Genomic DNA, 144,179 nt, shown 5'->3' with positions numbered 1-144,179 from the left:
ACCAGCCGCTTTCGCGTCCTGTCAGACCACCCTCAGTGTTACCTCTTAGGACACAGCTCCAGGCAGGGTCGTGGTCCCTGGGCCCACAGGATGCAGCAGACCAAGCTCTCCCAGCTGATCCAGCACCAGCTCTCCCAGTCATCAAACAAAGACAAACTCAGACACAGACATGGACAATGACACTGCATGGACGGCACTAGGTCAGGCAGTCGTAAACATGACTTCGCGCTGCCATCTTCCCACCTAAACATCTCCATGCCTCCACAGGTATGTCATCTGGACCAACCACCTTTCCACTTTTCATTCTCTTCGTAGCTGCCCTCATTTCCTCCTTGCTAATCCACCACACTTCCTGATTTACTATCCCCACATCATCCAACCTTCTCTCTCTCTCTCTCTCTCTCTCTCTCTCTCTCTCTCTCTCTCTCTCTCTCTCTCTCTCTCTCTCTCTCTCTCTCTCTCTCATTTTCTTCATTCATCAGCCCCTCAAAGTACTCCTTCCACCTTCTCGACACACTCTCCTCACTTGTCAGCACATTTCCATCTCTATCCTTGATCGCCCTACCCTGCTGCACATCCTTCCCAGCTCAGTCCCTCTGTCTAGCCAATCGGCACAAGTCCCTTTCTCCTTCCTTAGAGTCCAACCTCTCATTCAACTCACCATATGCCTTTTCCTTTGCCTTTGCCACCTCTCTCTTCACTTTACGCTGCATCTTCTTGTACTCCTGATTACTTTCTTCATCTCTCTGACTTTCCCATTTCTTCTTTGTCAATCTCTTCCTTTGTATACTTTGCTGTACTTCCTCATTCCACCACCAAGTCTCCTTGTCTTCCTTCTTCTGTCCAGATGACATGCCAAGTACCTTCCTAGCTGTCTCCTTCACTATTTCTGCAGTGGTTGCCCAGCCATCCGGCAACTCTTCACTACCACCCAGTGCCTGTCTTAACTCCTCCCTGAACTCCACCATTTGATCCTTGGCTCTGCCTTCACTCTCTTCCTCTCCAAAGTCATCCTACAGACCACCATCCGATACAGCCTAGCTACATTCTCCCCTGTCACTACCTTGCAGTCTCCAATCCCTTTCAGATCGCACCTCCTGCATATAGTTCACCTGTGTGCATTTCCCTCCACTCTTATATGTCACCCTGTGTTCCTTCCTCTTACTGAAATATGTATTCACCACAGCCATATCCATCCTTTTTGCAAAATCCAGCAGCATCTGTCCTTCCACATTCCTCTCTTTGACCCCATACCTGCCAATCACCTCCTCATCGCCTCTGTTCCCTTCTCCAACATGCCCACTGAAGTCTGCTCCAATCACCACTCTCTCCTCCTTGGGTACACTCTCCACCACTTTATCCAACTCACTCCAGAATTCTTCTTTCTCTTCCATCTCACACCCAACTTGCAGGGCATATTTGCTAACAACATTCATCATCACACTTTCGAGTTCCAGCTTCATACTCATCACTCTGTCCTACACTATCTTCACCTCCAACACACTCTTGATATACTCTTCCTTCAGAATTACACCTACCCCATTTCTTCCCCCATTCGCACCATGGTAAAAGAGTTTGAGCCAACTTCCTATGCTCTTGGCCTTACTCCCTTCCCACCTGGTCTCTTGCACACAGTATATCTACCTTTCTTCTCTCCATCATGTCAGCCAGCTCTCTCCCTTTACCAGTCATAGTGCCAACATTCAAAATTCAGATTCTCACCTCTACAATCCTACACTTCCTCCTCTCCTGCTGCTTCTGGACATGCCTCCCCCCTCTCCTTCTCCTTCAGCCAACAGTATCATAGTTTCCACCAGCACCCCTGCTGGCCAACAGTACCGGTGGCGGTCATTGGTGACCCGGGCCTCGACTGATCCGGTATGGAAATCTGATTTAGGATCCGCATATTTGATTTGGCAAAGGGTTTACGCCGGATGCCCTTCCTGACGCAACCCTCCCTTTAGTGCCGCAATGCAACCGTCCCGGCACTAAGAATGCACTGGCTTGTGCATCATCAGTGGCTGAGTTGATGAAACCCAGCAAGGTAAAGGCCTTGTGTTTTGTTTGATGACACACACCAGTGCTGGTGTTCATATTGACATTTCTTACCAAATTTATAAAAATTTAATTGGTTGAAAATGACTCAACACATTACCAACTGTTTTAAAACAGCCTTGAACTCTGCAAGGCCAATGCTGACATAGAGTCGTCCGGTTGGGATTTATCTACATAAAGACATTTAAAATAAATAAAAAAAATTAACGTCCTCTAATCAGAGGTGAGCGACCCCCCCCAGCCCCGCCCTTGAGTGTGAGTCTGAAACTACGCTGATGGAGACGCATCATTTACAGGCTCACTAACCTTGCACCTTTATTACATTTTCTACTAACCTATTGAAATTCTCTCACTTTACAGTTTGTTATAGTTACATTGTTTCATCATTTTCAGTTTTGTGCTTTGTGCTTTTGACGGCTGTAGAAGCACCACCGGACAACTGGGTCCGTCGGGCTGGCCTGGGGGAGCAGTCTCCTGCCTCTCTCCGCCGCAGGAAAGCCAAGGCCCATCTCGCGGGGAGCCCTTCTGGCGTCTTCTCAGGACGGTGTCCGACGCCATGCCGGAAGGCGGGCTGCTGGATGGGACTGTGTACTGCGGCGAGTCGGCGACTCTCGCCGGGCCCTCCTCCCTAGCATTTTTCTAAATTATGCAGTGGGTGGAGTTAGGCCCAGACTTGAGGGAGAAGTTAAACATTAAAGATAAATTTAGTTTGTGTTCATAAGAGATTAAATTAAATCATTATGCCAAATCATTATGCGGATTGACAAAACAAGACAAGCCCATACCGGATCGGTAAAGACCCGGGTTAACAACGACCGCCATCAGTGCTGTGCCCTCTCAGGGTACCGATGGAAACTAACAAATCCGTTGTGGCGACCCCTGGGAAGCGGGGAACAAGCCGAAAGAAGAATAGATTAAATGGGGTGCCATTAAAAGGAATTTTCTAGTGTAGTTAACTCATCTTACCGCCAGATGGCAGCAGAATATTGACAACCATCAGAACAATGACGTTTTCCCAACAAGGAGTCATGCTGAGTCCCACTCGTGTGACTGACGTGAGGATGGACTGCGGGGTATCGCTGGAAAGTCATGTCAAGGACGTTATCCTCGGCAGTAGAGGATAGGTGAGAACTAAAAATCGTTTGCGTTTAGATCAATGCGAAACGTGGACAATTGCATGAGTGGGATTCTTTTGGCTAAAAGTGAGAACTGGCAAGTTGCGCATTTGTGACGCAAGACAAACTCTTTGCACATCAGCTGCCTTCACCTTTTACAACCAAAGCTGGCATTGGTTGTAATTTCTCGTTATGAAAAGGTTTGGTGACATGACACATGAAATCAGGCAGTGATGATGCATTCCTAATCCACCCTCGGATATTGCGGTACACGGCACGGCGTTATTTATAGCTCTGATCCTGTTGGAAGGCTTCTTTGTTAGTGTGTCTGACAGTGTCTATGTGTCACAGTGGGGGGATCAACAGGATCTTCACTGCAGTTACTGTCAGAGCTGCCCAGCACTGAGCACTTCAGACTAATCTTAGCTCACATAAATCCTGGTTAGACAGCATATAATTAAAGCGTTGATCAAAACAAGCCGAAGCACTTAGGGCCATTTCTATTTGTATAGCCTATCCATCCCTCATGTTTTTTCCAGGAGGGCAACTTGAGTTATTGTTTTGAGAAGCTGAATCTTCTCATGCAAATACCTAATAGCGTACCTAGCAGACCTTGATCTAACAAGAAAGACGTTTCTCCATCTCCAGAGATCACAGTCACACCTTTCTTCTCTCTCATTCTCAGTGGACTTTGAAATTGTCCCTGTGTCACTTCAGAGCTGAGCTACTGCCATCTTTATTGAAAAGGCCATCCGGTCAGATAAGGTTAATTACACTGGCCACCTCATCCTGTTAGTCAGCGTGCAATGGGATAGACACAGTGCAAATCTAAACAGGACAAAGTCTGAGCTTGTGTATCCAGAGTTATAGTTATCTTTCCATCCCCCCAAGAAGTTTCTGCAATGCTCGGGGGGGGGGGGGCAATGGCACATCAAGCCATTCTACTTCTTAGAGGTCAGTGTTTTTAGGAACAAATCTAGTAAGAGGAAGAACTGAGGGGCTGGTGAATTCATGCACTATTGTTGTGCCTCATATAAAAATATAGAAAACGTAAGCATCATCCATCTGCTTTCTGCCTGCTGTCAATCATCTTGCATTCAGATGCAGAATGTATTTTGGTGAGAAACTGGCAAAACTAGCAGCACAATTGGCCAATGAGTCATTGATTCATAGTCTCTGAGAAACCCTTTTTAAAAAGCCTCAATGAATCCCGAGTTTATCTATGCCTTGTCCTTCTTTTATTCTCGAGATGTCAGCACCCCCGCCCCGAACCCTGCTGGATTGTTCTGATATAAAATCAGACCACAGAGAAGCATATACAGAGATATGCAGCACAGGAATAAACCTCTCCTTTTCCACTGCACGGACGTGCGCGCACACACACACACACACACACACACACACACACACACACACACACAAAGGAATGACATCATTCTGTCAGCAGGAGATAGAAAATAACATGCTTTCCATTGACATCACTCCACATCCCGTTGCTAAGAAACGGGGAGTCAACATTAGTTGCTATGGCAACCACACTTCACCTTCAAATCTTCCGACCTCTGTGACAGACTGGAATTGGTGTGTGTGTGTGTGTGTGTGTGAGTGAAATAGAGACAGCAAACTATGGCCTGGTGTTGTGTAACATGAGAATTTAGGGTCCTGTTGACTCATTCACTGCAGGCACTAGCTCCTCGCTTTATGCGAGCGGTTAAGAAAATTTTCCAGACAACTTTCTGTGCAACTACACCGTCTGAAAAATGGTATGAAACTGAACTTGGTAGGCAGCTTTACTCTATCTTTACAGGTAGTGTCAGTGATATTCATCAGTCAATAACATTAAACTACTGCATAAACACAGAGGATAGTGATTGGAGTCTTGACTGGTTTGAGACGGCATTTATTTGTTTTTCATGTACTTTTTTTTGTAGCGGCTGACTTGTAGCAGTGGCCAGTGTGTTTACCTGAGGACAGTGATTATAAATAGGTCCAGCATCAGCAGTCAGTTGTAATATGAGCAACAAAAAAAAAACCTTAACATGGGAGAGAAAGAGATTCAAGACGGACACATTACAGTTACAGGTGGTGAGGTACTATTGAGCAGCGAGATATGCATTGTGTTTGGTAAACTATTGACGTGCTGATGAGAGAATTGTTAACCCATCACAGTGACTGGAACTAGCCCCTTTACACTTTAACTACAAGGGCTTTAGACTCTTAGTTAAGACACTTCAGCCAACCCTCTACTATGTGGCTGACTGGGACGTAAGACTTCCATCTTTTACAAAAAGGGATCAACTAACCTGCAACAACTGGGGTGGTCAGTTAAATAAGACATTGCACAGTGTCATCAAAACTGTCGATTGTCCCAGGACACCTATTTTTCACAACTGCTGAATATGGCATGGTTTGAGGTGGCATCAAAAGCAACGGCAAAAGGACGGTCAGTGACTAAAAGAGTAAATCGAGTGCTCCTCCAATCTAATGTTTAAATTTCTGTCCTTTTTTGGCACAATTGGAGTAGCTTTCTCAGCTGTTATTTGCTAATTGAGTTTAGCGGGCGCATCAATGCCAGTTCCCTTGAGAGGGACACAGAGAGAGGTGGGCATTACAGGGCTTTTTTGGATTAGATTGAGTTCAGGGCCAGTTTTCCACTCCAAGTCTGGTCCTCTGTGCCACCCTGCACACCGAAGGGTGATGTTGTCCCAACATGACATTCTTCCGCCCCAACACCCACCCCGCCTCTCTACAAGGCATCTCTCGGTTCCCAGAAAGGGCAGAAAGCTCATCTGGCTCCATAGTTTCCAAGACACAAGATCCCAGTCAGATCTTTGATCTTTGTAAGTTGATAATCATATGTCTTGCTTGATTCCAGCTGCAGCACCCAAGCTACAGAGAAGTGAGGCTGCCCTTTCCTGATAAAACAGAATACACTGTTTTTTGTTTTGTTTTTTCCTTTACATCACCTCTACTTCTCTCACCTTTGGCTTTTAAGTGCAAAAGAGACTTCAGCGGGCATGCATAAGAACAAAACTTTTCTTTGACAGAGACTGACAGCTATAAAAAAAAGCTTATTTTTTTTATCTCTAGGTGATTTACATAACATGTACAGTAGTCGGCAAACAAAATGAGGTCGTGAAAGTAAACAATACTACACAAGTAGTGTATACCAATTCTCTTGGACCGATAGCATTCTTTTAAAATGACATTATCTTGTCAACAGACAGTTAAAGGAAAGTTATTTGGCTAAATGATAATCTAGACTGGCTAAATACAGTACCGACTCTGTCATCACATGTACATTTAAGTGCTTTGCACTATGGCTCTGTTCCATCACTTAAAAAAATACACACAAAATTAAGGGGAAAAACATACACAGTAAAACCAATTTAAAAACACATGGCTACAGAATACCAAAAACTAAAAGTACTGTCTTTATGACACAGATGTGGATACTGACACTTAGATTATGTTTAAACTACTATTAAAAATTCCCCAACAGATAAACTGCACTGACAGAAAGGTGGAGCCATTGACTGTGCACAATAGAGAGATATGTACAGTAGGCAGCTAACACAACATGAGCGATAAATCCTTCGAAACCACACTGACATTACATTCTTCTTTTTCTTCCATCCTCTGCTATAGTACGGTAAGCGCCCCTTAGAAAAGCCATGCATTCTGCCTGTAGGGGCACTTTTCCCTCACTGCCTAAAGTAGAGTAGGATTGGGCTCCATGGGGGACCCTCTGGTCCCTTGGACTGGACTCAGCCAAGATGACCAAGTCCTGAGTGCCCTTGCTGATTAAAGGTGGACATGATTGGTTGCCTAGATGTCCTCTTGTTTCCATCCTCACTTCATCTTCCCATCTAGCACCTTTTTCTTCCCACCCACATCAGCAGCCACAGACTTCCAGTAACGGTGGCAGGCCAACTCTAGCAGCTCCATCCCTCCAAGCAGCTTCTGCTGGCCCAGGTACACTCCAATCATCACAAGGAAGTACAGCCTGAGAGGAGCCCACAGCCACAGACCGGTGCAGCAGAGTCCAATGAAGGTGCTCCAGTAAAGCAGCGAGGCCGCTTTGATCAGTGCCACACGCAGCTCTGTCTTGCAGGGCGGTACGCGTGCCACACCCTCTCTGTCGAAAGCCCGGGGCTGGCAGGCGTAGAAGTCCCGGAGACGGGCCTCCTTCTCGGCCCAGCGCTCCTGGCACCAGGCCTGCAGGGCAGAGGAAGAAGCAGGCAAGGAGGCAACTGGATAGCGACGTACATGAAAGTGGATCTCACGGGGGAAAAGCCCAAGGATGAGGTGGCGCTCTGTCTGAGGGATGTTCTTGGGGTATGCCACCGTGATATCATGGACAGCGTCCAGGTTGTCTCCTGGTAAAGAACAGAAAAAGAGACCAATGTCAGCAGAGGGAAGACTTTTTGTCCAATAAAAGACCAAGAGAGATTAATTCACTATTCTTTTAGAGCTAAAACAGCAAGCAAGACCTTGAAAAAGACTTTAAACCAATCAAGATATTTAAAATAAAATTTGACAAATATAGACCAGAGTTACTGCACACTCCGCAATCCAATATCATATGCGAGACTTCCAGTAGTCTTAAGATCATCCCTTTTCCACAACTAAACTGTTAATTAGGACGCTGCCATGCCCTACTCAAACTCTAAGCTGTTAACTCCATTACAAATACACCTCCTATTTAACTAGGAGCTTAGTGCTGCATGAATCAGTCCTCCTCTTCTTACTTAACCTCCAGGAGCCCCACATCATCATCACAGACCCTGGCTTACATAAGCCCAGCCTCACACTGCACAATGGGCTCTTGGTGAAATATCAGGTTGGCAGGGTGACACCTGCCTCTGCCTGCTCCCATACAGCTCAGCTATACCCTGTTATAAATAGAGCTGAGAGGGGTGCGGTGGACAGAGACAAAGACCACCTGCATAACTTGTCCGTCAGCAGTGAAAAGACAGGAGAAAGAGCTGGCCAAGTCTGGTGACATCACACTGATTCACTGCACCTGCTTTGAGAGTCTGTGCCCAGGACCAGTGTGTGCGCATATATGCGGAGGTGTGTGTGTGTGTGTGTGTGTGTGTGTGTGTGTGTGTGTGTGTGTGTGTGTGTGTGTGTGTGTGTGTGTGTGTGTGTGTGTGCGCGTGTGTGTGTGTGTGTGTGTGAGTGGTGGAATGGGGCAACATGTCCAGAGGTGGTATTTAAGACCTTTGGAGGTATGCCAGAATTAGCTCACAGGGTAACATTAGAAGCTCAGCGATGTTGTAATAGCTGGCAGTGGGATGAAGCACTGGTGTGAGATTTTGTAGAATATGTATGACCCCTGCAAGTACTGCTGTCACTGGAATAACTGATATTATTGTGATAACATAATTTTACTTAGGTCTACTGGAAGCTTTCCTGATAGAAATAAAAGTCTGTCATGGTGACATCACATTTGCTTTCCCTGACATCCATTACTGACAGTGATAACAAATGAATCAACACTGTACATAATGATCAAATGCCACAGATCTATTGCAGACTACTAACCACACCATCAAAATTCAAACCCGTAGTTCATCAATCATGGGAGTGACTTAAGGAAATAAAGTGGACATTTCAAAAATTCTCACACTTTTCATTTGGATGGCGCCTTACCTTTCCGGAGTGTGTCCACAATGAAGGTGAAGCCAGTGGTGCGGGGATGCAGAACATATTCATATTTAGGCAGGTTGTTCTTGGCAGCAAACTCGTCGCTTCTTGCTCTTGTATTTTCTACAAAACATAGACAGAGGATGTACTTTCAGCAGCTATGTTGGCAATAAAATGCATCTGCTAACACATGCATGAAGATACATATGTGTAACCTATATGTCTCCAAAACTTTATTAGCAATAGCCGACGAAATACCTTTCTTAATGCAGCCCCTCTGAGAAAATCCATGTGTTACCATGCAGCTTGTCTGTGAATGTTACCATGCAGCTTGCTCTCATAAGTTCTACACAGGCTTTCTGCATTATCGTACCACCGACATCCAATTGGATAACTTACAAGTAGAAATGCATTCATTTTACAAGCTTATATTAAATTGATGGTGGTTGTGGACTCTGGTATCATATTAGTCTACTTCCCAAATAATGTTGACATTTCTGTCTGTGGTTTGTACACTCTGTAATCACTTGATTATTCAGTGGACTTTCAAGCCTTCGGTGTCATTTATTTTTCAAATATATAATCTTAAGCCTCTTTCTAACTGGAAAAAAACCCCCACCAACACCCACTAACATCTGGCTTTTGTCTTTAGTGGGAAAGGTTACAATCGGCACTCATTCCCGGGACAAATGACTCTGAAGTAGTCACGGGTATGTATCGGCTCCGGCGCCAATTGGCAGTGACGGAAACATCACACCCGGGTAGACATGCAAATTTTTGATGCTATGATGTGCGTTTAAGTTCTGGACGCTAGCGCATAAATGGAAGAGTGAGGTGAGAGAGCTTCTCCTAATTCGAGGGGAAGAACACGCCCTTTCCCAGCATGTTTGTGATGTTGAACGTGGCACACCCCAAAAAATAAAAGATTATTCTGATTGAATCCACGTGTTACCTCCGGCTTGGTCAGGTGTCCCTACAGACACAATTGGCCATGTCTGCGGGTGGGAAGCCGGATGTGGGTATGTGTCCTGGTCGCTGCACTAGCGCCTCATCTGGTTGGTCAGGGCGCCTGTTCGTGAGGGAGGGGGAACTGGGGGGGAATGGCGTGATCCTCCCAAGCACTACGTCCCCCTGGCGAAACTCTTCCCTGTCAGGTGAAAAGAAGAGGCTGGCGACTCCACATGTATCAGAGGAGACATGTGGTAGTCTGCAGCCCTCCCCGGATCGGCAGAGGGGGTGGAGCAGTGATGGGGACAGCTCAGAAAATAGAGTAATTGGCCAAGTACAACTGGGGAGAAAAAGCGGGAAAAAAATCCAAAAAAAGAGGATTCTTATGGGACTTCATGTTGCTTCTATCCTGACATAGCGGGGTTTATTGGAACCGGTAGTACACTGTATTAGATTTTATTTAAGGATTGCAACTGTGGGGTTGAGTTACACTTTGTAGAAAATGCACCCACTAGGTGACTCTCTCCATCTGGAATAACCACGCAGGAACATAAATACAGGCGAGACATGTTTACGCATCAAATATTCTCCAGGGGTTTGTTGTAGGAACATGAAAACTATATCATAAATCATTAGCCATATTGTGTAACAAGTGGCTCCTTCAGGCACACTTGTAGGACAAAAAAATAAGAGGCGCAGTGCAGCCCTCCATCTGTTGATATCTACTCTTTCAGGGGGTAAAAAAACCTCTCACCTTTCACCCTCACACAATCCCTCATTAATTTCATACAGCTTCCTGAGTACCAAAAGGGGCCGTGGAAATCTTTAGAGGGGCTTAGGTGCTCCCTGAGCCAAATCCTGTGGAATGAAGTGTATTTGTGTTTGTCTCAAGAAGAGGCACTGAGAAAGAGAACACAGCAACTACCATATGATTCCTCACCATATATATGGCCCCTCGTTACCCAGGTCAAATTAATCCCCAAGCTTTAAGGGGATTGAAAACACATACACATACATAGAGAAAATAACCCCAAAGTCCTAGAGCTGCTGGCCAGTATGACGTATCGTCACTGAAGCCCAGCTTGGCTACATCTGACGTCATGTTATCCAGAGAGGAATTAAGCTATCCCAACTTAGACCACAGAGGGTCATTGATTGGCTTAGCAGTGATCTGAAAGGCCTTTAGATACTGGTATCTGTGTTGGCTGTACTGAAACATCAGAGCATTCTTTTAGAAATGACTAGATGGGATATGAATGAGGAGATTTGACTATGCCTTATCACTTTGAAATTGTGCCTGCATGACGGCTGGCGCAAAGAACTGAGGCCGGTGAAGGCAAACAGGCCCATGGTCTTTACTGTGATGCTGAACCTGGTTTCGGGATGGAGACACATTCTGAGAATAACTGGATTGTGTGACAAGAGTGCCCTCTGAAATTGACAGTTTTTCCAATTTTTACTTCTCACCAGTGAGGTCTGTACCCTCAGGGAACAGCAGCAGTTGCAGTGGCTCCCTGATGTCACAGAAGTACTCCAACATGTTCTCTAGGTGTCTCTTGTCCTCCTCCCAACGCCGATGAATGAAGACAAAGCAGGCCACCTGCATTGCCCAACCTGGAATGTACATGTAAAGTCTTTAGGTGTGTAACTGATTGTTTTTAAAGGTTAAAGGAGTCTGGCTCCCTGGCTGTAAGAAAGAGCTTTCAATAATCAACGGGCCAGACAGAGCATGGCACATGACCCTCACGCAGAGGGCTCTTGGTCATTCAGGAGCTCAATCTGAAAACAGGATGGGACTGGCCCTCAAGGCAGAACGAAAGGCTAGCAAAACCATTATCTTCTTAAAAACGAAATCATTCTATCAATGCATAAACATCAATCAGTAACAAATAGAAATTTGTTTCTCAAGTGACTGTTTGTAAGTCCCTCAACCAAATTTGTTTTCAAAATCTACAGTGTTTGAGCACTTCCAACTGCTCTTAAAAGTAGAATCTGTAACGCAGAGGATTAGAAACCTCTATGCAATTCTGCCCCACCGTTTTGTTGTGTGAATTGGATTTGAGATGGGGAGCAGAGAGCTGAGTAGGGATGGCTATCGCTAACATTTTAACGGTACTACTACTCTTATTTGATAACTGCTTATCGATCAGGTACTTTAACAGTATTCTTATCGGTTCTTTTTGTTACATTTTTAAGAGAAAAAAACAACAACTTAAGAAGAGAATGAACATTGCTTTATTTTCTCATGTCTTAACAGAGCATTACTTTTAATCATCAACCCATGTTTGTATAATTTAGTTAGCGCCATGTGGGTGCTACGCTGCTAGCATACATAACACACCGGAGGTGGATGGGGCAACAAGAGATGAACTACGAACTAGGTAGTCAAAAATGGTGCATTTCTCCGCTAGATGTTTCAAAAGACTATTTGTGTTTCCGCCCTCACATGCAAAAGACTTGTTGCACTTGTTGCAACGAGCATTGTCAGCATCGACTCTAGTGAAGTGTAACCAGACTTTTGACCATTTAGTCCTCTCTCCGCCATTGTCAGTGAGAGCAGGCTCTCTCTGTGTGTGTGTGTGTGTGTGTGTGTGTGTGTGTGTGTGTGTGTGTGTGTGTGTGTGTGTGTGTGTGTGTGTGTGTGTGTGTGTGTGTGTGTGTGTGTGTGTGTGCATAAGAGAGGGAGGCAGAGAGCTGGCTCCGCCCCTCGGCTCACACATACGACAGGCTCCAAGCGATAGGGATCTCTCTTCTGGATTGGGAATAGCAAAAATGCATCTTAGACAAATGCCTTCCTCTTACTGCAAATTAGAAACGGAGTTGGTGAGATAAAAGGCGCAAGATAATGTTTGTGTAGCCTAAATAAATAGGAAATTTATTTTCTTAATTCCTCCAATACCGATAGCAGAACCATTATCGTCGGCGCTCATAAATACTACGGTCTTTAATAATTTAGCACTGGTACCCGTTTAATACCGGGTTTCAATACCCATCCCTAATTATGATAGTCTGAAGGAGTGAGTGTGAGTGATAAAGTTTCTGTTATGGCGGAGTTACATAAAATGTATAGGCAAAATGTTATGTATCAATGTTTTTTTATAGTTGGCAAAACAACGGTAAGCTGACATCCTCAAAGTGAACATATGGAACTTAACAGGGACTCAAAACAAGTCCGACGATCCCCAACGGACTTTAACAGGGAACAGTACTGGCTGATTCATTACAAGCAAAATTGTCAATTGAGTTGAACATTTTTCAGCTGGAGTGAGTGACCAATACATTTCACGAGTCTCAGGCCAAAATAGTGGCTTGTTGTGGCACATTGCTTTTTCCATTCACTGTTCATTGATTCATGTTGTGCCAAAGTTTGGCTTAAGTGAGCCCACAACCGCCCTCACCATTGAAATGAAGTTAACTTGTTAAATAAGGTTCAGGAGCAGGGTCACGCCTCAATGAATCCTCTATCAACTGGTAAGCCTACTTATACCTGGTCAACTCATCCAGCACTGTTTGTCTCCATTTTCTTGACCCCCCACCCACCCTCCCACTCACTCCCTCTTTCGCATTCACCCTCCTACCTCATCCCTCCCTCTACCCATCCCTCTTCCCATCCTTCATCCCCTCTTCCCTCCTTTTTTTCTCTCCTCTTTTCAGGCACCACCTGAGGTCCATAATCAGCTTGGGAAAACCATCACCTGAGACAGAACCTCCACGCTGATTCTCCTTCTCCCCAGCTACCATATGTCAAGATGTCCCAGACTGGCCTAGTCAGACAACCTCCACATCCATCCTCACCCTCACTTCCATCATTCATCCCCATCATCCAACACTTCCTTTCCCCATTAAACCTGTAAACTCACATTGTCGTGGCGTGGTCCTTGCTAGTGAATTAATATGGTCCATACTTTTGAAAGACGGAGGGCTCAAAAGTTGGAAAAAGGATTCAGCAGTGATGCTGAGCTTGCAACATATTTACTGTGCGACAGATGACCTTTTGTAATTCCCAGCAAGTGTGCTATTGCATGTATCAGTGGGTGGTGAATTGGTACACTGTAAATTCTAAAAGTTAATTTTACTTAAAAGAAAATTAGGAAACCAATTACACTTGGGAAAAGTAAGTAAATGATCTTATGTCAAGTTATGTGAAATCATTTCACATAAAATCATTTCACATCACTTTACACAATTAAGTTCATTCCCAAGTGTAATCGGTTTCCTAATTTTTTTTAACTTAAATTTTAGAATTTACAGTGTAGGTGGTATGTAGCGCCACACTGCAGCTACATCCCACAACAAAAAGCCAAAACAGCAACACACAGCAAATTTAAAAAGTAACATCGATTGCCAGTACCTGACATTACAGTTCTACTTATAAAATCATGATGTTTCTGTTTTAGTCATTTAATAGCAAATTATAATGTCAAATGTATTCTAATTTATTTTTTTTATGTTTGACTCATGTAAGTGCTGAGTACTGCAGTGCTAATGCTATGCAGAGGTGTGTGTGTGTGTGTGTGTGTGTGTGTGTGTGTGTGTGTGTGTGTGTGTGTGTGTGTGTGTGTGTGTGTGTGTGTGTGTGTGTGTGTGTGCATCAGACAGAATGGAGCGAGGACTGAACATATAGCAGGTACCCACCAAAACCAGGCACGGACTTCAGGGCAGCCTTGAGGCAGATCTTCTCCAGTCGTAGGTAACTGTACCTCAGCAGGCAGCACCACAGGAACATCCAGTCCAAACGGGTCCGGTGGTTCATGATGATCACACTGCGCTCCCCCGGAATGAAGCCATCGCCTGTAATCACCACCTTGACTCCAAACACCAGCTCCAACAAGGACTGGAGAGAGGAAGGGGGAGAGATGGGAAGGAGGGAGGGGAGGATGAAGAGTAGAGTGGGAGATGGGGAGAGTGGAGACGAGGATGTTAAGAATGAAGACAAGGATGATGATCAAGAAAGGATGTTAAAGGATAGAAGACAGAGTGAAAAGAATGACAATGAGCAAGATTCAATGGGGAGGGGGGGGGACAGACAGAGAGGAAGAAGTGAGAGGTGAAGGAGAAGGCAGAGAGCTAAAGCCATCAGCACATGCTAGGGCTGTCACTTTTTCCAAAAATCAAGTTTAAACGAATTTGAAATGACATGCAATCCATTTGAATGCGCACCCCCTCTCCCCATTCAGTACCATGTAATGTGTAATACGTGCAGTTTTACTTTAACAGTGAATGACTGTATTATCTTCATTATTTTATTAATTTTACATTACACCCGTCTAATATCACATTCTTCCAGCAATCAAATGTTAACTTTTTTAAACAGCTGTATTAACGCATCAGAACAATAATTATAATACATTAAATTTGTATTGTGAAACTCAAAAGTCTCAAAGTGGTACAGTATAGAACACACAACATAAAGAAAACTAATAACAGTTGAGATGAAAAAACCTTCCTGAATAGAAAATGTAAAATCACAGACAACAGGAGAGAACTCCAATAGCTCTGAACTAAAAATGTAGCAAACAAGATGAAACATAGAACTGATAGGCAAGCCGAACGGCCCGACTTAATTTCTAATATTATTAGCCAGAAACACAAGTCTTTCAACTTGATCAGGATCAAGTCTAGCTCTCTTTTGAGTTACAATATTTCCTGGTGACGAGAACACCCGTTCAAAGCGTACAAGGGTTCCTGGTACATACAGGTATTTAAGAGCCAGCTTTTGAGAGTTACACACTACTTCTCAGATGCTTTGATGCCGTGATTGTCTGCTTAGGAAGGCTTTGCTCGCTAGTGTCCTCCATTTTACCTTTTCATTGTAGCAAACATTACTAGCTTAGTTTACTGATAGGTCAATACGGCATGCAATAGGTCAAGCTGACAGGGAATGTTTAGAGCGTTCTCTCCTGGATCACAAGGTAAACAACTTCAAACGGTCTGTTGCACTTATACACCAATCTGCCAAAACATTAAAACCACCTGCCTAATATTGTGTAGGTCCCCCTCGTGCCGGCCGCCAAAACAGCTCTGACCTGTCAAGGCATGGACTCCACCAGACCTCTGAAGGTGTCCTTTGGTATCTGGCACAAAGACGTTACCAACAGATCCTTTAAGTCCTGTAAGTTGCGAGGTGGGGCCTCCATGGATTGGACTTGTTTTTCCAGCACATCCCACAGATGCTCGATCATATTGAGATCTGAGGAACTTGGAAGGCCAAAGAAACACCTTTAGCTCTTTGTCATGTTCCTCAAACCATTCCTGAACAATTTTTGCAGTGTGGCAGGGCACATTATCCTGCTGAAAGAGGCCACTGCCATCAGGGAATACTGTTGCCATGAAGGGGTGTAATGGATATGCAACAATGTTTAGGTAGGTGGTACATGTCAAAGTAACATCAATATGAATGCCAGGACCCAAGGTTTCTCAGCAGAACATTGCCCAGAGCATCAGACTGCCTCCGCTGGCTTGCCTTCTTCCCACAGTGCATCCCGGTGCCATCTCTTCCTAAGGTAAATGATGCACACGCACCTGGCCATCCACATGGTGTAAAAGAAAATATGATTTATCAGACCAGGCCACCGTCTTAAATTGCTCCGTGGTCCAGTTCTGACACTCAGGTGCCCATTGTAGATGCTTTCGGCGGTGTACAGGGGCACCCTGAGCGGTACGCAGCTCCATATGCAGCAAGCTGCAATGCAGTGTTCTGACACCTGTCTATCATAGCCAGCATTAACTTTTTCAGCAATTTGAGCTACAGTAGCTCTTCTGTGGGATTGGACCAGATGGGCTAGCTTGCCTTTGCTCCCTGCTTGCATCAAGGAGCCTTGGGCACCCATGAACCTGGCGCCAGTTCACCAGTTGTCCTCCCTTGGAACACTTCCGGAAGGTACTCGGAAGCTACTGATCACTGCATACCAGGAACACCCCACAAGAGCTGCCGGAGATGCTCTGACCCAGTCGTCTAGCCATCACAATTTGGCCGTTTGTCAAAGTCACTCAGATCCTTACGCTTGCCCATTTTTCCTGCTTCCAACACATCAATTTCAAGAACTGACTGTTAACTTGCTGCCTAATATATCCAACTTGAAGAACTGACTGTTCACTTGCTGCCTAATATATCCCACCCCTTGACAGGTGCCATTGTAATGAAATAATCAATGTTATTCACTTACCTGTCAGTGGTTTTAATGTTTTGGCTGATCGGTGTAGACTGCACATTTTAAATTCAAACAGGTCATTACAGTTCGAATATTAACTCTTTACTACATTCAAACAAATGTTGGAAGTTTTAATAAAAAGTGACAGCCCTAGCACATGCTGTCATGGAGGGACAGGAGATAAAAATCACAGAGCATCATGATGCTGTGATGGGATCAGATGAGTTAAATCACAAAGATAACAAAAGGCCATCTGATACAAACTGAAGTAAACCAAGTAGATTGATTCCTAAGCCAGTATACATACCACAGGCAGGGTGAGCCAGGTGGCTACAATGCGGTCAGTGAGCCATCGGTACCAGGCAGGAGACAGCAGCATGAGTGGCAAAACAGGACCCAGCATGAAGATACTGCCAAAGAAACTCCCCAAAAACAGGGTCACCACAAAGTACAGGCCTTGAAACGACACCGCCATATCTGGGGAAAAGACAGGACAGAGGCATGGATGTTAGGCTAGGAACAAAATATTAAATAAACAAAATAACTACATAAATCAAATAGCCCACACAATCCAAGTATGACTTAGATGGGTTGTTTAAAAGGGAAAAAGGGGTTCAGATAAGTGTGGAATCCATTCTCGATTTGGATCTCTTCTTTGGAGTGGAGTTGAAGTGGAGTGACTATGCGAGACAAATGGAATTATCAATGGTCTCATCAATAGCAAAGCCTGCCGTTCTGTTGAACTTCCGAAACATTTTCCCACAAACAGTGGAAAATTCGAGGCACACATTCCGAGAGTGGAATGTAAATAGGGGAACATTTCTGACTGCGGGTAATGAATTGTAGGTGCACAGACATTGAATCAACAGTTCAAGGAGAGTGGCTTCAAAATTATCCACAAAACACATACTCTACTGCAAAGCATGCTGCATGGCAGGTTCTCTTAGTGGCTAAGAAGGAAAACTCTTCATAAAAACTGCACCTTAATTTATAAGAGTTTAAATCAAATTAAGACTTAATTCAAAGGCATCTAGTTATATTCTTAGAGGTGGTGGAAAAGATCTATGTTCAACTATGGTAGTTTATTTTTAAGAGATGGCGCTATATTTATCGTAACATCTGCAAATTATTAGCCACGAGGCAGCCCGATGTGTTAAACTAAATCTAATTATTTCTTATGATAAGAGGAATCAGTTGTAACATTGGTTAAACTTGTTACGACCAGTAGTTGCATAGTAACAGAAATGCCACATGGGTCTTTAACCGGGGGAGTGAAATGAGCTTGCAAACACAGTGAAAATCATAAAGTTATGAGACCTCAGTTTGCCGAACATATATCAGAGAAGAGTTCATTTTAACAGGACTGTTGGGCGTACCGTTTCCCATTCTAGTCTCTTCAATGACATCTATAGAGAGTAAGGTAGCCTTTGGTAGGTAGCAACGCTGTACTTGTGGAAAAGCAAAAAACACCAAACACAAAACTACCACTGAGTGAAAACAAATTAAGTGTCCATCAGATCCTCTCCTCTCTCATTTTCATTTGGTCAAACCAATGCACGAAAAATCCAGGGAGGCTGACTGAATAAGCCCTTTATCTACACGCACACACGTGACAGCTACTGTCAAGTTGTTCGTGAACAAGCCGCTAACCCCCAAATGCTTGAACGGTGAAGTCCACTGCCGTAACTGTGCAATGTTTAAGTGTTTAACTGTATCCATAATTTGCAAGTCATGACTGGGGGAAAAAGGACATGCACACTTGGCAGACACCTTGGAAAATAGGAATGGGACAATATAGGATTTTATCACGGATCCTTATAAACACTCACAAAAAGTTGACTGCGGCAAATTTCCATGATCAAGATAATCGTAAATGGGAATAATCATGAATATCCTCACGAGTGACTTGAAAAAGCGGTCGGCAAGTCAGAGCCGTAACTTCGGGATAAGGATTGGCTCCAACCGGGAATCCCACTGGAAGCAAGACATAAGCGAGATGTGAGCGGTGCGCTAGCGCTTTGTCATCCAATTCACACTGACTCCGTCTTCCGTAAGCGCCTACCGAATCGGATGTTGACGACTGTTCTGGGAAGCAAAAATCGCTAGAATTGAAGCATCGTAGAAAAGGGGAAAACTTTTGTTTACTCTTGCTATATAACAGTTACATTTTGATTCAACATATTAATATACACGGTTGTTTGTATCCCTAATGACCCCAACCATCTTTTCATGTCACCCAAGTTTTTTGTACTAACGTAAAGAAAATTAAATAAAAGTCTGCCTGTCGTGAAACAGGCAAGCTCACAGACAGACTGGGAGCCCTGATCAATCAATGTAGATGCAGTTAATAAGTTCAAAACACATATACAGTGGGATTGTTGTGTGATTTAAACAGCTATCTGTGTCACTAAGCATGTCAAAAATAAACTCGAAGAGTAAAAAAACGTGTGTGTGTGTGTGGGGGGGGTCAGTGTGGATTGATACATGTAATAAAATGGAAGTATGTCCTGCACCATGCCCATCTCACGGCTCTCCCCAGCTATGGTGCCTGCAAGGGACCCCACTCTCGCAGGGTCTTCCCCCGGGATATGGAAATGTGACTTAATGAAAGAATAAAACAAATTCCAGTATGTTTTTGTGCCATTTTAAGAGTTTTAAGCATATTTTGATGATTCTCAGGATAATATTGTGAATCGCAATTATTTTGGCCAAGATAATCATGACATTACATTTTTAGATCATCCCAGCCCTATTAGAAAATATCAAATAAATCAAACGGTAGGATAATACACCACACTTTTTGGTTTAGTGCTATGGTCATCCAATTACGAGCAGGTCCCATGACTTGTCAGTAATAAGGGAAATCCGGTGAGTCTTGGTTTGATTAGGCCCAGGTTTGCTGATGCAGGGAGTCTGAGCTGCTGCGATAGGGAGCCATTTCCTCTAGCAGGTGTTCTCTTCCCTCATATGAACTTTGGTTCCACACCTTTCCACCTCAATTAGTGCAGTGATTACACAAGCCTTTTGTTCCCACTTGTCTCCCTAGCTACCTATAACCCCAGCCCCCACACCACCCCCACCCTGCCCTCACTGACATGCTTGGCAAGAGCAGCACCATGACACAGCAGGACTCACGGCAGCCATGCAAAGTGGATGAAAGTGCATTTCAAAGTGTGTGTGTTTGTGTGGGCGTGCGTAGATGAACAACAGCAACAGGGAGTTTGAGGGTTGATTGTTTTAACAATGGAAAATGGGAGTGAGGCATGATAGAGATGAGGAACAACCCGACTTGGTGCAACTGTCACAATTATGCCCTGGTACATACAAAACACACACCCTGGGGGGTATCTGCTGGAACAAATGGGTGAGCCCTCTTCCATACATGGCAAATGGGCTGACAGTTGACACACCTGGAGACCGAGATGGGAGAAATGAATGGAATTATGAGCATTGAAACAACATGTTTTTCTTCCTACGGGCCAGGACACCAGGGATGTTTTGGGTTTTTTTTTTTACTACTTTTATTAATCCCCATGGGGCAATTCTTTTTCTGCATTTAACCCATCCTAGCTGTGTAGCTAGGAGCAGTGGGAAACCGCTAGTGCAGTGCCCAGGGACTAACTCCAATTCTTCTTGCCATGCCTCGGTCAGGGGCACAGATAAGAGTATTAACCTTAACATGCATGTCTTTTTTTGATGGTGGGGGAAACCGGAGCACCCGGGGAAAACCCACCGCAGACACGGGGAGAACATGCAAACTCCACATAGAGGACGACCTGTGATGACCCCCAAGGTTGGACAACCCCGGGGTTCGAACCCAGGACCTTCTTGCTGTAAGGCAACAGTGCTAACCACTGGGCCACCGTGCCGCTCATGTTTGACTTTTAGTCTAGCCCTCTGCAGAAACGGTTTGTTGCCGCATCATAGACAAGCACAACTTGTGGATTTGATTCAGTGTCGACCGGTTGGGTTGGTTTAACATTTATTTAATTGTCATATTAATGATCACAAAAGCACTTCCCCAAACATTCTCCAGTCTGAGTCTGAATTCTCTGTAATTTATCCCGCATGCCTTCCTTGAGGCCAAGACTATACATCCCCACAGAGCATTGCCGAGTTAGACTAAAACAACTGGCTAAAGTTGGGTGCGTTTGTATGTGTAAGAGTGAAATAGTACAATCACGTGGACAAGCTTGTTTCAAATAGGTTTAAAGCACTGGCTTATTTTCTAAAAATCACTGAACTTGAACTTCTCTCAGCATTTTAAGTTACACTAGGTTGGTTAGACATATCCACCAGGAACAGCTGCAGCCCCATTAATGTGAATCAGTTTCAACAGAGTTTTAGTATCACAGCAGTCTTTCGACCTCAACAAGAAAAAAAACTAGGTTAAAGCTGTTCATGACCGGTTTCTCCTATATTTCCCTCAAAAAAGGTTTTTATCCTAAGTGGACTTTATTAGTGATCTGAAATGAGTGTCTAATGATAGAGGATATAGCCAGTTGTGTTTCCTATCTACTCGTGTCACTGAGTGAATTTAGGGCTACACAAATAAATTTGACTTGATGACTAATGAGAGCATTCTCTTTAAATATGCCAAAAGTTAGAATTCTGAGAAGATAAAGCAGTCAACTGACTGGACCCCATGTCCAGTATTTAACTGAGTTTATTTCAGATTTTGCGACATATACAATTTTTTAATCTTTGGGGATTTTAACATTCATGTGAGCAATCCATCCAACCCATTTAATAAGGTCTTTACCTCTCTAACTGATACATTTAATTTTATCCAATCTGTTTGGGAGCCCAACCACCATAGAGGCAATACTACTGACCTAGTTTTAACTCGTGGATTTAATTTATCTGTCTTTGAGTCCAACATCTCTGACTGACCATTCTCTCATCCAGTTCCATGTTGAATTCACTGTCCCCGCTGCAGTTCACTGTGACACTATCAGTAGACATCACATTGATGCCTTCGCCATCACCTCTGTGTCTAAAAAAAAGGCCTACCAATCTCTCAGCTCTTATTGGTCATCCCTTGACAATCTCACTAATGATGTCAATGACATTCTGTTCAGGACTTTCAACTCTATAGCTACTCCCAAAACCAAACATGTCTCCCAATATAAATCTGTGCCATGGTTTTCTGAAACTAATCATTCAAACATACATCTCTAAGATTCAAGTGAAAATGTCATATAACTTGCATTACATCACAAAAATTGGGATGACAGTGTGAAAACTTATAATAAATGCACTTTCAACAGCTAGATAAACCGATTTATTGCATTTGATCAATACCAATAAAGCCAATCCCAGTTTTGTTTTGTTTTGTTTTTTTACATATGTCCTGGACCTGGACTGTTCCAATGGCATCTGGACATTGCTTAGCATCCTGTGCATCATATTCTTCATACATTTTATAAGTCCATTATAATTCTGTTATCCTCTTTCAATGTTGCATTGTGTAAATTCCTTAAACACAACATCTATTGCACGGTCTGTCTTGGAAGAGAGATCTCTCCTCTGTTGCTCTCCCTGAGGTTTCTTCCTATTTTTTCTCCCTGTTAAAGGTTTTTTTCAGGGAGTTGTTCCTTATCCAATGAGAGGGTCTAAGGACAGGATGTTGTGTTGCTGTTAAGCCCACTGAGGCAAATTTGTAATTAGTGATATTGGGCTATACAAATAAAATTGATTTGATTTAGTAGCTCAACTGCTTAACTTACCAATAAACATCCCCTGAGTAATAGTCCCTCATTTTCTGCTGATGATTACCTGGTCTATTTCACGTGTAAGGTCGACACTATTAGAGATAAAATTAAAAGTTCCACATACTCCCACTTTCAGCAATAACAAAGACTTGTCGCCCATCATGAGTGAAACCTTGTAAATTTTACTTAGTTGTCTGTGAATGTTCTCATTCATCCAGGTCATGGTTATCCAAAGGAATTGAATCGAGTGCAACTGGACTTGACTTAGTTGGTTTATGCATCTAAATCTACCAACTGTGTTCTTGACCTGCAAAAGTCTTCAAAGTGCTACTCCCAGTTTTAAGATATCCTCTGCTTGCCATTATTAATGAGTCACTCACCTCTGTATTTTTCCCTAAGCCATTAAACTGCAATTATTAAACCATTACTCAAGAAACCTAATCTTGATCCTGGAATCCTTGGCAATTATAGGCCAATTTCCAACCTTCCGTTTTTCTCCAAATTACAAGTTATAGCTACTCTGCTCACCACATACCTATCCAGTAACTTTTTTTTAATCAATTCCAGTCTGGTTTCTGCTCATTCCACTCCTCAGAAACTGCTCCTGTTAAAAGTGACAAATGGTCTTTTCCTCTATACTACTACAGCGTGACTTCAATTGCTGCATTTGACACTATTGATCATAGCATACCTTTACATCTCCAAGGTTCAGCATTGTTATAGTTCCAGTCTTATTCATCTTGTAGAATGTGTTTTCAGTAACATGTCTCAATTTTCCACAGTCAAGTTTGGCATACAACAAGGTTAAGTGTTAGGATCTATACTTTTCTGTTTCCATATGCTGCCTCTTGGTGATATTGTCAGTAAAAATGGTGAGTTATATGTGCTGATACAACCCGGTGACTCCTCTAGCCTTCTGAATCTTGAAGCTTACCTGTCTGATCTGAAAACCTAGATGACTTCTAACTTTTTGCTCTTGAATTCTTATTAAACTAAAATGCTTATCGCTGGTCCAGCCAAACATAGGTGTATGTTTAAAGACCTTGTCTTAAAGCTCAACAGTTGTACTAGTTCACAGAGCCCCAAGGTAAAAAATCTGGAAGTTGCATTCAACTCTCCCTCATCATTTAAGTTTCACATTAAGCCTACCAATAAGATCCTCTTTTATCACTTTAACTGAGCAAAAAAATCCTCCTGTTTGTTTCTCCTTCCAATGTCATTACCTTGACACACGCTGTTGTTTCTTCTAGACTTGACTAGAACCTGACCGATATGAGATTTTTGAGACTGATACAGATACCGATTTTAGAGGGGAAAATTTCCCCGATTACTGATATGGTGGCTGATATTGTGAATTTTTGAGCTGGAATGAAAAGACCATTTCTATGTAGATTGTGCACTGATTTTGCACTGATGTGACTATGCAAAGGTACTCAGAAGGCTGCTTCCTTAAACAAATAACTTTGAATATATAACACTATTATAAATGGTCAACCAATTCTGGAAATGAACACTGAGAAAATAAAGAATAAATAAAAAACAGAATAGATAGCTAAATAAACATCAGTACCATTCATTCATTCACTATCCAAACCACTTATCCTTACTTAGGGTCGCAGGGATGCTGGAGCCTATCCCAGCAGTCACTGAGCGGCAGGCAGGGAGACACCCTGGAGTTTGACTGGGGCAATACACCTGTCAAACGGTAACACAGGTGTCCTAAGGCGAGCTCGGGGAGGACAGACACCTCCCGTGGAGCAGAAGGGCAAAAGCTCACTTGATCTTGATTTCCAGTATGAATACAGACCGTGAAAGCGGGGCCTCACGAATCTTCTGATTTTTTGGGGGTTTTAAGCAGGTGGTGTCAGAAAAGTTACCACAGGGATCAGTACTGTTCAGTATCAGTCAATTGCTGGCCATTTAAATAAAGAATAAATAAAAATAAATAGCTAAATAAAAACATCAGCACTGTATCAGTCAATTGCTGACTATATATGTAGCTAGATAACTTTGTTTGGTTACCAAGTCATGTTAGATACTTGTTCAGCTCACGTTTATTTACATGTGCCCCCTGATTTAATAATTTACTACAGTAATAGTAAACTACTAATAATATACTAGCTAGATAGCTCAGTAAGCAGGAACGCCGGCTTTCCCACTGGAGATCGGGGGTTCAAACCCCGGTTGGGACAAGTCTCCAGTAAGAGTCCGTGGCTTAGACTCCTAATGCTATAAACCAACTACCTCACAGATGTATAGGATCACGCTATTCCCCCCAGTTCCCCCTCCCCCCCGAACAGGCGCCCCGACTGACAAGAGGAGGCGCTAGTGCAGCAACCAGGACACATACCCACATCCGGCTTCCCACACAGCCAACTGTGTCTGTAGGGACGCCCAACCAAGCCGAAGGGAACACGGGGATTAGAACCGCCCATCCCCAAATTGGTAGGCAACGGAATAGACCGCTACACCACCCAGAGGCCCCCTAATGTTAATTAAAAAAAAAAAATCAAACAAAAAAATCTGTAATCTGGCAAACTCGCCGAAATCCTCCTTTTTCTCCTCAACCATGTCTCTCACCCACTGTGCCTTGGCTACCAGGTCAGCAGTCACATCATTATCTGGGTCTGAATCTTCTAGTTCATTGTTGTTTTCATCTCCAAAGTAACTGCTGTACTCAACATCATTGTCACTCCGCTTACTCAGGTCATCAGCCAGTCACTGTCTGAAGCGCAAATTTAGAAACCTTTTTTCAGTCCACACAGAGGCTAAAATGAGCTAAGAGTGCTGAAAAAAATAAACAAATAAATCATCCCATGATACATTTCAGCTTCCCATATACAGTGCATCCGGAAAGTATTCACACCCCTTCAATTTCCCCACATTTTGTTATGTTACAGCCTTATTCCAAAATGGATTAAATTCCTTTTTTTTCTCATCAATCTACACACAAAGTGAAAAAGGTTTTGAAGAAATTTTTGCAAATTCATTAAAAATAAAAAACTGAAATATTGCATGTACATAAGTATTCACACCCTTTGCTATGACACTCAAAATTGAGCTCAGGTTCATCCTGTTTCCACTGATCATCCTTGAGATGTTTCTACATCTTGAATGGAGTCCACCCGTAGTAAACTCAATTGATTGGACATGATTTGGAAAGGCACACACCTGTCTATATAAGGTCCCACTGTTGACAGTGCGTGTCAGAGCAGAAACCAAGCCATGAAGTCAAAGGAATTGTCTGTGGACCTCCAAGACAGGATTGTATCGAGGCACAGATCTGGGGAAGGGTACAAAAAAAATTTCTACAGCTTTGAAGGTCCCGAAGATCACAGTGGTCTCCATCATTCGTAAATGGAAGAAGTTTGGATCCACCAGGACTCTTCCTAGAGCTGGCCGCCCAGCCAAACTGAGCAATCGGGGAAGAAGGGCCTGGGTCAGGGAGGTGACCAAGAACCCGATGGTCACTCTGACAGAGCTCCAGCATTCCTCTGTGGAGATGGGAGAACCTTCCAGAAGGACAACCATCTCTGCAGCACTCCACCAATCAGGCCTTTATGGTACAGTGGCCAGACGGAAGCCTCTGCTCAATAAAAAGCACATGACAGCCCGCTTGGAGTTTGCCAGAAAGCACCTAAAGGACTCTCAGACCATGAGAAACAAGATTTTCTGGTCTGATGAGACCAAGATTGAACCCTTTGACCTTAATGCCAAAAGTCACGTCCGGAGGAAACCAGGCACCTCTCATCACCTTGCCAATACCATCCCTACAGTGAAGCATGGTGGTGGCAGCATCGTGCTGTGGGGATGTTTTTCAGCGGCAGGAACTGGGAGACTAGTCAGGATCAAGGGAAAGATGAACAGAGCAAAGTACAGAGAGATCCTTGATGAAAACCTGCTCCAGAGCGCTCAGGACCTCAGACTGGGGCGAAGGTTTACCTTTCAACACGACAACGACCCTAAGCACACAGCCAAGACAACGAAGGAGTGCCTTCGGGACAAGTCTGTAAATGTCCTTGAGTGGCCCAGCCAGAGCCCAGACTTGAACCCCATTGAACATCTCTGGAAAGACCTGAAAATAGCTGTGCAGTGACGCTCCCCATCTAACCTTACAGAGCTCGAGAGGATCTGCAGAGAAGAATGGGAAAAATACCCCAAATATAGGTGTTCCAAGCTTGTAGCTTCATACCCAAGAAGACTTAAGGCCGTAATCACTGCCAAGGGTGCCTCAACCAAGTACTGAGTAAAGGGTGTGAATACTTACTATGTACATGCAATATTTCAGTTTTTTATTTTTAATAAATTTGCAAAAATTTCTACTAAACTTTTTCACTTTGTCATTATGGGGTATTTATGTAGATTGATGAGAAAAAAAGAGGAATTTAATCCATTTTGGAATAAGGCTGTAACACAACAAAATGTGGGGAAAGTGAAGGGGTGTGAATACTTTCCAGATGCACTGTATTTCAGCAAATCACGACGCATTTCATTGGTCACCTGTCTTGAAAATGATGACTATCTAAAGCGCACCACATCACATCCGGCTCTAAAGGTAGACGCACACCAGACATACACGCAAATGTTGCATCCAGTCTCAATGGGATGTCATTTATCGGCCGTTATAAATGCCGATGCTGATTTATCTGCAATTAGCTCATATTGGCCAATAATACTGGCACAATTATTTATCAGTCAAACTCTAGATTTGACTACTTTAATTTTCTCCTCTCCGGCCTACCTCACTAAGAAACTAGATGCGTCCTGCTTGTACAAAATAGCGCCGCCACAACTCTGACCAGGACTAGAGAATTTACCTATACAAGCCAGAGCAAACTTCAGGGTACTCACCTTGACCTACAAAGCATTATTACTAGAGTGGTATAGCACCTGACTATCCCTGACTACCAAATCTCGTTACACCTTATAAACCTTCACACATTCTACGTCTATCAGACTCTGGTTAATTATTTATTCCCAGAATGCACATATCTGCTGGTTTTTTGAGAGCCTTCTCATTCCGTGGTGTTCCTTTGTCTTCACATTTACATTAGAACAACCAACTCTATGGAAAAAAGCAAGACTTAAAAAAGCCTCTTCTCTATTCTACAATTATAAGTGACCTCATCCTTTTTGTTGGCTTAACTGAGGGTCAATATTGTATTCTTTAATATACACTTTACTATTATTATGTTTTTATGATTGGTATGAGTGTGTTCGGACACCTTGGTTTAATAGTGCAGTTTAAATAAACTGATTTGACCTGAATGTATTCATTGAAATTCCAGCTGTTTAACGGGCCACTAATGTGCAAAATTTGGTAGTTAATCCTCACAATTCAGGAAGAAAAAAATTGAGTGATATTCTACGATGCAACTGCAATTACCAATTAAAAAAGGTGCACATTAAAATAACAGTATCTTGGATATAGTATGTTCTGAGTCTAGACAAGAGACTCACAACACCTCAAACACCTCACATGTGGTTGGTTGCACTGCTATCTGGGGGGACGGGGTGGTGGTGGTGGTATTGTTCATTCTAGCACTTTATCAAGGCAGCAAGTCAGGGCAGTATAAGCACACAAATCTACCCCTTACATGCGTGGAGGGTGCAAGTGGGTGGGTCTTCCAAAATGCCATCTGGCATAAGCGTCAATGATTTTAAAATAGGACTAGGAGGTTGCCAGTGGCTGCTTGGCGCACCAGCTCAATCTCCAGATGGATATTTCCACTGGAGAGATTTGGGTTTGTGGCACAACGCAAAAGGCATCTGTCTGGATTTACAGATTAGCTCAGGGTAATCCCTACAAAGAAATCAAATTGACATTGAGAAACATACATTTAACAAGGCTTGTTGACGCAAGTGAACAACAATACTGCCCATTGTCTCATACACACATCCATCTTTATACTAAACAAGGCGAGGCAAAGTGGAGGAGGAAGTCTACTTAGCACAGAAGGAAATGCCTTACTTGGCTAAGGTTAAAACGTCCGCGTTGCTTCTGAAGAGATCAAACATGGGTAAATTACAATAATTTTACAACCACTAGGCACCAAATTAAATGTTAAATTGTTAATTAGCTATGCTATACAGTGCCTCTCAGTGCACAACCCCACTGTTAAGGGTCTGATTTGAGCTCATTTGCCAACCTTCCTCAGGACAGGGCTGGAGGTGACATGGAGTAACGTCAAAGTGTAACAAGCAAGATAACGCTATACTAGCTGTTAGCTAGAGCCACATTTTGCCCTGTATGTCGTTAACTAGTTGCTACTGTTGGGGAAAACGCAAACGCCTAAATGTGATTTAGCGGACAGGGCACAGCGCGGTGAACCTTAGCACGGGTGTCATTAGTTAGCGTTGGTAACGTTGCTATGTAGCTAACGCTAGCCAGCGAAGGCTAGCCTGCTAACGCCTACCATTACCATAGATTGCGGAAGCTAATAGGCTACCTGGCTAGTGTTAAAAAACTGGCTGATGGGTTCAGACTGAAAATAATGGCGTGCGATAATCTCACCCACCTCTTTTAGATCTCGTTTAGGCTTCTTTCGGAGCCAAACTCAGCCACTCGGGTTAGCTACGTTAGCCCTGGGAAGTGCAGCTGGACGACATCATGTCAACATCTCTGGTACGAAGTACGGAGCCAGCTAGCACCTTGGCTTGCTTATTAAAAGCTGTATCCACATATGATCATGTCCCCACGTTCATTTTTTAACAAGAATTCAAATTCGCCGAACATACATCCAGAACAATATCACCGGCTACGTGTGCTTACTTAGGACTTCGACAAAAACATAGCCGCCGTACCGATTTACTAACTCGACCTCGGAACTTGTAACTTTAACACGTCTTTGTAACTAGGTTTCAAAAGGGGGCACTGTTTGCACAATCATCGTTGGTTTAGACGCGGATAAAGGCAGAGAGCAGTGAGGGATGACTGTAAATGTAAAGTTGTGTCCCTCATACCGAGCACTGCTTTTCAGACATTGATGGTGGAATCGTTTCACTTTTTTTAACAAAATAAGAAACGCTTTGCACGATATCACCATGTTGCTGATATGTCAGAACTCAGACAGGTCTTGAACATGATATGGATATACTTACTTTGACCATTTCCTTCTACATGGCCTTTTAAAGCATTGAAAAATCCCCAGCATGTGTCATTTGTTTTTCTTGCTCACAGTAACGAGCCATTCTACTGTTACGAATTACCTCAACATGCAGTGATGTGTGTGTGTGTGGGTGGGTGTGGGTGTGAGAGAGTGAGAGACGCACGCACGCGCACACACACTGGGCGTGCATATATGTGAGCAGTTATGAATGTGTCTGCACGTGTGATTACTCATGTGTGTGCGTGCGTGCGCGCACGCGTGCGTGCGTTCTTGTTGCATGTGCGTATGAGCACATGTGGCCGTGTGTTTGTGTGTGAATGAGATAGAGACCGACACACAGAGTAAAAGAGAGTGCACTTAGTCAAACTCAGACTTTTCCATGACCTGCTCACTGTGGCATGCACTCTATCTGAGAGAGCGAGTGGACTGTATAGCTTTATCAGTATAAACTTCTTGAGGGTCAACGCATCACTTTAGAGTGAGTAGGAGAGCTTAGATTTGAAACAAGTTTTCTTTGAGTTTTGCTTTAGGGCTGTAACAGAGAAGCAGAGGCACACAATCACTGACTTTTGTCCAAGACAATTTACCATAGCAATGCAACTCAGTCTTCGTAGGCATATTTTTCGAAAAACCCCTAATTCCTCAGTTCTTAAAGAATCATTATCATTTAAAACTATGTAAGTGCTCATATGTTTGCAATACCAACACAGAGGCAGGTGTGAAGCAAGGCAGTTTAGAGGTTACTTTGACATGAAGTAAGAGTAAATCTGAAGCTAAAGGTAAAGCTCTGACAAGATTCATACATATCAGACATACCTTTCCACTTATGCTAGTCTTTGAGGGAAAGAGAATGACTTTTTTCGGGCATCGAATGCTGTGTTTTGAGTTTATTTTCAAATGAGTCTATTGATAGCACTTTAACGAGGTTTTGTTGAGGGGGGAAAAAAACCTCTGTTGGTTTGTTGTTTTTAAACATTCTTGCCTCTGATGACCTCTTGTGCTTTTTTGGTAGTGGAGAGCGAGAAGCAGAAAAGGGGTTATGGAGGGGGGTCAATGACAGGACTTGGATGATTTAGCTCAAGTCTTCTTTCCTTTCACTCCTCACTTCCTCTTTGCATCTACACATAACTCTTTGTTTTACACAATAACCAGTTCAGCTCCGGTGCATTTTATTGTCTCTCACATACTGCCTCATCATTCCTCTATGTCTGTGTCGTTCTGTCTGTCTGTCTGCCTGCCTGCCTGCCTGCCTGCCTGTCTGTCTGCTTGCCTTACAGTCTGTCTGTCTGTCTGCCTGCCTGCCTGCCTGCCTGTCTGTCTGCTTGCCTGCCTGCCTGTCTGCTTGCCTTACAGTCTGTCTGTCTGTCTGTCTGTCTGCCTGCCTGTCTGCCTGCCTGTCTGTCTGTCTGTCTGCCTGCCTGCCTGCCTGCCTGTCTGTCTGCCTGCCTGCCTTACCGTCTGCCTGTCTGCCTGCCTGTCTGTCTGCTTGCCTGCCTGCCTGCCTGTCTGCCTGCCTGCCTTACAGTCCGTCTGTCTGCCTGCCTTACAGTCCGTCTGTCTGCTTGCCCGCCTGTCTGTCTGTCTGCCTGCCTGCCTGTCTGTCTGCCTGCCTGTCTGTCTGCCTGCCTGCCTTACAGTCTGCCTGTCTGCCTGCCTGCCTGCCTGCCTGTCTGTCTGTTTGTCTGTCTGTCTGTCTCTACCCCTGTGACCCACACTTACTTTCTTTCTTTCTTTCTTTCTTTCTTTCTTTCTTTCTTTCTTTCTTTCTTTCTTTCTTTCTTTCCTCCTTCTTTGCTCACATCCCTTTTCCACCCTGATCTCTAGGCAATGAGGATTAGAGTGGCGGGGGCATAAGCTGTCTATTTATATCAATGACAGCCTATGGAAGAGCAACAGTGTGTGGCTCAACACATTAACACACAAAAGGACATATGCAAGTGGACCCCAGTGAACTTCCATTGATCAAAGTGTTAAAGACTGGGAGACACCATGGCAATGTGCCCTTACATCACCCTATTAAATAGAGAATAAAACCCGGCCCACTAAGAAGTCATCTGTCCAAATAAGTGTTGCAGTTGTAAGTCCAGTAATTGCAGTAGCCTACATCTGCCAATATTGGCGCCTTTATGTACAAGAACAGAGCTGTCTGGCAGAGTATTAACTGGACATGACTTTGATCAATTGGGATGTTGGTGAGGCTTTGTTCTAAATAGCAGTCACTGCGTCATCCTCCTCTGTCCACGACTGGCGTATCGAACGAGGCTGTGGGACTTTCAGATGTCATGTGCATCCAGGAAAAGGACAGACGATGATTAAAACAATTTGCCAATCTGTATTCACAGGGTCTCGATGCTTTCTCACAGTTATTGTGATGTTTGCACAATTGTGTTCCTTAACATTTATGAGGGTGACATGACACCAAGCAATTTCCTCAGGACTGCGTCGACTGTGCAAGCATTTTGCCTTATGAGGTGATTCACTAGCTCTTAACATGACCCATGATGAACCCGAGCACCGACGTAGGCAACTGATGTGCTATGCTCTCTCTCTCATGAACCCTTTCCATATCCCTCTTTCCTTCCCTGACTCATTCACTCGTTTATCCTCCCTCTCTTCTTCTTCTTGTATGCCTCCCCGGGTATCTTATTCTATCTCTTCCCTTGTTGTCAGTGCCAGATGTATGTGTCTACTGTTGGTGGGCTGTCTACAGACAGGTTAAAAATAACTTGCTGAGTTTTTGCCTTATGTCCTGAGAGCTCTACTTTCTTCTCACACTTGAGGAAGCATGGGAAAACAATCTTTCCCTTACGCACATGGCACTAGTAATAACACACAAGGTTATACATAAAAAAAAACCTGCAGGCGCATAGACCTATTTGCAAGCTTTGCACAAATGGCACACATGCACACACACGCGCACATGCACGCACACACACACACATACAAACATATATATAGAGTGAGAGAGAGAGAGAGAGAATAAACCCACTAAGCAACATGCAACATATAGTGCTGTTATAGCACTGCTGTATTTAAATAGCAAAGTTATAAGAACAGAGGAACAGTTTATAATGTCATGCAGACTTCCGTTACATAACCTCTACTGTGGGAATGTGGTGGTATTTCTGCAGCCATGTAAGTATGGGAAACCTGCTGAAACAACAAAAGGCGATGAAGGTCTCAGGGCGGGAGAAATGGAGTGAAAGAACAAGAAAACATCGACCGAAAGGAAGAACGAAGGCAAAAAAAAGAAGGAGAGGCGGTGGAAAACATTCCTCAGATAAGGCATGTTTCGCTTGCACTCCTGAGAAATGAGATTTGACTGAGGTTATGTTTTGGGTGCATGCGTTATTACTGAGGCGCTGGCCCGGGTGCAAGTGTTGGGAGATTATGTTTAGCGGGGGGAGAAAGCGTGTTTGAGTGGACCATAGTTGGGTTTCAGAGAGAGGTTTGGGGTTGGAGGGTCAGACTGTGCTGACACACTGGGATCAGCAACGGGATTGTTTCCATCGGAAAGAATTTCAAGAATGAGTAAGAAGAGCTATCAGCGATTTCACTCCGAGAAGTCTAACAACAACAGTTTTAATATATAGGCAGGTGCACGCACAGTCTCTCACACGTGCACGCACGCACACACACATTTAAATGCACAACGTTGTATGCCAACAATGGTGTGTGAGACACAATCCGTCCGTCGATGCCACCGAAGTACTCTCACCTTATCACTTGCCAAATGAAGGCCTGCTGCCTCTGTTCACCACAGAGAGGGTACAAGACAGGTTGGTAGTTTAAAACAACGGCCCTCGTGCAAGAACCTTGTCACTTTACCTTCAGGGTTTTTTTTTTCTTAAGAGAACAACGTAAGAAAAGTCAACGAACTAGAATTCGTGTAATGTTCTCAACCACCTATATCTGCTGTCCCCCGTGCGTTGATCGCCACCTGTTCGTAAACTGCACACGCTTGCTAGCGAACCGTCAATTAGCATAGTGAGTTCCTTAAAAAAAACGCCATTTAAGGACAATCAGTTTTGCATGTAGAGTGCACAAAAAAAGAAAATAGACCAGATGAATTGGAGGAAACTGAAGAGCTGACCAGGTGCTGCCTTTACATCCAGACATGCTGTCATAGGCAGAATGTGGAAAGAAACATGGGACGTTCAGAGATCAGAGTGCAGAGATCGCAGCGCTGCTGTCAGAAGTGGCATGAAGAAATACTGGAATGTTAATGTATTAGATGTGATTGCTTTGGCTTTATTCCTTCTATTTGCACCTGCACTAAAAATCAATGGCCTAGGTATGTATATTTTAAAAAAAAAAAATATATATATATACACACACACACACACACACACACACACACACACACAGTAGATATAGATACTATAGAGATTTTAGATATACATATAGATATGTATAAGTACCATACAGTATAGAACTGCTTGTGTTTGCTGGTGTATGTGTGTGTGTGTGTGTGTGTGTGTGTGTGTGTGTGTGTGTGTGTGTGTGTGTGTGTGTGTGTGTGTTTCAAAGGCTAGTATATTCTAGAATAAGATCAATATGATTATGCCGTGCTTAAAAGGCCATTACATTTACATACTTATGTCATCTTTCATGTTTTCCAATATTAAGACTAGTTTTCTGTGAGGCAGACTAATGATTTATGGACCACTCCCTTTTGACATAGTTGACCAGAGGCGCTGTTGTGTGCATTAATGTACGACAGGCCTGAACCACTCTCAAATTTTGAACATACCTTCCAAATAGTCTGTACTCACATTTTGCAAATGGTGTCGCATGAGGCCCAATGATTATACATCTATATATATACATATATATATATAACTTTGTTAAAAGAAACACTCAATGGTAGGGAAAGTGCTCAACAAATAAGGAGCAAAATAATCCAGTTAAGTTAATTCTTTATGAGACAGTACTACCTCATAAAGAATTAACTTGACTAACTGGATTATATATATACATATATACACTCACCGGCCACTTTATTAGGCACACCTGTCCAACTGCTCGTTAATGCAAATTTCTAATCAGCCAATCACATGGCAGCAACTCAATGCATTTAGGCATGTAGACATGGTCAAGACGATCTGCTGCAGTTCAAACCGAGCATCAGAATGGGGAAGAAAGGTGATTTAAGTGACTTTGAACGTGGCATGGTTGTTGGTGCCAGACGGGCTGGTCTGAGTATTTCAGAAACTGCTGATCTACTGGGATTTTCATGCACTACCATCTCTAGGGTTTACAGAGAATGGCCCGAAAAAGAGAAAATATCCAGTGAGCGGCAGTTCTGTGGGCGAAAATGCCTTGTTGATGCCAGAGGTCAGAGGAGAATGGCCAGACTGGTTCGAGCTGATAGAAAGGCAACAGTAACTCAAATAACCACTCATTACAACCGAGGTATGCAGAAGAGCATCTCTGAACGCACAACACGTCGAACCTTGAGGCAGATGGGCTACAGCAGCAGAAGACCACACCGGGTGCCACTCCTGTCAGCTAAGAACAGGAAACTGAGGCTACAATTCGCACAGGCTCACCAAAATTGGACAATAGAAGATTGGAAAAATGTTGCCTGGTCTGATGAGTCTCGATTTCTGCTGCGACATTCGGATGGTAGGGTCAGAATTTGGCGTCAACAACATGAAAGCATGGATCCATCCTGCCTTGTATCAACGGTTCAGGCTGGTGGTAGTGGTGTAATGGTGTGGGGGATATTTTCTTGGCACACTTTGGGCCCCTTAGTACCAATTGAGCATCGTGTCAACGCCACAGCCTACCTGAGTATTGTTGCTGACCATGTCCATCCCTTTATGACCACAGTGTTCCCATCTTCTGATGGCTACTTCCAGCAGGATAACGCGCCATGTCATAAAGCTCGAATCATCTCAGACTGGTTTCTTGAACATGACAATGAGTTCACTGTACTCAAATGGCCTCCACAGTCACCAGATCTCAATCCAATAGAGCACCTTTGGGATGTGGTGGACCGGGAGATTCGCATCATGGATGTGCAGCCGACAAATCTGCAGCAACTGCGTGATGCTATCATGTCAATATGGACCAAAGTCTCTGAGGAATGTTTCCAGTACCTTGTTGAATCTATGCCACGAAGGATTAAGGCAGTTCTGAAGGCAAAAGGGGGTCCAACCCGGTACTAGCAAGGTGTACCTAATAAAGTGGCCAGTGAGTGTATATATATATATATATATATATATATATATATATAAAATCAATCTTATATAGCACTTTTTTAACACTCAAATTCGCTTTACAATAAAGAGGATGAAACGACAACAGATAAATATGTGTGTGTGTGTGTGTGTGTGTAAGATGCAAAGATGGAAAACAACGAAGTGGAATTTACATGGAAGTCAAATATGAAAAATTAAACGATATGATTAATTAGATATGATTATGACCTCCTTTATCTTGAGCTAGTTAACCTTTAAGATGTCCTGGGGATACTCTGCAGCAGAACATAAAAGTCATTTCCTGTATAAATGTAAATACCTCGAGCAATTAAAAATTAGCTACATTTTGACCCACTGTATTAAACTTATCTTGGGACTTCTCCTCCCCGTCTCAAGTCTGCAGGGGTCTGACAAACGCACAAGTCTTGGCAAGGCAAAGCAAGTTGTGATTACTGGCTCCCTGGACCAGACACTCTTGTTGCAGTTGCATGGCCCTCGACCATTATCAACCGGCATGTATTAATAACTCTTTATGCTGTGTTTTTTCCAGGAAGAGGGAAGCAGGATAGAATGTCAGCGCATTGTTTTCTTTCCAGGAAGTGACCTTAAGGCCTTCTCAGTACACCCCTGGCCTATCTACTAGGCCCTTGGTCTCGGTTCCCGGTACAAGTTAATCAAACTTGACCTAAGTTGGTCACCTGATGCATAACAGTAAATCACCTGAGAAGTTTCCACTGCAACAGCGATCGCAAACGATAGTGTTTATTCTCTTAAATTCCCCCCAGTTCCCCATTAGCGCTGAACCCACTCAACTACTTTTTATTGGTTTCGTATCGCTGGGTGAAGAGTTGCTCTCGCGAGCATTCGTGCAAATGCTATCCTTCACATTTCCACTACCTCAATAACCTCTCAACAACTGGCTGCTTGCAAAGTTATCTGCACCGTGTAACAGAAAAGAAAAAAAATCAAAACTATTTGAAGTTTAACTTTTGTAAACATTTAAATCAACAAAGCTGCTCCGTGCATGCAGGCTGCAGGGAGATTTTATTGGCTTCTGTGGTAAAGACAGGAAGAAACATGTGGCTTCTTCTTGGTTCTATATATATTTGGTACATGCATTCATACACTCTCACTTGCAGCAAGAGAAGATCCTGTACGTGAGAGATGCTGAACAGGAAGTAACACTGCTCTCATCTCTTAACCACTGCAGGTGGAGTGAGGTGCAGTTTCATACAGTAGACGAGATCGAAAGAAAGCGCAAAAGCGAAGGTTTATTGAAAACAGGGCTTTTGCAACGCTGATCACTGGAGGACTTCCCCCTTCAACAGCTTTTCCTTTACCTTACATGCCATACTAGTGGCAGTAGTGCTTTGCAGTTAATTCATGCAACAGAGACACAGTTGGATAGCAAATTCAAATGTTTATTTACAACCTCCGTGTTTTGTTACAGAGAAAGTGGTCTAAATACACAAAACAAAAAAGAAGAAAGATGGCGGCTAATCTCCCTGAGATTTACAAAAACAATGTGGGACCTGTAAGTGACAGACAGCAGAATGAGAGGGGAGATGTTCTGTACACAGCCCTAATGCCATTTAAATGGGAAATTTACAAAAACAAGACGAGGTTTCTAACAGGCTCATACAGTATCTCAGAACAATTTATTTCTGTACAAAAAATTACTTCTCTCCACAAAATGACATTGAAAATGTAATTTCCCCCAAGACAAGTAAAGGACTGATGTCAAAGGGGGAAAAAATAACCACAATATTTGAAATTGCATACTGGCAAAAAACCAAAACGCCTTTATAGAAAAGACAGATCAATGAGCTAAATCCAAATGACCGAACGCTTTAACAAGCTTACAGGCTAGAAAGTACTAAATTAATAGTTACCCAACAATTGCCCACCTTACAATCATCTTGAGAAACTAGCTCAATTACAATTACATTGATGATGCAAACCCATTTATAACCTTTAGCAACTTATGAAACACTCGTTTCAGATATTGCCTGTATAACCGTTAAACTCGCTGATCCCACATCAGGTAAATTAGCCCATGACCTGAATTTCACGGCATAAAATGCTGTGGCTGATCTCCAAATAACAGGAAGACTAGTAGGTTGGGTAGCTTTGACAGTCACGTTTTCACTTGTGTGAGCAGCGCTGAGCGTTTTTCCATCTGGGCTATAGACGTACATTTGTTTTGCTCTCAACAATGGTAAAGTAGACCAACACCATAACAGGTCAAAATCAAAGCAATACACGGCCTCAGGGGTTCTCTGTGTGGGGGGAAAGTATTAACATGTCCATCGACTGCAAGAATTTCTGACTAACTATTGGTTTTTCTCCCTTCAAGATTTCCATCCGATAAAGCCAATACCCTCCAGCTCCATCATAAGGCTAAAAGGGCCAAGGTGAGGGCAAATTTAAAGCACGTGTGTGCCTCAGTGTATAGCAGGCCTTTGCACAATGTATTCACGTATTTAGCACAGTAGGGTAGGTTCTACTCGTTCAGTTTTCTTTGCTTTGCCTCTTCAAATCTACTGCAAATGCTTCCAGGCTGTCCTTCCTATGCAAAAGCCTGACATATGCCCACAATAACTGAAGGTACAGGAATCCATTCCTCGATGCGTCAGAATGAACCCCCAAACAATCCCACAGATATTTTTCACAAAACACCCACGTTTCAAAACAGATGTATAGATAGTGATGGCAAGCACAATTGTCAAGATAAATCCAGAAATGGAGCACAGGTATGGATAATACAATATAGACAAATCCCCATGGGTACCACAGCAGTTATTGGAAAATGAAGTCTCTGGGGTCATGATGCCGCCACCCATTCTGGAGTGAAGAGTGGGTACAGGATTAGCCTCCTGCTGATGGCTGTCCATGGAGCACTGAGCTGCCACTGTCCAATGGGGCATCCATCCTGGTCAAGACACACAGACGTACGTGTGTGTGTGTGTGTGTGTGTGTGTGTGTGTGTGTGTGTGTGTGTGTGTGTGTGTGTGTGTGTGTGTGTGTGTGTGTGTGTGTGTGTGTTGCTTTGGTGTCAAAGGAAGAGAGATGGCATCACTAACCAATTGTGTGCCTGCCAGTTAGTCTGTTGGAGCACTGACATGCAGTACAGCCAGTGTGTGAAGAAGAAGGAGTGTGTGCATGTGTGTGTGAGTGGGGGGGGGGGGGGGTGAAGGAGAGAGAGAGAGAGAGAGAGAGAAAAAGAGAGAGAGAATAAAGACAGGGCCCCGCAATTCGGCTTCTAGTGCTGGGAATTCTGAACTGGCTGTCCATTTTGGATATTTCCATTACTCCGTCCCTCTTCTTCCTCCTCCTCCTCTTCACTGACCAAAAACTCTTCCGGAGGCCAGCGGAGCTCCCCACTTTCCACCTCTCCCTCTGTGGGCTCCACCACAATGGATGGCAGACGGTCTTTTAGCTTACAGCATCGCTCAAAATCTGAGGGGTCAGGGAATATCTGCAAGGGAAAAAGACATGCGATGAGCATTAACTAGAAATGCCACAACAACTTGAGTTTTTATTACTGCTGAGCAGGTTATTTCAAGCCAGACAGGCAGTTGTATAGTTGAGAGTCGAGACCTGTGTCGAGTTTAGAAATGACTGGCATAGCGGTTTATTCCATTGCCTACCAACACGGGGATCACCAGATCGAATCCCCATGTTACCGCCGGCCTGGTCGGGCATCCCTACAGGCACAATTGGCCATGTCTGCAGTCGGGAAGCCGGCTGTGGGTACGTGTCCTGGTCGCTGCACTAGTGCCTCCTCTGGTCGGTCGCGGCATTTGTTCAGGGGGGAGGGGGAACTGGGGGGGAAGAGCGTGATCCTCCCATGCGCTATGTCCCCCTGGTGAAACTCCTCACTGTCAGGTGAAAAGAAGCAGCTGGCGAGGCCACATGTATCAGAGGAGGCATGTAATAGTCTGCAGCCCTGCCCGGCTTGGTGGTGGTGGTGGGGCAGCGATGGGGACGGCTTAGAAGAATGGGGTAATTGGCCAGATACAATTGGGGAGAAAATTAAAAAAAAAAAAAATGACAGGGTATAACGTTGTGAACAAGGTGTTGGCTAAGCCTGAGTGTGGAGGGTGGTAAATATATATGGAGAAACGTTTTAAACCACATGAGAGAGGGTTGAGAAGGTACCATCAGCCCGATTAGAATGAAAGAAAAAAAAAACATCTGTGATGAGACATGCTCACTTGATAACCCCATTGACAATATGACGAAACCCAGTCTTACTCACGTTCAACCAACATTCCTGCATAGGTGCTCACATGAAATGGCACGAGGGGTACTTATGTCAGATGCTGTGTATTGGTAAATGAGGCGTGTCTGGGCAGACTTAAATGCTGCATCATGTTTAATCTAAATGCTTTCAAAAGGCACTGTGCCAAAGCAGCTCATAACCGCTTACAAACTTATCCAACGCTGCATCACCCACTACTCGGAAGATTATACAAGAGCATAGTCATAGTATTGCAAATCAACAAGTTAGTTGAAAATGCAGAGCGGAACCCAAGCGGTTTGTGAACAAGGCAACAGCGATGCTAAGTTACACAATCAAATAGGTGGGAAAATTACCAGGACAGGATTTGTCAAATTAACCCCCTCAAAACGGAAACTGAAATGTTAAGAATTAATACGTGTATAAACCCATATGAGGACTGACTCATCAAGGGGGGGGGGTGAGAATAGCACTCAGGCCAGAACATGAAATGGGCTGTGGCTGTATAAATCCGGCCAGATAAAGCTTGCTTATGAATGCAGCGTGCCACATTCAAAAATGTTTGGCTCTGAACTGAAGGGCATGAGAGACATCCTGACAAGAAAGATTACATGCATTCCCTGCCCTGGTGAGATTGGACATCAACCTCCGACTTTCTCTTCTCTCAGGAACCAGAGAAATGGCCCTGGGGGAAAAAGCCTGCCACTCCTGGTCCAAGAACAGCATTTTTTTTTTTTTGCTGTTGTTTGGATAAAGTGGAAGAATATTTTTAGACCTGCATATTTCACTCAGACATTGGAGGGGGGAAAGAGATGTCACTGTCTGGGCAAGGAACCAAGTGGAAAGAAAGCATTACATGAGGCAAGAGAGAGGCCGAGGCGTGGAGTGGGGAAGAGAAAGAGAAAGAGAGACTCCAGCTGTGTCCAAGCCGCCTTAAATGCCAGAGAAGAGAAATGAGGAGGGAGGAAAAAAAAGACAAAATGTACTAAAATCTGCCTTGTGACTATCACAATTTGTCAGTCTATGAAAACATGCATTTTCATACTCTGAAAATAGCCATATGGGTGACTATGCAAGAGACATGATCATGCTTGGTGTGTTGGTATTAAATGTTGTAGAACTGAAGTATTTTGGAACGCAGCGCATGCAAGTATATGCCTTTGTAGAGCCCAGGTTTTGCATCTATGTACATCTGTTGCCTATACTCATTATGCGTCAGCACCAAAGAATTGGGCAATGACCTTGCCATAAGACCCCCATGCTAATGCATGCCATAAACTGTTTCACTTCCAGCAACAGGAAACAGCGACACGTCATCAGTGAGGCGCCATGTTGGCTATTTTAGGTTCTTCTGGAATGGGGGGTGGGTTTATGAACGATAAGCCTGAATCATGACAGTGTTTATAGTGTTGGCAGTTCAGGCTGCTGCAAAGAAGCTCGCCTTTCAACCCAGCCTAAAACATTGCACCAGTTACTCCATTTAATCTGACTTCGAGATCTCTCACAATGCCTTGCACAGGTGCAGTTGGGATCAGGCAGTGGCCAAACAATTTGGATCAAAGCCACAAGCATCCAAAGTGGAGGAAGTGATGGCAGTATCGTCATTTCTTTGTACGTCAGTGCGCCAAGGACTAGCCGGGACCTTGGGCAAGTGGCCCAGAAGAGGGTGCAGTGAATTGAGATGGGAAGTGGGGAGGAAGTGTTACGCTGGCACCCTCCATCTCTCCACTGGCCCACCTGAAACGCCTCCTTCCCCATCCTCTCAGAAGGACTCACAGCTGGAGTGTGAATTGTCCGGAAAGGAAGCTCACTTCTTCCTATGGGTTGGTTCCCATCCTCTCGAAGACAATTTCCTCCTACAAACAGATGGAGCCTTCCAGTGTAGTAGGCTTTGAAATGCAATCAATGTGACCTTTGCATTTGTCATCCATAATAGTTTTTCAGTGACAACATAATGACAATAATTTAGACTATCATTAGGTTACCTTACAATAATTAGCAGGCCAGGATCGTGAGCCATTTGAGCAGACAATAACACAGCTACTTGAGGTTTTTTTCTGAGATGGCCCAATTAAATGACATTAGAATAAAGTCTATGTCAACAACTAGTCAAGGCCACCGGATTACTTGGCACTGATCTCTCAGCCTGGAAGGTTCATTATCATGTCAGTATAATCGCAGAAATTCCGTGAATCTGTTGCATTTTTAAAGTGCATTTCAGTTGAATTTTTAAAGCGGTGGAAGACGGCAATTTTTACAAGCCTTTAATGTTCATATCCTCCGGAAAAGCCATAATCTGCCCCGCACACACAAGAACCTTTGGCTTCAAGTCCAGTCCACAGTATCCAGTACATATTAATATCCTAGGACGCAGTTATACTCTGAGGACAAAATAATTGCCATAATTTTATTAGTCTCCCAACAACCCCCACCACCATCCCCAAAACAAACAAGTCTTACTTACATAACCTACAGAAACAACCGCTGATGATGATGTGGTCTTGTCATATCAAAACAAACTAGCCTGGCCTGGGGTTTTGCAGGGGTCACCAGGTTAAGTGCTTTGCTGGAACAAAAAGTCCTGTCCTAATACAATGCTCTCCCATTCTCGTATGTTGCTCAATATTTTTCCAACAGTTTGCGGGTTTTTTTTTTTAAACTGTGACTGACGGGAACACCGAGGCCCCTCACTCTTCAGTTCTAAACATACGTAGACCCCGTCCACAATCACAAATAGAACTGCAGCGGTAGCTACCATCCACCCATACAGTTGTCAACCCAATATATAATGAATGGCGAAAGAAGGGTTATAAAAAGGGGAACGTCATGTAAGGACGTGAAGGCACTGAGCTGGGCCACAGTGATTCAGTCGTTTGTGTGAGTGTGTGTGTCTTACCTGGAAGGAGAGCCTATCCTTGCTGGGGCTGAGCCTCATGTCCTCCATGGGGGTGCTGCTGATCATCACCTCCGTCATGTCTCTGCTGGGCACAAACACTGGGCTGCAGGGTGAGAGAAGGAGAGGCACTGGAGGTTACACATCAGCCATGTACCCAACTTCCAATACACCATAGTGCATATTGTCAAGATATGCCACTGCTCCAAATGGCAAGCTGAGCAAGATACAAAAAAAAAGAAAAAAAGAAAGGGGGGGGGTACTCCAACTCACTGTAACTGGTAGTCTTTTTTGGATTTTTTCCCCCATTTTTCTCCCCAACTGTACTTGGCCAATTACCCTACTCTTTCTAGCCATCCCAGTCTCTGCTCCACCCCCTCTGCCAATCCCGGGAGGGCTGCAGGCTACCACATGCCTCCTCCGATACATGTGGAGTCGCCAGCTGCTTCTTTTTACCTGACCGTGAGGAATTTCGCCAGGGGGACGTAGCGCGTGGGAGGATCACGCTATTCCTCCCAGTTCCCCCCCTCCCCCCAAACAGGCGCCCCGACTGGCCGACCAGAGGAGGCGCTAGTGCAGCGACCAGGACACATGCCCACATCTGGCTTCCCACCCGCAGACATGGCCAATTGTGTCTTTAGGGTCGCCCGACCAAGCCGGAGGTAACATGGCAATTCGAACCAACGATCCCCGTGTTGGTAGGCAACGGAATAGACCGCTACATCACCCAGACACTGTAATTGGTACATCTTTACTATGTGTTAACCTGTGATTGAACCTGCCCCCCCCAAAAAAACCCTCGGTTTATCAGTTTATTTGCTACACGGGGCTCATAAACTTGAGCAAAGGGAAAAGGACTCTAAACACACAAAAAGCTGGTCATATAAGGTCAAGACAAAAGGAAAATCTCAGTAATGGATAAATACAGTGATCATGGGCCCATATGTATTCAAACATGTCTTAAAGCATGCAGAGAAGTCAACCAAGACTTTAGTTTGTTTTGTTCTTACTTGGCTTGACCACATCAAACTCAGCAATCAATACAAACCCAACTGTGCTATTGCACTGCATAGCCACCGCTGTGCTTTTTGCATACAGTGGTCACCTCGAGCTATACAATGGCGTGCTCTTGCACCAGCAGCAAGGAAAGACAATCATTGTGAAAAGCACTGTGGGCGTGCAGTGGCATTTGACTGGAGTAGGAGCCAAAGCACGGCCTTCTTCAAAGCTTGGCCAAACTTTCCAGTTTAAATTAAAATAACGACAAGTTGTTTATACATGTTCTGTGCACTCGCTGTACAGCATGCGATAGTAAAGTGGAAAAATAAAAGACTTTAGGCTGGTCTCAAAGCTGATGTTGGGACGAGATGCAAAGCAGCCTTCTCACGCTCTCTATTTAAAGCTTGGCGATCGTGGCCAGTGAACACGAGCTAGCGGTCAGTGTGGTCCCCAGCTATATCGGACAACAAAAACCGAAGATGACAAGCTGCTTGCACACACACCACCACACGGACACACACGAAATAGACATGTTTTTGTGAGGAAAAGTGTGAACTGGCATTGACCCACTTTGAACCTTGAGTAAAAGGGTCTGTTTTTGGAGACAAACGCACATCAGCCCTTTCAGCACAGTGGTAATTAAGAAAATGGTTTGGATGAAACCCTGCATGGGACATGTTGCTATGAAGTCACGTCACCATTCATCACTGTCACTCAACAAAAGCCTTTGTCCTACCAGTTAAATTTCCTTTTAAAATGGCCATTTGTAAAATGATCAAAGAAGGTTGAATCAGTTCATGTGGATACAACGTTTATTGACAGAATCTGTCAATAAACGTTGTATCCAGATGAACTGATTCAACCTTCTTTGATTTTCTTACCTGGATTATTGAGCATACATCAAGACATTTCTAAAATGGAAAGTTTCCAGCAACCTACACTTAATGTTTGATAAGGGAACAAAAGACCAAAAATCAACTTTAGAAGTCCCTTTATGTAGAAAGCAACAATGGCAAAAGTGTGTCACTTTCAGTTTGTGAAAAATCTGCCATAGGGACATGAAACATTTTCACCATTAAAATATTCTGGGCAAAAATAGACCCATTTCTCTGCCTCCGTCTATGAGTCATACTTAGCCATTCACTAACTCCTACTGGAAAAAAATAATGCATCATTTAGAGAAGCTGTGCTTATGTCTCTATGTTCACTTTCAATTCATCTTAAAGTGGAATTTTTATATCATCTCAACTACTGTCCCATCCTCAATCAGGGCCCAGATGACACTTCCTAATTGAAAATGAGGCTTTAATGTTCTTCATATGGAAACTCCTGCAATCTAATATAATAAAAAAAAGAAGAATGATTTCAATCTTAAATTAAAGCTAAAGATATATATATATATATATGCAAGGATCAGTCACTATTCTGCAGGGATTAAGCCCCAGATTTAAATCTTTAAACTCCTGTAAATCCAATAATGTAAAGCCCCAGGCTGTCCAATTTTTTCCGACATGTCAGTTTCATCCAGAGGCGTTTGAGCCGGTGTTGTTGCAGTGGCGATGAGCTGAGCCATGCGGTGGTGGAACGAGACACCAACCAACGCTGTCACAGTCCATCTAATCTGAGTCAGAAGCAGAATTTAAAAAGAAACATTTACAGGAAGGGGAGCTGCATCGTGTGGCATCAATCAATGGCAACAGCAGGACATCATCTAACCCCGAGGCCAGGGCTGCTGTGAGTTTATCAATTGTTTTTTCCGCTCCCAAATTTACACAAACCCTCTTGTAGCCTTCATGAGGAAACAATGATGCTGCAGCTGCACGGACGGTCCAACATGAAGCGGTGAACCGAGGAGGTTTGGGTTGAGTCACCTCGAACCTTTCACAGTGCACCAGTCACACGATGCCACTTGCTTGGCCGACACAATAGGCGGATATCTAAAAATAAAATCTCGAAGGATATGCAAGGTTTAACGTGGAAAAAATAATGTCAGCTGGCGCTGCTCGTGCGCTCACTGTGGGTGAGGCAGACACGTAAAGAGGACGGGATTGGGGGTGACAGCGAGGACCTGAGCGGAGGAGAGAGGGAGTGAAGAAAGATAAACACTCGGGCTTTGCCAGTCATATTTCTGCTTGGGGATCGTATAAACATCCTGCTCGGCTAAGAATAACAGAACATAGGCCTAATAAAACATAAAAGGGGCACAATGAGAAGGAAGTGGGGTGCACACGTAACGGCTCAACCCAGGAGGGCGTGAACATGCGTGCATACCAGTCAAATCCAACAGTTTTAAGTGTCAAGCAAGGTTGAACAATGTGTCCCTTTTCTCCAAGTGGAATACCTTCTACCCGAAAGACGTGCCAAGGGCTTTATAATCAACCAAACCATGAACGTATGACATAAGATACACACTCCCAGGGGCACGGTGGCTTATGGAAGGGAATGCATATTTACACCTAAGAGCATGTGGTGCATTTGTGCCATTAGACATGGCAACGTTGCCAGACTAGCAACAGGACTCGCATCCTAATCCATGTAGCCTAGTTTCCATACACACCAGTCCACTCCTGCCAGGCTCCAGTCACTGTCAGGTGTACGTCTTTTGTACTTGGCAACACAGGAGCTTTTCAGTAAAGCTCTTGACCCAGTTGAGCCAATGCACACCTGGGTCACCTGGCCATGTTCCCAATGCCAGTCCCAGCCATTGGCTGGCACAGGCACAGGACACAGCAGCAGCAGACGTGTGTCGCACCTCTTCAGCATGACACATCAATTAAAAGGATCATTGGTGCTGACAGGCGCACAATATTCTTAAACGTCACACTCTAATTAAAGACAAAATCCGAATTCAACGGTCATGCGATTTGTGAAACCCAATAACGTCTGGGTCAGACGTCTTTCCGTTTGTGAGAAGACACTGGATTATTGCCATGGAAGTTACAATCCATTGACAATTTATTCCACTGGTTTTGTTCCTTGGAGGATTGGAAAAAGCTACTTGGTGCTTATTCACAGCTTACCCAAATGCCACTGGAAATGTAGATATCCTGCGTTTAGCGATCTTCTCCAAGTGTGCTTAAAAAAATAAAGCAACAAAAAACCTACTTTGTATTTAACAGACCACATTAATAATACTGCTGTTTGATACCACATGTCGGTAAGCCGTTTGCTAAGCCACTTTCATTATAGGCTCAAGTTTTTTCTATTTATTTTATTTTATTTTTTTTAAATGGAGGGTGCACATGGCCAACTTTTACAGGTATTTAAAACAACCTATCGTGACTAAAAACATCTTCCTCCAGTCTTCAGATTACGAAAGGCCCAGACTCTCAAAAGGTCTAATGCCCTGGGAGCCCATCTAGAAGTGGTGCTGACAGGGACCAAAGCGATCGCTGCAGCAACCTGACCCAATGTGATATTACGTCTTGCATTATTAACAATGTTTCCCCTCTGCCACCCCGCATTCTTGCAGTGTGCATCATAAATCTCAGCCGATGAGGCGACTAGGCAAAGCCGCTGACATGCCATGCCAATGCTGAGCTGTCCGCTTGCCACATCATACTAATTCTAGAGGTGTGGTGGGTAGTGCGTGTCTACATCAACCCCACCCACTCACACACACACCCAAATAAAGTATGGAATATTCTGGAGTGAATGAGTACAGATTAAAGAGTACTCCAGAAAGGAGTGTTATTTTGTTTGACCTTGCATAAGGAAGCTAGTTTACCTAAGTTTTCAATGAAACATGCAAGCCTTGGGGGGGGGGGGGCTGTGCCCTGTGATTATTAATGAAAAAATAATCCGTTTCCTCCATAACTGCAAGATGTGTGATGGGAATGCTTTTTAAGTTTACACGTAGGTACAAAGCTACACTGTAGAAGACAATTCGAAAGAGGCACAAATGGCCGCGTGAGGGCCCATCTGATAAAAGGCTAGCAAAGGTTTCTGGTCAAGTCACTGAAAAAAAACAAAAAAAAACAGGAAACTTAGTGAAGTTATGGGGACATGCATTACAAGAAAGAAGGGGTTTTTACACACACACACACACACACACACACACACACACACACACACACACACACACACACACACACACACACACACACACGGATTTAAAGAGGTGGCTTTGCACAAAATTGCAGCACAAGCCTGCAGAGAGATGAGGTGAGAGAGCAGAGTAGTTACATTAAAGAGGTCTAAACTTCCTGGCAGAGACAGCCAGAGGCCTGCAGTGGTTTAAACAGAGAAGCAAAACAATGGTTCAGAGTTACTTGAACTTCCTCTCTACAGACAGGAGGAACATTCTGGACAAAACAAAAACAGCTTGAAAAAGGGCTGCAAAACGTTCCCTGTAACGACTGTGAAGAGTGCAATGGACTCAATGTAGGTTTACAGTGTGAAATTCTTCAGTTTATTACAGAGCTATACAGTCCATTATTACTATGCCGCCTTATTGAAAAGTCATACACTTAAGGGTTGTGGTGGGATTTTTTTTTTATGTTTTTACAGAAAATGACTGTGGTGATTGATAAGCATGGGGTGTAAGCGTCCTTCTCCAAACGCTCGCTGCACCTGCATGTCCCACTAGCGGCGAACTGCGCAAACGCAGCGCAGAATACAGCGGATGAAGACATTAGCACGCGTGACTTAATAGTTCGGGGGGGGGCTATAGGCGCTAATGATTCGAAAATATCTTAAAAATTAAGTTTAAAAAGCAAATCACCCTAAAATGCAGATGATATATGCTTCAAAATACTACAATTCCGACTCCGACGTCTTTGTCGTCTTGAATTGGTGCCTGGAGAAACGTTTTAAACAACGTGCGTTAAAAAAAAAGTTGACATCTACAACAAAATCGAGTCACAAGACAGCGCAAGATTGTCGACCCTTCCGAGTTCAGAAACAACAGGGCCCATGTTTCGGGGGGGGGGGGGACTACCAGGAAACAATTATCTGCGCAGCGAAAATGAAAGTTGTTCCGAAACGGCCTACCTTCTTTCACAATGGTCGGATTGAATCCAGCTAATCGGTTTGATCTGATGACAATCAGTTTATCCTTTTTTCCCGGTTGGATTCATTCATTCGCAAAAATCATAGGCTATCGTTTAATATGGTTACCGGTAAGAGTGAACAAGCCCCCCAAAACCACTAAGCATCAATAGGTTATACCAATACTACTGCTTATGCGTGTGTTCTTTCAGGGAAAAACGAGAAGAGGTGCTCCTACTCACCAGTATATCTGTGAGGGATACACAGACATGAATTCACACCTGCTATCGATTCTGGTGATGAGGGAATCTTTGGGACGCTGCGCGCTTTTCTTCTCCCAACGCGGAACGCAGACACGCGCTCGCCTCTCAGCAAACAGAAAGTGAGAGTGTGTGTGTGAAGAAAGAAAGACAAACAAGAGACTGATGTAGAGACTGATGTCAGCCGGACATCAGTGACTTCGATGATTTCGTCCCGTCTGATAGGCGATGCGGTCGTATTGAGTATTTATATAAGAGGCGTGTACTCAGTGTGGCCGTAGACGCACCTCCCCTCCACACGGGGCCACATTTCTTCAATGGCAGCGTCGAGTCTCACTACGAGCCAATCAAAGCCCAGGTGCCTCGCACCCCCGATGACGGCAGCAAGCGATGAAACGTTTCATTGGGAATGAGGAACGGACTGCATGATGCGATTGATTTACAGTCGCCAAGGCAACAAAATGACAGCCTTGTCGCCTCTTGGTTTAAAAAGCCATCCCGATGTTCGCCATCAGGGAAATTCGTGACGTTTAACCGTCTACAGTATTTAGGACGGAGAGAGAGAGCGAGAGGGGGGGAGACCCCTCCTCCCCGGACTCATTCACAAATATATTCCAAGGACAACTCAATGTCTGCATAATTCGGTGTTAATGAGCCGCGGAAACCAGAACCAACGGCTTTGAATGATATATTCACAAAAGAAGAAACATCTAAAGGTGACTATCGTTTGCAACGGCTCATCACATTATTCAAGAGTACATGATGGGGCCTTGTCACAAGAGACTCAGATTATGGTAAACAAACAAATAACGCTATCAAGAGTTACCCCCTCTCTCTCTCTCTCACACACACACACACACACACACACACACACACACACACACACACACACACACACACACACACACACACGCATACACAAATTCCGACGTGTTTAAGCCCAGCGAGCAAAATTAATATTTGGTACGAAGGAAGCAGGTGCAAAGGTCAGTTTCCTGTTCTAGCTGTAGGGCCTAGTTGGGTCTTTACTACCACCTGGTGCCCAAGTGTCCCAGCTGTCTTGCCAGTAAATGTATACCACTGACCACTACCGGGCAGCATGATCCAGAAAGGGCCGGTGTGGGTGCAGGTCTTTGTTCCAACCAAGCAGTTACACACCTGAGTCTACATATCAAAGTCCTTAGTAAAGGCTATTGGTTGGCTACTAGAATCAGGTGTGTAATTGCTTGGTTGATACAAAGACCTGCACTCACACCGGCTCTTTCTGGATCATGTTGCCCATCCCATTTCACTCTCTCAAATCTCAAAGACAACACAAAGAGTTCCCTTCAAAAAATAAAGACGCTCTCTCTTGCCAAAGGATTAATTTATATGACATAAATGATAATTGTTGCTACAGTGGGAGATAACCAGTTTAGGTTTTAGTACCCTTGTAGCATTGTGACAGCTGAGAGAATGTGATCAACAAATTTTCCAAAACAAGTAGACATGGAGCATTCAGGAATTGAGACCATTAATGGATGTTAAACTGTGAGATGTTTCAAGATGGGCCTTCTCTTGGTGAAGTCATAACGCTTGTTTAATAATCCAGTTTGCCCTCCGGCTTCTTCGAATCTGCCATCTTACAAAATGACCTTCATGAAGTCCTCCTGGTGATATACCATGCATGAATAGCGAACAAGGCCAGACAAATAAGCCAGATAATAAGGCAGATTAGTTGGCAGTGAGAGATTTCAGTTTTGTGGAGCACAGCTGCACAGCCGGTGTGTTGTTTGTAACATTTGAGACAACCATTTGCTTCTGTGCACATATTTCAGGGGTAGGATCTTTTAAATCTGACAGTTTCACATCTGCTTATTGATCTAAAAACAATTCAGTAAATCATGTTCAACGGTATTATGAAGGGTGTAGCATCCATCTTACAGAGAAATAAAAGTTAGATCATAAAATATAGGACTGCACCATGTTGACTTTAATAGAGGCACAAAGAGGATTTACATACAAAACACACTTAAGCCTATGATTGCAATATGCAGTTACACACATTAATGTAGGCAACTGTGCATGAACACGAGCACATGGACAATTGCTAAAAAAAAAAAATCTCAGAATTCAAACTAATTCGTGCTTGGTCACTGGTCCAAAGTAAATCTTCAAAATCTCCAACAAAGCCTGCTCATTGGAAAGCTCAGTATCTGCAAACATGAAAAGAAAACAAACTGAAAGTTGTTTTGAAATGCATCTTGAACAAGAAAACTGTCCAATGCAATATGATATTATTTAAAAGAAAAAAAGAGAGAGATTTGAGAATTTAGGGTGATGGTGCTGGTGATAATAGGGGATTTAAACCAGTGGTCTTGGCTGGACTGTTAACCACCAGGGGCTGAGCCCAGATTCTTCTCCATCAAAAAAACTTCAAAAACATACATCTAAATAGACTGTTCTCAAGCATTTTTTTCCCTTGCATGTGAGGGCTACACATTGCTTAAAAAATGTGAAAATTGGAGAAGGAAGGAAGGGTTTGGATTTGATTTATCATATAATCTGCAAATGAATATTCCAGCCGCTCGAGTGTCTCAAACCAAAATGAGCGTCATATCAGATACCTAGTACCATTATTACTAGGCCTACATGATGGAAAATCCTCAAATCCCATAATACAATGGCAAGTTCATGAATGAGAGTAGAAAACTGCTAACTTCTCAAACTGACAGAGTGAAATTTCATAATTTGGTTGCAAAATCATTGCTGATGGACCTACTTGATATGGACCACAATTCTCACCTCAGTGGCACTACATGTAGTAAAACATGAGAAAATATTGTTACCTGTGGAGAAATTAAGACAATGACTGAATTCTATCTTTTTAAAATTATATTATCTGGTTAAATTTAGCCTACTTCAGTATTGTTACGACCCAACTTGTCCAGGCTGCAATATAAGAAAGGAAACAGACAATTTTGTTTCATGGAAGCTGTGGTAACTTAGCAGTCATTGCATGAGATGATCAGAAAAATAGTTGGATTGGTCATAAAATTTGCCTCAGGTGTTATCACTGTTTGTAGGACAACCAGACCGATGAAATATAAAACTTTTTGGCCATCTAACATGAGACTAGGGTAGTTTGGTGTTGTTAGCCAAGGGGAGGCACAACTACACTGATCAGCCAAAGCATTAAAACCACCTTAGGCCCGAACCATCAGGGACTACCGCTGCCATGAAGGGGGTGTACTTGGTCTGCAACGATGTTTAGGCAGGTGGCACATGCCAAAGTAAATTCACATGAATGCCACGACCCAAGGTTTCCCAGGCGAACATTGCCCAGAGCATCACACTGCCTCCTCCAGGGCATCCTGGTGCCATCTCTTCTCCACGCACCCCCGACCGTCCACATGATGTGAAAGAAAACACGATTCATCAGACCAGGCCACTTTCTTCCACTGCTCCATGGTCCAGTTCTGACAATCATCTGCCCATTGTAGGCCCTTTCAGTGTGGACAGGGGTCATCATGGGCACTCTGACCGGCTTGCGGCTATGCAGCTCCACACACAGCAAGCTGCGATGCACTGTGTCCTGACACCTGTCTATCATAGCCAGCATTAACTCTTTCTGCAGTTTGAGCTACAGTAGCTCTTCTGTGGGATCAGACCACCAGACGGGTTAGTCTTCACTCCCCACGCCCATCAGTGAGCCTTGGGCATCCATGACCCTGTCGCCGGTTCACATGCAGTTGTCCTTCCTTGGACCACTTTGGGTAGGTACTGACCACTGCATACTGGGAACATCCCACAACACGTGCCGTTTTGGCTCTGACCCAGTCGTCTAGCCATCACAATTTGGCCCTTGATAACGTCACTTAGATCCTTAGGCTTGTCCATTTTTACCTGCTTCCAACACATCAACTTCAAGAGATGACTGCTTGTTCACTTGCTGCCTAATATATCCCACCCCTTGACAGGTGCCATTATAATGAGATAATCAACGTTATTCACTTACCTGTCAGTGGTTTTAATGTTTTGGCTGATCGGTGTAAGCTATCATTGCTAACGGTTTAGTGTATTGCAAAGTACGTTCGCTATGTATAACTTGTGCTCTGCTCATATCATGCTCACGTAGCTTGGATCTTATAGAGACGTTTACGCAACTTGTTTTTCTGGCTCAGCTTGAGAGGATGTTTGTACTTCAGCTTCAACCCCTTTACTGGTAATTTTTTCTTTTCTTTTTTGTGCGTATATCCATTTTTCCCCCCTCACACTGACTGACTGTGCGCTAGCGTTTGGCATAGTAACCCCGGCAAAGACCTCTCAGCCAACAAAACACAAGTATTCCAAGTATTTTCCCGTAAACCCGCTCTGATTGGTCTTGCCTCCGTTCATTGAAGATATAATATACCGTCGTAACACATAAAGCGCAAGCAGCTTTTAAAGGCGAGCCTTAAAGGGATGTCGTGTATATCTATCGGCAGTAGAAAGCCCACTGATAAAAGGTGTGAACACTACGTTGTCCCCAGCACGTTTCAAAACAAACTGTCGCCCCTGGGCGCACAACACGGGCACATGATGCACTCACAGCCACTTGTAGAAGGTAATGACGGTGTGACGCTTACGTCAGAGCAGGTAGTGCCATTTTCTGCAGTTGCACTTAACGTGTAAGTACATTAGAGGGAGACAAATGCTCGTTAATAAAACTACCATGGTTCGCTTTTTCTTTTTTCCTTTTTTTGTGCGTCAAAGATTGACAAACAATTTTGGTGGCTTACTTAACCCGCCGCTAGAGTGTAGCATTTACACTTTAGGCAAAGAGCAAACGCCCAAACCCATATAGACCTACTGCTTATTTTAGGGTTTAGTTTATCTTTCTAAAAATACCGGTTGCACGCCAAAACAAAGTCTCTGTTTCATTGCAGACACTTCTATGAGATATTCCTCAGTTGGGAATCTCAACTCCGGTCAACTCCGTTTGTGATTATGATCAAGACTCCTCATCTAGGTCACACCACGTTTCACAATCTATTTGACTTAGGGAGTTATTGCCTCAATTTTTTATATGTTTGTGTTCATCCCACAAATGAATGGTCACTCCATAGTGAAATCTCTGGTTATACCGACTTCGACTTCAGTGCCCAGACATTGCATTTGGGCACACGCACTAGTGTATTTGTGTGTCTTTGCCTGGTCTGTGCATGTTCAAATGGATGTGTATGTGTCCACTTGTTCGTTTACACACGGGCATGTGGTTGCATAATGAATGTTTTCAATGCAGCTATTTATGTGCGTACCTCTGGTCCAGGTGATCCTGAGAGCAGTGGTGTGCTCATGTGCTCAGCCAGGAGAGAAAGAGAGAGAGACAGACAGACAGAGGGAGAGGGAGAGAGAGAGAGGCCCTTGCAGCTGTATTTGGAATAAACAGACATTACCCTGCTGTGTTCTAATTTACTGCAGAGTGGGAATCAAACTTAACTCGTCCCGCCCTCTGCAGTCCAGTACTCCAGCATCTGGCCATCAAAAGCCAATTGCACAATGAGCATTATTAAAGTCAGACAGTCCAAGTCACCTGCGAACAGACTTTGCAATCCTGGAACCTCACAGCCTTATCCATGCTCTCCTTATGTCTCCGTAGTTTTCCAAGAGATCAAAATAGAATGTGCCCAGGAACATTCCCCAGCTCAGGAATTGTCATGACTTTGAGACTTTAAATTGCAATGCATATTCTTTAGCCGCTGTACGGAGAGTGTACTGTTCTTCAAACCAACTTGTGACGAATAGTCTAATATATATTCTTTCCAGAAAACAGTGATTGAGAGTAATTTTGAAATGAATGAACTGGGGGGTAATATTTTTAAATTACAGTAACATCTAACGTGTATGGACTGGATAATGAGAAGATGAAAGTTTCCTTTAGTAAATGACATATGGCGCTCATAAAATAATTAGTCAAATTCCTTGTTTCTGGCAGTCAGACTCTAACAGGTTGCTCTCTCTCTCTCTCTCTCTCTCTCTCTCTCTCTCTCTCTCTCTCTCTCTCTCTCTCTCTCTCCCCCCTCTCTCTCTCTCTCCTCTCTCTCTCTCTCTCTCTCTCTCTCTCTCTCTCTCTCTCTCTCTCTCTCTCTCTCTCTCTCTCTCTCTCTCTCTCTCTCTCTCTCTCTCTCTCTCTCTCTCTCCTCACTCTGGAGTTTTGTAACCACCGGGCCCACCACCTGGATGAGTGGACGACAAACAAACTGCAAATTTTCCTTCCAGTAACTGACTAAATAGATATTTATAACCAGCTGGTCACCTCCCCCACCCACTGGGCACCCCCCCCCACCCCTTCTCTGCCGTGGCTGTGAGAGCTCCCTTTAAAGACCAGTTGTGTCACTCCTGGCTTTGTTCTTAAACAAAGAGAACTGCCCCTCATCTGCCCATAATTGGGCTGACTCTTGGAATGTGCTTGATGTCTCCGCATGGGCCACTGCCGCTCCAACAGACAAGGCAAGGGGTTGCTGGGACATGGGAGATGAACGAGTAGAAATCCATCCATACATCAGGGCTCCCTGTTACAACCCCCAGCCCCCACTCACGTCTCCCCTCTCCTTTTTCTTTTGGTTTGCTTGCTCTTTTCCCTTCTCACCTTTTCGCTGCCATCCCTTCTCTCTCTCTCTCTCTTTCTCTTTTACGCTCTCTTCTTGCCACCCTTTCTCATCCATCCATTCTCCCACAACACAGGGGTGAGCTCCATACTAATATGTGTGCTCACGGTAAATGGAACAGGCTGCAGGTAGTCTGTCTGGCCTGACCGGGCTGCGCCACCTTGCGTAGGGTGGTTGAATACACGGCAAGGGTGATTTACATGTCACTAGTAGTTATCGAGATGACGTTGACCATGCGCAGATGGTCGAGGGGGTGTTGCAGGGTGTTTACTGCATTGTTACTAAAGGGAAGTAATTTTAAGAGTTCAAATTCCACTTGCGAGGAAACAGGAGATGTCGAAACAGTAGTTGGCGGTCTACCAAAAGCCTGATCCCCTAATTGTTTTCATTAATAGCAAATAATCGCAATACACTGTAGGCGTTCACTCCATATTCTGGGAAAAAATTATGGGTTTTATGTGCGAGACATGCGTATCTGGGAATTCTCCCAGGCTCGGTTTAGAAATGTGTCTGCAGCAGTCACACAAGACTAGCGTTCAGGTGAAATGTCTTAGGTCCATTACTTTCTGTCTGGATATATTTTAGCCATGATGGTGATTAAGGGAGGGAGGGCTGTCTGGCTGTGTTGTGTAGCATAGTTTTTTTTTTCCAAACAGTCTGCCCCCAGATTCCAACCCCTTTGCCGTGGTCATGACTCATTTACTCTCGAATCCCTCACCTATCACCCCCAGCTCCACTCCACACGTCACATGCAACACTAGCTAGCTGCCCTGGATAAGTAAATACATGATGTAATGTGTAGTTTTCCTCTCCAGCAAACCCCCTCCACCCTCACATCCTCCTTGCCTGCTCCATCCACATCCAAGGGTAATTAAGGCAGAGCAGAGCAGAGAGGTGTGGATGGGAGGACGTAATTGTGACGGGCCTGGGGTTGGAGGGTAATAAGGGCTGGTCATAGCAGTCGATGAAGGAAGGCAGTTAGGAGGAGACGTAACAAGGGCCGTTTTTGAAAGATGTGACAAAGGGGAGGGGTCCACGCAGGGCACCGGTAGGCCTGGGGAACAGCATTGGGGGACATTTGACAGTACAGTCCTGCTTTTTCTGTCTAAGGTCGGGGCTATAGGCTCCATCCATGCAGCCTATGGCCCAGACCAGGCCGGTGGCTCCAATCCTCAACCCCCCCCCCCCCCACACACACACACACACACACACACACACACAGCTGTCTGGGCCTCAGGTTCCAGATGGGTGATAGAAACCGCGGATGCCTGGTGCTACTAGTTTTAACGACCTCCTCCAGGGCTGCCAGCTCCATTGTGATTCAGCACCCCCCCACCCCCTACAATTCTACAATTCACAGGTCTGAGATCCTCCACACCGGAGCCTGGCCTGGGATGGGCTGGCTGACCGCTGCTGCCGTGTGTGTCTGTGTGTGTGTGTGTGTGTGTGGGTGTGGGTGTGAGTAGAGGGAGAGCGAGAGACCGACAGAGACGTAGAAAGACGAATCAGGAATGAATTTATGAGTGTGACAATATACACTTTAAGACTGTGCCTGCATGTGTGTGTGTGTATGTGTGTGTGTGTGTGTGTGTGTGTGTGTGTGTGTGTGTGTGTGTGTGTGTGTGTGTGTGTGTGTGTGTGTGTGAGTAGAAGGAGAGAGAGAGAGAGACTGACACAGACGTAGAGAGACGAGTCAGGAATAAATGTATGAGTATGACAATACACTTTAAGATTGTGCCTGCGTGTGTGTGCATGTGTGTGTGTGTGTGTGTGTGTGTGTGTGTGTGTGTGTGTGTGTGTGTGTCTGTTGTGCAGTTTGAGTGTGTTGTATGTTATGTTATGTCATGCTAGCTAATGTGATTGTGTATATGTTTTACACCGTGTGCATGTGGGCGTGTGCATGTGTGTGTGTGTATGTGTGTGAGCAGAGAGACAGACAGACAGACAGACAGACAGACAGACAAGGACAAGGACAAAGACAGACAGACTGCGAGAGAGTCAGGAGCAAATGCATGTGCGTAACAATACAAAATGTAGTATTCACGTGTTTGTTTTGTGTGTTTCTTCTCTAATTGTGTGTTCTTGAGGGAGGGGTCTCTTTTTACATTTATAAAAAGACTAATTAGGCCATCGTTAGTGGTTTTGTGTTGCATACAAGTGAGTCTCACACACCAGCAGAACCTCTTGCCTGTCCCGTCGGTGGACGCGCCACACCTCTCGGTGAGGTGGACGAGTCCGCTCCTCGCCTGGTTCATGTCTGCAGACAGAAGCCTCTCACCAGAACAAAGTAACCGAGCCAGAGCTCCGCACAGAGGCAGTCAGCACACGGCCAGACTCAGGACCCCACCGCAGTAAGCTGGACATGTAAGTTGTGATGTGCTGCATACAGCATGTCAAAATAGACCACGTTCGCTCCTTAACAAGTCAGCCAGGAGGAGAGAGAGAGAGAGAGAGAGAGAGTGTGTGTGTGTGTGTGTGTGTGTGTGTGTGTGTGTGTGTGCGTGCAAAGGTATATAAAAAAAAAATCTATTTTTAGAGACAAGAGCGAACATAGGAGGTCGGAGAATAGGACGGCGGCATGAAAATTACAAACGGTGTAAATGATCACTTGCTGGTGACGCTGAACATTTTGGATTTCAAGGCAGCCGGTTCGGGCATCGGTCACTTTCACCTCCGCGTAAAAGTAAACGCGCTGCTACAACAGACAACCGCTGAGTGGAAAGTGCCAGGAAGATTAATGAAGTGTGTCTCTCCTCTCTTTCACATTATCCTTCTCTTTCTCCCTCTGTTTGTCTGGGGGGTGGGGGGGGGTGGGGGGGGGAGTTGCGCGTCAACGTGTGGGGTATGTGTAAGGGTGGCCCTGAGGGGTAACTTGGGCTGAGGTAAACATGTAGGTGAGACGGGAGGGCGATGTTACTCCTACCCTGTGCTGCACAGACATCAAACTGAGGGCTGGTGTTATGCTGTCAAGACAACGCCATCTCTAGACGCACCCCCCCCCCCGCTAGCTTCTTCAATCGACGCTGCAATCCGTCGTTTTTCTTCTCTCAGGATTGTCTGGTTTTCCTGCCAATTGGCAGCACGACATGTTACATGCAAACGCACATCTATTAAGATAAGCCCTGATGTGTCAATGCGTGTGTGTGTGTGTGCACATGAAGGAGCAAGCCTGTGTGTGTCTGTGTGGTTAGTATGTAAGTAACCTGCTAAGATCTAGTTCAGCATCTCTGATATATTCTCTGCACCATTGCACCCTATTGCCTCTTACTCCACCTGTATATAGCCAATCCTTGTGTATATATATCTGAAGATTGCTGTGTTGCAGTGTTGTTATACTATGTTGAGTACACCGAGAAACCGGAGTCAAATTCCATGCGTGTGCAAACCTACATGGCCAAGAAACATGATTCGGATTCTTATTCTGCTTGTTTATGTTCATAGTCGCCTGTTTCAGTGCCTGATCAACTCTGTACCGCACAGGGTTCAGAACGCGAGCTCTCTGACCTTTCTCCACCAGCAGGGTTGACTCAGCTACAACGTTAAAATCCCGTGTACGAGATCGTCAGTCAGCAAACTCCGTCTAATAGAATTGCCTGTCATTTACAAGGCGAGTGTTTCTGCCCTCGAGGACCTCTGTGGCCCTGCATGGAGATCTACATGTGTCGGGCCTGGTCCTTGGTGTTTTCCGAGGCTATTTCACACTGTCAGGGTTGACTTACCCGAGAGGGGGGGGAAGTTACCCAGGGAATAGACATATCCTACAGACAGCTTTAGAATGTTTTTACAGACACGACCAGGGGACCTTCTCAAAGGGCTCTGCCGCATACCCTATGAAAAGACACCAGTGGTAACTGGGGGCTCGAAAAAAAAATGTTCTTCTTCCGCGGGCCACGGTGGTGGCGAAAGCCCAAAATTCACCAGCCATTTTAAGTATTATACCAGCCAACTAGACGTTCTGGAACAGACCTCCAGATGATGTTTGGTTCCCTGCCAGAGTAGACAGAGGAGTATACAAACCACAAAACCCTGTGGAACTTCTGCAGTGGTATGCACCCTTCTGACTACTGCGATACTTACCAGACGGCTCCTTCTTTCATTACCTTCGGTGAATGTGCCTTGTCCCCTTTCCTAAAAAACCGCTCATGTATAGCTTATTGATTACAACATGGCACGGACAACGGTCGAGGTTAAAAGTTTGTTTCCCTCTGGGGCTAGCTGTACTTAAAATGTGTGCTTGTATGGCACTGTGATATGCTTTTGGTAGAGGTGTCCAATAGCTGCAATATGTGATATTTCAAGTTAGCAGAGAGATTCATGCCTGTGCTGAAGTGCGTCTTCTATGCTGCTAATGAGTGACCATCAGGGGAAGCTAAAGCTAGCTTTGTAGCCCGGGGTTTGGACCATAGTCTGGTTGTCTCTCACACACACACACACACACACACACACACACACACACACACACACACACACACACACACACACACACACACACACACACACACACACACACTCACAGGTTGTCTCCTGCCCCGTTTCCCTTTCTCCCCTTGCTGCGGAGCGGAGCTGAGAGATGGGACCACAAGTCCCCTCAGAGGCTTGGTCCTCCATCAGTGTCCCTAATGGATGTCAGATGTGTGTGAAGCGAGGCCGTAGCGTGAGTGTGTTTCATGTTATTTCCCAGCATGATGAGCAGGGGAGCAGCTGGAGATGAACAGAAACCGCCGCGGCCCCCCTCACAAATGCCTCCATTTTTTATCCCCACCTCTGTCCCACAAAGTAATCCTCTCCCGCGTCTTCCCGGTGTAATATATTGGTATTAATAAAGGCAAAACAAAGGCAAACATTCTGTAATGGGAGAGGGAGGCGGTGGAAGGAGGGTGTTTTGGTTTTCCTGGAGAACCGGTCCGCAGCTTCTTTCCCTCTTCCCACAATAAATCTTGCGGCAGTTTCAATGGTGGGATGGCCATGCTCTGTGGTAACGTTTCCCCGAGCTGATTACAAAGGAGTTGAGGGAGAACTCGTCTGTTATTGCTTACGGCCACGGTACCTAACGGCATGCTGCAGCGGAGCATTTCAATCACACACGCTGTCACATAATATCAATTTGGCCCGTCGACGGAATTTGTTATTCGCCAAAGCAATCGTTGGGCAGATATGATTCTTTAAGTGGTTTATGACTGAATGCAGCTAGAGGCCTAACCTCTCCTGGCCTTGAAAACTCACTTCCCCGTCGCTTAATAGGAATTCAAGTTTCCCACAAAGGTCTTTGTTGGACCTGCATTCTCGTACCACAAGCACTAAACACTGCGGCTCACATTTCTCTTGCCTACTCAATAACGTTTTATTTGCATCAGCGGAGGCTTTCCCTCGGCAGTATTGCTCCCCGGGGAAAAGGAGGGATGAGGATGGTGCAGGGTTATTAAGACTAATGAGTGATTAATATAGCATGACGTCGTGTGTTGCCCACATTTTACAAGGTGATGGAAAACAAATAACTGCAGGTGTTTTGTGAAGCAGAACCCCCTCTTTGAGTCAAAACGCTCACTCTGTGCATTCGGCCGCAGACGTAAACGCTCGGAGACACATATGCACAGACACAGACTCACAATCCAGCACATCCCCATCGGGGGAGTGGGACCGGACTGCTGCGGCGAGCCAAGCCACCAAGTCGACTCTATGAAGGTGAATTTTAAGCGGGTAGGGAAGTGAACGAGTGATGAAGAGGAGCGACGAGCACAAAGGGACGGAGAGTGTAATGTGAAAATGTAAATTGGGAGACAGGATACATTTAATGTACTTTTAGTGCAACGTGGATCAATTTAAAAATGCATCTTTAGGGTGTCCATGTAGCGTGGCGGTATATTCCGTTGCCTACAAACACGGGGATCGCTGGTTCGAATCCTCGTGTTACCTCCGGCTTGGTTGGGCGTCCCTACAGACACAGTTGGCTGTGTCTGTGGATGGGAAGCCGGATGTGGGTATGTGTCCTGGTCGCTGCACTAGCACCTCCTCTGGTTGGTCGGGGCACCTGTTCGGAGGGAAGGGGGGAACTGGGGGGAATAGCGTGATCCTCCCATGCACTATGTCCCCCTGGTGAAACTCCTCACTGTCAGGTGAAAAGGAGCGGCTGGCGACTCCACATGTATTGGAGGAGGCATGTGGTAGTCTGCAGCCCTCCCCGGATCGGCAGAGGGGGTGGAGCAGTGACTTGCATGTTTCAGAAGAGTGGGGGTAATTGGCCAAGTACAACTAGGGAGAAAAAGGGGGGGAAATTTAAAAAAAAATCTTTTTTTTCTTTTTTTTGTTTCCGCCTTCCAACCACGTTAAAGCCGCTGTGTTCAACCGCCCGAAACGTAGCTTTTCAAAAACACTGTCCAGAGTGGATAAATGTGAGGACTGCTGTCTTGCGCTGCAGTGTGGGCGAGGAACACAGGGCTTTTTGACTGTGGACTTGGCGTTAAGGTGACTGGGAATGCAACAGGTTGGATGGCTATTGGTAGGCCTCCAAACATCAACTTGAACGAGGGCAGACCGATAGTTAGGGAATTTGAGTGGGCAGCCTATTGGTAGGCCTCCCTCCGCTCTGCACAGGATGGGGGCGGGGGGGCCTCATTATATCTCTCTCCATGTCGGGCCCTTAAGTCCATCTCCTCAGCGCCTGTGCTGTTTGTTTAGAGAGCCAGAGCCTTTTTAAGCTACGTTTGGCCTAATGAGCCCATTATCTGCCAATGATCCACAAAGAGGCCCTCCTCTCTCTCTCTCTCACCCTCCCTCTCCCTCTACCTCCCGGTGTAGTGGCTCACTCCCCACTCTCTGGCTCTCCCTCCCCGTCCCTCGCCCTCTCTCTCTACCTCCCGGTGTAGTGGCTCGCTCCCCACTCTCTCTCTCTCGCTCTCCCTCCCCCTCCCTCTACCTCCCGGTGTAGTGGCTCGCTCCCCACTCTCTGTCTCTCCTTCCCTCTCCCTCTCTCTCCCTCTCTCTCCCTCTCCCTCTCTCTCTACCTCCCGGTGTAGTGGCTTGCTCCCCACTCTCTTTCTCTCTCGCTCTCTCTCTCTCTCACCCATCTCTCTCTTCCCCTCTTTCTCCCTGTCTACCCCATTCACTTCTCTTTTCCTCCTCTCTCTATTGCTCCCCCTCTCCATTCCTGCCTCTTACCTTCCCTTCATTCCGCCTCTCTCCATCCTGTTGTACCTTCCCATGTTGCTCATTCTCTTCCTCTTTTTCTCCATCTCTCCCCTGTGTACCTCACTCCTCTCTCCTCCTTCTGTTTCCTCATGCACCCCCCCCCAAATACACACACACACACACACTGTGTTCCTTTTCCCCCCTCAGGACAGCAATGCAACCTCCTTCCTTTCGAAAACACCCGCCTTCAGTCCCCTTTGAGGCTGTACATTTTTATGTTGTTGTTGGGAACTACTTTGGTCTGGTTTTAACTGCCTCACACCTGCAGACATTGTTGCCTCCCACCATTACAGCTGACAGGATGAATTAACAGTAGCGACAGAGGGCAGTTATCCTCCCGAGTCGGTGCGCAGGATTTGTAGCGATCCCACGGAGAGTGCGATACCTGTGGGACAATGATGTTCACTCTGGGCACGAGAGCTACGCGTCTGTTTGCATTTCACATTATGGCCAGTGGGTACGCTGTTGTCTTTACTTGTACGCCAGTAAGTGTGCCATTCATGCACTAGCAGCCAAGAGCCCACACGTTAATGCGCCTGATCACAGGTAATGTTACATGTGCATTTGAGAGTAGAATTCTCAGAGGCTGCTCGCCCTCAGTGCATACGTGGGTACCCCCACACTGCACCTCCCCATTCCCACCAGTAGCCACAGGAAGCTGCTGTAGATCACCTCTCCTCCCTGTTCGGGCCTGGTCGCCCTGTTAACACCGAAAACTTAATTATGGTGATCTGGTAATAGCGAAGAAAATGGCAGGAATGCTGTCCATGGCCGTGCTCACAGCAGGATTAACTGCACGAGCTGCACTCTCCAACCTCCGCAGAGCTCAGCAGCCCCTCTCACAGCTGCTTTTGTCTCGCACTACAAGGAAGGAAGGAGGGAGGGAGGGAGGGAGGGAGGGAGGGAGGGAGGGAGGGAAGAGGGAGGAGAACAAGAAGGAGTGAAGGAAGAAAAAAAGAAGAAAGAAGACAAAGAAAATTATTAATCTGCCGGGTGCTGGATCTTAATTCGATTTAATGAAGGGGGCTCGAGGTCCTGGGAGGCTTTGCACTCACACACACCTTAGTGCGTGCGCGCGCGCACACACACACGCACGCACGCACGCACACACGCACACACACACACATTGAATAAATGTGGATAGGCAACGCACTCACACACAGAAGTAGGAAAGCACACTTGCTACACACACACACACACACACACACACACACACACACACACACACACACACACAGACTCGTTCATGTAGGTCCTATTGATCTGTTGGAACAAACCCTATTATGTGCAATTCTGATACTCACCAGCTATGGCAAATCCATTTCTTTGCTTTCATTACTGGCTAATAAAAGGGAAAGGAAATCTGTTAAGCTCAAACGTGACGTTTCCGGATAAGTGTTGAGTGTGAGATCAGAATCAGAACTCTTTGTTTTCGTCCTGCTTTAATGTTTCGGACCGATGTCACTTTGAGCCTGACTCCAATGAAAAATAGCTTCAAAAATAAATCCCTCCGCATTTGTTCTGCTTTTGCTTCACCGTGATTGAACCCTTGATATGAATTTGTACACTTTCATGAGCAAAACTTTTTTTTCTTTTTCTTTTTTCTTTTTTTTTTCAAATGTGCTAACTTCTTAGCCATCATTGCATATGTACCCATAGTAGCTTCAGGTTAACCTCGCAGAGGCTCTAGCAGTGCACCAAACCTGCCATGAAGGAAAACAATCGCGAGAGAAGGCCCCTCTTTGCACCCGCTTATTACCCCCTTTCCCCCCTAAAAAAAAAAAAGAGAAAAAAAGAAAAAGCAAAACCCAGTCTCTGCATCCCTCCACCAGTGCAGGAGAAGCCCATTACTATGTTCATCTTCTCAACGTTTGACAGGTGGAAGTAGAACTCTGGGGTTTACGTTTTAATTATAAAGAATTCCAGATGTGGAGGGGGGCTCATAAATTAGAAGCAGAGCTACTCAAATGTCTTTTTTCAAAGGGACCAAGCGGGTCAGCATCTGCTTCTTATTGTAGCCAATGTTATTAAGGGCCCTGGCTACAGAAGGCCCAAGTCCCCCGTCTGGCCCCACAATAATTGACACTATTAAATGTGCCTAAACAGATTTAGAGCGTCCAGAAAAGTTACATTTGTCTTGGAGAATGACTCTAATCATCTATTTCAGAGTGAAGGGACCCGAAGAGGAGGAACCGAGCAACTAATCTGAGATGTGATAGAGAGGGAGCAAGGGGGAGCGAGGAGGAGGGAGGGAGAGAAAGCGGAAAACACAGAAACACAAACAAATTAGGCAGGTACGGCTCTGCGTAGGAATGTCAAGGAGGGAGGGAATGGATAGAGGGAAGGAATGACACAGAGAGAGCGAGAGCGAGAGAGAGAGAGATACAGAGAGATGTCTTAACTGTATTACCACATACTCCAGACCATACTGCTCAGGCTGGTTGAGGAGAATGCACGTGGATGGCTGTACAAAAGCACCAGTCATGAAAGACCATCTGCTCCTCTCCTCTGGTGATCTTTTAAAACCGCATTAATGTAGAGTACTTTTTTTCTTTTCCCCTGTCTTTTGGGGAGAGACCAAATCACAGAGTGTTTTCTCTCCAGTCTCTGGGGCCTGATTCATTCTGTTGGCTAGCGTTTTGGAGTTTAACAAGGTATGAACTTGATTTCGCCATTACTGCTATTTTGGACAGGCATGTTTGAAGCCTTTCCCCCGCTGCAGAATCAGGAACAGAGGCAGCAGGATGGAGGTCCTGCAAGCTGATTGGCTACCGAGGTAGTGTTTGTAGTTTGTTGGTGTTGGGTGGCGGGTGCAACAAGGGGGTGCTGAGGGGCGATGGGGGTGGGGAGGTGGGGTGTAAGGGGTCAGAGGGGTGCACACAGGTCGGAGCGAGGGTGTGATGTCTCTGTGGTGTGGGACCCAAAAAAGGGGGATAAAAAAAAAAGAAACCGCCCCTTCATCCAAAACAAGGAGCCAGATCGGCAGAAGTAAAGTGGGGCAGGAACTCTCAGGGGTGTGATTGAAAGGGTGAGAAGTTAATTTGGCAGCTTTTCCTCCTCGCTTTGCTAATGTTTCCTCTCAGGACTAAACACCCTCCAACCCTCTCCCCCACCTCACCTCTCAACCCCCCTCCCCCCATCTCTCGTCACCCCTGCCAATGCCAGGGCTCTCTTCATCTTCAAACATCTATGTGTCGTACCTCCAGTGCGCCCTTCCCTCCTCTTCCTCCTGCACCCTCTCCACATGATCTGACCCCCCACCCCTCCACCCCTTAGAACCTCTGGAAAAGCACCCACTACTGCCACGGTGCACGTTGACCCGAGACGAAACCTTTTCTCCCCAGGAAACATCCTGCTCCGAAACACTTTGGCTCAAGTGTGTTTTCTCCCGAGACGAGGGGGTAGCGGTGGTAATGGGGTGGGGGGTGAGAAGGTGGGAGGTTCTGAGGCGATGGTGGTGGTGTGGCACTTGAGCTAAATGGAGACCATGTTGGTGTATCTTCACGGCCTGTCAATCAGAAAGCCCACTGATGTGGGGGGTGGGGGTGGGGCGGGGTGTTTCAGCTCAGGAGAGGATGAAGGGTCATGTGGGGCAGTTAGAGGTGTGTGTGTATGTGTGTGTGTGTGTGTGTGTGTGTTGAGGGGGGTGTCCTTGCTCTCTTCACTCACCACATGCAGGATCGCTCCCATCAACAGCAACACTCTCCTGGGTCAACAGAGAGAGAGAGAGAGAGAGAGAGAGAGAGAGAGAGAGAGAGAGAGAGAGAGAGAGAGAGAGAGAGAGAGAGAGAGAGAGAGAGAGAGAGAGAGAGAGCGAGAGAGAGAGAGAGAGAGAGAGCGCGAGCGAAATAGTCCTAAAACAAATGGCACATTCCCCCTTGACTTGGCCCGTTCACAGCTTTGTACATGGACCAGATTAGCTTCACCTAAAGCCAAACAGTCTCACTCATGAACCAAGAAAGCTTGAGGGTCTGAGGGAAAAGAGAAGGGCCATTGGGCGGTAAGATAAATGATAGTATATAAAAGTAATAACTGTTCCATGTAATAAACATGCCCATGGCCTCCATGAGTCATACACAACATAAAAGTGTACATGTGGGAATGAGAGCAGAGGTACTTAACGACGTCGGCAAAACCTCGATAAGGCTTCGACAAGATGAGACTGAAGGTCTTAAAGGTCACAGCATATATGTGTACATATCGATGCATGGACTTGAGAAAGGTAACACGACTGAATATGTGTTCAAACGTGAAATAGACATTTTGTTGAAAAACACTGGTTTCATGTTCAGCGTAGTAATGTCGTAGGCATAGTGGGACTGGCCGGGCACTCTGGGAGCTGCCCGAGCAGCCCATTACACAAATAAACAGCAAGAGAGATGCATCGTCGGCCCACTTCGATTATACACCAGCCCACATCCTTCTTCTCCTCAACACCCCCCTCTACCTCTATCATTTTATTGCATGTGGGTTTAGGTGGCTTGAAACTCAGGCCCACCTAATCACAGCAGATACTGTTTCAATTATCTGACTACGCGACCAATAAAAATAAAACGATTCTTGTTTCTTGCGTCTTGGTTACCAAATGATGATGATAGGTCAGATTTTTTTGAGTGGCAGTGCATTTCGCAAATGCCAGCTTGCCCCTCCTCTTTCCGTCCGTGTACAGCGCGCTCATTGCACATACGTAGGAGCAGAAGCTTACGTTCAGCTAGCTAGGAGCTAGCTTGTAATGTAGCTTAAGAGAAAAAAACATGGCGAAACAAAAAGGTTTGCTTAAGTTTGTCACAAAAAGACGTCGTGAGGAGCAGGAGGGGGAATTCAGCTCAAGTTCAGGCATCATTCTCAACCCAGACACCTACTCCTGCTTCAGTTTCTCCTCAAGTGCCAAGTATTAACGACACGTACGCGGCTGCTAATGCAGCCCCTTTCCCCGTCAGCAGCTGTACTGTTGAGACGCTTGCTTCGTCCCTGCTCTCCTTTGGAAGAGAACCGACTGAATCATTGGACTATAATGAAATAATTTCCGTGTTCAACAACAAGCCCTGTCGCCTCCTGCTGTAATCATCAAAAGTAAGCTATTTACGATTTCGGGCTGTAGTAGCCGATTGCCTAGTTTAGTATTATTGTTTATTGGGTATAGTTTTTGTTGAGTATACGACTGGATTTTATGTTGATGCTGCTGCGTCTGCCGTGTGTGTGTGCGTGTGCGTGTGCGTGTCGTCTGGATCGCCATCTTGCCGTGGTGGAGAAGCTTGTGTATACTAATGATCCCAAGAGCTATGCCGTCCGGAGCTTGGCTCCTGGTAGGGTCACCCAAGGCGGATAGGTCAACGGGGAGGTTCCAGACGAAGCATGATCCAACAAAGACCTCAACGGCGGAACTGGTGGAAGATGTCTCCAGGCAGTGAAAGCGGATAAAGGCTGCAAAAAAGGGTGGTCCCCAGTCGTGTTAAATTCTCCATGACATTAGATTCTGGCCACCCCCTGCAAAGGACCGTGTGGTGGCTGCAGCCACTCCACGTAAAAAGCTGTCACGCGCAGGCGTCCTCCTCCCATTTTGCGGCTCCAGGATCGGCCTCTTCACCCACCCTAGGACCAAGAGGGACCCAGAGGGAGGACGGTTATACTTGACCCCGAGTGACCTCCGATGTGTGTGTGTGTGTGTGTGTGTGTGTGTGTGTGTGTGTGTGTGTGTGTGTGTGTGTGTGTGACCGTTGTGCCAGGCTATGTTCAAATGTCATCTTTGTTACTGAGCATGTCGGTGCCGCTGTATCTCTATCCATACGCTTGACTGATGATGCTGTTGCGTCTGTCAGCTGTGTGTGTGTGTGTGTGTGTGTGTGTGTGTGTGTGTGTGTGTGTGTGTGTGTGTGTGTGTGTGTGTGTGTGTGTGTGTGTGTGTGGGGCCACTGTGCCAGGTTATGTGATGCTGTTCATGCTGGTGCCTGTAACATTACAATGAGTTTTGTGCAGATGATGATTTTATACTTATCTGTTATATTAACATTTTATTGTCTACCCTGCTTTGTTCTGTAAGGTGTCCTTGAGTGCTCGGAAAGATGCCCACAAATATTTTTTTAAAATTATTATTAATATTACTATTATTATTATTATTACATCTGATGAGGTATAAGGCTTTTATGATTAAACTGTGGTGCATTCAGGCAAGTATATTTGTAATGGCCTATTTTGCTTAACATATGCTTTTCAGAACCTATGAAGTATGATTGAGCTTGGATGAGCTAGGCCCACCTGATTTTCTCTGTGCCCACCCATCCTGTGATTTCTGCCTACGCTACAGGTATGTGTGTGTGTGTGTGGTGTGTGTGTGTGTGTGTGGGGGGGCTCTGTATTAGTATTACAGTAGCCTAGAGTATCCATCCATTATGCTTATAAGTGGTGGCATTAAGGGCTGGTGTGCTTTTATGTGCGTCGATGGGGTGGGGGTGGTGGAGTATTTGCGGGCCGGTTGTGGTGGGCTGGTCTGGTTAAAAAAGTCCAGGGCTGTTTTTTTAGTCCCAGTCCGTCCCTGGTTGTAGGTGTTGGGTCTTTGTACCTACAGCTTGGAGGGTGGAGTTGGTCCATCGGGTACCAATAGGGCTGATGTCACCACGTAGCTTCAGCTCATTTCTGTGATTCACGTTCTCGGTTGCTCAGACTGTAACAGCAATCAAACATACTTGTTGGCTGAGGCTAGATGCTTACACGCCCATGATCTCAGACATGTACCTATACACACATGTGCACACATGAAAGCATGTATGCGGACATGCTTAAAGGCGTAAAAACCCAAGCACACGCCCAGTCTTACATACACGCCACACATGTATGATCTCACGCGTACGTACATGCAATCTTAAAACACATACACACAGCAGCTTACGACAGCTCCCCGTAAATTTTTGGTCCCCTCAATACCCATAAGTGCCATTGTGGTCCCCATCGCGTGAGCGAACCCTTTTAGCTGTTTTAGTTCTCCACATTCCCAGACGATCTCCATGGAGGGATCTCAGGAATCTCCCCATGAAGTAATTTGATGTGACACGATGTAATTTTGAGAATGGAAAGTCCAGTACCTTATATCAGGAACTTTATCACCATCCATGTACACAGCACTTATAGTAAGATATTAGTTAGTGTGTACACAAACCACACAGCTCTTCTGTCTACTTTGGTTGCTATACGGTTATACGGCTAGTCTACTGTATACCTATATTAGTGTGTGTCGAATTGTGCACAATTTCTTGCCTCATCAAACTAGGTGGATGTTGAAGATGGAAAATTTAACAGCTGTAGTAACTTTTGGGGAATGTGTGTAATATTTTTGAAATACATGCATATATCTATGGTACTGTGTATGTATTTCAGCCTGTGAGTTAGGGTTATAAGTATGTAGGAGTGTGCACGTGTTAGTGTGTGTGTGCACGTGTGCACATGTCTGTGAATGCGTAGCTTTGTGTCAGTGTGTGTGTATGTGTATGTGTGTGTGTGTGTGTGTTTGTGTTTTCTTTCTCCCTGAGGCTAGCCCTGGATGCCGGATGGAGGCACACGCGGCTAACGCACTGCAGGTTGCACTGTGAGACAGGCCAGGTCGGCTGGTGACAGTGTGCAGCCCCTCTCCTGCCTCATTTATCTGCTATGGCAGCGGACAGAATGCAATTTCCTGCGAGGGGGAGACTGGGGAGGGTGGGTGGAGGTTGGGGGGAGAGGGTGGATGGGGGGATGCAGAGAACATCAAAGGCCCCTGAAAGCTATCAGGAACTTGAGTACTGCCAGCACTGCGTGCCAGCCCGCCAGCCCTCACTCTCCCTGTGGCGCACCCGGACGTCAGACATAGGCTACACAACCCATTTGTGGCGTGAGTGTGTGAACTCGTGTGCATGCGCATGCATACATGCCTGTCTGTGTGTGTGTTTGTGCATGCACGTGTGTTTGTTTTTATGAGGAGAATAAAAATACTCCTCCATTTAGAAGCTCAGACACCTTGGGTTAGGGCACTCAGGGCAGCCATTAGGCCTGTGACAGCACGAGGAGAAGGTCACAGTTTATCACCCCTGCCACCCCCACTCTCTCCATCACTTACTCCACCTCTCTCTCTCTCTCTCTCTCTCTCTCTCTCTCTCTCTCTCTCTCTCTCTCTCTCTCTCTCTCTCTCTCTCTCTCTCTCTCTCTCTCTCTCTCTCGCTCTCTCTCTCTCACTTGGGTATCTGAGTCTACTGGCTGAGCGTCCTCTAGTTGTTGTCTGTAGAGGTGAGTGGCCAGAACAGAGCAGGGAGTCTCCATTATGACCGTTTGGTAGTGTGCATGTGTGAGCGCTCTGTAATAGAGCCCCAAAATGAGAAGCAGCTTGACTCAGGAGACCTTCGCTGTGTAGCCCTGTCTGTGAGCATGTATGTGTGTGCGCATGTGTGTGTGTGTGGGTGGGTGTGTGGGTGTTTAGTGCCCCTGTTCCCTGCCGTCTCTAACTCCTTTGAATGCCATCCCACCCTCTTTATTTTCAGAGATGATGGGAAGGTAAAGCTCCATCATGGGGCTCTACAATAGACCCACAGTGTTAACTCCTTGCAGGGTATCAAGGTATATATATATATATATATATATATATATATATATATATATAAAATCCAGTGAGTCAAGTCATTTTGCTCCTTATTTGTTAGCACTTTCCCTACCATTGAGTGTTTCTTTTAACAAAGATATATATATATATATATATATATATATATATATACATAGCGTTATTTTTCTGAAACCATCAATGGTGTTGATAGACGTGCTCAACTAATGAGGAGCGGAATATCAATACAGATGCAGGAAAAAAAGTTTTAATACATAGTAGTACAAGCCTGTTTCGTGCGTTGCACACTCATCACCTGCTATATACACTCACCGGCCACTTTATTAGGCACACCTGTCCAACTGCTCGTTAACGCAAATTTCTAATCAGCCAATCACATGGCAGCAACTCAATGCATTTAGGCATGTAGACATGGTCAAGACGATCTGCTGCAGTTCAAACCGAGCATCAGAATGGGGAAGAAAGGTGATTTAAGTGACTTTGAACGTGGCATGGTTGTTGGTGCCAGACGGGCTGGTCTGAGTATTTCAGAAACTGCTGATCTACTGGGATTTTCATGCACAACCATCTCTAGGGTTTACAGAGAATGGTCCGAAAAAGAGAAAATATCCAGTGAGCGGCAGTTCTGTGGGCGAAAATGCCTTGTTGATGCCAGAGGTCAGAGGAGAATGGCCAGACTGGTTCGAGCTGATAGAAAGGCAACAGTAACTCAAATAACCACTCATTACAACCGAGGTATGCAGAAGAGCATCTCTGAACACGCAACACGTCGAACCTTGAGGCAGATGGGCTACAGCAGCAGAAGACCACACCGGGTGCCACTCCTGTCAGCTAAGAACAGGAAACTGAGGCTACAATTTGCACAGGCTCACCAAAATTGGACAATAGAAGATTGGAAAAACGTTGTCTGGTCTGATGAGTCTCGATTTCTGCTGTGACATTCGGATGGTAGGGTCAGAATTTGGCGTCAACAACATGAAAGCATGGATCCATCCTGCCTTGTATCAACGGTTCAGGCTGGTGGTGGTGGTGTAATGGTGTGGGGGATATTTTCTTGGCACACTTTGGGCCCCTTAGTACCAATTGAGCATCGTGTCAACGCCACAGCCTACCTGAGTATTGTTGCTGACCATGTCCATCCCTTTATGACCACAGTGTTCCCATCTTCTGATGGCTACTTCCAGCAGGATAACGCGCCATGTCATAAAGCTCGAATCATCTCAGACTGGTTTCTTGAACATGACAATGAGTTCACTGTACTCAAATGGCCTCCACAGTCACCAGATCTCAATCCAATAGAGCACCTTTGGGATGTGGTGGACTGGGAGATTCGCATCATGGATGTGCAGCCGACAAATCTGCAGCAACTGCGTGATGCTATCATGTCAATATGGACCAAAGTCTCTGAGGAATGTTTCCAGTACCTTGTTGAATCTATGCCACGAAGGATTAAGGCAGTTCTGAAGGCAAAAGGGGGTCCAACCCGGTACTAGCGAGGTGTACCTAATAAAGTGGCCAGTGAGTGTATATATATATATATGTGTGTGTGTGTGTGTGTGTGTGTGTGTATAGTATATACATAAACATTGATTGTACATTTTACATTATGGTGGCAGCTGGTAGCTGGTCACACAGTCCACAGACCTGACCTCTGTTCATTTAAAATGTCTGCATCCATATGACCATCACTGGGCGTCCAAACAACACAACATTCTCTGTGTGCACCAGCCAGCTGCATGGTGCAAGGCCTCTATGTATATAGGCCCTATCTAGAGCCTATCACCAACAGGATGACTGGCCTGGCGTCCGGAATGCTTTTGTCTCAACAGTGCCTGCATTACTGTGTGTGGGAGGTCATATAAATGACCCCCTTTCTTTGCCTTCCGCTTTCACTCAGGCCTGTTACATTTGTGCATTTTAGTGAGGGACCACCTTACTTTGTCTTTCACTACCGGCTCTTGGGGGCGAGGTTAACCTGCCTACTTGAAACGCGGGGGCTCGAGGTCTGGTCGGGGATAGAGGGGTTAGGCACTGGGGGTGGGATATCTTATCATGGTCATCAGAAATGCCTTGTCGGCAGCCATTCATTGGGCTGGGGGAAAATAAACCAAACTGCCCCAACAATGACTGAGTGTTAGATAGATAACAGTAGGCCATGGGGGTACCCTTTCCCCTTTCTCTACCCGTCTATCACTTCTACTTCCCCTGGTTCCCCATCCCTCTCTCTCTCGTTCCTCCTCTCTCTATCTCTCTCTTTGTCTCTCCCTCTCGCTGGTTTTATTGGAGAGGAAACAGAAAGCCTCAGTGTGAGAAGCCACTTGTTATCTGAGAGTCTTGGGAATCGAGGCCTCGGCAGAGGCTTCACTCAGCGCACTAATGAAAGCAGGACAATTTGGCCACTTTCGTTCCCAACATACTTAGACCCCCCATCCCCAACACAGTGCAGGTACTCCTTCTGCCCCCATTTGCCTCTTCTCCTCAGCCTGCTTCCTGCTCCAGTACCTTCTCGCCTTGACCTCCTTTCTTCTTAAGGAGCTTGAGGAGCATCCTGGCAACCCTACCAACTGCTTTTGTTTAGGGAGCTTTTGGTTTAGTTTTTGGAAGCACTCATTCAGTTAAGGTGTGCCCCTTTAAAAGGCACTTTGATTAGTCTATGAGGCCACGTTAGTATGTCAGAGTGTCATCTCTGTTAATTCATCATTTCATAGTTGGTGAGTTAAATGGGAGTTTACCCTCCGAAGACACAGTAAAAAGATTGGTTGCTATCTCCTCCAGGCAGTAGTGTGTGTGTGTGTGTGTGTGTGTGTGTGTGTGTGTGTGTGTGTGTGTGTGTGTGTGTGTGTGTGTGTGTGTGTTTTCTGTCTGTCCGCAGCTAATCTCGCAACTACTGGATTTATCAACCTAAAAAAAAATTATGCACAGTTATGACTGTATGATGAAGAACCTCTCGTAGTTACGGTGATTAAAGATCTTCAGAAAACTTTTGCTCTTGGCTCTCGCTATTGCTGCTCCCTCTCTTCAGTCACTCTCTAGCTTGCTCGACTAACGCCGCTCTCAATTGCTGCATGCATGCGCACGGTTGACTTAGATCGGTCAGCAACAGTGTCAGAACTGTGTAAAAGTAAAATGACAAGTTGATCGTATTTCACAAGTCAGCAAGTAATTCATTGCTGATCTCAGCACAGGAGAACTGGAGGAACACTGGATGAACCAAAAATAATTCGCCTTATTCATCACGCTGCCATGTTTGTTTAACTGACATCATAAGAGGGATTAGACGCGGAAGTGCCATAGACTCCAATGTTAAAACGCCGCTATAAAAATACAATTTCAAGAGTAAGATTAATCACAGTCACAGCTGGAAATCATCTCAGTAGCTACAATAAAACGTTTTCCATGGCTGAGCTATGTTTTCTTACCGTTGTTTTATTGCCTTAGAATGAATGAAAGTCATTCGCCTTCATTTTATATCATGAAAACCGCGACGTTTAAATACATCTGAAGTCTTTTTTTTATATAATAAGGGCCTTTTCTCCTGGTAGGCAAAAAAAAAGAAAAGGGGGTGGTTTGTCACCGAGCACTGGAGAAGGGAAGATACGCCTGGCAGAGATCTGCACTCTACTGAGTGTACTTCTAGTTTTCAATGTTTAACTGTGTGACTGTTTTGTGTTAAGTTAATAATGTGATAACGACATTTGGTGAAATGTTAATTTCACTATTACGGAAGAGATCCAGGGATTTATAGTGCACTACCTGTTTGTCAGGCCTACCCCTATAGAAAGCATGATGGACAGCTCTTTAAAAGTCACACATGGCCCCTTGAACCATAGAAAATCCTCCCCATTCAGCAGTTCATTAAGGCTAGAAGATTTAGGTTTCCAGAACTAAACAATGCAGCAGAGATCCACTAAGTTCACCTTTGTCTGCGACATAGCTGAGGTTTACCCTCCCCAGGTGAGTGACTGAGAGCTCCCTTCTGTTCTGACTTTCTCCATGCTGGGGCTCTCCCTGTGGAGCCTGGGATGAGAGGCAGCGGGGACCTGTGAATGCCGTGTAGTAAGGTAAGACCTGGCCGCCGGGCATCCGGAGAGAAGGCTCAGCTCCCTTTGTGGTGGATCCCTGACAGGTTGGGGCGATGCACAAACCAGCCCCTCCCATCCACTTTCACCTGCGATATTGTCTGGTCCCAGGTGGAGGGGTGGAGGAGTTGCAGAGCAGGCACTGAGATGTCCCCATAGGGCATTGGGTCTGTGTAGCTCGATATCCCAGCGGGCTTTGCTGGCCTCTAGAGAGAGGTTAAATGAAGTCAGGGCTGTCTGACCAACAAAGGCCGCAGGTCAGCGCCCAGCCCTTTGATCCGTTTCTGCCCTCTTCAGACCACAGAGCCAGACCTTTTTGTTTCACCTTGCTTTTCTTTCCCTGGGGCTAGCCCCCTTTTTTCCTCTCAATCTGCCCCCAACAAAGGAGTCACTTACAAAGCACTGAGCGTTGTATGGTCTGCCAGTCACCAGAGGGGAGAGGTTTCAAAGGGAAGGCAGAGGGACTCAGTGTCTCCCAGGTCCCCAGTGAGGAGATAGATACCCACTCTTTGAGTCCCCAGGACCAGGCCGCAACCTCACAGCTGCACCTAGCATTTCAGAGGCCATACAAAAAAAGGTCCAACATTATGGGCTGGTGTCAGCAGAAGTTCATTTATAGGGGCACATAGAGGAAAATGAAGTGGAGAGGTATAGACATATTTTTTTTTACTTCCTTTTCAATTTGGAAGTGTAAGATAGTAAAAAGCAGATCTGGGAAAAACACACACAAGCATTTAGGTGGTGATAATTTTCATGCTTTTGGGGCCAAAAAAACAGCTTGAGGAAATATGGCTTTCAAGGATTTTCCTTGGATCCAAAATTGCTCCTCTGCAGGTGTAGTGGGACAGAGCATGTTTTGAGTTTGCCTCCCTGCCTGTCTTCCAGCCAAAACACTCAGGTGGCACCCTGCTCAGAGGTCACAGTCATTTAAAAAACCCAGAAGTATATGATAGCACCTCCCCAACACACACACACATACACACACACACTTGCATGACACATTGGTTTCAGCCTTGTGTGCACAGGCTTGCATGCTGAATTAGTCCAATTCTGTGCACAACAGTATTCAGTGTGCAGTTGTTTTTGTCTAAAGCATACTTTGTGAAAGGATTGGTTGTATTGTCTTGTGGGGGGGTGTCTCTATTTTCTTTTCCAGGGACTGCCTTTGTTTACATGTCTGTGTTAACTTAATTTGGTAACCAAACAATGTGGAGCTGTGGCAAGTATACAAACACTGTTATGTGGTGATGCGTCAACAGTGGTTTAATTTTCGGTCATTAGCCCCCGCAGTGAGTCTACCAATGCTTTCAGGGATAAGCTGTTTCTCCAAAGGTTGCACAAATTTTAAGCAAATGTTCAAAAAGCATAAAAAATAAAATGCAATTCACAGTGAGTTTTCAACAAGTTGCATGATGCAAATCAACAATATCCTTGTGTCCAGGGCCCTGACAAGACAATACCATCAAGGGAGCATCCACAAATGTTGTCAGCAACAACAGCTAGCATGATGGCTAACAGGTGCTAACTCTCAGAGGAGAGCGATGGCGAGTTCCCGAAACTTAGCTGCCATTGGCAGATCAAGTTATCATTATAAGTTTCTATCAGTTACCTAGTAATATTCCTCACGATCCAGAGGATGACGAAGAAATGCAATTGGCAGTATTGTATTGGCTGAAGCAATGACAATTGATTTTATCCCCTACATAATCATTTATTAGAAAATTTGATTTCCCTCGCTTTCATCACATCATCTCTTCAACACGTAAACTTTTCTGCTGTCAAGTGAACTTACAGTTTTTGTATATAGATTTGTCATTTCCATTCAACATCTCTTATTGGCAACTTTTAGATTTTTTATAAAGCACATTAATGGAAACATAGCTAGTGTCTCGTCAACATGATGGATTTACGCAATGACTTGACCCCACTAAAAATGAAAGTCTCCTTTCTTTTTTAATGGAAACAGTGATTGAAGGACAATTCTGTTTTTTTACAGTCATATTTTCTTTGCACTTTCTGCCATCGTGCATATCGGTTATAATATGGTTTTAATCACCGGCTTCACTCAGGAGATTTTTGACATTGGACAACCACTGGGCACAGCTTTACAACGGCATGTTATCGTGCCCAGTGATAGGATCCTTAAACCTGTCCTTGCAACAGCACTAAAAAAAAACTAAAAAAAAAACCCTCCTGTGCTTCAGTTACATGGCTGCCACTGCCCACAGCGAGTAAGATGGTAATTCCTGCAAGTTGAACCCAGAAGTATAGCTCTAATGGATCATTGTGGAAAATATTGGACATTTTGGGCAATAACTTTTAACTTTCACTTTAGTTTTCACTTCCAAATATGTGGTTTGGATATTTAAGTTAAATTGGTCTTGCTGAAACATGTATGATGCTTGTGTTCAGTTACCCTGAAAGTCGCTGTTGTAAAGCTGTGCCCAGAAGTGGTCCAATATCACAAAGTTCCACAATGAAACCAGTGAGTAGAATGATATCATAATCGGTATGCACGATGGCAAAAACTACAAAAATAGGACTGTAAAAACTGGAATTATCCTTTAAACCAAGGTTGCATAAAAGGCTAAACTTTACAGTCGCAAAAAATATTTTTTGATCAACTACTTTTTACTCACCCATAGCTGCTCTTTCTCCTCTGTTGCGGTTCTTTCTCATCAAAAGTAATTAGTCAGTAAAAATAACCTGTTGCTGACATTTGCACATGCACAAAGATCCATGATGTGACACAAAATGTGAGTTTATGATGGATGGAAGTAGAGATCAAAAACTAATTTCAACAGCTCATTTCAGTGGTGCCGATCATGGTGACTTATGATGAAGGCCAGTGTCATCTGACCCATGCAACTGGTGAAAGCTAGCGCTACAGTGTGTGGCATCTTACAGTTCACCACGTGGAATAAGTTAAATGATGGTTAGCTCTTTTACTTTAGGTTTAGTTTAAGTTATGCTGTCAGAAAGTCATCATGTCATTGCTGTCCAACAGAACACTTTTATTAACTGCCTAGTCTATGTTTATTGCTGTATTGAAGTGTTTGTGTGTTTGTGTCTAGCATTGCAACAGGCATAGGTGTGCGTAGTATATATGTGTTTGTGTGTGGCAGGGGCTCTGGGTGAGGGCCACAGAGGCTGGAATGCAAGGGCTGCACTGGGGGCCTCTGTGGTGCTAATGGATTAACAGGCCGGCTTGGCATGCTAATGGAGATTGTCTGTGATGTAATGAGCTTCTAATTAGGTCACCTCTGCGCTTGACCCTCTTGTAATGAGGGGGGCAGAAGGGAGAGGAGGGGCCGAGGCTGGTGATAGCACCCTGACCTGCAGGTGTGAACCGGCCCGGGCTGTAAACAGGGCTGGACATTCCTGGCATTCTCAGCTCAGCATCCCCTCCCCAAACTCCCCTCCCGCTGCCTGCCAATAACCCTTCTCTAGCTCTATGGGTGGACACACACACACACACACACACACACACACACACACACACACACACACACACACACACAGAAACAATTGGAGCCACATTTCATGCTCCAAGGTGCTCTCCAGTATGGCTTTAAAAAAAAAAGTACACTTTGGTTCTATTATTCTTTAATTTGTCAGATACCATTTTTCCTCATGATATCCCTTTACACATTGGGGTGTTGGTCTATTATGCTGCGACCTGGATTCAAATGCTAAAGAGATCCGCGGGAGGGGAAATATCTTATTAAGTGTAAGATCCTAATCAGTCTGTCTCATTAATAGCGGCCCGTCCCTCTCTAAACGCTCGCTGCTTGGAGGAGGAAAAAGAAAAAAGAAAAAAGGCGTCACTCATCATTCCTCTCTTCTGAGGCTCAACATCTTACTTGCACTCAGTCTCTTTCTCTCTCTTTTTATTCCATCTCCCGTTTTTTTTTCTTCCTCCCTCCCTTGTCTCCTCTCAGCTGAAAAGCTGCCGCTTTGGCACAAAGTGGTGCACTGATACTGCTCCACAGTCCCATCACTGGCAGAACAAAACACCTCTTTATTTCGGAGGGGGAGAGCAACACCCAGTCTGCCACATGGTGAACGGAGAGGTAGAGTGACCAAGCCATCCGCGGTCATTAGAAGTACCCGTGAAGGAATTCCAGGACGACTGCCAGCACTTTTACTGCAGTATTTATGGGCGCTACATTATTATAAGTATTGCACGATTATTCTACTGGGGCTCTATCATGTGGTCTTGGGCTTAGCATTGGCTAACATGTAAATGAGGAATGTAGTCAAGGTTTTCTGTTGGGTTTTTTTTTTTTTACTCCCTCTTCTTCTCAAGTTGTTATTTTCCAAAGATTTCACAAAGAAACATTCGGTTCTAATTAAGATTAGGGAGTGAGGGAGTATGTGAGCGTGTGAATAGGTATGTATGTATGTGTGTGTGTGTGTGTGTGTGTGTGTGCACGTGGGCATGTTTTGAATGTGTGTGTGTGCGCGGAAACACAGGTGTGCAAGCATGCACTCGTTTGTGTGTGTGTGTGTGTGTGTGTGTGTGTGTGTGTGTGTGTGTGTGTGTGTGTTGGGGATGGGGTTTAAAAGAGCTGGTGCAAAGATGTAGCGTTTGTTGTCCTCACAGGGACAGATAGGATCAGCGTGAGTTATCAGCCCACGATGACCAGGACCAGGATGCATGGAGCTGAAGGGGGAGCAGAGTGATGGATGACCTATTGGGTTCTTATCACTCTGTTTGTAGTGTTGGCCTTATCAGATGCAGGGGGCACAGCACACAGTGGCTTGCTCTGGGGTTCAAAAGTTGTTTCAGACGGAGGAGTATATCGGTGGCTGGTATTTAGTAGATGATATTGATATTCAGTTGTGATGATACCGCTACAAACTTTTCACTTCATCTCCAGTTATCTTTTCAGTGAAGTACTAGGGCCATTCAGTGATCGCTTCAAACAAACCGGGCAAATCAGAAGACCTACAGCTGGGACCAAAGATAGCAAGCATTTCACTAGATGCACATAAGCCTTTCTGATTGTCACAGTGTAAAACTGGCTTGCTGGCATTATTTTAAGTTTCTGTTCATGCCTGTGCAAGAATTATAGTTGCAACCTATATAATTTTTGACAGTGGGCACCTTGTGAAAGTTTTCATGACTAACACAACAATTGGGATAAAGACAACAAATCCATGTTTAGATTTGGTTCATCAGTTACCTAAAAATACATGGTTCTGATTGTGAATTCCCAAGTGGGAATTCCCAATCGTATGACTCTCACACTCACTGCGTCCTCTTCTTCGTGTGTATCTGCGTATAGCCTGAGGGTGAGGCCGATTTCTCTCAAGTAGACCGAGGTTTTGGAAGATAAACCAGAGCTGACCTGCTAGTTCAGTCTGTGTTCTCCTCCAGCAACCTGTGATTTTTCTTCCCTTTTTTTTAGCCTTTGGAGATGATTGATGTGAGATTGTGGTGCGAGGACGGGCCTCTGAGAGTGGTCAGCTACAGGGACAGGGTAGAAAGTGGAGTCCATCTCTTTGTCACTACCTTGTTGCCTCTCTTCTTTTAGTGGCCTAGACTCATTAAGCCGTCTATAAATGGTTCAGTCTTAATGAGGAGGCTTTTATAGGGCTCTCGTTGGGCCTCTGGGGGATAATCAGACTCCAGTAGGAAGTCGTCTGTCTTGATAGCCTGGCCCTTTTCTCAGCGGTGGTCTGGCCAGGCCTAGGCTGCATCCAACACACACTCTCACCTCCAGTTTCCCACATCTCTCTCTTCCTCTCTCTCGCTCTCTCTTCACCATTGCCCACTGTGTTTAGTTGGTCCTTGACATGATAAGAGTCAGCTGGTGCCCAGTACTCCGGCCACTTGTGGGTCTTTTAATTGCCTCCTTCCTCCCCCTTGGCCTAGCCGGCTGCGGTGCTTTTACGAGACTCGGGGCCCGAACCCGCCACGGCTCCTCCTCAGCCTTTCCAGGGTCTTCCTTCTCTCCCCAGGCATGTCATTCTGGGCCCCGAGGCACAGAGGGCTGTCCTCCTCTTCCCTTCATCTGGTCCAGCCCCGAGCTCTGCAGAGCACATGTCTGGGGACTGACCACCATGCCGTCCTCGTGGGACAACAGAGAGAGACAGGAACGGAGAATACCAATAGGGTTGTTGTCTCACATGTGGGTGAAACCTGGAGTCAGTGGAGAAGTAGAGGAGAGGTCAAGGTCTCAATGCGGTAGCTTGAGAAATGAACGGGTACAGGGACAGAGCTCGGTAGTCTCGTTGTTACTTATGGCGGTGTCTCTACCCCAAAACCTCTTGAATATTAGCCCTGAAAAAAAAAAGCCATGTGGGTGACAGACTGGGTCACTGCTTCCGGCAGTTCCCAGTAAACCAATCAAAAATGTGAAACTTCCGCTTCCTTTGTGTTGATAGCTTGCTTTTACAGCTTTACTTGTGGCTCTGGTGCACACAAGACAGCAGTGTTTACTTAGTTGCTTAAGTAGATAATGAAGATTCATTTTATGTGTTGCTTTTGGTGATTAAAAGCATATTCATCAATGTCATGTCTGGCTGTGCTAGAATGAGGGTGAAAGCCTATCCCTGAGCAGATGTTTACCGCAGAGGTCAGAGAGCACGCTGTGTTTACATCAGCGGATTTAGGACGGACATGTTTAGAATTGGAAATGCTGCTGTAGGCAATGACTTTAATCAAATTACTTTTTTTTCCATGCCTCGTTCTCTCTCTCTCTTTCTCGCTCTCTCTCTTTTTCTTTCTATCTTCGCTCTCAAGAATTTTTTTTTTTTATCGCCAGATTCAAAACAACTGCGGCCTAGCGTCATTGAGCGTATGTCACTTCCTGCCCGAGGGTGAGCGTAGCCTCTCCACTTCCTCCCTTATTCATTCCAGAGGAGCACTGTGAAGTGCAGCTCCATCTGAGTCAGAAGAGGACCCTGTTACAGTTTTGGGGGCCCTCTAAAAGGCGTGCGGTTTGTGATTTGGAATAAGATATGTAAATCTGGAATGGGCCTTTTTCGTATGTTTCTAAGAGGAAAAGTAACTCACCAGCTGCTTTGTGTAACTGTGTCTAAAGTCATGCCTTTTAATTCTTGGCAAGAGATACAAAGAGGGGCTGAGAGGAGAGAAGGGAGAGGCACGGCTTATGGGAAATGGAATGATAGCTCAGACCAAAACAAATTGTTTCTGGTTTCACTTGGGCCCGACCCTATTATCAGGCGGAGTGTCAGATCAGACAACTGCAGCAGCGGAGACAGTCCAGATGGAGGAGAAAAAACTCTTGACCGCTCAGAGACACGTTTCACTTGAGCGAGTGGGAACGGTATACGTTGTTGCTGCAAATTGTAAATGTTTAGCATGCACGTTGTGTGGGTGGGTGTGGGTTTGTGTCTTGTTTGTATGCGTGTGTTGTGGAGGACCAGTAGGTTGAAGGTCAGGTCTAAGGCCACGGTCCTGGTTTGGGGGGGAGGTGACTATTACCTCCGAGATGCGGACATGAGGGAAAAGTGAAATCCACTCTTAGGTCCTAATGATGTTTTTCTTTTGGAGTGAAAAATCTAAACATGTCCATTGCTCAGTAATGTGACCCAACATGGGGTCGCAGTCTGGTCGCTGCAGGAAGGGCTTATGTTTCACTTACTGACGCTTGGAACAACACGTTTGCCGGGCTAAACTGAGGAGGTTGTGGGAAAATGTGTGTGTGTGTGTGTGTGTGTGTGTGTGTGTGTGTGTGTGTGTGTGTGTGTGTGTGTGTGTGTGTGTGTGTGTGTGTGTGTGAAAAACAGGGAGCAACAGAAAAGAGCAACGAGGCCACACACAAACATACATGAACACACACACACAGAGAAAGAGAGGACATTTTTTTGACCACAATTAGTTAATCATCTCTAAAGGACTGGGCAGATCCTTCCCTTAGTGGAGTCTTCACCAGGGGTCTTTGAGTGGGCATGCTAATGAAGAATCATTTTATCAGGCTCCAGTCCTCAATAAGGCCATACGAGTACCTGGAGCACAAGTAACACATCTGTCTTGAGCGGGAATGAGTTTATAGTCCCCACCGTACTGCGGCCTCAAAGCCCGTTTTGCTGAAGACAAATTCATTTCGATTTTGCTGCAAGATAATCAGAACAAATCTATTGGAGCTATGAGTGTAGTGTACATCACTAACATTAGCCCCACCACCTTGTGTGTAGCATCTGTAGAAAGTTATGCTGATGTCTAAAACCCTAACTGCCAGTGCAGAAGTCGTTGTGCAACAGCATAAGGAAATGTTACAACTCATCTGTGTGTCTTGACAGTCAGTTCCAGGGTGCCTTGGTGAGGGTAAAAGGAGTAACTATGTTTGCGGGGATGGGTGGGGCATATAAGCAATAAGTCATGTCAAACACCCGCCAGTGATGGTAATTTATAGCGTTTTCATTGGGGTTGGGTGTGTTTTGGGGATGGGAAATGGAGGGGGGGGGGTTGTAATTAAGTAATACTTAAGGCAGAAAAGGAAACATTTTTTTTCTTCTTCTGTCCGTGATCCTCCCGTCTCCTGATTTTACTTTGGTTGCATCATCACGTTGCGCCTTCACGTCCCGGTGCTCGGCTCTCCAGAGACACCTCCGTCTGGCCGGCCGGCTGGTTCGCTGGCTGTGGTACCTGCGTGGTGTTATTACGGCTGCCGAGCACAGCGTTTGGGTGAGGTCCTCTCTTTGTTGTTGACAGGATAGCGGTGATTAACGTGCCTTCTGCTGACCCCAGCTGCAGCCCGCTCCCCCGGCCCTCCCTCCTCTGTCCCTGCTGCTCCCGATGCCTGAACCTGTGGCCCCAGAGACAGCCTCTCTCTGCCTGTCTCTCTACTCTCTCTCTCAGCTACCACAGGGCGTGTGTGTGTGTGTGTGTGTGTGTGTGTGTGTGTGTGTGTGTGTGTGTGTGTGTGTGTGTGTGTGTGTGTGTGTGTGTGAATATGCGCGCGCACATGCATGTATTCTGCTTTGTGAGTTTGAGAGGCTGTAATGATGTGTGAGAACGGTGGGGGTTTTGCTTAGGTTGCTTAATTATCAGCTAATCGCTTCCTATGATTTTATAGTGTTTCCACTGTTTTATAGAGAATCATTTTGACCGTGCCTTTTTCCCCCCCCTTGTTTCATATGGAATTTGCCTAAATGGTGTGATGTCACCCATCCCCACCCCCTCCCTCCCCGCCTCAGGGCACCAAAGACAAGGAAAATTACAGGGGAACTTTCACGTAAAAGATGGGGGCTCGGCTGGTTACAAACCGAGTCAGGTGATGCAAAGGAAAACAGGTATTTATGGGTTCATTTCTGCTGCTTGGTAGCAACAAATTCGTTTCCAATTACAGATAAGGGGACAAGAAAACGTCCTGGGAATGATCTGATTTTCCAGCCCGGGCGCTGCAATCAATTCCTCTTCAGTGAGGCCTGTTGGTATGATAGTTGACCGCAAAGGCTGCTAGTTAGTTAACCGCATTAAAGTCGCTCTGTGGAGAGATGTTGGATTAAAGAACAGGGCCATAAGGAGAATTCCCCATACCGTCCCTTAAACCACCCACTGTTTCTTGTGTGGTTCAACTGTACGTGGGTGGAGACATGCATCTAAGGTGTGTGTGTGTGTGTGTGTGTGTGTGTCTGTGTCTGTGTGTACTTGTGTGTACTTGTGTGTTTCAGTGTCTATGTGTATGAAGTCTATGCATTTTTATGTAAAACAGCAGCTGCCTGGAACCCGTCTCCGAACTCGCCACAACAAGCCGTGAACTTTCTTGCATTTCCATCAACCCATACCCTCATTGTTTGCCCAAACACAACCTGAACCTTATTTCAATGCTAGAAAACAAACATTAAGAGCGCAGCTCACTGCTCTACCTTGGCTACTGTGTATCTGCCTGGCTCTTGCTCGCTTCTGTTCCTTCACGTCCCCAGATATAATTATAGCTGTCCGAGGGATGATTATATGTTTACTCTGGAAGCTGGCTGACTGCCTGTCCCCAGTCCCTAAGGAGCTGCCTCTCAAAGGGGTTCCTCTTAAAATCACCACAGAAGTGGCTTCAGTTTAGAAATCTCAGACACATAAGGGAAAAATATGCATACAGAGAAATATACAGACAGAGAAGGGTAGGGATGGGGAGTGGGGAGTGAGAAATAGAGGTATGTTCCTATACGGTGTAGTATCCATGTCTGCAGATCCAGCCACCATGACAGCTGTTGCGCCGTCTGCATCTTCACTGGTGCGTGCTGGTTAGCAGAGTCTGGCCAAGAGGCAGTAGACAAGAAGAGGAACTCAGAGGTTTTGTGGAGGTCACAAAATGAATGCCTTTAGTAGACAAAAAAACAATTATATTTATACTGACATCAATCCATCTAACCTAAGCTGAGCTTTGGAGATACGTGCATGCTACTGTTGCCATGAGGCTAAGAGAAAGAACAATGGACCGAAGCTTTAACAATGTGGCTCATTCCACATTCTCGTAATAGCCTCTGCCATCATTGTATTGGTGTACATGTTGCAAAAGTTCAGTCAGCAAATTGGTCACTGAGGAGCCATAAACAACAAATATATAAATAATTGGTAAGTGAGAAGCCTTAGATATCCTTTACCATAAATGTAACTCGAGCATACGCCTAAGAGATGAAAGCTAGCATTGACTCCATTGAAAATAGAGCTCATATAGATGACTGTTGTGGTTTCAAGAAAAAATCTGGTTGTTTTATAGCCTAAGCCCTGTTTTACTTTGTTGGGAGTCAAACTGAGTGATGGGTAGGAGCATATTTTAAATTGATTTAATATTCAGTGTCAGATGACTGTTCTGCAACAAGCTGCAGTGTAATCCTTCAGCACAATAGCGCATGGCAAATAATATCAACTTAAAGGAGCTCTTTTTTTGGGGGGGGGGGGTCCGGGTAGCATAGCAGTCTATTCTGTTGCCTACCAACATATGGATCGCTGGTTCGAATGCCTGTGTTACCTCCAGCTTGGTCGGGAGTCCCTAAAGACACAATTGTCCGTATCTGCAGCTGGGAAGCCGGATGTGAGTATGTGTCCTGGTTGCTGCACTAGTGCCTCCTCTGGTCGTCAGGGTGCCTGTTCGGGGGGGGGACTGGGGGGAATAGTGTGATCCTCCCATGCGCTATGGCCCCCAGGTGAAACTCCTCACTGTCAGGTGAAAAAAAGTGGCTGGTGACTCCACATGTAGCAGAGGAGGCATGCGGTAGTCTGCAGCCCTCCCTGGATCAACAGAGGAGGTGGAGCAGCGACCAGAATGGCTCGGAAGAGTGGGGTAATTGGCTGGGTACAATTGGGGAGAAAAAGAGGGGAAAATCCACAAAAAAAAGTTTTTTTTTTAGTTTTTTTTTTTACACTAACAGATTCTGAATGTTTTGATGCTATTTGGTGAGCACTATTTCCCCTGAAGGCTTACATAGCTGAAGATTATGAACATCAGCTGAAGCAACCTGACTCAATACTGAATCGATTCAAAGGATGCTGCTACCCGTCGGTCAGTTTGACTCCTAACGATAGGGCTTAGGTTAGGAAATACCGGAGTTTCCTTTAAAGCTTAAGTCAAGTCAAGTCAATTCTATTTGTACAGCCCAATATCACAAATTACAAATTTGCCTCAGTGGGATTAACAGCAACACAACATCCTCTCCTTAGACCCTCTCATCGGATAAGGAACAAAACCCCTTTAACAGGGAGAAAAAATAAGAAGAAACCTCAGGGAGAGCAACAGAGGTGGGATCTCTCTCCCAAGATGGACAACGTGCAGTGGATGTTGTGTTTACACAATTTACACAACACAACATTGAAAGAGGATAAACAGAGTTATAATGGACTTATAAAATGTATGAAGAATATGATGCGCCGGATGCCAAGCGGTGTCCAGACGCCACCGGAACAGTCCAGGACCCAAGCCACGCGACCAGCATCATCATGTAAAAAAAAGAAAAAAGAAAATTAAGCTTAGCCCGGTTGTCGACATCCTAATACTGTGTGAAGCTTTTGCATTCACATGGACAAATGAAGTGTTTTTAATGACTCGAGACAGAATTTGCAGACCACTCATTCACATTGCCTAGCAATATCTATTAATCTCCCCAAGGCTGATGTGTGTTTAGGTCCCTTTAGGTCAGGCAAAAGGTCGTCATTCCATACCTAATTAACACTGCCCCGTGTCCAGACACACACTGACACGTTATCCGACTCCACTTACATTTTTTTCCGATTATAAAATCATAGAGCAGATTGCTGCAGTAAAATGTAGTTTCGTAGCAAACTCGGACAAAAACATGCTTATGTCATGCTTTGACTTGTTTACAGTTCGGCATTTCTGGAGGCCGGCAGGGCTGACCTGTAACTGTTAGTTGACTGGTAATCCTTGGGAATTTGCTACAGCTAATCACCTCGCCTCGTACGTGCACAGGACCATGGGCCAGTCTGACAGGAAAGAGAGCCCAAGTGCTACACAAAGAAGCAAATGTAGGAAACGCAGTGTCTGATATCAAATCTATTTCAACAGTGTATGAACAAATGAACAGTTTGTTGCTCGGCACTGGGCGGACGGAAGGACAAGCTGATAGCTGACTCGGTGACATTATTTTTGTTGAGCTATGATCATCAACACAGCTTTTGCCCGAGGGGTTTCGCAGAGTAAATGTTGGCCCGGGTCAGGTTAAAAGTTGGATGTACATGGCTTGTATATTTGCAAATGTTTGGTTGTAAACTTCTCTTGGTTTCCAGTTACCTAATTTCCTGAAGGAGAACAAATAAATAAATACACACAGTCGTATAAAGAGACTTTAGAGCATTTGGAATGGACGTGGAGGTCTTTTATCGCTCTGGTTCCTCCTTTCCTGCCTCTTTTTTTGTGAACACAAGAGGAATGCACAACCAAACACACATACATACACACGCACGCACGCACACACACACACACACACACACACACACACACACTTGCAAACAAACAGATACCCCTTTTAGTTGCAGATATACTGAAGCCCAGGCATCCAGACTCACCTCGGTGCTGTCCTTGTAATGGCCGGTATCTGTGCTCCCTTAGCCCAGGAACAAAGATAAAAGACAGGGCAGTCAGTTTTTATCTGGACTGCTGAAAGTCAGCCATTGACACTATGCACTTTAGAGGAAGTGTCACTCACTAGGAGAACTCTTCCATCCCATCATCTCCTTACGGAAAGGCTAGGTGTCCCTCCGTGTGGCGAGATCAGGATCAGACTCAGCAACGCACTTTCTCACCGAAGTGCCCTCGAAGTATTTGACTTGATGTGGAAACATGCGATTGACACATTACCACGTGATACAACAACAACAGAGGCTTACACACAGCGGAACGACATTGCTAAGGACATTGAGCAGGTCTGAGAATATCATCGTCATCGGCGGTCACTTGGGGTCGAGTATGACTGTCCTTTAGGATGCCTGTGCATGACAGCTTTCTACGTGAAGTGCCTGATGCGCCTGCAGCCACCACATGGTCCTTGGCAGGGGGTGGCCAGAGTCCAATGGCATGGAGAACCAAGATGATTGGGGACCATCCTCTGTTGCAGTTTTCATCCCTCTTCACTGCCGTTGTGACCTGGAGACATCTGTGTCTGACATTCTCGTGTAAGAAGTGGGGTTGTTGTGACGCATCTAGTGTGTTGGTGTAGCGTCTGTGCCTGTCATGTCTCACTCTCAACCTTCACCGCTGGCTAGCAGAAGTGCAAACAGGAGAGCCGAGCATGTAAGTCTCTCTCTGCCAGTACATAGCCTCTCCAACAGCAAGCCCTATGTAGTGCCTTCTCGTGGCAACACACAGTAACTGGGTACACCTTGGACCCTGGCTGAACTACAAGGGACTCAGAGGAGGTCTGGCCCTTAGACGTGCGGTATGCAGGCCCACCGGTGTGTGGATGTTCCTTGATGCCCACGAACTAGCCCCCAGCTATGGGTTAAATAGTGCCACTGCCTAGTGGATACCTCGGGAGAGGAATAGGCTACGGGAGTAAACCCATACAGAAAATCAATGTCCACAGTGCTGTTGCTTTTTGTTATTCTTGTCCTTTTGTATCTGTTTAAGTCGGATAGTACTGCTGGCGTCGTGTGTGGCTGCCGCTTCTCCCTCTCGTAGCCCCCCCTTCCCATCCACCCCTCTATGTTTGTGCTATGTTTATCTGTTGTCTTGTTTCACCCCGTTCATTGTAAAGCAACTTCGAGTGTTAGAAAAGCGCTATATAAGATTGATTTATTATTATTATTATAATTATTATTATCTTCTGCCAGTTCCGCCGTTGAGGTCTTTGTTGGACTGGGCTTGATCTGGAAACTCCCCCTTGACCTATCCGCCTTGGGTGACCCTACCAGGAGCCAAGCTCCAGACGGCATAGCTCTTGGGATCATTTGTACACACAAGCTTCTCCACCACAGCAAGGTGGTGATCCAGGAGAAGTCTAAGAATATACACATCGATACACATGCGTCAATTCAATTTTCAACTTCGATGTGGACTGTAGCAACCGATGGCTGACCACACCACTCCTCTGCTTAGGAAGCAGGGATTTGTTTCCTCTATCACAGGGAAGAGTGTGAAATCAGAATTCCCACTCCTCTCTATGGTGTCCATTCTAGTTCACTTATGGCCCACAATGACTCAGTGCCTCCCATCTAGGTTCTTTAGCCATCCAAAGTGGTTGTGTTTTTGTTAGCATTGTAGCCAATATGATTCTTTCACAATCATCCACTTCACCAACGGCAACCTCAACAAAAAAGTCAATCACGGTGAGCGCTGGCCCATTTTTTCGCACAGACAAAAGGGACAAAACCGGAGTTGGTGGGTTTGTCCGCCATAATTTGATTGCTGACAAGTGAGGGGAAAAAGGTCTGCCAGCTTAGCGACGATACCCAACAAAGGGCAATCTCATTGTAAATGTTGTAGTGCTCAATTGCTGGATGATGGGGTGCCGGACAATGGAACAGCAGGCAGCGCTGGGCATGGCGAGGGCCCTCCCTGCAGCTCTCCACAGCAGTAATGACAGCCTAAGTGCCAACAGCAGGTGTCTTCCATTCAAGGCTGGGCAGGTTAATAAAGTTTCCCCCTGAAAGTCAATAAACAAGAGCTTGTTCACACACTGGCTAATTGTGCTCGTTCTCGCTTCTCGTCCTCGTCCTGGTCTCCCCTCACCCCCTTAATCTCTTACTTTCTGGCTTTACCTTTCCAAGTCTCTCCATTCTCCCTCATCCCAGTATCTATCTTTTGTTGCCTTTCTTGCTTTCTCTCTCTTTTGGTCTGTGTGGACTAGGCAGATATGCAAAGATATATTAGTACCATAGAGTCTTGCTGCCCCTCTGGCTCTGGACTTTCAGTCCTCGGGACCCCCCCCCCCCCCCATCACAAGTTAGCCCGACTGTCCTAGACATGTCCACAGGGATGCTGCCTTTCTCATGGACAGTCCAGACTATCAGTATTTGGTCTATCCCATAAACAGGCACAACAGTAGACTATTTAATGAAAAAGCATTTGATGGGGGTTTTTTTTAGCTTGTTTATCCTTAAATAACTAAAATACATTAACATTTTGCACGCATTTTACATTTCACAAGTTGTATATCCTGGTATATGTTGGCCTAATAAGGCACAAAATCTGTCAAAATCATTTTTAATGTTTTCCTCTGAAGACTGTGAAGTGAATTTATGAAGCTCCGTTTTCTCATTTCATTTCAAAGGATGTCGTGTATGTTGAATTTATTATGAAGTGAAGAGTGCATTTTAGGATTTTTACAGCATATTTTCCCCCAGGGCTTAACCACTAAGCACATTTTATGGTAGAAGGAGACAGGTGCAGAGAGTAATAGAGGACAGTTTCTGACCAGGCTGAACAGAAAACTATGGGGAAATTCAACCAAGTCACGTAACACGGCCACTGGAAACAGACCAAGCTTTCATAAACGGTGAGATGATTTGGTCAAACTGTCTCTGCTGGCTCCTGCGAGCTCTCACAGAGAACGCATCTTGTAGTGCACGCCGCCCGTTTCAGGGCTGAAGGTGGACATTGCGGTGCACGCACACACACACATACAGATACACACATATACATACATACATACACACACATACACACACACACACATGCAGATACACACACATACATATATACACACACATATATACACCCATACACACACACATACAGATACACACACATACATATATACACAGACATACACACACAGGCACATACACACACTCATACACACACATACACACATACATACACACTTCCACACACATACGCACACACACATACACACACTGTGTATGTGTGTGTGATGTGTATGGGTGTGTGTGACTATGATTTCTGAACCCCACCCCCGATCATTTCTATGATGTGGAACCTGTGAAATCTTATTGTAATCCATATATCCCTTTGTTGAACACAGGCTGCCCTCTGTGTTATGGATATCTGTCATATGCACATGTTACCCTTCTCTCTCCCCCCCCTTCCCCGCATCACGGTAACTAAGTCAATTCTCTGGGGCCAGTAAACAACTCCTTATGTTAGAGAAGAAGCAAAAGAGTGGAGGAGCTGAGAAAGTCAGTGGAAAATCTTTCATACACAGAGAGCGAGAGAGAGAGAGAGACAGAGAGTATGATGGGAGAGAGAAAGAGAGGAGGGAGGGAGGGAGGGAGGGAGGGAGATGGAATGAAAAAGAAACTCCCACACCACAACCATGCAGCAAATTGGTTCAGTGCAGTGAACCTGTGTTTGGGCAGTCAATAAGCAAAATAGGGAACATGAAATGATATCTCAGTGCATTTATCTTGATAAGAGCGGAGGATGTCGAGGCGTAATAGGAACAATATGGCTGGTAATGAGAGGAGCAGGGCATGATGGAGGAGTAGTCATGGATTACCAGCATTCCTCTTGATGGGGTTTTATGGAGGAAAAAAAAAGAATAGAGCTCCCTCGTTTATTTGATTTTAGAGGTTGTGGTTGGGGAGAAAAAAGCTAGATAAATGCATGTTTCATCAGGGCTAAATATTTCCACCCCGTGAAAAAATGCCAGAGAGCAAACACAAGCCAGATTGTGGACTGGTGGTGGGACGATCATGGGTATTTGTTTACATGTTGGTGTGTGTGTGTGTGTGTGTGTGTGTGTGTGTGTGTGTGTGTGTGTGTGTGTATCTGCCTGTGTGCAGTGTGCACAAATGCACGCGTGTATGTGGATTTGCAAACAAAATGCCGAGCGTACCCGCTCTCCACAGCCCAGCAGGTGTTTCTAAAACAATGGTAGTAGCAATGTTACTGTTTACCAAAGCTGTTTCCCCTCTTTTCCCCGGTTAAGTGTCTCGCCATTTAAAAAGAAACGGGGGGGGGGGCAGAAGAGAAGATTGATTAGAAGTGAAGAGGTAGGATGGAGAGGGGGCGGATTGCCTGAGCCCAAAGTGAACACATTCATTGCTGACAGGTTTGCTAAAAGGCCTCCATCAAAGTGAAAGATTTCCTCATAATCTTCCCTGTCTCGTCACATGCCAAGAAATCTGTAGCTCCTGCTGTTCTTTTTTTTTTTACTAGTGACTGCTGACCCTAAAGGTAATCAACAACCTTTCCTTCTCTTTTTATTTATTTCTTTTGTTCGTTCTTTCTTTCTTGTTCTTTCTGTCTGTCTGTCTTTCTTTCTTTCTTTCTTCCTGTCTTTCTTTTCTGAGCACATCTGTTGTGTCCAACTGTCATTTTATTCCCCCCCAACACATTCTTGCTCTCGCTTTCCCTCACTTGCTTTCAGCGTCACATATGCTTCTGATATACTTTGCAAAAGAGAATGCATGTGATAGTGTGGGTTTGCATGGCCATGTGTGCACGTGCGTGTGTTTGCATGTGTGTGTGTGTGCATGTGTGTGTGTGTCATAGGAGTATAGCGGGTGGTGTGAGTGAGGTAATGAGTGCAGAGCGGAGAGGCACAAAGATGCAGATCAGCGGTGCGTTCAGAGTTCCCAGCGTTAGGTTTGGTCAATCTCCCGCTGTATCCACAAAGAGAGCAGCTCCCTCGCATTTCTGGAATGTCTTGCATTTCTCCTCTCTCTCTCTCTCTCTCTCTCTCTCTCTCTCTCTCTCTCTCTCGCTCTCTCTCTCTCTCTCTCTCTCTCTCTCTCTCTCTGTCCTCATGCTTATTATTGTTGAACTACTTAAGAGTTTCAAAAAGCAGAGCCAAGTTGTCTCCCGCCCTTTCCCTGCTGCAACACCCCCCCCCCCCCCATCTCATCCTCAGTGCCGTGTCACTTTCGGAAACTGAGGTGAGATCAAGCGAAAGCCCAGATCCAGTGAACTGTAGCGAGAGATACTCCCTTCTGGGTCAGGCGATCATCTGGACTCCATTTTGTTTTATGTAGACGTTATCTGTTTTCATACCGGTTTGGAATCAAACATTAAGTGGCAAGTTTATGGGAAGTGCACAATGTGAGTTGATAAAACTGTTAGAAATCATACAGAATCTGTAATAAGAGAACATGACATGATGTGCAGTATAGACAGCGACGAGAGGGATGAGATTTTTATCCTGATGCTAATCTGTCAACGGAGAGCTGTACTTAATTGAAAATGGGTGGGGGGGTGGAAAATTGCGATTTCAGGAGGGAATTTGTGTTTACAGTACCATCAGAATTACCATTAGTTAATGCTTATATGGGTGTAAAAGCTTGAACCCAAATTTTATGGGTCTACAAAATAACCACAGTCAGTCTGCCATTAGTAGTAACGTGGAGCAGCTGCACATTTTAATTTAAACAGATTAGAGATTTAGATCTCTGGTATTTCACTTAGGGAGCGTACTGAGGATACTAATTCAACTGTCATAGGCCGCAGACATTACATATGGGAAATCCTAAATTGAGTCGTGTTCCCCTGTAATCTTAATTAAAAACAGTCCATGCCAGAGTGAAAAACCGCCATTAACTAAGGCCAGCATAGCTACCGCGGCCTAAAATTATCTCCCTGAGCTATTACATCTGAATACCAGGGGCTAATGGAAGAATGTTAACGTGACATCTGTAGCTGTGGCCGATTAGCTTGAATCCCACTTTCAGATTTATTTTCTGGGAGCTGAAAGTAGGGTGACGGAGAGTAACTCAACACTTTAGCACATTATCCTTATCACCTCAGACCCAGTTAAATCACCACTGTAATGGCTGCCATGTTTTCTCGCAGTGCCACATTCATTAGTTATCCATTTCTCTCTCGCTCTCTGCCACCTCTCGCTCTCCCTCTCCCGCTCTCTTTCCCTGTCTGTATCTCCCTATCGTTTTTTTTTTCTTCTCCTTTTTTCCCCTTGCTCTCCTCCCGTCTGCCCCACAGAGACTGAGTCGGAGCACCTGCAAGTGCTCACTTTGAAAGATGTTGCAGGCCCAAGAATGCGCCCAGTAAACACACGAGAGCTGTATTTATAATAAATCAGCTTTATGGCCCTCTGATGGAGGTGATATCAGTGAAATTTATGCTGAGAGACCTCGCCGTCCTCAGGAAAACAGCTGCGAGATAGCGCTGCCCCCCCATCCCCCCACGTGGCCCCTCCCCCTACACACACACACTGAATGGCCTGGTCAGGCTGAGTTTAGTGAGCCCAACACAGCCCTCTCTATGTGGCAGGACCTGCGGTCTGCATAAGGCTAAAGTCCAGACTAAAATAGAATGTGGGCAGGGTGGTAGCTGTGCATGCACACGCGCATGTGTTGTGTTTGTGTGTATCTTTGTGTCTGTGTCTGTATTTTTGTGTTTGTATTTCTGTGGATATGTGTGTGTGTGTGTGTGTGTGTGTGTGTGTGTGTGTGTGTGTGTGTGTGTGTGTGCTTCAAGAGTTTGTGTTTAATGTAGGCCGGGTTGCGGAGATACTGTAGCCGGGGTTTAGGGTAAGAGACCGGAAGACTGTTGGGGTGTTTTAAGATGGATCAGCCCTCAGTGACTTCAGCTCCAAATTATCTGTCTGTTTCTGGGTGAACCCGACATTCCTTACGCTCTTGCACATCGTCCCCCTGCAAGCACCTCGGAGCTTAAATGATAAGTGTACTAAACGATTTTGTCATAGAGCATATATCTTGAAAAGCTACGCCTAAACTCAAACAAAATATGGACATGTAATAATATTGGGCTTATCCAAGACCACCCCCCTGCTCACACGCACACGCGCACGTTGAAAACAGCAAACACCCTTGGTCTTATTCAGTCTCATTCTGTTGCTGTCTTTTTTGAGAGTGTGCGTTTGTGTTTCTTGGTGAGTGCACTGTTTTTTTTTACAAATTCATGCACAAATACACATGAGCACGTGCAAGCACACACACAAACACACACACTCATACACATATGCATGCACACAAGTGCACAGCAACTCCCTTGATCATCCGGCCTTCTGCAACCATTCCAGATGGTTTCTGTCACAATTGGTGAATGGACAGAAAGCAAATTTAAAAGCAATGATGTCACAGCCTTGCCTTTGTTGTACGGTGTCACCTTACAGAACCCATTCCCATCATTCCATGATGAAAGGTGACCACCCGCCATTATTTGGTTTTCAGCAGATGCAGGCAATAATAACAACAGCCGAGGCCCAGTGGTTGGAAGTGGTCTTAAAGCCTCTGAAATGCTGTGAGGTTACACACAATCAGACCCAAAATACACCCTGTAAACATTGAATTACTGCGTTTTCCTCTGATGTCATCTCCTGTTCGTCTTGCCAAGGAGAGCGAAGCAGCTTCTGTAAATGTTTGTTGCTCTGTTGTCAACAACTTCCCCAGGAGCCTTCCCCCGAAGCAAATTTACCGATTTCGTATCATGCTGAAATGACACAAAGGTGGGATGTGAAACAATTACAAAGACTGAAATCATGTCAATGGCTTGAGGGTCCATGAGCACATTGTTACATAGCACGACATTTACGCAAACCAGATGGTTGCTGGTTTGAATGCCAGCTGCAGCTATCCGGATGGAGTAGTTGAAAGAGACATTCAGCAGACACTTTGAGCAAGGCACGTGACTCTTAACTGTACCAACAGAGCTGCTCAGTTGCTAACAACAGAAGACTGAGGTTGCACAGGTGTGAATGCCCGTGGCAGAAAGGATGTTGCACGGCGTACCTAAAAAAGAGAGCATGGCTACTCAGCAGGCCCTCGTGGCCAAAACGGAGGCTAAAACCATCAACGTGGATCTGACATATAGGTTTCACTGTAGCAGTTTGTGGTTTAAATCCTGGCAGACTTCTCTCACTGTGTAAATGCTGTGTGTTTTTGTGTGGCTGTGAGTGCATGTTTTGCATGTACCCCCATTCTGCCTGTACCCCCCCAGAACAAACACACAAACCTGTGTGGTTACCTACTTACTTACATTAAGTGATTAAGTGGATTGTCATAAAACTAAGAGAAGTGTGGTGTGTTTCTAACCCAGAGCAGCATGAGATAGGATGGGGACCCCCCCCCATCCCCCCAGTGTTCTCACCCCTCTCCCCTGTTGCGACCCAGGCTCCCTGTGGGTCGGGCAAGGTACTGCGAGAGGGAAAACGGGTGGAGCGGCGCAACAAATTTGCCAGTTAATCCAACACCAACCGCCACTGTTTGATCTGTCGCCATGGTGACCGGGGGGGTGGGGGCTGTGGCCGGGACAGAGCTTCCCGTTTTTTCTCACCTACAGCTAACCGGGGAGGGGTAAGCGGCGCAGGACGGGAGGTGTGGATTACAGGAACAAAGGAAAACATAATGGAGTGAGGTGAGGTAGCGTCGGTAAGGAGATGTTTACTCACACACAGCCACACGGATCTGGACGGAAGCTGAGTCTCGATTAAGATCTCACCTCAGGTTGTATTCTGTTTGTGATTACCTCAAACAGATTCGTGGCCTGCTCCCGGCAATCTCCACAAACCCGGATAAACAGAATATTTCAGATGAGACCACAGAAACCATGTCAAATGACCTGAACTGCGCTAGGCAAAAATGACTGAAATAGCGTGCGCCCTTGCCTCATTTTCCTGGAGACGTTAGCGTAACTGATATCTTCTTCAGGTTTCTCATAATTAGGATAAGATCTTTATTTGGGTTATTGTGAATACGATATAATGTTTAAATTTGCCAAGTGGAATATTTGTATATAGTGATTGATAGAGGGTTAGTGGAGTGCGTCTAAACACATGCGCGATCGTTATAACTTCCATAGATTTTCCAGCTGCTGATAAAGTGCGTGGACACATGTGATCGCTTTGAGCGCCCTGCGAAAAGAGAGTCCAAATGTTCAGTGTTGCTATCATCGTTCAGTCTCTCAACTCGGCAGGCCCCTGTAAGGCTCCTGTTTCTGCAAGGTATGTGTGTGATCCACAGCTGCAGTGCTCAGTAGGCTCTTACAGTAAAAATACACGCGCACACACGCACACGCACACGCGTACAACCAGGGCTTAATGCTCCTGACTCATTTCGGAATCACCAACCCAATTATTTATTTATTTATTTGTTTGTTTGTTTGTTTGTTTATTTTATTGACGGCGGAAAGTTTGCGTTCTGTCAACTGGCCCCAGAGAACAGCGTGGAAGTTCAGGGAGGAGGAAATGTGGCTTCAGTTAGCCGGATCCATTACCAACTGCATCATGCAAACTTAAGAGAGTCAGGATGAATGTGACCGCTTGTCCCCCGTCTCTTCTGCTACAAGTTTACATTTGTTAAAACCGTGTTTGTTTAACTGGAGCATCTTGACAACGTACAACATGCTTCATACCTTATTCCACTGCGCTGAGACCTCTTTCCGCCTGCTTTCACCAAGTGGCTCGATTTGACGTGGAATTACAGGTAATATGACTAAGCGTGCTTTTAAGAGCTTCCCAGCAGTCAACAACTCGGGTTTCATCCGGCCTCGTAACTATCTGATTTAGGATCTGCTCGAGCCCACCGGAGGTCCAGGCTTTAACCATAACTATGTTGAAGGAAGACATGCTGATTCATTCACACATCTCATTCAGCAGTGAACAGATATGACAGTGATAATGAGAATGCAGTTTTTTTTTTCGATTGCTAACGTGCATTGGTCAGAACTGAAGTCACAACGTCAAAACTCTTCACACAGTCAGTGAAACAGAAGTCTGTGTGGACCAAACTGTGAACCACTTTTTTTATTGCTTTCACACAAAATGCATTCAATGACCACATTTTTCCAAAATCCATGAACTCTTTTCTCATTAATACTCCACCACCTGCAGAACACTGTATATTTGCAGCATATTTTCCAGATGCTGACACACTGTTATCAAAACGGTTAAAAGCACATTGAAAACATAATGATGGCAAATGTCGTGCATTTCTGCAGTAACCATATTGAAAAATAATAAAAAAAATCTCAGTAGGGGTCTTAGTAGGGGCATCTGGGTAGCAGAGTGGTCTATCCTGTTGCCTATCAACACGGCGATCACCGGTTCGAATCCCTGTGATACCTCTGGCTTGGTCGGGCATCCCTACAGACACAATTGGCCGTGTCTGTAGGTGGGAAGCTGGACTTAGGTATGTGTCCTGGTTGCTGCACTAGTGCCTCTTCTGGTCAGTTGGGGCACCTGTTCTGGGGGGAGGTAGAACTGGGGGGAATAGTGTGATCTTTCCCCATGCTACGTCCCCCTGGTGAAACTCCTCACTGTCAGGGGAAAAGAAGCGGCTGGCGACTCCACATGTATCGGAGGGGGTATGTGGTAGTCTGCAGCCCTCCCTGGATCGGCAGAGGGGGTGGAGCAGCGACTGGGACAGCTTGGAAGAGTGGGGTAGTTGGCCAAGTACAATTGGGGAGAGAAGGGGAGAAAAAAATCCAAAAAAAGAAAAACAGAAACTCTTAGTACAATATTTACATTAAAATGAAATAATAATCATTTTAAACACAGCTACCAAACTGACAAAAGGGGACGGCGTCGGAATGGTTTTGTTTGGAAACATGGATAAAGGAAGACAGGTTGGCAGGCAAGAAGAGTGGGAGGAAGAGGGGGAATGCGTGGAGGATGAAGAGCGGTGGTCTCTGACGAGATAAGGGCCACAGTTATCGATCATGTTGTATAAACCACGGTCTCTTTGAGAGAGGCCGGTTTAACGGTGCAACCAAATCTGCAGCGTTCAACAGCTGCATCAATAGTACGAATTTTCCGGCAAAACAACAGGTGAGATGTGCATCCTTCAGTGACAATTGAACTACATATTATAGTACAATACAGTATGTTTACATTTTTACATTTACTGGCATTTTGAAATATGTTGATTGTTTTGTGTTTTACAGTAGGATCCAAAGATTGCCTTCCACAGGAGGGAGAGGCAGAATAGTTTCAGGTGTGCAGGAATTTGCCATTGGTGACATGGTAATCGGCAACAATGCAATGAATCTGCAGGAAATATGGGACAGAGTGCTGGTAGACCATATCACTTTTGAGAATGTGAATACGGTCAGCACAATGACAATTGCCAGAGTCCTAGATGAACCCTCAGAGAGAAACGGTGAATGTGTAAAAGAACTCTGGTATCAATATGTCCAGGTAAGATGTCTGCTCAATAACCAAGCAGAGTACATACGTGGCTATGCATAATGTCAAGTACTGTAAAACTCCATTTACTGTATTTTAGAGAGTAATGGAGATGGAGGCCAGGCAATTTGTATACATTCATCTTTGTGGATGAAGCTTGATTCAACCTGGCACAAACATGCTGCAGGGGAAGAACTGTGATTGGACGGAGAGTAACCGGATGTCCCAGGCCAGAGAGGAGCTAACATGGTGATGTTGGTCATGTGGCTCAGGTCCTAGGCTGTTCTGGTGGCATCTGGGCACCTCCTCATCACATTCTTCATATATCTTATAATTCCATTGTAACTGTTATCCTCTTTCTGTGTTGTGTTCTTTCTGTAAATTGTGTTCTATTCTGCGCACACATCTTGCTGTTAAAGGTTTTTTTTTTTAGGGAATTGTTCCTTATCTGATGTTAGGGTCAGACCCTTTAGTTAACTGGTTAGCGCAGTCGCCCGTGGTCTGGGCCAACCGGATTCGATTCCTGGCTGCGACAGATTCCCGGCTGCCCCTGAATTCGCTGCATTGGTGTCAGGAGTGGGATGGTGAGGGTCTAAGGACAGAATGTTGTATTGCAGTAAAGCCCCTTGAGGCAAATTTGTGAATATAAAAGTAAAATTGATTTGACTTGATTTAACATCCCAATGTGTGCAGCACTGTGCAAGGATGGTTTGCTGTCACACAAACCGCTCATTGGTCCCTACAATACAGAGATTCTCATTTCTTCTCAGAATGACCTGCATAATCGACTCGTGCCAGCGGAGGACAGGAGTCGAGGGGGCAGAAACCCCCTCTTCTTTCGTTGTCGTGTGGGATCATGTGGCATTCCATCACCACTCTGCTGCAGTCACAGACTGGTTTGCTGCACATCCAAGGATGTCAGTACTATTCCTGCCTCCATACTCCCCCTTCCTACACCCCATAGAGGAGTTTTTTCTCTGCGTGGAGGTGGAAGGTTTATGACCACCTTCCAAATGACCAGATGTCCTTACTGGATGCCATGAATGCGGGGTGTGGAGACACTGCTCCTGAAGACTGCCAGGGATGGATTAGACATTCCAGAAGATACTTTCCAAGATGCACCGCCAGAGCAGACATAAGATGTGATGTTGGTGAGAACTTGTGGCTGAATGCAGGAGAGGGGGAGGACGAGACCCCTCACAGTACTGTACAGCATTGAGTGATTATACCATACATGGTGTTGATGGGGGGTTGTTTTTTTGGGGGGGGGGGGTTTGTTTTTGTTTGTTTTTTGGAATTATTTTTGCAGCCCTGGAATTTCAGGAATTTGTTTTTTGTTTTTTCAACTTTTTATTTTCCGCAATTAAATTAGGATTTGAAGAAAATTGTTGCATTTCTGACTCATTCTTGTTACATATACTTAAGTACGGTCGATAAAGGGAAAGTGTACCGATTTATGTGAAAAATCATCCAAACTTCAAAGATAAAAGTTAATTTATTTAATGCTCCTAGTTGTGGGTGAGTTTAGGTGATTTTAAGGGACACTCAAGGTCACCTTACAGGAGAATAAAAGCATAATAAGATGATAGAATAGTGAAAAATAACTAAAGAAAAGACGGATACACATGTTGATGGTATGTTAGTAATACCACAACACACACATAAGACCAAGACATGAAGGGCATATAACCACGTAGGAGTATTCCAGAGAATGGGGGGGAAGGCGGGCATGATGACGGAGAATGAACTGGTTGACCGGGGCTCTTTAGTAATTGCGGTGGTGTCCAACCTGGGCAAACTTTGTTCAATGGGAATTTTTACACTGGAACATGCAGACAAGCACCCCAGGCTGAGACCTGGGTGGTGTTTGTGTGTGTGTGTGTGTGCGTGCATGTGTCGTAATGGGAGCTGTGTGTGTGTGTGTGTGTGTGTGTGTGTGTGTGTGTGTGTGTGTGTGTGTGTGTGTGTGTGTGTGCGTGCGTGTCTCGTAATGGGAGCTGTGTGTGTGTGTGTGTGTGTGTGTGTGTGTGTGTGTGTGTGTCTTGTAATGGGAGCTGTGTATGTGAGCAAACAAGATTGTATTTGTTTTTGTATGTCTATATTTGATGTGTGTGTTGCACAGAGATGTAAGTGTGTGTGTGTGTGTTGTACAGTTTGAGTATGTTGTATGTTATGTCATGCTAGCTAATCTGATTGTGTGTATATCTTTTACATTGTGTGTGTGTGTGTGTTATGTTTTGTCACATTGTGTTGTGTCCACCAAGTACATGTGACTTTTATCTGTGGGTGCACCTACATAATTTTTGTCATGTTATATTGTGTGTGCATGTGAGCGTGTATATGTGTGTGTGTGTGTGTGTGTGTGTGCGCGCGCGTCGTATTTTGTTGTGTTAGCATGTCTGGATAAGTGTATGTGGGGTAGACAGTATCCCACCCCTGAGCTTCAGCCTTTAAATCAAGGCCCAGAAAGTAAACACTACGCTGCCCGAGGACCTCGTTTATCAAATCTGCAATTGCACTCATAGAACAAAATGACCTACAATTACAAGCCCAGCTAGAAATTAACTTTTCAGTCAGCCATCCAGAAAAAGATCATAGGATATCCTACAAATGGGAATTCTTCTGTAATCCTCCCTCTCCCCCTCCCCCCACACACACACACCTTCCTACGACTCCCTATTTACTGAGACAGCTAGTGTAGTGGCTTGCGTCTTAAAGGGAGGGTGTGTGACTTTTGCATCATGGATCGTAATGGGGTGAGGTTGTGAGAACTTAAATGTCAAATGTTATTCAGTTGTGCGAGTGTGTGTGTGTGTGTGTGTGTGTGTGTGTGTGTGTGTGTGTGTGTGTGTGTGTGTGTGTGAACTGCGCACGTGAATGTGTGTGTCCAAATGCACATGCACAGAGAGGTTCGTGTGGATGTTCATGTCTGTGCGTATGTGTGAGTCTCATCAAGTTCATATCCCTAAATTTTCCTCCCAAAAAAACCACAACAGGCTCATACCTCAAAGCACAATGGCTTCTTTGCTGCCAGTGTTACCAAGCTATTCCGACCCCTCCCTAAAACATCAACCATTTTAAAAAAAAAAAGCAATTACATGCCGCTGGCGCAAAACAAAGTTGGAGGGGTTCTCTCTTTAAAGTGTGCAAAAATTCCCTCCTAGTTTAATTGTGCAACGTTGGGCAGAACCTGGAGGCAACTTTCCCATGCGTTCTATCTTGAGTGCATTTTTCCATGGCGCAGGCATACGATGCATCAGTTCCCGCAAAGAAATCGGAAAGCGCGGAGGATCCCAAATCCGGGTTGCAGCATTCCAGGAGCTCGGAGCAGCGGGGGTGACGTCATCACCCGATCACCTACCGCTCTATGCCAAATCCACAGCGCCAGGCCAGGAACCCCTGAGGAGCGGCCTCCTCCGACTGCAACACGTGATGTCACATCAGGAGTGAGTCATCGGATGCTGAGCTTAGTAAGAGCGACTTCACATCCTCACAAACACGGGAGCTTGAGCAGGATTGCATTAAGCTGGCTGGGAAAGCGTCTCGTTGAGTCTTATCTCTGCAGAGAGCTAATAACATCCCATTACTCCTTCACAAGCAGTGCTGTTGTACATTAAATGCTCAATGCCTGATTGCACTCAAAGGTAAAAAAAGAAGTGATTTCGGGGCATCCTAGTGGCGTGGGGCTCTATTCCGTTGCCTACCAACACGGGGATTGGTGGTTCGAATCCCTGTTTTACCTCCAGCTTGGTCGGGCGTCCCTACAGACACAATTGGCCGTGCCTGCGGGTGGGAAGCTGGATGTGGGTATGTGGCCTGGCCATGGATGTACCATGGTTCTGGTCACTGTACTAGTGCCTCCTCTGGTCGGTCAGGGTGCCTGTTCGGGGGGAGGGGGAACTGGAGGGAATAGCGTGATCCTCCCACGCGCTACGTCCCCCTGGCAAAACTCCTCACTGTCAGGTGAAAAGAAGCGGCTGGCGAATCCACATGTATCGGAGGAGGCATGTGGTAGTATGCAGCCCTCCCCGGATCTTCAGAGGGGGTGGAGCAGAGGTCGGGACTGTTCGGAACAGTGGGGTAATTGGCCGGAAACAATTGGGGAGAAGGGGGGGGGGGTCAAAAAAAGTTAGCTAAAAAAAAGTATCAGATGAAGTTTATTATTTTTCTTTAATGTTGACGTCACTCATGAGTAACGGCACAAAACATCATTTTAACTTAATTTACGACACTAAAAGAGCAACAAAACTTGTATTTCCAACTGCAAAACATATCGTGTAAACATCTTTGCGCATGCCATAATAAATTATCCCGGATCAGACTGTAAATATAACAGTTTAACATGGTATTTACATTTTTACTACGCTGGATCAAAGCAATTCCATGATAACTGACCTGATGAACTGACACGTGCATAATCATACTCTGATTACTCATTACTTACTCACAAGCCCATTTCTTGGGTTACTTCGACTATGACAAAAGTCTCCCTTCAAATCTACATCCAGCTGTTGTGCGGTGTTGACATTACAAACAAATTGGATTCAACAGATATTCAAGATGGAGACAGAAAGTTTAATAAACAACTCACTCACTGCTAATATTTCAATCTGGGCTGCTTTATTACTGTTTTGACATATCAGTCAAGCATGCAATCTATCAGCGAGCTGATATCACAGCATCTGTACCGGACAAAGACTATTATCCGTTATTTTTCAGCGGTATAAAAATCAAAGATGTAAAAATTGTGTGTGATTCATTTTCCGGTCCCTTGCAGTAATTCACTGTCCGGAAGAAAAAAAACACCACGAGAAGCCAGTTGTGTAATATTGTGTAATATACGAGCCATTTAGGTTCAAATTGTGCAAGCATCTCATAGCTATTAAATAGTATTAGCTCTGAACATCAACTTTTCTGTCTTCTGTTGCAGCCTTTTCCTCTCCTTTTCCTCTCCTCGGTCCTGTCTTCTTCCCTGGTGTAACGTCCCATCGTTCTTGCCCATGGTTCGCCCACACAGAGATGTTAGCATATTCCAACTGCTTGGAATTCCTTCTTGCTGTCTTGGGAGCACACACTGTGTTTTAAAACTTGTTGGGCCCTTTCAAGTTTTATTTGAAAGTATGTAATTACATTCTTGAAAGAATAACAGGTCCCTGGAGTGATTTACATGCTGTATTAAATGTCATGGTTTGAAAAGACACTGTTACCACTCATCCCCCTCAAGAGTTTCTCAATGGACTGAAATGCAGAGAGAGCTTTAGCGATGGAAGTGCAATAAATATATCATATAAGATGGGTAGGAGGGGTGTTGACTGCTCGTTTTTGTGGTCTTTCAGGTTTATGTCTCACTCCAGAGAGGCCCCTGGAGATGACCCTTGCCGGTCCATGGTCCAATTCTGATTTAACAGATTACACGCTTTGCCGCGGCCAGAGTATAAACCATAGATGACATACACTTTGATGTGTATCACTACCGTAGTTCCTGGAATCAATGAGGTCCAGTTAGTTACATGGCCGGCCAGATGCCTTCACCATTCTGCTCACATTCAGGGTCAAAGAGTTAAGTGACGCATGTTTTCTTTTGGTGGACTGCGAGCCTCTGGAAATTGGATTAGGAAAACCTTGGAATGGTTGGCTGCTTTACTTTTATGACACAGTCGGTGAGAGATGAACAAACAGCTTCTTGCTTAATCGCGCATACTTAAATGAATTCAATTGTCTGATTATGAAGCCGTTGCATAATTCACTTGCTCTAAATGTTACATTTTTGTTTCTTTGATTTTCCCCCTTTTTCTCCCCAATTGTACCCAGCCAATTACCCTACTCTTCCGAGCCATCCCGGTCTCTGCTCCACCCTCTCTGCTGATCCAGGGAGGGCTGCAGACTACCATATGCCTCCTCCGATACATGTGGAGTCGCCAGTCGCTTCTTTTCACCTGACTGAAGAGTTTCACCAGGGGGATGTAGCATGTGGGAGATCAAGCTACTCCCCCCCCAGTTCCCCCTCCTCCCCGAACCGGCGCCCCAACTGACCAGATGACGCACTAGTGCAGCAACCAGGACACATACCCACATCTGGCCTCCCACCCACAGACACGGCCAATTGTGTCTTTAGGGATGCCTGACCAAGCAAGGTAACACAGATTCGAACTGGCGATCCCCGTGTTGGTAGGCAACGGAATAGACCGCTACACTACACCCTTAGATGTTACATTTTTATGATTTTCAGTGTATGAAAAGATGAGATGAGAGACAGGTGTACTTATTTTTACTTGCTTATGTTCTATTCTGTACAATATCTATCTGTTCGAGTCTAATCTAGTCTTCCCTTGAGTATAGCACTTGTGCAGCTCTATCACTAAAGCAGCCCTAGCAGTGGAGTGTTTGCCTGGCCGCTTTCTCGCCTGGCTCTTAGAGACCCCAGTCTAGGCAAAGTCGATTCCTCTCTCGAATTAAAGCAGTATCTCTAAGTGCCAGCGCAGGAGGTTGATAAAAAAGCTTTTTAATCCGCTGAGAAAGTTTTGTCAGCATAACCCCCCACCCTAGAGCCCATGCATCAGGCGTTGCCCATTCAGACAGGGTCTGGACAGTGTTGAAGCCAGAGTAAGAGGGGTGGGGGGCTAAAAAAGGCCCCTTCCGCCACTCACTTGAGCAGCTCCCCCTGATAAAATCTGCCAGGGGCAGGCTTGCACCAGTGACAGCAGGAGATGGGGGGGTATTAAAGTCCTGTCACTCACTTGGCCAGCATCTCCCATCATCCAACAGACCTTGGCCATCACATACCCTGGAGTGTCACTGATGATGTTCCATTTCTAATGGGTCCATTGATATTCTACATGTAGAAGAGTGTTACATGAGCTGATGGGCATGGCAAGCAATCTTTAACCTAATAATACAAATCCCAGCCTATTATCATGAGAGGTGGCTATCTGCTCTCAGCTACTCTGTCCAAAATGTGTAGTAATGTTTTCCGGGCTTAAGAACGACCTCTAACAACATCGACATTGATGTCAAACCACTATCTTTGTAGAAAACCAAGTCACTAGCCAGACTCTTCTCCTCTGTAGTTCCCCGGTGGAACAAGTTACCAAACTCCATTTGATCCGCTGAGTCCCTCTCCATCTTTAAGAGGAAGCTAAAGACCCAGCTCTTTCATGAACACCTCCAGACCTGATGGTATTAATAAAAAACAAAAACAAAATCACTTCTGTGTACCCTATGCATTGCCTTTGTGCACTGCCTGTTGACACCTATGTCCTCTCGGACTTGAACCTAGTTTTTTGGCACTTACTTGCATTGTCGCCTCCTGACTAGATCCTTGCTTGTGTTGTATTAACTCTCAGATGTACGTCACTTTGGATACAAGCGTCTGCTAAATGAAACTGTGACATTGTAAAATGAATTTATAGTATTCCCCCCAACTATATTTTCTGTCAGGGAAGATAGGCCAGAAAAGACAGCGACTTCTTTTCAGTTTCGGAGGGGGTTGAAACGTGAGGCTCAGACCAATTTAACATCCATCCCTCTCCATTTTCCTTTTGTTTACTTCTAGGTTCATGAGTTTACATGCCAATTCCATTACAGGGATTAAAATAGTTTGTCCAATCCATCCTCAACCTCTGCTCCCCCTTGTCCTTTCCCCTCCCTTGACCCCTTGCGCCACTTACAGGCTTTCAGGTCCCAAGGCTGAGTTAGGGGATTACTGGACAAACCCCCCATGGCACAGACCCAGAAACACGGGAGGCGGCCGGGCTGAAGAATGTTTTCAGTGGGAAGCCCGAGCATCAGTGAAAGCTCAGTTTTGATCAATGGCTGTGGCGCGTGTCTGCACTAGTGAGCACTCTGCAGAGCATCTGAAAGAAAATAAAGAGAAAATGAAGGTGTGTTATGACATCAGGCTTGGGGTCTGGGTGCCCGGGTCACCTTTGAGCCGCTGCTGATGAAGGGCCGGTGTTCACAGGTGAGCGGCTCCAAGCAGGATTTAGTGACACAGGCACAGAGGTGAACTCACCCAAGTCTCTCAGCAAACGTTCCGGCACGGCACCGCTGACCTCTCCTGAATGGCCAAAGGCAAATGTCATGAGATAACAGCTCGATGACCACAGTCACCTCACTCAAAAGAACAGCAATAACAATCAATGCAACATATTTTTTAATATCGTCTTTTTTTTACTCGCGCGCAATACACATACACACACACTCATATTTGAAAACACATACATACAAACATCACAGCCTGCTACAGGAGGTGTTGGTAGCTTAGGAGTATTGAGCTCAGAAATCGGTATTGGCGAAATCAGTAGCAATGAAATCAGTCCGTTTATGAGTCCGTCAGTCAGTCCGTCAGTGCCTGCGGCTCTGAACCACCCAGGGTTGGTAATCTTCGGAACTGACGGGGCTCAAAGGGGCTTAGCCTGGTCATCACCTAGAAAGGGGATCTCCATTACAGACCTGCAGGCAATCCTGGCGGTCTTACCAAGCAGACCTCAGTCTGGGAATCTCTGCCTTTCTCCTCCCTGTGAGTAAGAAGAAGTCTTGGGCGCCTCCATAGCCCAATGGTTTAAGTGCATACCACGTGGTCACAACCATCACCGGTACAAATCCAGCCGGTGACCGTTGTTGTATGTCTTACCCCTCTCTCTTTCCCCATTTCCTGTCTGCCTTCACTGTGACTATCTAATAAAGGTATAAAAATGCCACAAAAAAAATAATTTGAGAAAGTCTTAAAGTCTCCCATAAGAAATCAAGCTGAAGCGGATACATCTCAGCTCTATTCCAACACTATCTAGGCCAGTAACGTTAAAAATGTAGGCACTTGTGGTATTGCAATAGTACATCAAGTGTCCAACAAATGGCTTCATTCTCACCCTTGAATGAAGCAACACTGTTCTCTAACAGACTCCAGCTGCATATTGTTTTCCTGCTTATCTCTTTACATCTTCATACATTTTGACAGGTTTACACGTTACGTGCAATGCATTTAGTTGACTTTTGTTCCGATACAAGACACAACTGTGAAATGCCAAGTGAGGAATAATGGACTGATCATAAAAAAAAAAAAAAAAAAACACATTTCAAGGCGAGTCGGGCGGGGAGTGAAACTGAGGCAATCTATGGTTATGAATGAGATATTTACTCTCCTCCTGTGAGAGAGAAGGGGCTTTTAGGGTGATGGAGTTGCTGACCTCTGTGTTGCAAACAGCACATTCACTGTTGAACCGGGTCCAGCGAAACACTTTACTCTTATTTGTCCTGTTGGAGTGCAGAGTTCATTCTTACTGTATTCTGAACTCAGATCTACTGACACTGTTGGTTTGTTGCACTGCAGAGGTTTTTTTTTTTGCAATTCATATCTTAATCGTATTTTTTGATGTCCACATGTGATATTTCAAAATGGTTGAGAGCAGACATTTGTTTCATTGTGTTAACAATAACAGACCTCTGTCTCAAATGACGCGATGAAGTGTCTTGTCACCAGATGTTGGAGTGCAGTTCAGAGAGCTGATTCCTGATTGAAATTGACAAGAGGCCATGTTTGCATGATTGACTGACTGAGCGCTCAAACGCAACACAGGTTTTAAAATGTATTTGAAAACTGTGACTCTCTTTGTTTCAGAAAGAGTCAGAATGATCAAAATGAACCTTGGTATTGAGTTACTCTGAGTGATTTGATTTTTGCAACGTACTGAATATCACATGGATACTAAGATTTTCATTGGGAGTGATGAAGAAGGACATGATTAGGAATGAGTATATTAGAGGGACAGCTCAAGTTGGATGGTTTGGAGACAAAGCAAGAGAGATGTGGTGGAGAGATGCTGGGTATATTGGGAGAAGGATGCTGAATATGGAGCTGCCAGGGAAGAGGAAAAGAGGAAGGCCAAAGAGGAGGTTTATGGATGTGAGAGAGGATATGCAGGTGGCTGGTGTGACAGAGGAAGATGCAGAGGACAGGAAGAGATGGAAATGGATGAGCCGCTGTGGCTAGTAGTAGACTAAATATCACATGGACTTTCCTGTGTTTTGTGAGTGAGTATTGCTCATCACATCTTGTATTGATGTGATGTGATATGATTTGACGTGACATGCTGCAATGTATTTTGATGGGATATTTTGTCATGTGGTTTCAATTCATGCAATGCAACATGATGAAATTTGATGTGAAACATGGAAGTGAGCAAGGGTTAGCATGTTGCTGTTGTAGCGCCTCGATCAACATGAAATCATTGACTATAGATCAACTTATTTGCATTTAGACATACATAGAGTGAAATGAGACCGACTGAAAGTGATAGTTGTCCCTCTTTTCTTGTTTATATCATTACAATATCAAATCGTCATCATCTCAAAGTGACTCGCCGTCATTAGAACTTATTGGGTATTTTTTCACCGGCCTGCCGCCCAATGACTGCTGGGCTAGGCTCCAGCATCCTCGCGACCCTGAGTAAGGATAAGCAGTTTGGATAATGGATGGATGGGATCCCCCTCCCCTTTTCTCCCCAACTGTATCCGGCCAATTACCCCACTCTCCCGAGCCGTCCTGGTCGCTGCTCCACCCCCTCTGCCAATCCGGGGAGGGCTGCAGACTACCACACACTTCCTCTGATACATGTGGAGTCGCTAGCCCCTTCTTTTCACTGGAAGGTGAGAAGTTTTGCCAGTGGGACATAGTGCGTGGGAGAATCATGTTATTCCCCTCAGTCCCGGACAGGTGCCCTGACCGACCAGAGGAGGCGCTAGTGCAGCGACCAGGACACATACCCACAATCCGGCTTCCCACCTGCAGACACGGCCAATTGTGTTCTGTAGGGATGCCCAACCAAGCCGGAGGTAGCACGGAGATTCGAACTGGGATCCCCATGTTAGAAGGCAATGGAATAGACCGCCGCAGCACCCGGACGCCCCTTCATTGGGAATTTTTAAAGTCTAAATTTAAAATAAGCAGCCTACAGCGGAGGCGTAGAGGAGTTTGACCAAAATTAGATCTGTGCGTTACGCACTCCCCAACAAAGAGCAAAAGACATATGGTTTCAACAATGGTGCTGAAATTAGATAACCACAGTTTGATGTGAAACAAATGTTGAAAGAGATCAATGAGAAGGTGAGAAATATTAGCTCGTATGATTCACAACGCATCTGCCACATGCACACAAAGATACATGTCTGCATATGCAGACACACACACACACACACACACACACACTAGTACACCACTTATCTGCCGCTTTTGCATAACTGTTTTGCATGGAGATTTATGCTTGAGGCGAAACAATCCTCCAAAAGGCTTTTCAACCAAGGCCTAAACATATCAAAGCTTGTCACGGCAGCTGACAAGTTAAATAAATTTCCCAGTAATAAATCGTCCGCCAAAAAAGACAATGTGCAGGAGTAGGATCACAAAATAATCCTTGAGCTATCAGCCGTTCACAAAGTAAAACACAGCTCGTCTCCGCCCATCACTCTCCTTCTCTGCTGCCGAAACTTTGATCCATGCCTTCATCACATCCAGGATTGACTACTGCAACAGCATTCTCAACGGCTCATCATTCAAAGTACTAAACAATCTCCAGTACATCCAGAACTCTGCTGCCCACCTGCTCACCCACTCCCGCTCCCGTAACCACATCACTCCTGTCCTGCAGAACCCCCACTGGCTCCCTGTCCCACAACGGATCCAGTTCAAAGTCCTTCTCACTCACAAAGCCCTCCATAACCAGGCCTCCCTCCTACCTCACCAACCTGCTCCACTACCATACTCCATCCCACAGCCTTTGCTCCGCCGATGCCAACCTCCTGTCTCTACCACACAGGACCAAACACAGGACCTCCTGTCTCCACCACACAGGACCAAGCATAGGACCTCTTGTCGCTCCCACAAAGGACCAAACACAGGACCTCTTGTCTCCACCACACAGGACCAAGCATAGGACCTCCTGTCTCCACCACACAGGACCAAGCACAGGACCTCCTGTCTCCACCACACAGGACCAAGCATAGGACCTCTTGTCGCCACCACACAGGACCAAGCACAGGACCTCCTGTCTCCACTACGCAGGACCAAGCATAGGACCTCTTGTCTTCACCACACAGCACCAAGCACAGGACCTCTTGTCTCCACCACGCAGGACCAAGCACAGGACGTCCTGTCTCCACCACGCAGGACCAAGCATAGGACCTCCTGTCTCCACCACACAGGACCAAGCACAGGACCTCATGTCTCCACCACACAGGACCAAGCATAGGACCTCCTGTCTCCACCACACAAGACCAAGCACCAGACCTGGGGCAACAGAGCCTTCTTCATAGCTGCCCCCTCCCTCTGGAACCCCCTTCCCAAACACATCAGAGACTGCACCGATTTGTCCACGTTCACATCACTAATCAATACTCACCTCTTCAAAATTGCTTTTAATGTGTGATTAATGTTGTGTGTTACATGTTTTTGATGTGTGGCTTTTATTTTCATTAGAGCATCTTTGAGTACTCTTAAAATTGCTCTGTAAATAAAATGTATTATTATTATTATAAATAATACGTGAAAAACAACGTCAGCCAGCATGCATACCAGATCAGTTTCTCTGTTTAGGCCACTGTCAGTCTCAGTCAAATCTCTCAGCAGTCTCACAAAGACTGTATTTCATGGGGCGCTTATGACTCCAGCCAGACAACCAGATCCAGAGCAGGTTTTAGGTATTAAGGAATAATTGTGGCCAATTTCTCTATGCTGATGCCTTGAACAAATGGCGCTTTAGCAAAAGTTCAGTCAGGAAGACTACCTTTTGCATGCATAGACCTGTAGTTATTTTTCTTCATCCCGCCATTCTCATCTCTCACGCATGCTCACTCTTAATTTCCCTTGCTGTCATCATCTGGGGCTGTTCATTGAGCTATCAGCTGATCATGTCACCTGTTCTCGTCTATCCAGTAGCACGGTGACACACCTGCATGGTTATCATCTTGCTGCTGTCCTTTTTAAACATGTTTCTCTCTCCGTCTTTAGTGTATCCATGGTGCCGTTATGCACGCCCCTCCACCTCCCCATCACCAGATTCATAAGTTCCACCTCTTCATCTTCCTCATCATCTCAGCAGAAGTCATCAGCCACCACCACCAGTGTCTGGACTCCATGGGAGGATTTATTTCACTGCTGCTCATGGTTAAAAATATCTCCCTGTTGAGTCTAAAAGTGCCCAAGACGTTCTCGACATGACTTAATTTCCACTAAATCATCCGTTACAAACATTATCTTAATTCATTCACTATATCTCTCCTGATTGAACCACGATTTAGTGCAACTTATTGATTTAAACACACAATTTTTGGCTTTACACACAGATATTATCAGCAAATTTAAGATTTACGAGAGTTGATTTGCCGTATGCAGCATGCGCGTTGTAGTTCTTGTAATTCTTACATGCTGCAATACAGCCGTTACACACAGATTAGACACAACAGAGACAACAAGGAGCGATGCATGACCAGTCAACATGTGCAATAACCATAACCGTTAAGACGCGAGTGAGTGAGGAAATTAATCTCTCTAAACTGGAACTGGCCTTTTTACTGCCACGTTTATACACGACACACACATTAACACATTATCAACAACGCACACATTAGCATAAAATGTTGTAAATGTTTGACAGCGCTGACAGTGTTTTTGTTGGGGGAGCGCTGTGAAATGATATTTGCATGAAAAACATCTGCACCACTTGTTTTTCCTTCCATTTTGAGACCGAACACTACTCTTTTGTCTATATTTGAATTGTGGACTAACTGATTCAGGAGGAAACGGTCCGAATCTGTCAACCTTTAAAAAAGATCTTTCATTTTGTTGAAACTTGGCAGGATAGGAATATCGTTCATATTTCACTTTTGTTAATAAATAATTCATAATTCAACTCTCAAATCGTTCTCTTTAAGTGCAGACATTTGGATTTTTTTTGTCTGCCAGTTTTACGCCTGTAATGTGGTTCCACTTCCAGAGATATTCCTGCACACCTGTAACACTGGGATGCTCCGTCCCAGATGGCTGTGTCCATAGGAACACAATAAACAGAGACGCTGTGGAGGAGTGGAAGGCAGGGAGCACTTGAGCGTCCCCATTTGCTATTAATGGCAAGCGAGATATAAAAGATAAACCCCCTAATGGACATGCCATTACATCTTATGGTTGAATACAACAAAAGTATATGGTATGTATAATTGTATGTGTGTATATATATATATATATATATGTATACACATTTACATACTTAAGCTGTGTGTGTGTGTGTGTGTGTGTGTGTGTGTGTGTGTGCGCGTGCGTTGAAGTGCCCCTTCAAAAGTACGTATATCAAAAAATAAGGAAACAAAGGAATGAACAAGTAATATGTCAAATTGCAACCTGTTTATAAAACGCGCACGCCTCTCTCTCTTTCTCTGCGTTTCTTTCTGTGTGTGTGTGTGTCTGTCTGTCTCTCCCCCTCTCTGTCTGTCTGTTTCCGTCTGTCTGTTTCTCTCTTTTCGTCTGTCTGCCCCCCCCCCCCTGTGTCTCTCTCCAAGGCAAGGGCAATGCATCCTTACTGAACATGTGAGACTGCGTGAAAAGACCAGTTCCCAGCCCTGAATCCAACATTTAAACGCGGATGCAAAGCGCTGAGTATCTGGCCCGGCGGCGCTGTTCCGAGTCAAATAGTCCCACAAAGTTGAACGCTACACACAAATGCTGATACCCCAACATGTTTTCTTTATTGAAAGAGAAGAGAAGGTGGCGGGGAGGGGGGTTATCCAAGGTGTTTGAGACAGTGGAGCAGGGTGGTGGTGGGGGGGGTGTGTGGGAGGAGGAGGCAGGGAGGGAGGGAGGGTAAATTGGGCGGACACATAAAAACTGCGAGGGGCAATAGATGCTTGGATCAGTTTGGAGAGTCTGGCCGGCCGCGCTCTGTTCCGCCCTCATCGACTCGCGCAGAGAGGAAGCCCTCTTGTCTCCCGTCTCGTCTTCCAGAAGGGTTTTCTTTTTCTTTCTTCTTCATCTTTTTTTATTTTATTTATTATTTTATTTTATTTTTTACTTTTTTTTGAGGAATTAACGAACCAGAGGCTTCAAAATCCATCTAGCACTAAATCTCATTCGGCGCGTATTTTCGCTTCGTTTCCCATCTTACCTGGGCTGCCGCTCCGTGGACTGATCTCGCACCTTCTTCCCTTTTTCTTTCCTTTTTTTTTTTTTGGTCATATTTACTCCCCACTCATCGAGGATACCTGTACCCCTACTGATGGTAAGAGCCGCTCCGTGAAAACGATAATCGAGAAATCAGCTGTAAGAGAGAGAGAGACAGAGAGAGAGAGAAAACCCTTCCTGTTGGATAATGTGCATTTTGAAAGGCAGTGTTCAGCAGGGTCGCCCTGCGCTCGCTCTCTCTCTCTCTCTCTCTCTCTCTCTCTCTCTCTCTCTCTCTCTCTCTCTCTCTCTCTCTCTCTCTCTCGCTCTCGCTCTCGCTCTCTCTCGCTCTCCCTCTGTGCCTCCTTCAAAGAAACGGACAAGACGCAGGCAGCGGCCGGCCGCCCATTAAGCAGAGTTAAAGTGAAACGAAGTGCAGTGTTGAGATTCGGTGTTTATGGTGAGGTGCGGAGGGACTCCTGGGGGAATATTACAGTGTGAGCAGGCTTTAAACCCTATTGTGCCGGGAGATTGTACAGCGTTGAAAAAAAAAAACGTAATGAGGTCATATTTTAAAAATGAGAACACACGGCACACATCCATACGGCTGTTTTGGGGGACTTTTCGTTTCTCAGCACAAGTTAACCGCGTTCAAATTAGTTCCTCACATGATTTCTTACACCACCACCCCCACGTCAGAAGTTGGGGGGGGGGGGGGACATTCGCCAACTGGGGCACCTGCGTCTCTGCATGCGTAATGTCCTCTCCCCACTTGTCTACACGTTATATAAAAGGGGGTATGCACGACCGTGTCCGAAATCGCCGTGCAGTTCACGGGATGGGTTTTGGGGGTTAACTTTGGCTCCTGCGCGACACGAGTGCTTCATATGCATCAGATAAACTCATCTCTCTACTTCCCCGGGTCGACAGGCCTCCAGGAATAACCCATGGGGGGGGGGGGGGATGGAGAAATCTCCGTTCACGTTGGTTGCGTTAGATTGGGAATGACGTCCTCTCACCGATCTGTGACAAGGACGTCACGTTCACCCTCGTTGCGATGCAGGAAGAATTTAAGAATAGCTGAGAGACATTAGAGCACTTCACATGGGCTGAAAGTATGGCGGACGCCAAATCAGTTATGATAGAATATGAACAGTATGTAAATACAGCAAATATCACAAATGCTGTCTCGTCTCTTAACGGATCTTGAATTCACCAGATAATCGGTGTGAACTATCGAAATGTTTCACGTTATACTGACAGGCTAGACATTCAGAGTCCTGTACACGCACATGGTGTCCTTAATTGGCACACACAGTCTGCAAATCACAATTTTATGCAATCGTGCAGGGAAATGAACCCATCAGGCCTAGTATTTCAATTTGACTGCATGAGTTCGAGATGAAAACCTGGTCAGTTGTTTCCTGATCTGTGTGGGTAATGTAGGCATTTTTTTGCATGCTATTAACACAGGATATATAGACTTTTCCACTTACTTTTTTGCAAAAAAGAAAAAAAAAGCTGACCAAGGGCCCAATGTGTTGTTGCGTTCAGGTTTTTAAGTTGAATCCCCCCCCCCTATATGTGGTGACCCTCATCACACCTAACTGCCGAGACTGTCAGAATATTGTTGTGTAAATCAACCGAGGACACTTAGCACTGCCAACACAGTGTTTGTAGCTTACTCCATTGTAAAGGGAGTTAAATTAGCACTCGTCAATAGATATTATAAGATAATCCCAATAATGAGAGACATTGATCATGCCCCCTCTCGTTATTGGGAGTAACCCCTGCACTCCTATATTACCTAAAAATCAGTGTGACTCCTGGTCAGTAGATGTTCATTTCTGATGAACATAGCTGGTCATTCATATCTCGCCGAGGAGCGTTGTTTTTCAAAACACAAGCTTGTAGTAAAACGTCTGACCTGGTTTCTGTGATCTCACTGACTGTGAATGTTTCACTGCTCGGTTGCTTGTGTGGTGCGTGTTGGACATCCTGAACCTACACCTTTACACCATCTCTACTGCACAATATGTTTATAGCCCCAGCATTTTAACATTGGAATTAACTAACAGTAAAGCGACATTTACGGTTTAAATCCTCATTGTGGTCGTAGTCCACTTGTCATCAGAGTTAGAAAATACTTTGAAATTGCATATGTTTTAAGTATTTTGTCTTTTTTTTTTCCCTAGGCAGTGTAGGTGTAAACTAACTGACACAATTAAACCAACCATAGTTTGACGTGCTCAAGTAAGGCCGATGTTGGGCATACATAGAAATAACGGGATCTCATAACGTATTTGCTCACATAAAGCATAGGAATTATATATTTTTTTCTTTTCAACACACAATCCGCAAGACTGTATAGAAGTGTCAGTAAGATGTTGACAAAGTAAGCGCTGCCAGATAAAACTGTAAAACCTGGCCGGGGATTCGACTGTTCCCGTGGTAACCTGCTGCCCTCTTCCTTCTCTTCCCTCCCTCCCACCATCACTGTCAAATTCCTCAGGAAACACATCTAAAGAGCCATGTGCATAGTCTGATCACATTATCTCTGGTCAGAGAGAGAGAGAGAGAGAGAGAGAGAGAGAAAGAGAGAGAGAGGGAGACCAAAGGGGACCTAGCCAAGCCAAGGGCAGTTGACTGGCTAGGCCTAATTGCACACTGGACTGCATTTGTTGCAAAAATATGGCTCTGTTTCTAATCCAATTCGAAAGTGTGCAAGTGTGAAGACTCCTAAAAAGCTGTTTGGTGGTAATTCTCATTTTTCGTTTACCATACTCAGCAACCACTTTTTGACCGCTGATAATGCTGATAAAACTGATAGCAAATCCTCCTCCAAAGTGGTTTCAGCCATTGATGTGTAAAAAAAAACACATGTATGTTTTGTTTCGGCTGCCATTGCTTTGTGGGGTTTTATTATTATTATTATCATTATTTTTATTTTTTTTAAATATCGACAGTGGAAAAAAAGGGGGCCAACAGACATGACTGTGGGGACTTTTTCCACAGTTGGAAGTTACTCCCTGTCTGTGTTACATATTCTTTCATCATCATCCCACTACTTTTGAGTCTGTCTTTTTTAGCCTGCAGCTTTGTCAGTGGCTGGTTACAGTTACAAGATGTTCTGTATGGTCAGTGTTTTGAGTGCTATGAATCCCTGTAATCATGGGAGAGGCCCTCTCTGTACAATGAGCGTTTGTTGTCAGAGATGCGCACACACACACACACACACACACACACACACACACACACACACACACACACACACACACACACACACACACACGTTACCCACCCCCCCACACCCCCACCCCACCCCATGGGTAATAGAGCTGATCATGTTCTGAACCCTCCTCTCTCTCTCTCTCTGCCACAGTTCTCACGGACATGCAAGTGAGGGCATGCACACAAACACACACAAATGCACTCATGTACATGCTCACATGCACACATGCACACCAACCATACAAACTCCTCCACTCACTAGCTCTCTCACACCCGCCATTCAGCTCATCTATGCATACCGTACGCATGCACATGTATGCATACTGCCTATCACACACACACACACACACACACACACAGGATCCAGTGTCATGACCGAGAGAAGGGGGTCAGCTGGGGGTCAAAATCTAATGCTGTTAGGAAAAAGATCCTTGATTGCATGTACAGTGAGCCATGCTGGGACCAAGATCACACAGATATGAACCCAGCCATGCGTGCTGCTTACACACACACACACGCACGCACATGCACACACACACACACACACACACACACACACACACACACACACAGAGTATCGCACACATAATGTTCCTGTTAATGTGCATTGTAGCTGTTGTAATGCTTGGGCCCGTTCCAGAGGAATAAGCTCCAAATGATGACCAAACACTTGCGTTGCATTCAGTTGAAATGTCTGCTCTGCGTTCCTGGTATTTGCCAGGGCCACTCTCTTGGAAACTCCTCAGTTTCACTCGTGTAATTTGGCTATGTGCATTTCAGTGAGAGGAATTGTTACGGCCAAGTTGTTGTTTTCGTGATACCATGGGTGTCAACCACCAAACAGTGGAAAGAAATACTGCTCGGGCCAGCGAGAATCATTCATTCCGTTTTGAGGATTTCTTCTTGCAGCAGCTGCTGCTCGTTTATGGTTTGAGTTTGAAATTTCAAGATCAGCACTTAAAAAAAACAGCATGCTGTGTGTGTGTGTGTGTGTATATATATATATATATATATATATGTTTAGCAAGAGAGTTTGACATTTTGATCATATAATGATAATGATTTAAACGTAATACCATGTTTAAAACCTACATGCAGCAGACACGTTGCATGTGAGTAGTGGGATGAAAGCGGTCCTATTGATGAAAGTGAGGTCAGGGTTCAGGAGGCCTGTCATCAGCATCACTAGAACCAGTGTGATCAGTGAAGTGGGAGAGCGTCTATAGAGAAATCCTTGGAAATTGGTGTATTTAGCTCCTTTCCTCAAACAGGTGATCTGATTGTTACGAGAGGGAAAGGTTGAGTTCATTTGGATTCCTTTTTTTTTTTTTTGGTGTGTTGACAAGCACTCCTCTCATTATGGTTTAGATTTCATCTGTGTGATCCATTTTCTGGTCTATATGTGGACATAAAAGGATAGTTGCAGACACCTGATTGTTTGAATGATTGAGTGATTTCTCTCTTGGATAATGACTTGCTCATTGCATGACAATAGTGGGTCTGAAGTAGCTACTATTTAACAGTACTTCGTATTAAGTACTACTGTGTCTTGTATTTTGATATTCACTGTATCTGTCTTAGGTGAGTGCAAGACGTAACAGGGATATAAGCCTTTGTATTGTGCCACTTGCCTCTGGAAATGATAACAATTAAGGAGATACTTCGTCTGTCTTGCTCTCTGTCTCGCTCACTAGTATGCATGTTTACACACACACACACACACAATCAGATAACTGAAAATCGAGTCATGTAATAACCTCAGACAATGTATCTACATCCCGTTTATAATGTTCTTGTATTCCAGGAACAAGGTCATTCCAACGGTCTCCTGCAGCCTCCTAACACCACCTAACATTTCCTGGAAGAACGCGTCCATTGCCTTCTCCCAACAAACATGGACTGTTTTCCCATGCTTTATTTTCTGTCGGTAAGTGGACAACGTCAATTCAATTTGTGGCATGTGACGCATTGCCACGTCTCGCTGCATTTCGCCCTTTCTCGCTCTCTCTCTCTGTCTGTCCTCTGTGTTTCTGTATCGTTCAACATTCATCCTCTCTGTAACTTGAAGGCCTCTCTGGTGTGTTAAGCAGAACTTTGTGTAAGGAGGACCTTCCCGTCCAAGGCAAAAAGTCTGGAGAAAATGTATGGCACACAGTCCTTTGTTTGCCCATGACTGGCTGAGATCAGACTGTGAGGGAATCTGGCTCCTTATCGAGTTAAGAATTTGCTCTGACCTCAGGGCTGCCTCTCTTATTTGTCTAATCATAGTGGAGGAGACGTGGGGAGGGGGAGCGTAAAGAGGAATGGCCTTTGGATTCCATTGGAAAAGCTGTGTTCTTAAACCAGCTGTTTACCTTCGGAGGATGTCGCCAGAGATAAACTGCTAGCAGGTCTATCAGATCATGGGCTGCTTTACTGTAAACAAGGCATACTGGACTGTTAGAACCAATTAAAGCTCACTCTCAGTGGGAACATTTGGGGAAGGTTTCACGGAAGTGAGGTTTCTTTGGAAGCTGGTGTTTGAGATACGAAATGAACAGAAGATGAATGTCTAACATCACTTGAAGCATTCCTCTCTTTAACCCCTTCCTCCCTTCCTACTCTTCTTCTTCCCTTTCTACATTTCCCATTTATTTTCTGCCCCTCATTTCTCTACTCTATCCTTTTCATTCTCCTCTTAACCCCTCGTCTCCCTATTTCATATGCTGCCTCTCCCCCAGAGACATCATGATTCCTGGTAATCGAATGCTGATGGTCATTTTAATATGCCAAGTCCTGCTGGGAGAAAGCAACCATGCTAGTCTGATACCTGAAGAAGGGAAGAAGAAAGTGCCGGGCCTGCAGGGTCGTTCGGCCGCTCAGAGCCATGAACTGCTGCGGGACTTTGAGGCCACGCTGCTGCACATGTTCGGCCTCCAGAGGCGGCCAAGGCCCAGCCACGCAGCCACCGTGCCCCGCTACCTGCTGGACCTCTACCGGCTGCAGTCAGGAGAGGCTGAGGAGGCTGGGCCGCATGACATCAACTTCGAGTACCCTGAGAGGTCGGCCAGCAGGGCCAACACCGTGAGAGGCTTCCACCATGAAGGTCAGTAAGACGTGTTAAATGCTCCGACCAAAGCAATCCTGTTTGGAACGTCGGATAATGTCAAATAGCTTAGAGAAGTTCCTATTGTAAGGTCATATTGCAGAGCTCTGTGTCTGAGGATTTTCGTAACTTTCCAAAGCAGACTTTTCAAAGTCTACGCCCACTTTCCGCAGCGAATGGGCAGGTGTGCTTGAGTGTGAAAATGGGCAGGCTGTAAATAACAGAGGTGGGACCAAGTCATGTTTTTCCAAGTCACAAGTAAGCCTAAACTCTTGGCATTCGAGTTCCAAGTCAAGTCCAAAGTCAAAACAGGCGAGTCCCAAGTCTAGACTGGCAAGTCCAAAATCTATTCCCAAGTCCTAAACTTTGAGTTTCAAGTCCTAAACAAGTCATCATGTGCTCTTCATCAAATTTAATGGGAAATTTCAAAATTTGAACAACAGATTAATAGTTAGCATACCAAATTTACGCATGTCATGAATGCTTTTTAAAATTTGTATATATTACAGTGATTCAAAGTGAGTCTGTAATTATGGAAATGACAATTTTTTTGGCTGGGCACTTTAAAGGCATTTTATGTTTGGGCTTGGAGAAGGTATCAAGTCTTTCAAGTCAAAAGGCTCAAGTCCGAGCGAAGACATGAGTCATTGGGGTTAAAGTTGCGTTGCAAGTCTTTTTCAATTTTGTCAAGTCCGAAGTCATCAAATTTGTGACTTGGGTCTGACTCGTGTCAAAGCCACCTCTGTTACACCTCTGTTAAGTAATTTACTAATTCTCCTCTATTCGTGGAACAACGTCCACCTCCATGCAGACTGCTCACAGCTCACCATGAGTAGCTTTGAAGAAAAACTATTTGAAGAAAAAAGTATTTGAACGTGTTTCCCTGTATCCACATTAATTTGTTTGATTCTTCTCCTCATAGTTACAAAGACACCCCAAAATCATTCAATTCATGGAGAGAGACCATGTAGGATGGGGGTTGCAATGATTTTGAAAATAGTATGAAACAACTTAATGTCCATCCTGTTGGTACAAAGTGTCGCATGGACCAGTTTGGTTGAAATATCCTCGGAGGAGGGAGATGTGGGGATGGTGGAACAGGGCATGGAGGAGTAGAAGAAGGGAGTTGAGGGATGAAGCCATGTGGGAAGAGTATAGTTGATTGGGTACAGTCAGTTTACACAGGAACTTTACCCTATAACAGAGGTCATTGTCTCTTGGCATTCCAACAATTATGGTAGTAGCTCATTTCTTTAACTTAGACATAGACTGAAGTATTAAGAACTTATTAAAAGAAAGCCGTATTTCCTACATCTCCTCGTAAATAATTGTAAGACAGCCCCACCTAGTTCAAGATAACCACCAAATAATCTTAGCATGTGGTCACTAAATGCTGTCATTTTTCCGCCGATGCAAAGAAGATCTGCTCAACAAGGTTCTTGTCTCCCAAGAGCCCTATTTGACATAACTCGCTGTGTGTTTGGTCAGCAGCTCATGGAATAGCATACCTTCATATTACTGAGTAACACTTCTAACCCCACCCTGCATCGCACGGCTTTAAAAAGCCCCGTCTTGGCCTGGAGTCACAGTGTGCTCCTCATGTCTCCAGTTTATATGGAGGGCTCTTTTAGAAGGACCTTCCTCAACGTGCAATTATCTTTAATGCTACTCTGCAGCCTTTCTAAATAAAGCCCCTGCTGCCAACAATGTGGGCGCTGAGAGCAGACACTGCCACTCTCTAGAGAGGAGGAAAAACAGTCTCTGAAGCTGGGGTGATACAGGGCGCAGAACATGGCACAATGGGGGAAGCTCAGTGGGCTTTTTTTCCTGTTTATTGTGGTTTGTTTGCGTTATAGAAGCAGAGGTTTCAATTAGGTTGTGAGCTTCTCCAAGTCAGCTAATCTGTTTCATGAGCACATTGACGGGAGGAAAGCTGATAGGCCTGGACATTATGTTTTCAAGAGGAAGAAAAAAAGAAACTTTGGATTTGCGAAGAGCAAACTGCTGCAACAGGATAAGTCAGTGAAGTAGCGTAGTAGGTTGAGGGAACTTGGGAGCTTTAGGGCCTGAGAACATAGCCACCCCTTGAGGGGCGGAGTAGGGGGAAGAGGGATGAGTCAGCCTTAATGGGGCCTGTTTAACAGACTACTCGCGCTAACCCCGACCATGCTAACACGGCTGGGCACCAAAGCCTCTCAGACGAAGGAAACGCTGCGAAAGTGTGTGTGTTTGTGTGTGTGTGTGTGTGTGTGTGTGTGTGTGTGCTCTCTATAGACATTCTCTCTCCGTTTTCCTCCACTAAACTATGTTAATAACATGCTCTGAGGCTTTCCAGTGGGAGTGTGAACCTTTTGCTCACTTTCATGTATGCACCATTGTGTGGTAACTGAATTCAGTAAAGCATAGACAAGTTTTAAAGAGTACGGTTCACCAACAACATGGGAACAATGGGGGGGGGGGGGTTGGTTTGTTGAAGTGGGATAATAGGACCAAAAATGTAAGGCACTGAAGACAAGCAACAAGGTAAAAGATGCAATTATTCTTATGACATCTCCCAAGAAAAAAAAAATGCTTTCTTCTCTCCACTTAGACTCCATCCACAAAGCACTGTGGAATCTCCATGCCTTCGGGTTTTGAACCAGCTATTCAATCAAATTGGCATAATTTGCAAAAACTTTTCCTGGAGGGTAATTACACTTTATTGAACGTATGTTATTGTTGGCATTTCATTATTGATTCATCTGGCTTATAGCATTTTAACTGCTAATTAGACTGCACAGAGCATTTCAGTGGGTACGAGCATGCCAATTTCGGATTTTGAATAAGCTTTGTTTAGGAATTTAAATACATTTCATTTCCGTGGAAAACCTTCCTGCCCCAACGATGTCAGATAAATTAGATTATTTTGTATGGTCTGATTCCGTAATGATTATTCATGATGAAAATGATAAATGTCTTAAGTGAACAGACTACAGAGCCAATCAAAAACACAGCAGGTTTTAATAATGAAAACCACCTGGGTAAGATTAAGGCCTGGGTGTGAAATAACAGGGGTGGATTGAGCAGGAAAATAGTAGACACAACATTCCTTTCCCCAACAATGGTGATCTGGCCAGAAATCTGCAGACTGAGCGTGGAACAGGGAGCCTCCACTGTGTTTTTACTGTAACTGTGGTACGTTAATCACCACCCTCCATGTAATGCGTGTTTCAGCAAAGTGCTCAAAGAAAAGGCACTGAGAGAGTTGTTGGATGATACTCTGAGATAGATGAGGAAGCAATGGCGTAACAATATATACGTATATATTTGTGCGGCTTGAGCGTTTTGGAGACCTTGAGAAGCAAACGTGCATTCTTTCCTGTAAATTAGGGCAACAGACAGTGCAGAGGTATGTGTTCAGCACAGCTGGAAAGTGGTGTTTCACAACCTCACTGCAGGCAATATCATAAAGGGTGAGTGGAGTTACCCGGATTGACAGAAAAACAAGAAGGACAAACATCAGAAGTGACATAAATGTTTTGAAGACAATATTAACTTTGGATTACAATCAGCCGAAGGTGAGGGTAGGTTCAAAGATGTTCTAATACTGGGACATCCGGGTAGCGTAGTGGTCTATTCCGTTGCCTACCAACACGGGGATCGCCGGTTCGAATCCCCGAGTTACCTCTGGCTTGGTCGGGCGCCCCTACAGACACAATTGGCCATGTTGTGAGTGGGAAGCCGGATGTGGGTATGTGTCCTGGTCGCTGCACTAGTGCCCCCTCTGGTCGGCCGGGGCACCTGTTCGAGGGAGAGGGCGAACTGGGAGAAATAGCGTGATACTTCCACATGCTACGTCCCCCTGGTGAAACTCCTCACAGTCAGGTGAAAAGAAGCGGCTGGTGACTCCACATGTATCAGAGGAGGCATGTGGTAGTCTGCAGCCCTCCCCAGATCAGCAGAGGGGGTGGAGCAGTGAATGGGACAGCTTGGAAGAGTAGGGTAATTGGCCGAATACAACTGGGGAGAAAAAGTGGGGAAAATAAAAAAAAAAAAGAAGATCAGAATCAGAAACACATATTGGTCATTTCATTTCATTTCATTTCATGCACTTGCACACCTGAAATGAAATGAAGCATCGTTTCCCACAGCAGTGCGTGTTCTAATAAAGATGTTAAATTATTGTTTTTTAATTGTGTATTTATATATAGTAAATGTTCTAGTTTTTTTTAATGTAAATCTGTTAGGGTTGTGTTATCTATGCATGATATCATTGTTGCGTTTGACTTTTCAGATGAACAGTTCTAAATATTATGATGTGACTTCTCTTCTAAAACAAGCATCCCTCACATTTGTGCTCTTTTTTTTTTAATTTTCAGAACACATGGAAAGGGTAGACGAGGTCAAACCCAGGGACAGACAGACCACTCCCCTCCGCTTCCTGTTTAACCTCAGCAGCATTCCCGAGGACGAGCTGCTCTCTTCGGCCGAGTTGCGGCTCTACCGTCACCAGATTGACGAGGCCATTGCTGGCGCCATCTCAGGTGATCAGGGGCTGCACCGGATAAACGTGTATGAGGTGTTAAAGCCCCCCCGGGCTGGGCAGCTGATCACGCGGCTCCTGGATACCCGAATTGTACACCACAACACCTCACGCTGGGAAAGCTTTGACGTCAGTCCCGCCGTGCTGCGCTGGACGCGCGAGCGCCTGCCCAATCACGGGCTGGCCGTCGAGGTTTTGCACCTCAGCCAAACCCCGCACCACCAGGGCAAACATGTTCGCGTTAGCCGTTCACTACACCAGAAGCCTGGGGAGGACTGGGAGCAGCTGCGCCCCCTCCTGGTTACCTTCGGCCACGATGGGAAGGGTCACCCGCTAACCCGGCGGGCCAAGCGCAGCCCCAAGCAACGGGGCCGCAAACGCAACCGCAACTGCCGCCGCCACGCACTATATGTGGACTTCAGTGATGTAGGGTGGAATGACTGGATAGTGGCGCCCCCTGGGTACCAGGCCTATTATTGCCACGGGGAGTGCCCCTTTCCTTTGGCGGACCACCTGAACTCGACCAACCATGCTATTGTTCAGACACTGGTGAACTCTGTGAACACCAACATTCCCAAGGCTTGCTGCGTCCCCACGGAGCTCAGCGCCATCTCCATGCTCTACCTAGATGAACATGACAAGGTGGTCCTAAAAAACTACCAGGAAATGGTAGTGGAGGGCTGCGGCTGCCGCTAACCAGCAAACTATCAAGGACTTGGACTGGGCAACTTGAAACGGGCAACATGGACGCTAAAAAGAGAAAAAATAAAAAAACAGAGGAAAAAAACAAACAAAAACACAAAAACCAGAAGGTCTGCCGACCTTACTCCCAAAAATGTTCACTTGGACCCTTATTTATAACTTTTATGTTGAGATTTATGATTTATGTTCGTCTTTTTTTTTTGTTTCTTTGACAATATGATCATATATTTTGACAAAATATATATATTTATATCTACATATTAAAAAATAAAAATGAGTCCTTATTTTAAACATAAATAAAAAGCTGTACAACTTTTCATAATGTATATTAGATTGTATAAGTTTTTTTTAATGAGAAAATAGTAAAAAAAAATCTAAAAAGTAAAGTTTATTTACTGGTAATATTTATTGCTTTCATATTATATACATTTTCAAGAAAAATAAAAACATGAATTGCCTTCCAATAATACTTTTGAGCAGATCACAAGATGCACCATGTGTATGTGTACAGGTATAAATTAGAGCACTGCGTGAAATTGTCACAAGGCTGATTTTTTTTTTATGAATCAGTTGAAATAATCAGACATGTACATTGACTTTAATTCACCTCTTTGCATTGATCCTATCCTAACCCACTGATCTTTTTTTTTTTTTCCTGACGCCCCCTTGAAACAAAATCAACTTTCTGTGCTTGTGAAATACCTTTACATCAAGTCGAACCACGTTATCAAGTTAAGGGCTTGTAAAACTGGGACGTTTACAGCAAACATCCATTACTCTTCAATATCTGGATTTAAACTCTTCGAGTCTGATGCTATGGCCGTCTTTCCATGTGTTTCGTCATTTCTTTCTTTTTTTTTCTAATGCAAAACGAAAAGCAGAGAATCTTTCTAATGCTCTGTTTCTCCCAAATAAAAGGAACATTTGGTTTGTTATCTGGCATCTCACCAATTTTATATGATTCACACATTTGCAGATACTGGGATTTCTTATTTTATTATTATAATTTTTTTCTTTTAATCATGGTCACGGTCATTGTTGCATTTCTTAGTCATTGAAAACGTGTCCTGCTTTTTGATAGTAGCTCGGGAGATGGACGGACACTGCAGCCCCGGGGCAGGGCCATGGGTTTGTCCTTATTGTTCTCAAATTTCACTTTTATGTCAATTAGGCCAACATGTGGTGGTTGGACACTCGCTAATCCAATTGCAGTCTGGCCGGGCTGGTTGTTGAGCCTGATTGCGGGAGACTCTCGGGGAGTGATCCTATTGTTCCTGACATTCCCACATCGGGGGCATGATTGTGGTCGATGTGTCCTGCCCTGACACAAGGCGACTGGGTCCTCACAAGAATCAAAGGTTAGACGCTCTGTCTCCTGCCTTTGTCTTCGGTGGCTCATGCCGGCAGAGCAAAGACGCCCTGTCTCCAACCTGTGCCCCATCACACAATGGGCTTCTACATCACTTATTTACAAGCCGACGGCTGGCCCAAATTATATGATAACGTTTAGAGAGGGGGGCTCCTTTGAACTAGCGGGGGGACGCTGGCCCCACATTGTCTCAGAGAGTACCCTGCCTGCCGGGGTTGTGTCGGAGAATGAGACGGACCACGTTCGAGACACGACTGACGCTATCATCACTCCTGAGGTGAAATGTGAATCGTTTTCATGACGTTAATGCACATCATCTTTTTTTTCTTTTTTCTTTTTTTTGCAAATAATCCCACATCTTTCTCATCATACCTGTTTCGAAATGTAGACCCCAAACTAGACTTCCCATTTAATTTTCTCATTCTTGGAATAATTTGTTTTTTATTTATATTTTATATATATATTTTATTTACATATAAATATACATTTATATAATATTTTCTTTATATTTATAGTTTGTCATGAGGTATGCAGGGCAGTTTAGTCCATAGGAGTATCGATGACTTTTGCTCATCTTTAATTACAAGACAGGCTTGTTAGGGTTTCCTAGTCAGTGCTGGCCTACTGGGACCAGCGCAGGCCTTCGGGCTCTCTAACGGCTGCTGGGCTTCGCTTTGATGGCTGCATATCAGACGTAGCATCGTCAAAAAAAAAAAGGGAGACCTTTAGGGTACGAGGGAAGTAAAAGAAAAGAATTTCATTTTGAAGTGGCTCAAGGTGGAGCAGAAGGAGCTGAGAGTGGTGGGAGGTGTGTGCACGTGTGTGTGTGTGTGTGTGTGTGTGTGTGTGTGTGTGTGTGCGCCCGTGCACGAGCACGCACGTGTGGAAAGGAGGTGTGTCTTTGCAGCAGCCTGACAGAGCAATTACACACATTTCAGGCGAGCTCCCCAAGAGCCGAGATAACATCAGCCAGTTATGGTAATTGTCTGCCTGTTCATTATCCCACCTACCCTCTACAAAGAGAGGGACGCATGTTTATTAAAAGGCCAGAGAAGGACGTTTATGGAAGGCCAGCACACCCAGCGAGCCTGCCATTTAGTTTACCACTAGTCTGCGTTGAGCCCTCAAAGTTTATGTTTGGAGGAGGAGAAGGGAGGGGAAGCTTAAAGCTGGAAGTGGCGACATGTCGAGCGTGCCAAATGCAATGGCAGTAACATAAGGTACACTGTGGAGATAGACAGACAGACAGACAATTAGTGTTTGTGTGCTGTTTATATACGTGTGTGTGTGTGTGTGTGTGTGTGTGTGTGTGTGTGTGTGTGTGTGTGGGTAGGAGTTGGGAGATGAGGGGGTCCATTACAGAATGAGCACTTAAGCAGCGGGAATAGAGGGCTTTGTCATTCCTATGTGACGTGCCACTCAGTCTCCTGTAAGTGGCCCTTCTCACGCAATTACAGGTGAGTCATTATGCAGCGGGGTCTATTGACACTGCCCGGCTAATTGAGCAGGCGAGCTCTTCAAAAAGCTCTCTATTTGGACATTCCGCCGTAAAAGCCAAACATTTTATAGACAATAAACCCCCGTACAGGAACAAAGGGAGATGATGCTGGCTCAACATTGCCTTCTATGGGTAAGGTGCACCATCATTGCTCGAACCTCCTTTTCCTCGAAAAGTTGCCGGACGTGGGGAGCTTTCGTGGGTCGTAAATACGTTGTGAAGGTAAGATGTGATGCCGTGCCGCCCGTTGAACTTTAAACGCATGTCCTCCCGTCCATTGTAGCAGATGTGGCCTGGTTCTCTTCCATACATTTCAAATAATAATTGGATTTGTGGAGAAAGACAGCAGAGATTAGCTTCATAGTGATTGGTATTCATTAATATTTAATGATATAATGCCCCCCTGTGTGTGGATTGACATTGCCATGCCTTATGTAGCTTTGTTTTCACCACACAAAGGTACACAACTGTTGTCTAACCGCGTTTCCTTTCTCTTGGTTGTGCCCTGCTCATGTGCGTATCATGTGCATTTATTGCATGCATGCATTGCACACTTTATCCCAAGCCATCACAGCTCGTCGCTTTAGTTTTGTGTGTTTAATGCTGTTTCTCCACACCCCTGAGTGTCTGAAAGACCATGTTGTAAGGTAGTGAGATGTCACGATGTGTTTTGTGCTGCGGTCCCAAACCGGGAGCGTTGGTCTGGGCTCCCATAACGTTGTTCCATGGCCTCTCCTCAGTGGCGAGTGAGGACGGGCGATAGTGATGATAGCTGATGTCACTGCAGCTTGAGGTCAAGGCCTCTTGTTTCTCTCTCCTCCTCCTACGCTGGCATTAATGCATGTACACACAGACATGCACGCAAACCGGGCCATGCACGTGCACACACACATGCATGCATAGACGCACACGCACAGCACGCACATATAGATTCTCTCTCATTCGCTTCTATTATTCCCGCGTGCATGCACACATTTAAACACACACGCGTCTGAAACCCAAAACCCTCGCCCGCTGTCCATCTGTACGGGTTATCTGCGCGACACCTCCTCTCACCTCTGTCTGTGACTCTTCTCCACCCATCATACACACCTCTGCATTGGCACATGGTAGCTGGGGCGCTCTATCCTGCGCTCAGGGGATAAGGCTTTCATCAATGGAACACTGTGACCTCGGGGTCGCCGACCAACACTCTCTCTCTCTCTCTCTCTCTCTCTCTCTCTCTCACACACACACACCTACGCTATACACCAGCACACTGTAGAGTGAGTCTCACCTCACCATTGTCATCGACGTAACATTATTAGGACAAGCAAAATTGCTCCTCAGGGTTCAGACAGTTGAATCAGTACGAAAAGCAAGTGCAGAAGTGAATCATGGGCTTTGGTCACATACGGGGGGAGGACAAAACAACGCTGTTGCAAACTGGAAGAGAAAATGACTCCACGTTTCGGTGTCAGTTGTAAAGTCTTTTGGTCATTCTGTCCTCGGGGTAACTTTGTTTTGCACACAGAATGCTCTTTCTTTGACTCACAGTGTGTGTGTGTGTGTGTGTGTGAATGTGTGTGTGTGTGTGTGTCTGTGTGTGTGTGTGTGTGTGTGTGTGCGCGCATTTGGCGTGCATCTGTGAACGCGTGTGGGCCTTTGTGTGTCTTGTTGCTCGCATTCTTGCATGTGTGTAAGTGTGCACGCTGACGAATCACCCCTCGCTCGCTCCGTACGGGATTGTTAACACCCCCGGTCGGTGCCTGTCAGTGGTGGTGTCAGAAGGAAAACAATGAAGAACTCTCAAAGAAAGCTTAATAACAGTAATTGTTCCTTGAGCGATTAGAAAGACTATCAGATATTTCCATCTTGACAACTGCTCCCAAACAACTGCTGCAGAGGTGAAGGCGGCTTGTGTGTGTGTGCTTGTGTGTGTGTGTGTGTGTGTGTGTGTGTGTGTGTGTGTGTGTGTGTGTGTGTGTGTGTGTGTGTGTGTGTGTGTGTAAGTCTAAAAGGGGTGGTTAATCACAATGCATTTACCCCTGCTCCCCCCCAGCAGTCCTCTCTCACACAGACCCCAAGCACGAGGAGGCCGTAGTGGAAATTTCCACTTGTCGGGGAAACAATCCGCAGGTTTGAAATTGGGTGTCAAGTGCCGGTGTCGCTGCGAGGACGGAATGCTTCTTTTGTTGGGCGAGTCTGCGGTGTAATTTTGGGCAGGGCAGGGTGTCCCTGCAGTAGGCCTTTCTTCCACGGGCCCTGTGCAGTTTCATTAGATACGGCTAATGAAAAGATGGCTGCTGGACAGCCCGGCCCCCTGATGCTCCTCTGGCCTGTACTTAGTGTCTCAGCCCAGCATCCCCCCCACCCACCCCCACCCAGTCCAACAGGTGTGCTCGCTGGCTCTCCAGCAATACAGTGACTACACTGCCTACTAGAAATACTTTTTGAACCTCATCCTCATCCAAACATTATTGCATTTCCTGTTACAAACATTATTAAGCATGCATCAAGACATATAACAAACACCGTTGCCATTAAAAAGTAAACCCCCCCCCCGGCCTTTCTTTTACCCGAAACAAGAAATAGAAGGTTTTTCACTCAGTCATTGTGCTCTTTACAGTGAGCGGGCGCTTCGCCGCGAGCCAGCGCTCACATTTTACAGTATTATTACCCTTTTTTTCCGACACTAATCAAGATCCGCGCAAATATTTCCAAGACTCGAAAGCCACCGACACAGCCAAAGTCACCCACAGCATGTTTATGAAAAAAAAAAAACTCAGGAGAAGATGAATATAAAGGGAGCTCACCTGTTTTTTATTTGTCTGGGTCCGTTGAGAAAATCTTCATGAAAATGACATAAATGGAGAAATAATAGATTTTGTTGAAAAAGTGTTCGGGGGGTGGGGGGGGGGGATGGAGTTCAGTGTTGAGGTAATCTTTATAATCAAATACAGTCAGAGTGACCTTAACCCAATACTGCTATGAAGACATTTTTCCAAGAAAAATGGTAAAATGACCTTTTGACGTCCATGTTTTTTTTTCCCAAATGTCAGAAAAGGAAATACATCAGGCTCGGCATTCAGAGTAGTGCTCTTGCAAACCACCCAGCTGTAAGTTGCTGCTTCAAGCGAGACGAAACTCGTAGCTGACTCCACCACCTTCATCGCTATCCCTTCTGCCGAGGTACTAATTAGCCTCTGAATGCCACAACACTCAATATAAAATTCAGTCTCATCCACAAAGAGAACGATCCCCCGTGTTGGCATCCAGTTTAAGGCCACCGGCAGGTTGACCTCTGCGGGCAAATGAAGGGGTGAATATAGAAGCGTACTTTTGGCCAGAGCACTTCAAATGGGGTTAGATCACAGTATTTATTTGCTGACAGGCTCCTTCTGTGTTCATACGCTGACCTTTTGTGTGGCTCTCTGAGAGGCAGGTGGATTGTGCCTCAGGTTTGCGGGCTACAGTTTGAAAGCAACAACACGAAACCGGATACGTAACACGACCCCGAGGCAATTAGGCCCACAATGAGGCCGTCTTTTTTTTCATCCACTTCTTTTGTGTTGCTAAACACTATTTAAGAGGGGGGGGAAAATGAGAAATGTTAGGTTTCTTGTTATATAAGACTGAGGGAATATTCGAAAACGCGACGGCAGCCGGCAATGCCTTGCCCGTCTGACAGGCGCTTGCAAGACATAAGTTGAGGGAGCCGAAGGAGGCCTCGTCTGTCCTTTGAAGTTGCCCTACCTCGTGGTCCCACGTTTTTGAAGTGTGTCTGTGTGAGGGGAGGGGGATTGGAAGGCCGGGTAGGTTTGGGGAGAAGGAGGAGGATGCACGGCTAATGGAGTCCATGCTGGGGGGCGGGGGGGGGCGCTCGGCGGACCCTTTCCCATGTTTGCAGACAGACGGAGTGAAGAGGCGGAGAGAGAGAGAGAGAGAGAGAGAGAGAGAGAGAGAGAGAGAGAGAGAGAGAGAGAGAGAGAGAGAGAGAGAGAGAGAGAGAGAGAGAGAGAGAGAGAGAGAGAGAGAGAGAGAGAGAGAGAGAGAGAGAGATGCGAGGAGGGGAAGTGGAGAGAGACCTGCAAGCCTCCCTCCGTCCCTCCTCCCTTCCGTTGTTATACTCTTCCCCTGAAAGGAGTGTGTCTACCGGATCTGCCCAGGATGAAATGTCATATCTTAGACTGATCCTTATCTCTTAATCGCTTCCTTTGTCTCCCATGATTCCCCAAACCCTCCCTGACTTCCCTCCATGGACACGACCCTTTGATGTGTCAGCCACTGTTAGGGACGCTGGGGGTGGGATATTTGGGCTGTGTGCATGTGTGTGTGTGTGTGTGTGTGTGTGTGTGTGCCTTCATCTGAATGTGCTGTGGAATCTGTGTGTGTGTGTGTGTGTGTGTGTGTGTGTGTGTGTGTGTGTGTGTGTGTGTGTGTGTGTGTGTGTGTGTGTGTGTGTGTGTGTGTGTGTGTGTGTAAAGTGGCGGTCTGGCTCTGCTCCGAGCTAACATGAGCCCCAGAGGTTATCAAGATCCATGGGTGGAGAAGACCATTGAAGATGTTTGGTGTTAGCGTTTGTTAGATGATGAAGCGCTCAACCTCTCTGCATTTAGCAGCGAGAGACAGGTGGAAGAGATGGTGTGTGTTCCCGTGTGTGGGGATGGCAGTGCATATCCATCTACGTGCATGCATGTGTGTGTGTGTCGGGGGGGGTGTCTATTATCATTACACTTTATTAGAATGATAATCGTGTCCAGTGTTAATTTCTCAAACCAGGTATTAAACTGGCATTTTTGAAGTAAAATGGTGGGTGGTTTTGTCCTTAATATGTTACGCAAGGTCTGTAAATAACACGAGGTTACAACAGTTGGTTTGTTTTACCATCTGGGGAAACACAATGAATCACTGAAAACTAACTTTTGGAATTTTTGACGCATCTGTCTGGCAAAGAAAAACAAGCTGTTCACAATTGGCTTACTGTCTGTCACACATCAGCACCATTCCTGGATTAGCTTAACTTCAGTTTTTTACTCATACGAATCTGATGTGATTGTGTTGAGCAGATCATAAATCAGGCACATCTTTTCCTTCCTGCAGAGGAAGAACTAAAAGGGCCCAAAGCAGAGCTAACTCCCCGGTTGGCTTGCAAAAAAACATCATCCCCCTGCTAAAAAAACAAAATGTCATCATCGTAAAATGGTCAAGATGGTGACCATATTGAAATGATCTTGGTGGTGTTTCAGTGTTGATAGTTTAGCTGGTCAACCAACCTCCTAAACCAGCTTGGACTTGCAGGAGTCAGCATACCTCCAAGGACCAGTTGGACCACCAAAGAACCACCATAAACTAGCATGAGCTAGACTATTCAGCAGAACCACTCTATTTATTAGGCAATACAAACATCACAAAACATTTGCTCAGAATTACACACTATCCCCACAGATTTGCTATAAAAACACTCAAAAAGTAAGCGGGTGCAATTATTCCTTGTTTTGCAAATGAGTTACTATCAGTTGATGCTTAACCACAATTCAAATTAGGCTAATCAGAGACACTATCTAACCTGAGGGACTGTGTCTGGACTCTATCTAAAAAATGTTTTAAAAAAAAACAAAAACAAAACATCCCTGCTGTATATGCAACTGCACGCTGAAAAGACCCCGAGGTCAGAAGATGTAAGGTCACCAAAACTTTGGGCAGTGCATCCATTGCACGGGTCATTCTGCTCTGTGGTTCGAATCCATTTTTTTTATTTCTTCCAGAAGAGAAAGACCCTCATGGCGTAGCAACCTACACCTGTGCCTGGCCTCATCTTCAGATATCCCACACAGGGCAATGCATGCATGAGACACCCTCTCACCTTGTTCATCCTCATTGTCTCTATCCATCCAAAAATCAAGGCAGCAGTCATGTTTGCGGCTAAAACAATACATGCTTTCAGAGAGTATAAGATATTGTGGGCTGTGCAGGGGGAAGTTAGCGAGTTTTCCTTAAGCAAATCAGAAGGAAGCTCCAATAATGATCATTTGCACAATCCCCTTCAGAAGGTGTGCGCCTTCTAGATGACACATAAAAATACATATTAACGAGGCATGTAGGCCACATGTTTGTGGTTCAGCATCCACCACAGTTTACGAGCTCAAAACTACAATATGCCATGTTAGGAAATCAGATTTGTCTCTCTTTATGCTCGCAATGGTGTTGTTTTCACCACCAACCTTTCTGTGTGTAGACAGACCTTTGTAGTATGCTTGTGTATGCATGTGTGCATGTGTAAGTAGACACAGGCATGCATGGATTAAATCAATACCCAGGCTATAATTTAATTTTGATCTGATTTTACAGTATCATCAACGTCATTTCTTCAAAGTTGCGAGCAGTTGCTTGCTAAGATGTCGGCCCAGGGACTCTGTTATGCTGTGGAGGGGCATTTTCCTGGCATAGTTTGGGTCCACTTGTCCCCTTAGAGGGAAGGGTCACTTATTCTGAGTGATCACCTTTATCCTATGATGAAATTTCTATCCTGACTGGAGTGGTCTCCTCCAGGATGACAATGCCCCCATCCACAGGGCACGAGGGGTCACTGGATGGTTTGATGAGGATGAAAATTATGTAAATCATATGCTATGGCCTTCACAGTCACCAGATCGTAACCCAATTGAACACCTATGGCAGATTTTGGACCTCTCCACCTCCATCATCAAAACACCAAATGAGGGAATATCTTTTAGAAGAATGGTGTTCATCCCTCCAGTAGAGTTCAGAGACTTGTAGAATCTATGGCAAGTAGCACTGAAGATGTTCTGGAGGCTCGTGGTGGCCCAACACCTTACTAAGATACGTTATGTTGGTTTTTCCTTTCATTTGTCACCCGTCTGTATGTATGCCTGTGTGTGTGTGTGTGTGTGTGTGTGTGTGTGTGTGTGTGTGTGTGTGTGTGTGTGTGTGTGTGTGTGTGTGTGTGTGTTTGTTTTCCTGTAATCCATTACAGATTGCTAATGCTTACTCACTTAGCAGTACTCATGATGCTTTCCTGAAGATGGCGGTGCGAATTCAGTATCGTCCATGCAGTGTCTTTGTCCACGTCTGTGTCTAAGTTTGTCTTCGTTTGATGGCTGGGAGAGCTGGTGCTGGATCGGCTGGAAGAGTTTGGTCTGCTACGTCCTGTGGGCCCAGGGACCATGGCCCTGCCTGGAGCTGTGCCCGAAGAGGTAACACCAAGGGCAGTCTGACAGGATGCGGAAGCGAGGCAGGTTAAGCTAACTGCTAGCCTATGCAGACCAGCAGTTCCGATAACACCGAGGGCGGTCTGGCGGCGGCCTCGCCTAACCTTGACTGTGTTCTTAGTGTCACCGTGTGGAGTGCGGGGAGGTGTGTCGAATGTGTTTGGCTGGGAGAGCTAACACTGGATCGGCTGAAGGAGCTTGGTCTGCTGCGTTCTGTGGGCATCAAGGACCAAGGCCCCTGCCTGGAGCTGCGCCCGAGAAGGAAACACCGAGGGCGGTCTGACAGGACACGGAAGCAGGGCAGGCTAAGCTAACTGCACAGACCACCAGTTCTGACATCCTGGCTGGTGTTCGTTCTCCTGGACAGTGATTTTGTTTTTTTTATAGATATATGTGTTAGTTTCGATATATGTGTTCTTGTAGTTCTTGTAGTTTTTGGATATGTGCTTTTGTCTTTGTGTTGCACTGCTGTGGGCTGGGGGAAACGATGTTTCATTTCAATTCATGTGTGCAAGTGCATACAATGAAATGACAAATAAGTGTTTCTTATTCTGGTTTAAACTAATTAGTACCATAATCTAGCTCAGTTATAGCATATTACTTTTCTCTATTACTTTTAGATTAATTTGTTAGTTTTAGATTAGTTCTAAAATGTACAGAATATGGAGAATATTCGAATTCCTATCTATGGATTGATTGCAACATCATTAATTTCCTAGTTTACAACTACACATGCCTTACAGCTGATGTCACATGGAGTATTCTAGGTTCCCCTGGGTACCAGTTTGTGGTTCCTCCTTGATCTATCTTAAAGACTATGCAGTCATCCATGGTAGACTGCTCAAAATGTAACTATAACTACAAAAACTAAATAGTTGAATAACCACTATACAATTTCTACTTGACAGTGGCGGGCTGTCAGGGCCATCAAACTTCTCTGCTGGCCCTGTCAAAATCAAAATCATAATTTGTTTTCCATAGTTAAATCGAAGTGTGCCTGAAATGTGTCTGAATTCAATTATTTCTGTTCTCCTGGGGCTGAGCAGGGATTTCTTACGTCATCTAAACGCGTCACACCTCCCTAGTTTGTACTGCTCGTCTTTCGTTGAAGCCCGAAACTGCAAACTGAATACAACTTTGAGTGACTGTCTCATCAGCCTATTGAGAAGCTGCGGCGAACCGTCAGGGCCTTCCAGGCCTTTTAGTGAAGGCCCAAGACTCCACAGAAAAAGGAAAACACTCATGGATATAATATAATTTTCTAATCAATCTGTTAATATCGCATTACATTTCGATTTCGACTACAAATACGAATTCGGGAGGCTCATCCAATCAGCTTTTTTCCTCTGTTGTAACCGTGTGAGAAGACTCCTCCTGCCAGCTCCTTCGGCATCTCGAGTGAAGGTCTCCGCTATCTAAATTAGGCGTTCATACTGGATTGATAGATTACTCAACCAATCAGATTTTGATGTGTAGCGGATGGGCGTATTCTTTTATACTTGCACAGCGTCATAGGATCTTCGCGGCATACAGCCACGTGACCGATTGTTCAGCCAATCAGCAGCAGCGCCTAGGTCGCGGTAGTTGGTGGCTAACGTTAGCTAGCGTTTGTGTTGATTTAGTTAGCGAAGCTAGCTAGCCGTGAACGAGAATAATGTCCCAAGGAGAACTCGTGAATGATGTGGTGGCAGATTTATTAGTCACACCATTTTCAAGACGATCGTTTGGGGAAAAGCAAAGGATTGTGGAGATGGGCAGACCAACCCCACAGTTAGTGGCTCTGACCCAACCGGGGAAGATGTATGTGCGGCATTTCCAGGCAAGCGCCTACGAAAGGTAGCCGTGGCTCACTGGATCCGAGCAAAGCGGAAAACTTTACTGCTGGACGGGCTTGCTTTTCTCGTCAGAGAAGGGGTCGTGGAACTACACAGGCTTCCAAAACCTGGCTTGTCTTATTTAAAAGCCAAAGGAGTGCTCTATGACCGTGTGATTGACCGTTTCATCCAGAAAGAAAGGAGAATGGATTTTGTCTTCAAATAGACAACACTGGTGAGTTAAATGTATTTTTTTGTACAGCGATTCGATTTGCTAAATGTTTGATTGTTTTTATGCCCAGCGGCCCGGCTGGGATGTGTTTGTTGAGTTTCTTGATATCATATTTATATGCCCAGCGGGATTACTTCCGGTAAGGCTGCACGTTACATCATATCGCCACACGATGTCGCTGTTGTGAAAGTGTCAAATAACGATGATGGTGATGATTGTGATGATAACCACTTTTGCGACTAAAACATTGTAGCATGGCGATATGACGGCTGTCTTTGGGTAATTTTGAGGAGGTGACGTCTCACCGAATGCCTAGGTCTGAAATGCGCGGTCTGCTACTGTTGAGAAGAATGGCTTGGATGTGAGAAAAATTGTGTCCGTTGTCACCGACGGGGCTCCGTCAATGGTGGGACAACACGAGGGCTTGGTAAGCAGGCTTGCTGCTGTTAACCCACCACTGTTAGCATTTTCCACAAATCAGTGTTGTGTGCTAAACTGTGTGGAAATGAAATGAAAGAGGTGATGGATACTGTGACAAGACTGGTAAATTTTGTTCACAAGCCTTCTAGTCTGCAACATCACTTTTTCAGGGCATTGCTGGAGGTAATGTCAGTGGAATACAAGGATCTTTTGCTGCATGTTCTCTGGCTGAGCAAAGGCCATGTGCTGGAGAGGGTGTGTGACCTGTGCGATGAGCTTGTGTCAATTTTATCCAGACTGTTGAGCCAAAAGCCCAAGAATATCAGAGGTTTTTAAGTGAAAAAATGTTTTTGTGTGACATCCTGTCATCTAAATCACCTTAATCTGCAATTATAAGGCAAGAACCACACCGTTGCAGACATGTACAAGGTGGTTGAAACTTTCTGGTCAAAGCTGAACCTTTTGGCGAGAGAAATTCATGGGGAAAAAATTGCACTTTGCACATCTGCAGGAGCATTGTGAGAAGAACGAAATGTCAGATGATCCATGGATGAAGGATTTCGTGACGAGCCTGGCAGAAAACTTCAAGGAATGATTTGAAAGCTCACCTAAATTCTCAGCTGACATCCTCTTCCTGACACCGCTGTTCTCTGTTTTGGCTGATGGCCAGTGGACTGCAGAGGCCAAAAGGCTGGTATCTTCCATAGAAGAGGCAACTCTTCAGATGGAGGCCTTGGAGATGGGAACATCTGATTTGTTCAAAGCACAACACAAGGACGTTGGGTTGAGTGAGTTTTGGAACAATGTGGTTCCCCAAGCTTGATTCAAAAACATGAGGGCTATTGCAATGCTCCCATTCACAATTTCCCCTTCCACATATATATGTGAGTCATCGTTTTCTTCAATGAACCCGATCAAGAACCAGGAAAGAACAAACTCTCCAGTGTCCATCATTGCCAGTGCCTCAGCCTTGCCACAACAGAATACAAGTCCGACATCATAAGGATTGCCTCATCCTGTCGCTCTCACTTCTCTCACTGATTGGTGAATGAACATCCATTTATTTTTGTCCATTTGTCCATAATTAAATGGTTGGTTTTTGACTTATTTTGTTTCAAGAGTGTTGTTTTTTTTAATTGTGTAACCTCAAAACAGGTTTTAAGAATTCCAGGCCTAAATTTTTACTACCACCACCACCACTACTACTACTACTACTCATCATCATCATCATCATTAGCAGCAGCAGCAGCAGCAGCAGTCACTCGGGGTCGAGTATGACCGTCCTCCCTCTGGGTCCTCAAGTGGACGTAGAGGGTGATCTTGGAGCTGCAAAATGTTAGGACGCCTATGCGTGACAGCTTTTTACGTGGAAAGGCTGATGTGCCTGCAGCCACCACACAGTCCTTGGCAGGAGGTGGCCAGAGTCCAGTGGCATGGAGAACCAAGACGACTGGGGACCACCCTTTGTTGCAGTCTTCATCTGCCTTCACTGCCATTGTGATCTGGAGACATCTTCCACTAGTTCCGCCGTTGAGGTCTTTGTTGGATCACTCTTCGTCTGGAACCTCCCCCTTGCCTATGGTGACCCTACCAGGAGCCAAGCTCCGGACAGCATAGCTCTTGGAATCATTGGTAACTACTTCTACTACTACTACTACTAATGATAATAATAATAATCAATCCATTATCCAAACTGCTTATCCTGCTCTCAGGGTCACGGGGATGCTGGAGCCTATCCCAGCAGTCATTGGGCAGCAGGCAGGGAGACACCCTGGACAGGCCACCAGTCCATCACAGGCCCTAATAATAATAATAATAATAACAATAATCGTAATAGCAGCAATAACAACATCTGCACATAAAACAACTTTTGCTGGCGCAATGGGAAAAAAAAACCCGGAAGTTTTTACACTTGGCTTGGCATGCATGATGTGACTTAGCCCTTGAGGAAAACTAATCAGGGAATCCTGCTCTACAGTAAATGCCCAACATTTGCATACACTTTTCCCATAAATCTTGTTTCTTGGTAGTGCTATAAGTAATCTTCGTTTGTTTCAGAGGTGAAATAAATCTGTCGTTCCAGTAATCCTAATTGATCACATGGGTAGTCAAGATAACGTATACCATAAACATGTAAGCAGTCCTTCACCAATCTTGTTGGCTGGGATGCAGCTGGACAGAAGATGCAGGCCGGCGAGGTTAAAGGTCAGTGTTTACATTAGCCCTGTGTGCATGTGCGTGCATGCATGCGTGTGTGTGTGTGTGCGTGTGCGCACACACACAACAGGATAGAATGAACCAAACCAGGAGCACACCAGTGAAAAGGAAAAGAGCCTATGAACACAGGAGGTAAAATGTAAAGGGAAAGTTTGAGCAACAAAGAAAGCAGTGCGAGGCGGGGAAGACGTAATGGGAATCATCATTGTGGGAGGAGAGACATTTGTTGGATCCGCTGCTTCAAACAACAAGGAACATGTACATGTACAGCTAATGCGCATAACCACTTTGACTGCTGCTGACTTCCACCCTGCTCCCTAACCTGCATGTAGTCCGCAAAACGACTGAGGAAAGTTTTACTCTCTTAATGATACAACATTAAGAGAGTAAAACTTTCCTCAGTCGTTTTTACTTTTCTTCTCTGGGCATTATTACATGAGCCTTGCCTCACTGATCATTGGGAATGTATTGGGAAATCTACCAATTAGATGTAACAGGATGTAACTTAAATGCCCCTCACAGGAAATGTGGATTGTTGCAGCAGTAATATATGATGCAGGCAGCCAAGAGAAATAATGATGGAGAGCACAGAAGCTAATGCAACCATCATAGTGAAGTAACGAAAAAACAACAACAATGGAAGGGCGTACAAACAGCCTTGCAACCAGCCAACATCACAACATTAACCATGATGTTTGGTAAAACAGTAATAACAAAGACCCTTACTGTTGTATTCATTGTAATTCACAATGGGGAAGAAGAAGAAGTGCGAGCTATCGGAGCAGTAAATATATGAGGTAAATATGCACAATGGGGAAGAAGAAGAAGCGCTACCTATGTAAGCAGTAAATATGTGACGTAAATTAATGGAGCAGAGTGGAGAACACGGAGGAAGGACTCTAGCAAGACCTTTAGGGTTTAATTCAGGGTGAATGATGGATGGCTGGTTCAGGATCATCCAAAACGGGCTACTCTTCCTCCTTCCTTGTCTAAACATTGGGAAGGCACTCGCACGCACATGCGTGTGTGTGTGTGTGTGTGTGTGTGTGTGTGAGAGAGAGAGAGAGCGAGTTAAAGAGAGGGCAGGTATGAAGGCTCATATCTGTACAGTCATCACTGTGCATGTAATATGTATCCTATCACTGATTTTTGTTCTCTGGCTGACTCATTTAGATGTCGGGACATCCGGGGGCTCATTCTGTACTCCCAACATGGACTCTCGGGTCAAACCCAAAGTGATGGGGGCACATTGTCTGCACCCTCTGGTGGCAGGATGCAACAACACAACATGTCCATTGTGCTTACGTGTAAAGGCGTGTGTGTGTGTGTGTGTGTGTTTGTGTGTGCGTGTGTGTGTGTGTGTGCGCGCGCGTGTGTGATCTTGCAGACAGCGAAAGGCCTGACGTCCTCAGGTGTGAGAACAATACTGCATGTCCATGTGGGAAGGCCACCCAGCATTAACTGCATATCCTGACAAAGATAGGAGGCCTGCCTTAGAATTAGAGGTTTTTCCCTTCGCCAAAAGCAACATTGTTCATTTCACAGAGCAAGTGGGGCCCTCACTGGGTCCTGGGCCACCTGGAGACGGAGGAGGGCGGAGGCAAGTGGAAAGTAGAGAAAAGAATAACAGCATTAGTGTCAGAAAGAAAACGTCACCACAAGAACGGATCCGTCGACGTACACATGTAATAGTGGTGAAGCATGCAATTATGACCGTCTAGCTTCTCTGTCTGGTAATTCTGAGAACGAGGATGGGTTTCCATGTGACGGAAACAGCATTGTTTCGACCACTAGTGCATCGGCGTGTGTATTTGTACATCTAAGACTGCATCGAGAGAAAATAAGCCAGCACTTTCCCCCAGATTTAGACCCGTGTTTGAATAAACTCTAACACTCCCTCCTTTGCTGGTGATTGTCAAGAGGCTGCTTGTTGCTCTTGGCATGAACATACACAACTGTATACATCCAGCCATGGCTCTGGGGACGCTCAAGAATGAGATCATTAACATGTGGCCAGAACATTTGAGGTTTTTAAGGTATGCACACTTGGGGACCGCTTAATTGTGTGAGTGAATGCTGATCATATACTTGAGATTTTATTACCCTTCTGTTGCAGGATTGTTGGGGGGTGGGTTTTTTTTGGTAAATAACAGCAAAAGTAAACAAACAACAGGCCCATGGACGAGAGTACAGACAAATACACAACTTAAACAGCATGCACCGATGATATCGGGAGTTTCTCCTCAGCAAGTAATGCAATCGCGAAACCTCCGGGTCTCAACTTGAGAACCGAAAACTTTTGATTGTTATTGAAGTGATTGGACTCGGAAGGCCTGGGTTTTTTTTTTTTTTTTTGCTAAAACACGAGGCCTCCTCAGCGAGACATTTTCACTCGACTCCGCAAATATTAGTCCACCCTTTATCCACCCTTGATTGTGTACT

At 45.2% G+C, this 144,179-nt stretch overlaps 3 protein-coding genes across 4 annotated transcripts; 1 reads left to right on the top strand and 2 right to left on the bottom strand.

The window, feature by feature from the left end:
- Positions 1–6,127: 6,127 nt before the first annotated feature.
- lclat1 (lysocardiolipin acyltransferase 1) lies at positions 6,128–29,480 on the bottom strand. The gene is made up of 6 exons (XM_056296122.1): positions 29,154–29,480; positions 17,229–17,398; positions 14,406–14,604; positions 11,238–11,384; positions 8,829–8,945; positions 6,128–7,549 (listed from the first exon to the last, which is right to left on the bottom strand). The coding sequence occupies exons 2-6, from the start codon at positions 17,394–17,396 to the stop codon at positions 7,023–7,025; spliced, it is 1,158 nt and encodes a 385-aa protein (XP_056152097.1). The 5' UTR covers positions 17,397–17,398; positions 29,154–29,480; the 3' UTR covers positions 6,128–7,022.
- Positions 29,481–37,356: 7,876 nt separating this feature from the next.
- lbh (LBH regulator of WNT signaling pathway) lies at positions 37,357–49,574 on the bottom strand. Its single transcript, XM_056295677.1, has 3 exons — positions 49,317–49,574; positions 43,090–43,192; positions 37,357–39,428 (listed from the first exon to the last, which is right to left on the bottom strand). Exons 1-3 carry the CDS (start codon positions 49,343–49,345, stop codon positions 39,213–39,215), a joined length of 348 nt encoding a protein of 115 aa, XP_056151652.1. The 5' UTR covers positions 49,346–49,574; the 3' UTR covers positions 37,357–39,212.
- An 8,732-nt stretch (positions 49,575–58,306) lies between these two features.
- On the top strand, positions 58,307–127,267 carry bmp4 (bone morphogenetic protein 4). Of its 2 annotated transcripts, none has more exons than XM_056295519.1 (4): positions 58,307–58,327; positions 120,472–120,594; positions 121,388–121,752; positions 126,111–127,267. In XM_056295519.1, coding segments are annotated over exons 1-4 (1,350 nt in total). In that variant the 5' UTR covers positions 58,307–58,325; the 3' UTR covers positions 126,971–127,267. The 2 variants fall into 2 exon arrangements, with proteins under 2 accessions (XP_056151494.1, XP_056151495.1); XM_056295520.1 differs by lacking the exon at positions 58,307–58,327 and adding an exon at positions 115,218–115,554.
- The last annotated feature ends 16,912 nt before the right edge of the window (positions 127,268–144,179 follow it).

The sequence above is a fragment of the Lampris incognitus genome, chromosome 16 (assembly GCF_029633865.1).
Source record: "Lampris incognitus isolate fLamInc1 chromosome 16, fLamInc1.hap2, whole genome shotgun sequence".
Taxonomy (NCBI): Eukaryota; Metazoa; Chordata; class Actinopteri; order Lampriformes; family Lampridae; genus Lampris; species Lampris incognitus.
The sequence above is the reverse complement of the archived record's forward strand: the minus strand, read 5'-3'. Positions and strand labels throughout refer to the sequence as shown.

Coding starts and splice junctions, on each gene's coding strand:
- lbh (XM_056295677.1), bottom strand. CDS start 49,345: ATGTCTGTGTATCCCTCACAGATATACTG. Junction 43,193..49,316: donor TATCCCTCACAGATATACTG/GTGAGTAGGAGC, acceptor CTCACCCTGCAG/CCCAGTGTTTGTGCCCAGCA. Junction 39,429..43,089: donor AGGATAGGCTCTCCTTCCAG/GTAAGACACACA, acceptor TTTCCCTTGCAG/ATATTCCCTGACCCCTCAGA.
- bmp4 (XM_056295519.1), top strand. Junction 120,595..121,387: donor CCATGCTTTATTTTCTGTCG/GTAAGTGGACAA, acceptor CCTCTCCCCCAG/AGACATCATGATTCCTGGTA. Junction 121,753..126,110: donor GAGAGGCTTCCACCATGAAG/GTCAGTAAGACG, acceptor TTTAATTTTCAG/AACACATGGAAAGGGTAGAC.
- lclat1 (XM_056296122.1), bottom strand. CDS start 17,396: ATGGCGGTGTCGTTTCAAGGCCTGTACTTTGTGGTGACCCTGTTTTTG. Junction 14,605..17,228: donor CCTGGCTCACCCTGCCTGTG/GTATGTATACTG, acceptor TCCTCTCTCCAG/TCCTTGTTGGAGCTGGTGTT. Junction 11,385..14,405: donor GAAGTCCGTGCCTGGTTTTG/GTGGGTACCTGC, acceptor TGTACATTCCAG/GTTGGGCAATGCAGGTGGCC.